This window comes from Acipenser ruthenus, chromosome 12 (genome assembly GCF_902713425.1).
Source record: "Acipenser ruthenus chromosome 12, fAciRut3.2 maternal haplotype, whole genome shotgun sequence".
Classification (NCBI taxonomy): Eukaryota; Metazoa; Chordata; class Actinopteri; order Acipenseriformes; family Acipenseridae; genus Acipenser; species Acipenser ruthenus.
In genome coordinates this window covers 38,661,482-38,805,660 of record NC_081200.1, presented here as the reverse complement: position 1 = coordinate 38,805,660, position 144,179 = coordinate 38,661,482, and the positions used below count along the sequence as shown (strand labels likewise).

At 38.8% G+C, this 144,179-nt stretch overlaps 3 protein-coding genes and 3 long non-coding RNA genes across 18 annotated transcripts in view; 4 read left to right on the top strand and 2 right to left on the bottom strand.

Annotated features, from left to right (window-relative positions):
• Positions 1-15,014, top strand: part of LOC117416839 (FAS-associated factor 1-like) — an 85,070-nt gene extending 70,056 nt beyond the window's left edge. For both annotated transcript variants that reach the window (XM_034028259.3, XM_034028260.3), the window contains exons 16-19: positions 1,599-1,679; positions 2,753-2,830; positions 6,569-6,784; positions 14,683-15,014. In XM_034028259.3, the coding sequence (XP_033884150.1) occupies positions 1,599-1,679; positions 2,753-2,830; positions 6,569-6,784; positions 14,683-14,766 (459 nt within the window). In that variant the 3' untranslated portion in view covers positions 14,767-15,014. The remainder of the gene's footprint in view (positions 1-1,598; positions 1,680-2,752; positions 2,831-6,568; positions 6,785-14,682) is intronic.
• Positions 15,015-35,786: 20,772 nt separating this feature from the next.
• On the top strand, positions 35,787-40,040 carry LOC117417419 (doublesex- and mab-3-related transcription factor A2-like). Of its 2 annotated transcripts, XM_059035084.1 has the most exons (3): positions 35,787-36,197; positions 36,629-37,130; positions 38,015-40,040. In XM_059035084.1, the coding sequence occupies exons 2-3, from the start codon at positions 36,674-36,676 to the stop codon at positions 38,893-38,895; spliced, it is 1,338 nt and encodes a 445-aa protein (XP_058891067.1). In that variant the 5' UTR covers positions 35,787-36,197; positions 36,629-36,673; the 3' UTR covers positions 38,896-40,040. The 2 variants fall into 2 exon arrangements, with proteins under 2 accessions (XP_058891067.1, XP_033885454.2); XM_034029563.3 differs by having other exon boundaries at positions 35,787-37,130.
• A 9,437-nt stretch (positions 40,041-49,477) lies between these two features.
• LOC117417196 (uncharacterized) lies at positions 49,478-54,111 on the top strand. The gene is made up of 4 exons (XR_004663858.2): positions 49,478-49,532; positions 49,683-49,740; positions 51,345-51,460; positions 54,008-54,111. It is a non-coding gene; the product is annotated as an uncharacterized LOC117417196 (long non-coding RNA).
• Positions 50,421-63,628, bottom strand: LOC117973213 (uncharacterized). Its single transcript, XR_004663859.2, has 3 exons — positions 63,208-63,628; positions 55,379-55,517; positions 50,421-54,183 (listed from the first exon to the last, which is right to left on the bottom strand). It is a non-coding gene; the product is annotated as an uncharacterized LOC117973213 (long non-coding RNA).
• On the top strand, positions 55,456-91,604 carry LOC131740114 (uncharacterized). 2 transcript variants are annotated; one of them, XR_009330765.1, is made up of 3 exons: positions 55,456-55,534; positions 84,613-84,697; positions 90,340-91,604. It is a non-coding gene; the product is annotated as an uncharacterized LOC131740114 (long non-coding RNA). The 2 variants fall into 2 exon arrangements; XR_009330766.1 differs by lacking the exon at positions 90,340-91,604 and adding an exon at positions 85,594-85,837.
• A 3,615-nt stretch (positions 91,605-95,219) lies between these two features.
• Positions 95,220-142,256, bottom strand: LOC117417139 (ELAV-like protein 4). 10 transcript variants are annotated; one of them, XM_059035073.1, is made up of 10 exons: positions 126,071-127,043; positions 124,783-124,929; positions 115,078-115,164; positions 112,331-112,571; positions 110,223-110,306; positions 104,290-104,393; positions 102,680-102,832; positions 101,081-101,316; positions 99,061-99,099; positions 95,220-95,860 (listed from the first exon to the last, which is right to left on the bottom strand). In XM_059035073.1, the coding sequence occupies exons 2-10, from the start codon at positions 124,804-124,806 to the stop codon at positions 95,533-95,535; spliced, it is 1,296 nt and encodes a 431-aa protein (XP_058891056.1). In that variant the 5' UTR covers positions 124,807-124,929; positions 126,071-127,043; the 3' UTR covers positions 95,220-95,532. The 10 variants fall into 10 exon arrangements, with proteins under 10 accessions (XP_058891056.1, XP_058891054.1, XP_058891055.1 ...); XM_059035071.1 differs by lacking the exons at positions 124,783-124,929; positions 126,071-127,043 and adding an exon at positions 141,808-142,254; XM_059035072.1 differs by lacking the exons at positions 124,783-124,929; positions 126,071-127,043 and adding an exon at positions 141,808-142,252 and having other exon boundaries at positions 101,081-101,306; positions 102,679-102,832.
• Positions 142,257-144,179: the final 1,923 nt, after the last annotated feature.

Below are 144,179 nucleotides of genomic sequence, written 5' to 3'. Positions count from 1 at the left end.
TTGGTAGAGCTGCAGTGCCTGGTGCTTATAATACTCAAGTGCTTTCCTCTTTTTGAATTGTTTTTTATTTTCTTTTTCACACTTTTAACTGTTAGTTGTTATTGGTCTTCCTCAAGTTCAGGCAATCTTTCCCTCCCTTCTATTATTATTATTTTTAATTAAGCATTCTTCATTCAGATAGAGCAACGGAATAGAGATCATTCAAGATTTATAGGATTTTTTGTATTCAAACTGGATTCAAAATGGCTGGTAAAGATAATTTTTCCATATGAAATGTACAGATTAGTTTGTTTAATCAATGCATTGCTAATACTAAAGCATGTGCCAGCTTAGGTTTACTGAAGAATCTGCAGGTATTATCTGGAGCACTTTCTTGAAGGTTTATTATTGTAAATCCTCACTATCGTCACAATAGTACAGTGTTTGTATTTAATGTTTGCTTTGCATCAACTTTGTTTTTTTGTGTGTGTGATGGTCCACCATATCTGCCCTAAAGCTGCCTTTAAGGATATTGCATTGCTTAATCAGAGTCTGTTTCAGTTTGACAAAAGTCAGAAACAAGAGGCACAAGGCATATATCTTTTTGGTTATATTTTTATTTTCAGAGTCTGATCCCTTCACTCAAAGAAAGGTATTAAATTATTCTAATTTTCCTCCTGATCTGCTAACCGTGGCTTTACCTTTTCAGTGTGGCTGCTTCCTGCCCCCCCCCTGCGGCCCTATGCCTTATCAAAGACTGCAGCACAGGCAGTTTTTAAAAAAAAACATTTAGTGGAAAAAAACAAAGTGACCACACAATGGAAACCGTGCGGTTTCACTTCTTGGAAGGTTTTGTGCAATGGCTCTCATCCATAGCAGGTAGAAATCAGCAAAACGAATCTCTGTGCAAACAGGACCTTCAAGTATAAAAGGATTTCAGGTTCCTCTATAGGGGTCTTTGTGTAATGGATCTTAAGCTGGAATCATGCATGCTACTCTTTCATACCCTTATGAAAGCTTAATGCGGTTGTTGCTAACAAAATCATTTCATAAATCTGACCTCTGGCGCAATCCTGTTCGATGTCTAGATCTCAATCGTGCAGTTTTGATAGAAACACAACTTTTAGCAAAAATGCTATTTAATATTATACCAAGTTAAAAACATCACGGTTTAGAAGGCTTGCTTTCAGTTAGTCTTGCACTTCCTGGAGGGTGACGTCCCCACCCCTTCAACGGCTTCTTTCCTGTCATTAACCAGCCAGCTGCTTCACCTATTGACTGACAGGTTTTAGCCAGTAGCATGCTTTGACCCCGAAGACACTGCTGAGGTGAAATGACTTGGGGAAGTGAAGCAGTATCAGACCTCCTGAAAATAAGACAAGCAAACTGAGAACTTTCTTCAACCTAGTGTAGTACCAGGACCTGTATAGCAAATGGAAGAGTACGACAGGTGTTTATTTTGTTAGCTACAACCACTTTAAGTAAAGGAGTCGCAGATTGGCCCATTGCCTCCACCTTCTCAGTGAGGGACTTACAAGCTGGATTTGTTCTCCATACAGACCATAGAAAGTTGGTTTTGTAACACTGTGTTGAATGTATTCATTCATTCTTCACAACAGGACGAACGAGAAGCACGAGAGCTGGTGAAGAGGGAACAGGATGAAGCCTATCGTGTGTCTTTGGAGGCAGACAGAGCCAAGGTTGGTTTTGAACACATGACAATTATTGGAACCCAGCGAGTCGGGAATCTGGGCCCTGTCTTTAAATGAATCGTAGACTCCCCATTCCCCTTGATCAGTTCTTTGATTTCCTGGGTCGGCAAAGGGTTATAAAAAGGGGAGGGTATATGAGCGTGAGGCAGAGTTTTGAATCAGCTGCATACTGGTTGATTCTAACATTCAGAAGATCCAAAATGGCGGCCAATGAAAACATTTTGAACGTTTTAATGCAAAGTTTTCTAACCTCCCGCTGCCTTTAAACTTTGCTCTGTACCTACCTATAATTTGCCATTTTCAGTATTTTGTTTTTTTCAATATTTCCTAGTGCCACCACATACTGCTAGCATAGCCTGAGTTTATTCAGCGGTTTGTTTGTTTTTTGGGGGGGGGGGGGAGGAGAGAGAAGTAACATCACAAGCTATCATGAAGGACCCAGATATTTCCTTAGGCCAGGATCAGCATAAGTGTATTTAAATATAATTAAATGTAAATGAACTCGTCTCCTCTTAAAGTGTGCCATTTTATAATCTGGTGTTTATACTGTACATTGTAAAACCTATTTTTTTTTTTTTTTTTTGCTGTTGCTCTGACAGGGCTAATCCAGTATGCAGGGAGATGTAATTAGACTTAATCTTAATTTACGAGAACGGTCTTTCATGTCAACTCAAAAGCAATCAAAACGATTCCAAAAGCTAAAGAAAGATTACTGGCTAGGCCCTGCTTTGTTTCATATGCTTTCTGCAAGCTTTGTTGTTCAGGGTTTCAGTTATGAACTTAGATGTGGAGCTGAATAACTTTAATTTGGTACAACAAATGATATCCAGATTTTCATACCTCAATGTTTTCATAATAATAATAATAATAATAATAATAGCAATGGATGCATGCAGCTGGTTACAGGGAACCAGTTTCCTTGAGGTTTCCCAGTGTTGGGGACATTATGGGTCCCAGCAATCTCTGTACCTGGGTCAACAAAAGGTTGCACAAAACAATCTGGTAGCAAACCTCCCTGAATGGGAAGTGCTGAACTTGTCTCTTGTGTGTTAATGGTACAGAGGGAAGCCCAGGAGAGGGAGATGGCAGAGCAGGTTCGTCTGGAACAGATCCGGAAAGAGCAGGAGGACGAGCGAGAGGTGAGAACGGGGGCACCACAACAGCAAAGCCTTTCTATCGGGGGTCAAGGGCGCTTGCAGGGGGCTATTGAAAAGAACAATTGGTTTGAGAAGAGTAGATCCAGTATTACTGACCAGCTATAACTTGAAACACAGGTGATGCTCATAAACTATATGTACATATATACATTACGGTTATCGTATTACATCTTTAGTTACACTTAAGTCTTGTAAATCCCCTTTTCAAACAGCAGCAGTCCCTTTAAGCATTTTCCAAGTGCTTGTACTCTCTGTATTGAGACCCCCCTGTTGGAGGGTAGGTAACTACTCAATCAGTTGGTACCAATATGTCCTGTCTTGCTGTTGGGTATTTTTGAAAAAAATGTAATAACCTAAGTGGTATTTAGCTCTCAATTCCAGCAAGAGACTATGAAAATAACACTGGGACTCAGCAAATAACTCATGGAAATGTAGCCAAAGGAGTGGTATAAATATGATGATTTGGTTTGGGTTTGGAAATCTAATTTGCCATCATGTTGATTTACCAATCCTGTTTGACAAGTGGCATGCCAGATCCTGCACCATGTACTGTATACAATGCCGTATATAATGTGCTACCTTTTGGTTTTCTTTGCCATCCATTTTGAGTAGCAAAAGCTTCTATGAAACATTGTAGATGTATAATACCACACTCTACTCTTCAGTGGAAATCCCTTGTGTAAGTTTACCTAACAATGCACCATTTTGACTAGCTTAGTGCAAACAAACAATATTTCCAAAGCTAGTTTAGAAGGAGACCAGTGGAGCTGGAAACGCTTCGCTTCACTGGTTGCCTGATGTTTTTGGTTTTCTTTTCAACAAGGAAACTGTACTTATTCAATGTCTGACAGCAACTGGACAGATAGACACCCTTGAAATTGTGTGTGCTGCTTGTACTGTTTTAGACATCGTGTTGCTTTTTCTCCCAGTTGAGTGAGATGAGCACAGGGCTACCTAACCAGGCTAATGTGCGTTGTGCTTAACACAAGGCAATGGGCAGGAACACGTGAGGTGTAGTGCACATATCATATAGTAAACTGAATCTTGCAAGAGATTGTAGCTAACGAAATAATTCAATACAAAGTACTTATGTTGCACACTGTCTAGGGGGAATGAACAGGAAAGTACACCACTACCTGAATTACAAACAGAGATTTCTTTAACCTTGTATAGTAAGAGAGATCATATATATATATTAGATTTTTTTTTTTTTTTAAACTGGAATGTCAGAAACTAATATTATAAATTCAAGCTCCAGATCATTTTGTTAAAGCTTAATGTGTTCATTCCAACATAACACATTGTACATTTCTGTGTTAAACAGAAACATTATTAACAAAAATGATATTAAACAAGTAATAAATTAAATATTAAACACAGCTAGTAAAACGTATCACTTTTAATATATACCCATTACAAAACAGTACAACACATAACTACATTTATAGAAATACAGGTATGATGTACATTTTTATTTTACACAATAAAGATATATTGGTACAGCTGTAACAGTACTATTCATAATAGCTGGCACAGGCTGCCTGTGAATACCTCTCTCCTAACAATTATATTCTATTATCTCTGCTCAATACAGATTACCCACTTCCACCCCCACCCCCACCCCGCAAACAGCGCTATAGAAACCTGTTTCCATTTTAAAAAGGCACATTGAAACTGGGCCAAGTGTTTATTTTAATACAATACTTATAAAAATGCATAAGAAAAATAATAATTATAAGGCATGCAACCAAAGATGTTTGCTCAACCCGGAATAAAAGGCAGTCTGGACAATAGCTATTTACCAACATGTGAGACAACCCAGTGGCTAAGCTATTGTTCCTCAACGCGCACAAGTTTGGCTCAGTCACTGGCTATTCACGTCTTCAGAGCTACCTTTGTCTGCAGCAGCGGCTTGGTTGTTGTTTCTCATTGTGGGCCTGGGATTATTTATAATGTTTTTTGCTTGCCCGTGTTAGGGAATATCCTTTTGAGGTATTCTTTAAACACTGAGCCCAAGAGAATAGGTCCCGGGGACCGCTGGGTCAGGCTCACAAAGCCAGAGGTTGCTAATGAGCTACTGTTGTGCATTTGTTATGAAATATAATTGCATTAGGTTGGTAAATAAAGCTGCTGTGTGTTGTTGCAGCAGCATATGGTAGTGATTGTCAAAACAGGGACTACAGGTGAGGGCTTTAAGCATCAAAAGAGCACGAATTCCTAGAGGGGTGGTTCTTTTTGTTGTTTTCATTTTATTTATTTTGCTATTGTGGAGGATGAAGCACAATAGCCCTGCTGCAGCTAGACACAGTGCCAGCAGACGCCAAGAGAACTTCCCCTCACCTCAGTAGACCAGCTGACTTCTCACGTGTTCTGCTGTTTTTTGTTTTAGATTTTTTTGGGGGGATTAAATGTTCACTCGGGCCTAGTTGAAGCCTCCGAACTAAATTCACTCAAACCGAGACCTCTAGAAGTAAGAGGCTGTCTAGCCATCTAGCCACCCAGCCACATAGGTATTGATTATTATTATTATAAGATTTACATCGACAAATTAGGTAAGCCAATAATTAGATTTTCTTTCTCCCTTGTTCATAGTTACTGTGTCTGCTTTTTGTGTGATGGCTTTTTAAAATCCAGCCATACCACTGTTCCATAGTGGTGGGACTGGATTAAGGTAATTTTCAGATGTCCAGTTTGAGTGCTAGCTACCACACCCCCAGGATCTCTCTATGGACAAATCGGTTGTCTACAGGAGTAGAGAGTAGCAGTAGCAGTGGCACCGATCCTTGCTAACTACTGTGACAGAAAAGCGATTTATTGCTGTTAAATACGCTTACCGATGGTCATTTTTCAGTAGAATAAATAAGGCCGTCCAAACAAATTATCAATAAAGCCACTATGATAGATTTATTGTTCCGACCCTAGATGAGTGGTACATCTTCTGTTGTCCAGTACAGGCTTGGCCAGTCATGAATAAATAAAAAAATGAAGGCTTTCCATTCACAAAGTGCAATCTAATGCGTGCAGGTTTGTGTTTTGTTAAATTATGTCAGGTTGAAAGGTTCACAATTTAGTTTTGAATAATTAATGTTCTATTCAAATGGAGGCTCTACTGCAGGACTTGGTGTTGCTGCTAATGCTGCACCGGTCGTGAGCGGTGGCTTCTGCTTCTTCTCCTTTCAACAGGTATCTTTCAACACGGATCGGATTTGTGTTTGCAATAATAGTAATAATTAAGCAAACACTTTTTTTTTTCAGGAAGCATCAAGCTTACAGATCAGTACTGTATGTTGTTAATTCTGTTTTACTCCATCTTACTTACTGTGGCAAAGTAAACATTTCAAAAGTGTCAATCACAGTGGTGAACCACAGTTGTATTCTGTCAGGTTGACTCGTTTGTATAAAACAGGTTTACTGAACATAATATCATTTTGGCCCTCCATTGTGGACATCCTTAAAAGTTAGCTGAAAGAAATGTTGTTTTCTCCATAGAAACGATGTTAAAAGCCACATTGCCTAGCCAGGTTCAAAGTTCAATGATACTGTGTAGACAAGCAACAAATATATATATATATATATAATTTCTCAATAAATCAACTGTAGTCCTGTTAATTCTAAGTAGCCTTATCTTTTTTCCAAAATCTTTGGGATGAGTGGAAAGATATTGGCAGGCTGGTAGAATTCTCAGCTGTGGAGATGTTACGGTCATGTTTGTCCCCCCAGGCTATCCGTCTGTCCCTGGAGCAGGCCCTGCCCCCAGAGCCGGAGGAGGAGGGCAGTGAGCCAATCAGCAAGCTGCGAATCCGCACGCCGAGCGGGGAGTTCCTGGAGCGGCGCTTCCTGGGCAGCTGCAAGCTGCAGGTCCTCTTCGACTTCGTGGCGTCCAAAGGGTTCCCCTGGGAAGAGTTCAAACTGCTCACTACGTTCCCTCGCAGAAACGTGAGTACAAACATTCACCTCCGGCCCACGCTGGTTACGGTACTGCGCTGCAGCTGTGACTTCTTTTTTTTCTTTTTTTTTTTTTTTATTTCTGAAATGACATCAGTCTCCAGAGTTACCATGGCTACTGCTTTGTATCTAGTGGAATTTGAATGTGGATATTGGATGAATGTCTTCAGATTGTCACAAGTACATGACTTGGTATTTCCCCCGGTTTTCTGGCTATACTGGGATATCCACAGTTGAAACATGATGCTCAAAAATAAGGGGCATGTTCCAGTTCTTAATGAGGTGAACTTCAAAAGCCATTTGGTTATTCATGGCACCCAAATCTGTTTTTAACTTCTTGTCAATTACACAGCATTCCCAAACACAATCTTGCTATGTTAAGAGAGAGAGTACTGGTATTTGTTGACATAGAACTTAACCAAAATAGTCACTCACTGACCAGTGTCTGGAAAATCACTTTCTATTAACTTTAAACAATTAGAATTAAAAAACCCACACTGGTATGTTTTAGTCTTGCTGCAGGATGGGGTATTAATCTTGTAACTTCTGAAAGCTCATGGGGGTTTTGTTGTGCTTTTTCTGGTAGTGGATTTCATTTGAGTCAGTCACATCTGTATGCCTGCTTGTTACTTTAGCCCACTCTCCTATCATTGTGGCCAGTGTCTTCTAACAACCTGATAATCAACTGATTAAAAAAAAAAAAAAAAAACCCTACCTTTTTCAAATGAAGTGGTGGCATGTTAATGCATTAAAATTCAATCAAAGCCTTTTTAAAGGAGTGCTGGCAGATTTCTCATGTCCAGTAAGGGACTGGTGTTGACTAGGTGTTGTGAGGTAAGAAAACCACACATCTGCATGAGTATCTTCATATCATAATAGTATTAATATGAAAATATTGACGTATAGCCACTGTTTATGGAAAAGTGTTTTGCTCACAAACCCCCAGCGGCCTTGCAAGTCATGTTTCAGAGGGGGGAAAAAATTGTTCTTAGCAACCAGTTTAATTAAAAGCTAAGGTAAGCTAATGAGCATTTTTTTTTCTTCTTAGTTATATTTCTATACACACTGCACCTTATTGCGAATATTAATTAGAATCCCACCATGCATCGGTTACTTAAGATACTGTCGAGGTGGCTCTGTGCTTCGTTGCACATCCAGATTTTAACACAGTAATTAATGGGGTTGGTAAGTTGTGTGGCAGGTAGCTAATGAGCATGCTTTTTAACTACCTGGTTAATTAGACATGTGGATTATTCAATAAGGGAGAGCTTCCAGGCCTGCCCTGAGAGCAGGCCCTGTGCCTCTCATGGGAAGCTGAACACTTGTATCTGTGTTTTCAGAGCCTGGAAAAGTACTGCCTGTTATTTCTATTTCATTCAGAGGAATTGCAGGGAGTTTGGCAGGATGGCTTTGTGTGGCAGTGCCCAGTGCCTAGCTGCTTTTAACCATGTGTTGCCAAATGTTCCTTTCGGACATTATTATTATTATTATTATTATTATTATTATTATTATTATTATTATTATTATTATTATTATTTAATTGAATGTATTTGTTACTTCTAGTAAGGTGTGGAGGAGTCATATTTAGGGTTTCTGATTTTCGGTTTTAACCGATAAAACACCCCCGATACAAAAAAAATGAAATCGGTGGATAGCCAATAAACACTGGAAAAACTGTGGAAATGGTTCATCGATTCACATTGACTTTGCCCTTTTCCCATTAAAAAATAAAACCTACTAAAAAATAAGAAGTACATTTCCCAGTGCTGCTGGGCAGTGTCCCGCCTTCCTGACTTGCATCTATCATTGATTCGTTCTGAATACTTTAAACCCGCCCCAACTACTGTGTGACAGCACAGTCCTACATTTCTATTGGAGACTCCGCTTGCGAAATTTAAAACAAGATTACAATCAGGAATGGAGGTTTGTTAGCGGGATTTAAAGCTGTATTAGTTAAGATACGGAGGATTTAAAATAGAATTGTGGTGAAATGTCCAAAAAAGCCTACACCCCAAAACCCCAGATAAATGTGCCTGTGGCCATAAGGATTTCATTGTGGAAGACAGCAAAGGAAAAAAGGTGCAAGTACTGTTGAGTTACTACTATACATATTTTGACAGAAAAAAAAAAAAAAACGCGCAAGCATTTTGGAAAGTAACCAAAAACACTAATTTCATACAGTATATCAAAAACGAAAGCCCTGAAGAAAAAAAAAAGATTTACATAAAAGTCGAAAATAGCTCAAAATAAGCACCAAAAAATGCAATTAATAAAAACCGAAAACAGAAGCCCTAGTCATATTACAGTTTAAAAAAATGAAAAGAGCATTTGAATGTACTTAATGTAGGGCCAATGTTATTCCACATCAATTGACTGAATGATTTGCTTCCTAAGCTGCTGCTCTATCACCAGTGGGTTAAAGACCCAGCAAGGAAAGGGTTAAAGCCAAAGGGTTCGGTGGAACAAGGTCCCCCACTTTTATCTGTAGTGAGTTACATACAGGAACCTAATTTGAAACTACTGTACTTGACTACATTGGTCCCCACTTTTACCTGTCGTGAGTTACATACAGGAACATAATTTGAAATTACTGTACTTGACTACATTGGTCCCCACTTTTATCTGTAGTGAGTTACATACAAGAACATAATTTGAAACTACTGTACTTGGCTACACTGTGTGTTAGCCAGTGTTCTGGGCTGCACAGCACACTATTTCAGTCTTGAGCTCCTCGATAGCAACTTAAAATATCTCAAAATCACTGTTGAGGGTTGGCAAAAACATTTGCTACATTACCTAAGAGGCAGCGACAGTGTGTAGTGTTATGAAAGTCGAAGAAAGGAATCATGCCAGAAGTGCAAGTCCCCCAATACATAAAGACTCAGCTTTCAGTGACACTTGTGCAACCTGTTAGTTTTTGCTGAGAGGCAAAGATGTAAATGAATAATAATACAGTTTATTACGCAAAAGGCTTTTCATTTTTTTTTTTTTTTTCTTAATTAAACTCCACAGGAAGCAAGTCAAGTGGCAGCAGTGTTTGTGTATCTGAACAGCGCCCTGTCTAATCCGCCTGCGCTGAGAACTAATTAAAATGAAAACAGAAAACTGCTATTTTCTGGAAGGATTAGCCTATATACGACTATTGCATTTGTAATTCTCTGGAATATCGTTTATACAGGATTTCTCCCTTCATTTTAAAACCAAAGCTGATCTTCCTGGGATCAGCAGTACAAATTACTGAATACTTTTGTTTCTTTGGCTGCCTTGGGGAACCCAGAAAAACAGCTGCAGCGCTCGCTTTGCTCTCCTGCCTGTCTGTTCCCTTTCTCCTTTCACTTGTTACTGACTTACTTAAAAATAGATATTTATATCTGGGTCTGAGAAACAATTCCTTTTGGGTTAGACTCTGAAAACCTGCACCAGACAAGGCGCCCTATTTTAATAAGCTGATACATGTGTCTGTTTGCTAAGTTTCTTTTGGTTTTATTTAGATTACTCTTCGATAACATGTTCAGGAAGGGAATGTGCAAGTTTCCTGACCCACCAGAGCCAGTATCCAGCTCTGTATCCTTAAGAAAAAGCAATTCCAAGACAGTTTACTGGTGGTTTATGTACAGTATTGACAATTTCAGCATTAGAGCTTTTACATACATATTCAGAAAATCCTATTAAGGAGTTACTTAAAAACGCCTTTGCTTTGACTTCTTGTACATCCAGCACATCTTGCCCTCATCTACAATCTTAGAGCTGGAGAGCAAGCTTTTTACAGAATGTGTCAGTCTACAAGCATGTTTTGCTCTTCGCTTTCTAAAATAGTGTTGTAGTTTACTAAAAGCTTGAGGATTGTTGTAATGTTAATGGAACCGCCTTCCACTGCTGCACGACAGAGAGCTATGCCGAGTTCTGAACGTGTTTCACACAGACAGGCTGCACCTCCATACCGCCCCATGCTGTGCAGTTGTTAGAGTGAACATGTCTGTTTTTTCACTGAGGTAGGATTGAAACCTGGGACTCTCTGCCCAGGGGCTAGTGTGTGATTGACTGAGCCACCAACCCCCTCACACTGCCTGTCTCTTGTTTTGAAGTGGCCTCTTAACTCCCCTGCAAAATGTGCTCCTTTAGAATCCCTGGGACAAGCTAATGATCTCCCACTGCTTTAGTAATTGGCCAAATAAACACTGACAACAAGAATGTTAAAACAGGCAAGTTATTTTGGTTTAATTAATGGGAAACTGGTTTCCCTGATTGAAGTTTGACAGTGCATGTTTTTGTTTGTTTTTTTTGGGGTTTTTTTATGTCTCATTTATTTTAAATGTTTTGTTTAATGCAATTTTTTTATTAGGACCTTGCATTTTCTTTAGGGTACTGTTCTACAGTAGCACTAGGCCGTGTTTATCAACTAACAATGGGATTTCCATCAGGTAACAACCAGATTAGTGCCAGTTAGTCCAACAACATCTTTAGCTAGTTGTTAGGTTCCCTGTTTTAACGTGAATCCTGAGATGGGAGTATTTTTGTGTATTGGGTTTAAAAAACACACAACCGTAGGTACAAAAAGATAACAATAAATGTATCAGAAATGTTAAATATACAAAATAAATAAGATGGTAACATATTAGCAATCGCCGTTGGCTCAGAATGATTTTAAGTTCGACCCTTTATCAAAGGCTCCTAAATTTAGCTTAAATTCTTAAGCTAAATTTAGAATTCTTAAGAACCAGAAATTCTTCCATTCATTCATCCAGGGACCGTTTTCATAACTTTAAAATAAGGCACCTGAGCACCAAGAATGCATACAAAGAAGAAATAAGCGCTGGTGTAGAGTTACAAAGTGCCAGCAGACAGAGCCCCGGGTGGGTATTGGGGGCACCACAAGCTTTTATTCAAGTTGAATGGGAATATCTTCTACAAACTCGCCAGACATTAATTTCCACAATCCTTCATTGATATAATTATCCATATCCCAGTAACTATGTGGTTGTCTATTTAGCACTGTTTGGAGATTATCCTGTGTCTGAATACAACTAGAATATGAATACAGATTATATTGGGTCCTGGACTTGGGAGATGGGTGTGTAACATCCACAACCTCATATCGTCTCCCCAGAGAGAGAAGGGGGTGGGGGGCAGGCAATGCTGTCCCCTTAATTAGGCAGGGAGGCAAACCATAAGGAGAAGAAATTGCCTCGGAGCTAATAAAGCAAAAGGGGGTGGAGAATGCAAAAAACAACAGCTTTGTTTGTTGACAGATGCTGTTCTGGTTATTGTCTGTTAATTGGATAACAGTGTAAACATTTGCAAACTCTGGCGTTCCCCTGTGTAATCTGGGACACCACTATCTCTGCGAGGGGGCAATCGGGCACACCTCCTGCTGCAGGATCCCTCGCTGACAACCCACCCCCACGCCCATGCCAAGCTGGCTGACTACACCTGATGCTGCTCAGGGTCTCCAAGTAACTGACACTGGGCTTCAGTAACCGGCTGTAAAAAGCGAGTGGATAAAGGGCAATCGTTTGTCAAATTGGTGGTTGAAGCTTGTGTGCGTGCGTGTGTGTCTTTTGATGAACATTGCAAACTGTTTATTAGCTTGCTGTCATCAGCTGTTGTGCACACATGTTCATGGCACCCCCTCCCCCTTACACACACACACACACACACACACTCATATGAGAAAGAGTGGCATCAGCACACTCATTAGGTACAGAGCCAGAATGCTGATTTGTGGAAAGAAAAAAGTCTGCCCCCCCCCACCCTTTTCTCCTTTACTAGTCTGCTTGGGGAAGGTCTCAGAGTAACATTATTAACTGTAGTACTCGTGGCAGGCCAACTTTAGCAGAAGGTTGTTTTTTTTGTTGTTGTTGTTGTTGGTGGTTTTCTTTCTTTCTCAAAACAATAGCTGCTCAATTAGTACCCCGCAGCAGGCACCAGCCTAACCCACATGAAGCTGTGTGCACTGCTCTCAACCTAACAGGTTTTCATAACAAGGTATCACAACTGTAAATAATTACTGCAGCTTCCAAGGGGAGCTCAGCTTGGCATGCTGAACTGAGGGACCAAGATTAGAAAGCACTCATTGTTTTGCTGTGCTATGGCATCACCCCTGACGACCATGCTGTACCAACCTGAAACGTGCTAGAAAGGCAGACACAACCCTATTGAAAGCTGTTGGATCTGAACATTCTGCTGCGTTGATGATTATTGTAGAACAATCGGTTCATTCAGCTTGAGAACATTTTCACAAAGCAGCCGGGAATGTCATTTGGTTGAAAGCTGGATGGCAAAAAAGAACTTGGAGTGCCAGCCTGTTTGTTTTTATTCATGATAATAAACTCCGTCTTCACCCCGATGACTGTTTCAACTAGTGGATCTCCTTCTAGCGGCTGATGAGTTACTAATACTAACATCTGCTAGACACATACTTACATCTTGATTAGGGAGTCGAATGGCATGTCGTTAAACCGTGAGACTACTGGTTCACATCCAGCCTTGTCTTTCCATTCAGTTCAATGGGCTGAGATGCCGCCATTATTACAAAATATTTCAGCATTGGCGCTCACCCCCAACCCCAAATAATTCCTGATTCTCAATGAGTTGATCGTATCGGTGAAAAATGACCCTAACTCCAAGTGGGACAGTATACCCCCCAAGGTGCTATGACTGGAATGGAAATCGTACCTCAGTTAGGACACGTGATTGGTCAACACTGCAGAAACAAGTGGTTGCTAGGTTACAGAACACCACTGAAGCGCACTTGTTTCTGAGTTGCAATGCTTACTTATTCACCCATACTATTATATATTTCATTAAATGTATGGCTGCTTGGTGTGTAAAGCTACACTCAGGCTGAACTTGTGAAGCACATTGATGGGGATTTAGAGCCAAAAGTAACGCACATGGCTGAGTGGTCAAGTTTTGATCAAGTAATGTGTTTCACATTCTGATACGGTAGATGAGACTTTAGCATAGTCCAGGACAGAGAGAATCCAAATTCAGACAGGTTTTTTTTTTTTTAACAAAGCATTTCTGATTTGAGACGTGTGGTGACTAATTCTGTCCAGACATGGCTTTCAGGTTTGCAGTTTTAACATTCTGGATGTGGTATTGCTGTCATAGTGCAGCAGCCGTCCAAAGGATCTTTACCTTGTAGGGTGTTTTTATGATGGAAAGAGTTTCCAGTAACATTATGTATTGGGGGGAGGTTGTTTTTAACTGCTGCACCCTGTGGTCAGTTTTTACTGTAACACAGGAAGTGATTAGGTACCAGGAAGAAGCAGCAGTATGCCATCAATAGCCTTGTCTTTGAAGTACAAAATAGAATCCAAGAACCAAAGACCTTCAACGCAAGAAAAGGAACACCAGTGATCATATTGTAATTGCAATTAAAAGAGGTATAAAATGGATTTCAGAACAATCAATCAAAACATTTAATTTATCCAGATGAGTCAATTGAACAAATTCTCACACCACCACAGCAAACAACATAAAACACAATAAATAAAGAGTAAAAAAAAACACATAATCAATCATAAAACATGAAACATTAAACTCAGCAGCAACTTAGCAGGCACATATGCCAGTCTGCAATGAGTCGACCTTAGAGCTATAATCAACCATGGATACAAACCGTTCTGATTTTAACCTTTGGCTGCTGCAGACTGAAATGAGTGATGACCAAAAACTGTTGATACTCTGAAGAAGAAAGCACCAGTAAGGGCCCAAGAATTTCCATTTTTAAAGTATTTTTACATGTACAGAAAATGTACAGAAAAATGCCATTCTCCACCAAAACATTTAATACTGCCCTTCAACATACAGTACTACAGTAAGTAATGGAGTATATTCTGCGGTACTAAAACCTCTCATTTGATCTCTACTTGTTTCTTCCTCAGGTGACCCAGTTGGACCCCACATGGAGTTTAGTGGAGGCAAAACTTTTTCCTCAAGAAACTCTCTTCCTGGAAGCGAAAGAGTAGGTAGAAGAAAAGAGCCACAGAGAAGATCAGCGGCGTCCTTCTCACTGCGAAGAGCCAGTGAGCCAGCCAGCCAGCCAGCCGTTCACACCCTCCATCACGACACACACACTCTCACTCTCTCTCTCTCTCTCTCTGTCCACATGCTTGGTCTCGAGATACGAACGGCATATCTTACGCAAAGACTCCTCCCAGTAGTGTTTTGTGTGTAAAGAAAAAAAAAGAATAAAGAATAGTGAAAAAGAAGAAAACCTGCTGCCCTACATCCTCATACCCAGGTCTGGTCTGGTGTTCGGCATCGCTCCAGATACTGCTGGGACGTGAATGAGCATTAGTCCCGCCCCACCCTTCCTTCCTTTCTCCTTCCTCAACAAGTCACGAGGAGACTTGATTTAATTAATTTACACGCTACCCTCCCCTGTTCTTTTTCCCCCTTTAATTATTTTTTTATTTCTTTTTTAGTTGAATGCTGTATTTGTTTTAGTTTGAGATATATATATATATATATATATATATATATATATATATATATATATATAATATATATATATATATATAAAATATATATATAAAATATACTTGACTGAGCCAGCACTCTCTTGAAAACACACGCTAAATGATTGATTTATTGTTTTTGTTTTTTAAGATTTTAACGGGTGACAGTATTTATGTGGAGCTCTGAATACTTTTTGCCATGAATAATTCAGTGTTCTTTTATTTTGCGGGTGGCTGGTGGTGCAATTGTGTTTTTTGTCGTTTAGCTGACTTTTATAAAGAATATAATTTGCCATTTATATTATAATGCATATTTATTTTGACATGGAAGCTTTTAGTGCACTGGTTATCACTCCAGATTATAACTGTTTGTTTTTGTTTTTTTCTCATATTGTGTGTGTGTATGCTGCTCTTTTCAACGCTGTGATTGTTTCAATAATGATACAGTAATTTTCGTGAAGTGAGTTTCCACATTAAACAGTACTCAGAATTGTTGGCTTGGGGAATCATTTCCCTAGATTCCAGTCCCAGGGATGTTCCGTGGCTGTGGTCCTCACTGTTTAACAGGCATCTCCTAAAGAAAACAGTGTTTCAGTATTAGTCACCCTTCTTAAATGTTTCCTGTTTGTAGCTCAGCCAGCCAAGTCTCTCCCCCCCCCCATCCCCCCCAAGCTACAGAAGCATGGCTATTTGTCTTACAGTGATGCTGTAGCAATTAGCTGATAACTGCCTTTTGGGGGAAGCAAACAAAATGCTTTCTGGTACAAATAAGGCTGTGGTATAAGGATGTGCACCACCAGCAAAAAAAAATGTTTTAGTGTAACTTTAAATTCGATGGGAATATTTTCCATTATACATACTACTGCAGACAATGGGTAATAACAAGTGCCTTGTTCAATTATGAAGCAGTTAGGGTGCTTGAGAGTTGCTCAGTTGGTCTCTACCTTTGAGGTTCAGAACAGCAGTCATGTGTTTGTCTGCTTGTGAATATTCAGTGTTGTGTTTGTGTGATGTCACCAGAGGGAGGGGGTAACAGGGAATGGGCTGGGCTGGTGGGATAAGGGCCTGAACTAAATGTCTTGGTGCCCAAGCGGTGAAGAGAATTATGGGAGACAGTACTGGACATGTTTTTTTCACAAAGGTGGTGTGACTAGTCCTGGCCTTAATTATTTAAAAAATAGTAGTAGGGGGGAAAAAATTAATAAATATGCGAATATGTTTCCACATTTTTTTAAAATCTTACAAGTTCATTCAGACATTTGTCAGTCAACTTTGGTGATGAATGGTTTTGATTCAATGCCATCAGTTTCTTTTAGGGTTTCTCACAAAGTTATTGTTTGGAGAAGGTTGTCAACTAAAATAACTAGAAACAAACAAAAATAAAAGTTGCATTTACAGAAGAAAGCATTCCCCCCAGCACAGTGTCGTAATAATTCCCAAGAGATGTATTGCTTGCCAGTACTGAAACGTTTTGAGGAAGTTACTCTTATTAATAAACATTGATCTACTTGTCTGTATGCAGACTACAGCAAGAGGCATTTTTCTTTCACTGTTAGCGCCCTGGATTGCATCGGAAAAGAAAAAAAAAAAAACCTCTCGATCCCACTTCTATCTTCACAGTTCTTGTGCCTACCTTGTAACCTCACCCATTTTTCTTATCAACCTCTTGATCCCACTTCCATGTTCACAGTTCTGCTTACCTCGTAATAGCACCCATTTTTCTTGTCAACCTAGAGAACTCTCAAGGTTTTAAATACATCTAACAAATTTACCAACTCGCAATGGACGTATTGTTGCATTTTCATGCTGTCAGTTTTCGACTGAAGTACCTAATAAAATGCTGGAATGCAAATAGCATTTGTGTGTCTCTTAAGGCTACTTTCTGGCAACTGTTGAAGCAGCTGAGTTGTTAGTGACATTTTTCAGTCATTTTTACGACGTGCAAAAAAAAAACATTGTTGATTTTAAATTTTTTATTTTTTAAATCAGGGATGTATTTTGAAAATGTCGCCTAAAAGTTGAATGCAACGTGGCAACGGCTGAAACAACTAATTGCCTAAACAGTTCCCAGAAAACAAATGGCCTGAAACGACTACAGTCAGACCTGGTTAATATCACTCCTTTTAACCCATTAAGTACCAAATACATTTTTCTTTTAAAAATTACTACACAAGCTGTATTTATGTAATTTGATACATTACACTTAGACTTAACTTTTTTGCGGTAAACAAAATGTGAGTAAGTTATCATATCAAGATAGTTAAAGAGAAAATTAAAATAACCAAAAATTACAAAGCAAGTAGCATGTCCTCGAATGAGGACAGTGGCACTTAATGGGTTAATGTAACCCATCATATACAATCACTGCATTAAAATCTCCTGGACAAAATAGAAAGACAGTCAGTAGGGACCAGCTCCTGACAATTTTGCTTCAATTAGTCGTAAAACGTTCACTTACTGTAAATATCTCTTTTGGGAAATAAAAGCATATGAAAGTTTACGTGTGCATTTTCTGAACACTATTTTGACAGATAAAGTACAGTAGGACAAAACAATACATCTTAGAAAACACTGCAATGGGTCTGGACTGCGGTTGTCTCTACAGTACCTGCTGTAGTCCTCTTTTGAGTAACATTTGTGATATCAACATTTCATGCCTATTTTGTCCTGTTATTGAACACCTGATAAAATGAACTCTGCTTATTGTCCCCATTTTTCCGTGGTCCCTCTGAAGTGATGTTAAAATGGTTTGAGTGTAATCCCTGGGAGAAGTAATTAAGAACTAATTACCTGAAGTAAAGAAGTCCAGTATATTCATGTTTTGGTTTTGGTATTTTTAATATAAAATGTTCATCTAATTGGCGGAGAGCTTACCAGCAGTGTCATGGTGCAGCAGTTTAAAGGTTCCTTTATTTGTTCTGTTCTCTATCCAACTTCCTCATGCAAGAGGTTAAATATTAAAGGGACCCTTTTAGACTCCTGTCCCATGACACTGCTGGTAAGCTCTCATGTATACTGTGAATTCAGTTGGGGGGGGACGGGGGGGACAGGTTAGCGATTGCACTCTGTAGCATCCACCTCCTCTGCTGGAGGAACCTGTGTGTCCAAGCAGCAGTGCCTGGTAAGTTACTGCAGTGTTCCTTCAGAGCGAGTCCCTGCTGCTGCTACCACTTACTACATCAGTGAAGCAGGTCCTCATCGCCAGTTTACTGCCCTGCAGAGACTCACTCACAGCACTAGGGGGCGCAGCCTTGTTAATTAAGCACCAGCTGAATGGAGCTGTGTTCTGAGTGGATAAGGCTGATTGTTGTTTAACTGCTGACTTGAGACCAGTGCCCCTCATGTCTGGTACCTGTCCAGTCCAGGTGTTTATACCAGTTAGGTTGGCAATTATTCATTTGAACCTGCTGAATACCTCAACTGGACCTTTGAGAAGTGGAATTGAGAACCACTGCTTTAGACTTTTTATATAGACAGTATTCAGTATGTCTCCGTGTTGCCAAGTTACCCAAAACCAGTAAATGATTCACAGGTGGATTGATCAATAAATACAATGGGGATGTGTGGACTTTTTCTTCTATAAAAACAGGATCGCTGGGCCGTTCACTTGATGGAAAAACATGGTCAGTTCTGTTGATGTGTTTTGGACCTAGACTGCTGTTTTAAGATACTGCTGATACATTTTAACAGGACATCAGGGTTCTCAGTTACCAGCACTATAATGTGATATAAAGGGAGTGGTGATCATCTTTGTGCTCTTGGTTTGTTTTCAATACCTTTTTTACACATTGTTTTCATTTGTTTTGACTGTGTGCTCATTTTATTTACTGCTAGTTCTATAAAGTGTCTGAGTGTGCGCCGGAGCCTCTGTGTTCTGTTTTTTAATGGGTTCAAGGTTTTTTTTTTTCCTGATTGTTCTCGTTTTAGCCGATTTCGGATAAATTGTTTTATGATTTTATTTTGCAGACAAAAACTCTTAACGAAAGAGGTGAATATATGAAAACAACAGAGAAAATGGCATATACCCAAGAATAAGCCCATATGTACGATAACACTAGTGCGACTGATTTATGAGTAATATTGTTCTGTTTAAATCGGTTGCAACTTGGATCATTAAGAAAGACTGTTGTGTTATGAAGTCTTTCCATTTTGCTTTATCGTTATTGTATTTCCTGTTTAATCTGTATTGTATTGCCATTTGAAAAAAGAATGGATTGAGTCAGGTGGTAGAGCGGATAAGTGGCTATCACAAGTAATCCTATACATTCACTGGGGTTTGCTGGGAGAAATCATAGTGATGATGTTGACGTATCCTGGAGCAGCTAATGTTACTAAGATGATTATCCCCTCATTTCGCAAAGCAGTCTGAAAATGGGAATTTCTGTGCTGCTTTACATTGATGCTAACCCTTTTGAAACCTCCTCTGGCATTATCTGCACAGTGGGCTAATTTCCCCTTTCAAGCATGGAGCTTTAAGGCTAAATCCTGCCAGATGTACACGTCGGAACCAAGGTGGAGATGTTAACAGGGATTGAAACAAGACTCCTTTGCATAGCAGCTCCATCCATTCCAGGTTTTACTACGAGCTTGATTGGGCACCATGTACAGGTAACAAGCTAAAGTGTGTCTTATTTAATTCCTAGTAAAACCAGTAATGGATCAAACTACTAGGATTTCAGTTACCCTTAATGTGTGTAAGTTTCAGCACAATCGCATACACGGTTTTCTAGAAATGTGTAAATATATAATTAACTGTAACATACAGATGGCCGGACACCTCCATTTATCCAAATATATTCAGTAACTAAAGTATGTCCTGAGGAAGGGATAAATAATAAGTACTAAAGGTACTTGAAGATACCTGACAATGTAGATGACGAAACTGATGATTAGATCTCTTCAGAAATCAATGTGCAATTTATTTTGTGTGAAAGTGAAAGGAAAATGAACAAAACTTGGAGGAAGCCAGCCATCCCAGAAAGCTGTTTTGTATGCTGTTAATCTTAGCTCTCTCCTATATTGTTACAGTTAAAAAAAAAATTCAATCTAAAAGGAGATGTTCGCTGTTTTCACCCGCAGAAATAACAGGGTTTGAACACAAGAAAATACTTAACTAACTAATCTAGTGCTGTGCAAACCTTCCTCCCCCAAGGCTAATTAACACCACCCTTCTATGCCATTCTCACGCAAAGACTTGAAGTATAATGTGTTCATTCACTCACATTTCTCGATGAGACACTTTTGGCTTCATTTGAAATCATACCACGTCGTGGTTTTGCTTTGAGCAATTACATGCGCACCTTCATTGCTGAAAAGGGGTTTATATAACAATGTTAAAGATATTAGATTTTTTTTTCCATAAGAATGTGATTCCAGCTGTCCCAATAGCTCTAATGAGATAATCACCCCAGCTACACCTTTTGACAGGTTGCACCCTCAGGTAAGAGAGCTGCAGCTTTGGCACATAATAGTACGGATGTTTCCCTCTCAGTGGGTATGACAGTTTTATTACTGAAACTTGTTTATACTTTGTCAGTTATTTTCTTTGCTTGAAGTGCCAATAGTTGGGTAAACTGAAGCAGCAGAAATAATTAAAATCATTAAATGGATCCTTGTCTCAAATGTCATGTTTAAAGAATGTCAGATTTCATTTTCTTGTGTTTTTCTTTCTCCCTTTACCCTTTTCTGACGTTTCCAATCATTCCTATTTATTTATTTTTTTAATGTGTTTGAACCTGAGTTCAGGGGCTGGTCTTCAGTTCCAGTTGCCTGCCACATAATGCTGGTTAGATCAGACAAATCATCTTTTTATATTAGTAAATGAAAGCAAAAGGAAACGATCCACAATAGCTGGTCACAAGCTCTTCTTTCTTTCTTCCTTCTTTTTTTTTTAATTTTGTCGTTGCCAATTATTTTTATTATTTTCTCCCAATTTGGAATGGCCAATTATTTTTAGGCTCAGCTCACCGCTACCACCCCTGCGTTGACTTGGGAGGGCGAAGACGAACACACGCTGTCCTCCGAAGCTTTTTTTCACACTGCGGACTCACCATGCAGCCACCCAAGAGCTGCAGCATCGGAGGACAACGCAGTTCTCGGGCAGCTTACAGGCAAGCCCGCAGGTGCCCGGCCAGACTACAGGGGTCGCTGGTACGCGGTGAGTCAAGGACACTCTGGCCAACCTAAACCCTCCCCCCCCCAGGCGACGCCCGGCCAATTGTGTGCCGCCCCCTGGGAGCTCCCGTCCACGGTCAGCTGTGGAATAGCCTGGACTCAGACCGGCGACGTCCAGGCTATAGAGCGCATCCTGCACTCCACGCGGAGCGCCTTTACTGGATGCGCCACTCGGAAGCCCCCATAAGCTCTTATTTCTAACACACTTTGGCTGTTCTGACCTGCGACATGCATCAAGAGCAGGCAACTAGACCCGCCGAGCTGCTCCTGAAATCAGGTAAAAGCTGCTTGTTTTTTTAAACTATTATTAGGAGGAACTTGCTGGAATCCTAAAAGGTTCAAATGGATCATGTGATCCACAGTGGTTTGAAGATTCTAAGGCTGTTGGGAGTTCTTGGGATGCAACCGCTGTGTCTCCGGTGAGTCACTGGCCCCTTGATAGGTACCACAAGGTAAAAGCAGTTCCATATGGACAAATCTTACTTTTTGAATGAAACCCTGGTTTACCATGCAGTGATGTTCCTTTCTAACTGAGAATTTGAAGAAATCTCATTAAACAGTTTTTTTTTTAATTTTCAAGGTACGATTCAACAGAGTAATTTATTAGCTTTTTAATTCGGTTATATTAACCAAATCCCATTTCGTACCACTTTTTAGCATTACAGTATCTGTGCCTGCTGTTGTGCTGCAGATCTTGTGGTTGTTTTGCTTGCTTTATTTTTCACATTAAGCAGCAGTAGGTAAACATTTCCTGTGCTGTAGTGGTCAATAAGACCATTGGAGTAAATCTGACCTACAAGCCAAGAAGTGAATCAGTACCAGGAAACAACAACAAGAAATACAATAAAATTAAAAAATGGGCCCAGTGATACTGTTGTAGCTTCAAAGTATATGTTTAAACTATAGCATTGCATCTGAAAAATATGCATACTAAAATCATCATTATCATCATCATCATCATCATCATCTAATTCTCTTTAGCACAATGAAATGGGGATCATTGATAATGTTGCTTATGGTAACAGGAATAAAGAAAATGGATTACTTGGTGGTAATGGTGGTAGTAGTAGGTTGAAATATCAGTTATCTTAACAAATGTATTCTTCATCTATCATTAACTTTCATTTTCTGTTTCAGCCATCTTGATGACTTTTTACAAGTCGGAACAGTGTGTTGGAGGGGGCCAGTGAAATGGTTACACACTGGTGTACGTGATGCACTCGGGGGATATTTTAATGAGTTGTATGAGGGATACAGTGAGGGCACACATACAGTGAGGGCACACTGAGTTTTGAACAGTCATCAATAGCTGAAACAGAAAATGATATGAAGCGGATCTAAACAAGCAAGTAGAATAAATATCAAAGCTCAAAAATGTCATGTACATACCAAGTTACTTTTTAAATACCGGATGCTTATAACCTGACTTGCCCAACCAGCCTGCAGACTACATTGTTACAGGTGTGGGTTTGTTTCACTTGCACCTCTATAATATGTGCAAAAATAATTAAACTCATCTTGTGAATCACTAATGCACTGTGGCAACCGCATCACATCAATGCAGGTACAGGGACTGAGTGAGTCGGAAGTATCTTAATTGCTTGTAATTCTGAGAGCCTGCCAGCTGCTCTTGAACTGTTCCAAGCTGTCATTTACTGCCCTTCCAAACCTTCAATGCTGGTGCCGTGTTGTACTTGATGCTTCCCAGACTGTGGGCCAGCGAAGCAAGCGACGTCAGGCCCATTTCCCAAAACATTAACGATTGTTTCAGAAGAGCTGACGAGTTTAAACAGCCCTTTTAAAGATTTGTAAACGGCGCCCATTCTATCAGAAAAAAGAAAAACACCACACGAGACAACACTAATTAATTAATTAACGACACCTGTTTGAAACCACTGCTTAGTGATGAGACGCTTCACGCGTTCACATGGACGCTCGAGCCCTGCTCTCAAAAGTTACCTCTTTCAGTGGACAACAAGGATTATTTCAGACAAGCAGAGGTAAATAAATATCTTAAATAAGTCATAGTGTAAATGGTACTGCTGTGGCCTGTTAGTCTGTAACTAACAGGCCAAAGCAGTGGGTTGGGGGGTAGGGGTGTCCTCGACTCACCACGCACCAGCGACCCCTGTAGTCTGGCCGGGTGCCTGCGGGCTTGCCTGTAAGCTGACCAGAGCTGCGTTGTCCTCCGACGCTGTAGCTCTGAGGTGGCTGCATGGTGGGCCTGCAGTGTGTAAAGAAGCGGTCGGCTGACAGCACACGCTTTGGAGGACAGCATGTGTTCGTCTTCGCCCGCCCGAGTCAGCACAGGGGTGTTAACGGTGAGCTGAGCCTAAAAATAATTGCGGAGAAAATAATAAAAACAATTGGTGACTACTACATTTAAAAAATAAAAATAAAAAATAGCGATGGAGAGCATATGCAAAAGTGTTATAAGTGGGTTGTTTTGTGTTTGTAACTGGAAATTGATAATGTTACATTGCTCCGGTGAAACACCCCAACATTTTGCCTCTTGTCACCCTAACCTTTAGTTGGCATTGGTGGAAACAGCCGGTGAATGTAACAAGACAGCCATAGTCCAATTGGAGTACAGCCACTCAACAGTTGACATGCCAAGGTGTCACATGACTATTAGGAATGAGAAGCCACAGCCAACAGCAAAGTTAGCTAAAGTGCAACAAAATCAAGAAAAAAAAGTGTGGCATTTAACAGTCTATAAATGCTATGCAAATTCCGTTTGTGTGCGTGTGTGGTCATATAAAGATTGTGTACTGTAATATATTGCAATGTGATAAATTGTTTTCGAATGAGTCATTTCCTTGACTCGCACGTTAAAATTGTTTAATAGAAGGCGATGTTCCTGATCGCTCCCTTTTTTTGGTTCTTTGTGTATGCCTGTTACACTGTGACAGGTGCAGAAATTATGTATCTGTTTTGATAGCTGTCACTTTGATTGGCAGGGTTGTTCCGCGAGTGTAAAGATGCATCAGATTCTATAATAATTAATAGCTTGCAACATAGAGGAAGTTATGTGTTAAGGCCCACAGTAAGTCCATACATTTATACCAAGCTGGCTGAAAACATTCAAGGTAGGATGTTTCTTTAAAGCAATATCCTCCTGGCTCCAGTGTTAAACCTTAAACCTGCAGTGTTGTTTGTAGGGCCCATGTGTAGTGGTCTTTTAATATAAGCACAGAATGGATCACAATACCTGGGATTAACAGACCATAGTGATAGCTCTGTCAATCAACCGAGGCAGTAATGATCACCATAGTTCTAAAATATTACTAAGTGTTGTTTCCTATGGTTGCCCTAGCTCTAACCTAGCACCATTACGGTAATAATTACTAGGTGGTGCAGAGAACTTTTGTGTAGATCTTATTAATCTGACGCTCCTGCTGCCTGACACTGACAGCATTGTTGGGTATATTCCAGGGGTTCTTTATAGAACAGTTCCAGTTTATTTATAGAGCACTTCCTTTCTCTAGAACTCAACTGAACGATTGGGTTTTAGGAGGTGCGCAATATCCTGAACAAAGGTAGCGGAGACCGGGGACAGTTATATCACGGGACGATTGTAACACCTTGAATTTCTCCAATCAGAAGCAAGCTAGAGTGACATCACTCACTCGGCACATGCTCATGCTCAGCCTGCCTGTGCCAAAGTCCTGAGATTTTACCTAGAAGAATTTTTTTTTCCCCCTAATTTTCTTGTTGTGATATATACCTGTGTTACCCAGTTTATGGATCCAGGCTTTCAGCATTCCCATCCCTGATCTCTTATAATTGATGCAATCGATTGCTCTTAGCTTTGTTGTTTCTTGCTGGAACAGTAGGTTACGTAATGGCTCCCTGGGCTGCCGCCAGTTACATAAATGGCCTTATATGACAATTTTGTATTTTTCAATAAAGATATTCAGTTTTTGAGTTAAATAAAAACAAACATATTTGCTTAATGTGAAAATGTATCTTATTGAATAAAACATTCAGTTCTTGAGTTAAATTAAATCTGGTGTTATTTATTTAATTATTCTTCACAGAATGTTATATATGACCCCCCCCAAGGCCAGGGTCAATTGTAACATTGCACCACTTACATTTCAAGCGCTCTTGCTGTATGTCTATCGACTCTTGAAACAGGTAGCTATGGGGATTGGTAGAGGATGGATGCAAGTTGTTTGTGTCAAAGTCTGGTCAAATTATCTCACATAGTCTGTGCGTAATGGAGAGAAAGGTACAAAATGTTACATCTGTACCCGGTCTCCCCTACCCTAAAATACACTAACCACCAACCAGGGTCTGTTTGTTTGTTTTTTACATCAGGGCTATGGAAAGAGATATTAATTATTATTATTATTATTATTATTATTATTATTATTATTATTATTATTATTATTTTGTAGCCGGTTTTTTTCTGCTAGGAAGGAAAAGTGGAGATTATAAATTCAGCGAGGACAGGGATTTTGTAGAACAAGCTCGGGGGAGGTTGGTCGTCATTGCAATAAATGCTTTCATTGCTGTCCTGTCCCTGCTTCACTCCCCCACCCGGCTGGGTCTCTTTGAATGAATTTGCCAGCTGACCTGATTGAGATCAGTCCCATAGGAATGGGCCAGTAGGTACCTACTAGCCTACTAACCCCTAAATCTACCCCCTACCCCTAAACCTAATGTCTACCAGTAACCTAATCTCAACCCCTAAACCTAACTGTGTTACTATTAAAGTAATTTTTACAATTATTTCAACACCGCTTTTTAGCGCCCTCTAGCGGCTACTACATCTGACGTCCATTTAAGCGCTTGATCCGAACCTACTCTTCATGTTAGGACGCTAGTAGGTACCTACTGGCCCATTCCTATGGGATGATTTTTGCTTGATAATGTCCCATTGAATCGACTGAAATCAATCAGATCGGTTTGTATTGGCAGGGTAACTGGAAGAAAACGTTTTTGTTTGTTTGTTTGTTTTTTTTAATGCAGGAAGCGGTTCCATATACACTGGTTAGTAAAGAAGTCTTTAAAAACATATTGGGTTATACATTATCTGAGGAATTCCAAAAAAACAACTCTTCTTTAACTGGTTGTATAAGGCCAAACTGGTTTATAAGGTGGTAAACATAACCTCGCTTCTTCCTATTTGACCAATTGTCCATTATTCAAAACGTGCTATTAAAAATATAGGTTTAAAAATCAATAACATACAAATAATAAATGTGCCATGAAGTTAACTAGCCTACACCACCAGGAGGAATCTCATATCCTCATCACACCCGCAGCTAAGTTTAGCAGCCTCGTTAATAAACGGAAGCGTTCAATAAAGTTTAACCAGTGCTTGCGGGTCAAGAATGTGACCATCTGACAAATGACATGATTCCTCTCGCAACTGAACTCCCCTTCGAATTAATTCTGATCCCACAGGACCAACCAGAAACCCAGCACGCACCCAATCCCAGACTCAATTGCAAGGTCACTCAAAGTTGACTTTCTCAGAGTCGCTGGCAGGCACCGACGGCGACTGTAGACGAAACTGAATCTTTACATCTTAAACACTTCTTGACAAAAAGGATTTGCATACTAGTTTAGAAGAAGAGACGAAGGCTGAATGGAAGCGGTAAAGGAAAAAAGGAGTTTTCTCTCTCCCAAATGCCACGAACTCCAGCCAAAGCAACTAGAACCCAGCCAGAAAGCCGCGTGAATGATAATACGCGTGTTTGTTTAATCTTTGGCGCAGGAAATCAAATACTCTGTACAATTTGTTCACAAGTATTTTGCAATAGTGTCCGCTTCTCCGAATCCTGTTGACCTAGGTCACGAGTGCTCAATACTGTACCAAAACATTTTAAAAGCAAAGACTATGGGTCATACATGCTAAGAAATAACGTAACGAAAATAAAATCACAATCTTACGGCCTCGTGTCATTAAACAACTTCTCAAATTCATCGGTAATTACTCTGATTAATGGTCTGTTATGTAATGAGAATGGACATCATAGTATTTGACTGACCGACAGGAAAAGAATGCGGTGAAAGCGAAAAAGGAGGGGCTTGATAAATGGCGTTAGTCATGGCGCTCAATGACTTTAATAAAATACCCATGCCCACGTCCTCGTATTGGTTGGGTTGCGTATTTAGACAGCCGTATGTATGAAAAATGGTAAATCGGGTATTATGTGCTTTGTTAGGTGCAGTGATTACAATTGATAGCGATGATTGAACACGGCCTGTTTCGCAGGTACTGTCCGTAAGCCGATAGTTGCGTGTGCTAATGAAAGGAGCACTCTGTGCTGTTGTGGTAATGTCTTCTGGAAGAAACTAATATAAAACCACCAGTTTGCACTTGAAGTCAAACAAATAATTGTACTCGGAACGCAGGAGACGGATTTCATGCGTGCCTGTTTGATAATCTGTCATTTACGATATGTTTAAATACTTCAAATCCCTCTCTTTTAGATATACTTAATCGACTTGCGGTTGACCCACACAACAAATAGTTGACTTAAAAAAAAGATGTAAACATTTAAATCATGTGTGACTATTAAAATTGTTTAAATTCTTGCAGAAATATCAAACAAATTTCCTTTTGAACAAGCACCTATTAAAGTACGTTAATCGTCTTTCAATAGGAATTTTATGTTCAGTCTTCCTTTTAAACTGTATGTGTGTTTGTGTGTGTGTGTTTAATTGATGCCAAGTCGTAATGACATTCCTGATCTGGAAAAACAAAGTAATTTGATTTTAATTTGGAACCTTTTTTTTTAAACGAAAGGCAAGTTGCTGAATTGACACCTCTAATGGTTAGTTTCTAAAAGCGGCTTCATTTGGAAATGTATTTTGTAATTATTATTAGGCTAACAAAAGGAAAGAGAATGTTAATTTTCCGCTGCAATCAAACCACGAATCCGTAATTATATAGCTCCCCGTGAAGGGCAGTTTTATTTCGGTTCAATTAATATTATTAAACCGCTGCTCTCTTGACAGATCCCTTCCTGAATACTTCCTTTATTAATAATACAGCTTTTCTTTCTTTTTAAGTGTTATTAAAACGGTAGTTTCGGTAATATGATTTACTTCATTTTACTTAGGCCTAGCAGAACAATGTCCGTGTAGCCTATAGCCTATTCAATGTCAACAAACGCGAAAATGATAGCTTGCTTTTTTCTTTTCTCTCTTTCTTTTACTATAATTATTGTGAAAATAGTGAAAATGATTTGTGACTTGCTCTTTTTTTCAGAATAATATCTTTTGAACAGGACACTAAATATTAATTTACACATACAAGCAGTCCCAAAACACGCGTTCTGTATGGATCTAAGCACAGCTTCTGTTAATGTTAAGGCACGTTTCTTTAATTTAGTTGCCAAATATAAAAAAATGATGCGATTATCACACTTTCTGTAATTACACCTGTGCCACATTGTCATTATTAAATTACGATTATTTGATTTACTGAGAAAACATAACAATACTACCCAGCACGAGGGGGTAAAGGATTAGTGTGACTTTTTCAAGACACATTATAAAAAAAGGAATCCACTATATTAACGGGACATGCATGCATATACAAAGCATATCTATACCCTCCTCAAAAACAACAACAGCAACAACACAATTATACTTGTACTGGTATTCGTATTACCATGGCTGACTAAGGAATTAAACACGGACAAGTGTTTTTCAATGGAAGCACTGGCGTGCGAATTGAAGTAGAGTAATTATTGCTTCTGAATTGTGTTCTATTTCTTTTATGTTTTTTTTTTTTTTCAGCAGTCTTTACATGCAGCCACACTTGGAACCGGAGCGGTAGTGACATTAAGGAGGTATGCTTTTGTACGGAACACTTCAAGTTTAAAAAACAAGCCCGATTGAAGCAGAGGAGCTCAATGGGGACCCCTTTGTGGGGAAACACATTGAGTTTTGATTTGGGACAATAGTGTTTCTCAAATTTCTTGCAAAAAAAAAACTGCACTCCCATCTGTGATCTCAGAGCATTCTCCTCTGATTTCCTTTTCTCCGCGATTCATCTGGCAAAGAAGCAGCAGATGCAAGGGACGGAGCTTGCATTTTAATTGCCGGGCATACCTGAAATTGAACAAAACTAAAGCTATTGTCACGTGTTAAGCAGTGTTAAATGCTTAGGAACAGCAGCGTGGCTGTTTAGATGCACTATGTACATGTATGCTAAAGGGATATAGAGGACATACACGTATAGGGGTAAAAAAAAGTATTTGGTTATGTGCAACACGGTAACTTTATGAACTATAACTTAAATGAACAGATCATTAAGTGCTGTGAAAAAGGATCATTTTGTTTGTTATTAATATATAGCCTATATTGACTCTAACTGGTGTTAGCTACAGGCCTAACATGTATTTGGACATTATTATTATTATTATTATTATTATTATTATTATTATTATTATTATTATTATTATTATTATTATTAGTTTATTTGGCAGACGCCTTGTATATGAATGCTTTATAAATGTTAAAGCAATATTGTGAATTATTCTGAACCCTATATCGTGCTAATTGTGTTATTGTTAATCTAAAACGCGTGTATAACACGTTTATACACATGTATTGAACTTTTTCTTTCCTTTTTCTTAACGTTCTGTTCACATTAACTCACTGCGCCCGCACATTTACCGCAGTACGCTGGTAAGAGACATTGCTGGTGCTTTTTAATCCATGCCTGAGGGGGGCAAAAATGAAACGGGGGAGGGGATAGAAAAGGCGTGGACCTAAAAAAAAAAAAAAAAAAAAAAAAAAAAACAGGACCTGAAAATCCATACAATACATGTGAGAATGCTGGGTGCAAACCCGCTCGGTCAGCCCGTTTCTCCCCCCAATTAGAAATAAGAACGTTATTATAGCAGAGGGGGTTGCTGAAGACAAGTCTTTGTTTAAAGCCTCTAGTATTTAAAAAAAAAAATGCAGCAGGGTTTTTTTTCACTAAATGTCTGTAACTTTTTTGAAAGTTTGTTACAGTGACCCTGCTGCATTTGATCTGTGTGTGTGTGTGTGATACACACACACACACACACACACACACACACATAAAACAAGGCTAGGTTTGAAATGTATGGTATAGGCCATATTGATGACTTCTCTGCAGAATTGTATGCAATGAAAATGTCAATGTATTTTTATTTTTATGTTAATTGATTAAAAAAAGAGGGACATGTACGCCCAACAAATGATAGCAGACGCTAAGCGACAAGAGTTGAAAATGTAACTTTTGCATCCTCCATTGACTTCAAAGTATTTTTTTACGCAGCAGCTTCCCTGCTTTAGAACACAATGGCCAGGCTCCTTTGCGATACATCATTTATAAAGGCGAGTAGTTTTAAACATAAAGAATCGTCTTATATACAAAACAATTAACATCAATGAAGCATGCACTATACCGGAGAACTTTTCATTTAAAATAATAATAATAATAATAATAATAATAATAATAATAATAATAATAATAATGGATATGTATGTGTGCATGTGCACAAGTGCTCCGCACAAAAGAGTCTTCAGAGTAACAAATAAAAGCTTATTTTGCGCAGTTATTTTAGGGCTTTGTTCGTTGCCTTAAGGGGGATGCTTCCATTTGTGTAAGAGCGCTTCATCACAGGGGCTTTTCATGTGAACCAGAGGGTTAAGAACCTAATGAGCACTTGGTGAGGTGATGAAGCGTGTAAGGAGAGCATGGTTTCCCCAGATCCTGAGCTGCTGCGCGTCCCTCCTATCTGCTACTCTAACCTCTGGTAGCTAATAATCTCGGTGGTTTAGCGGGGAGTCCCCGGGAGGCAATCCGGGGTCCAGCCGCGCTCAGGCGGGGCTGCAGCAGCCAGAGAGGTCGCTAGAATACCCCACCAGGGTGCTGGAGGACCAGAAACATGCTGCTACATATGTTGGGTCAAGCGTCCCCTTTGTGAAAACCTAAAAAGGTGTAAAAACTCAATCATCTGTAGCTTTTTTGTTAAAAAGGAGAAAACGCTTTCCATGCATTTGTTGCATAATGTATTGTTAAAAGTAAGAATGTTGAATTGCAAACTGTTCTCCCAGTCACTTTTAATTAGCCGCTGGTATTTAATTAGAAATTAGAAGGAAAGAAACCGGCCAATTAAAACTAGCTTAGTTTTGCACTCCTATTTCAATACAGAAGACGTTATCACCCGCGGCATTTGATAGATATTTGAAAGCGTTGTTTGAGGCTGGTACTGTGTGTATCAATTAATGATCTATCTATTTTGAAGCAATTGGTGAAGCTGAACGGTTTTACGCAATAAACAACATAATTATGGCGACATTATTTAAAAAAGTAACAAATAACGGAACACAAAACAGCTTCTTGTTTTTGACATGCTGGTGTCAGCATTTCACAATCGCACACGTTATAGTTTTTTGTTTGTTTTTTGGTTCAGGATAGCGGCGCATTAAAATCAATCTGGTTAGTTTCTAGTAGGATTAAGTTAACCCTTGTTCTGTTTCTAGTTGATATTGTCGACTATTGTGTTAATCCGTTTCTTTAAAAGTATTTGCCTTTGCTTTTTTAGTTTGTATATGTTTAGCACTATACATCACTGACTTCATTGAAATTGTATTGCAGTATTTCCATGCTATAACCAATAGGCTACATCAAATATCGCTGGAGACTTTTCTAACACTGTTCAACAGCCTGTATGAACCCATAGCTAACTTTACACTGGGATGCAAGTGTCCAGTAGAGTCCCCTTAATCAACATGGATTTAGTGACCAGCCTTCTAAATTATGACCAATGATATAACGCACAGTGAATATTTACCGTGGAAACGTATACAGCGTTTATTGGAATACGGTCGCCTGAGTGGCATTACATTATAATTAAAATATAATTATTTTTTTTAAGGTGGTAATTTTCATTCGTGTAAGAGCGGTTCCGAGATAATTACTTTTAATGTCAAAAAGATTTAGTTTAATATCATCTCTATTAGTCTCTTGGTTTGGGTAATTAAAGGTGCAGATGACGGCGGCGGGGAAACAGATGGCATTTGCTTACAGTGATTCGGTGTGCAAACAATGGAAAAAGTCAATGGCATGGGCCCGTGGAACACAAAAAAGCCGAGAGACTGAGAGCGAGTACTTACATTAGCAGGTACACTAGAATTGCCATCTGCGTGAAAAGGTACAAAAAAGCCATTAAGGGATGAGAAAGAACTCGGGGATACAGAAGGTTGCGAACAAAAAATGATTAATATATCTGTGTAAATTAAGTCTTTACTTTGATGAGGACGTGAACATAAATAAATACATGTCTCTGTAACTCGATATGTCATGATGTAGCTATATGTCATATAAGAAGAAAGGAAAGTACAGTTTACAGCTGAAGCGCCGATATGCTTTACCCTTTGACGCATTTATTCAAAACGACATATGGGACAGATTCGCGAGGGCATTCAAATTGATTGGTATTAATAACGCGAATGTAATGGATATCTTTAAACAGACTCGCTTGGTGGTGATGGTTTTTATAAGGGATATGACAATAGACTGTTTTTCAATGATAAATATAAATATGGACTTGGATAGAGAATAGCCTGTGTAAATAAAGATATATGTACAGTAATTATCTGCGTTTCTCAGTTGCCAAAACATATTATTATTATTATTATTATTATTATTATTATTATTATTATTATTATTATTATTATTATTATTATTATTATCCTAACCCTTATCCTATATAATTCTCAGTAATGTAGCATTTGGAGCTTATTTATATCTTATATATAGTCTACGAATAAAATATAATTGTATTAGGCGTAGTTTCAGTAATATAAGAATTCTACCTATATGCATTCATACACACATATAAATGCCTATAAGCCTATGCCAGATTGTGCCATATAAAATGATAGTTTTCACGAAAGCCTTTGGAAAGAGTAAACGCGATGGCGTCTGTCTAAGTGCATTAACTGCTTATTAATAAAACAAGATGCAAATCTGCTCCACTAATCTCCTTGAGTTAATAAGAAATACTTTTTGTTTGTAATTTGGGAATGATGGTCACCATATTGATTAAGAACATGTATGGTGCGAAATTTGTTTTTGCAACAACAAACAAACACAAATATTAAAACGTGTTCTAAGTAGTAAAACTTAAATATATAAATAAATAATAAAGCAGGTCTGTGCGAGAGCTATAATTGAGATCAGGGCTTAGCCTTGTCCTCTTGAGTCAAACTCGAGTCGATGTAGCTTATGATAGTGCTTGATATGCTGATCTAATAGTTGCAGATAACATAACCTAATCCTAATGGGACGGAGGTTGTGTTACTTATTTATTTATTTATTTATTTATTACTTGTGTGGCTCCCTTTACAAAATGAAATTCTCAGATATATAAAATTATGTTTTGCTTATAGAAGGATGAATACAATTCCAATAATTAAACCAAAACCCAATTTAATAAACCGTCTGATTACTTAGTCAGAGGAAAACACATTTTAAGCCTTTTGCCAGAGCATTTTTCACCTTCTGAAACTCATGGTTAACCTTTCAAAACTCAGGTTTATTGGTGTACAAAAAATACAAATAAAAATAACGCCGATAACAATTGTCATTTTTTTTTTTTTTAAATATGAACCGTTTTGTATGCAAAGAAAAAAAATAATGATTGATATTATACCAAATGCAACATTCTCTCTATAAAACGGTAGGTGTCCGAGGTGTCGTTTACGATACAAAAATACAAACATTTTAATGAAATATATCGTAGAAGTAGGCCTACGTAATTTATGAAAATAAGGTTTAGTTATTTTATTTTTTGGTCGTGAAAATGTTAATAAACACCTATCAAATTAATAGAATGAAATTAAAGGATGGTTTTAATTTAGAAAATGTAAGAGATTTCAAAATGTGATTTATAAAATAAAATCTAATCTACAAAACTACTGGTCAAAAAACGTGCATACAATATTTCTTCCAATAAATTGTATTTTGTTTCAACAAAATGAAATAATAATAATTTCAGATCATTAATATCCGAATAATAAGCTATATCTATCTCCGCCAGAATGTAGCTGCACGAAAACTTAATTAAAAAAATCACGGAATAAAATAATGGACATGAGTAATTATTACATCAAAAGACTTTCTGGAGGGTTTCCAGACCAGTCGGGTAACCAATGCAAGAGTCTGTTAATGACCTGTTTCTTGTTTGTTAACCAGACCTAATCTGAACCCTTTATACGCGTTGCTCTGTAGTTAAACCTGAACCATCCCAACCAATTCTTCGACATCAAGGCTCCGCGTTTGTTTAACGGAGAAGGGCTGTTCATGCGGAAAGAACGACATGGGACCCGCTGTGAAACAGACTACAGATCGAACAAGGGAGCTGTAGGGTGACTTTGATACGTAAATCTACAAGCACCAAAAGAAACATGAAATAGTTTGAATTCCATCTATATACGATAAACAAGCGTGATTCGACTTCCGAATGTACTGTTTTTACTGTCGCGTCGAAGGCAGGTGTGGATCTTATGCACCATTAATTAATTAATTAACAAGCTGGTTGCGCGGGCATTTGTTTAGCTAATTAAAGATAATTAGCAGGAAATCCGGAGACCGAAAAAAAGTGAATTGCTGTCTGAGTGTTTATAGTGGTTCTTATTAATTACATACGGTAGGATCTGGGATCTTACTAACTTAAAAGCGATGCGCTTGATCACAAGGGAAAAGACTACAGAAGTTCTCAGGACTGTCTCGTCCATTTAAACGCGAATCTTTCTTTTTATCAATGGACAGGTTAGTTTAATGAAAGTATGAATACGTTCACTTACCCTACCTGGCATCAGAACGGTTACACACAGGTGACGTCATCCGGAACAAGGGTACAGTGATGAGATCGCTTTGAAATGCATGAAACTCAAATCAAAAATTCAATTATTATTATTATTATTATTATTATTATTATTATTATTATTATTATTATTATTATTATTTTAGTGGATAACAATATTCATCTAAAGAGGCTCTTTTATTCTGGTAAAAAAAAAAAAACTGCATTTAGAATAATTACCTCAAGAACAATGTAATGTTTAGCCAGTTATTTTCAAAAGCGATTATTTTTTCTTAGTGTCAATAATAAAAGGGCAATTTGTAGCACAAAATAACCTATAATTTGAGTTTAATAAGACGGCACTGTTTTGTTAACGAGCCTTTTGTTAATGCAAATTATATATATATATATATATATATATATATATATATATATATATATATATATATATATATATATATATATATATATGGTTGTACATAGGAAGTTGTCACAAAAAAATCAATGTGTATTATGTTTTCTATAATATTCGCGCTGCAAGACCTCCTTTAGATTTTAAACACTTGTTATTTGAGAAAGGCTCAGGTGGACACAGTTGAAAGAAATCGACAAGCCAATCAGATTGAACCTTCTCCCTTTGGCCAATGAAAGCAGCCACATTGTTGTCAAACTTGTCTAATGAAAACGTATAGAGCAACAATAGAGAGGGGAAGAAAAAGAGAGCGATTGAAGATCTGTATCCAGTGTCAAAATCACCTCGAGACTTCGTTAGTGGCAATTTCTGAAGCTTTGGGGAGGCGAGCCCGACTGATTCGGTTTATTACAAGCATCTTCTAAGACCCAAAGCTCCGTACAGCAACCCGTGGACTCTAATCTTTGCTTTTTTGGCGCAAGGGAAAGGAACAGCAAAGTGTTCTTTTAAAAGTGACGCGCTGTATTTATCTTACCGAACAAGTGAGTTTGTATTTGTTTTATTTGTTGTATTTTTTATTTTATTTTTGGGTTTTTAAAATCGTGTTTTAAAAAGTTGAATAGGTAGGGTTCTTTTTATCCTTAGAATCAAACCATATCGAGTTATTTCTTGGTTTACTCGACTTTCTGGAGTTGTGGAACTTTGTACATTTAGAAGGAAAGAAAGTAGCAGGTTTAGGGTTGTGTTGTGGTGGAGAATCAGTTTGAGAGGTAGTTTTTCAGTGCTGTTACATAGATTTGTATATATAGAAAGGCATTTGTTATAAACGAGCTAATGTAAAAGTATTGATCTGTCAAATAGGGCGGTGTAAGGACGACTTGTCATTCCGGCCTGAGCAATTATTGGGCAGCTAAATGTATCTGTGAAGTTTTAATTAGTAATTTGTTTTCAATTTTTGCGCCTGATTAAACAGAGCTTGAAAGAGAGCAATATTAACTTTAGAAAGATAGTAAGGGACATGGAACTGAGGGCAGAGATTCCTACATCACAACCCAGCTCCCACGTACACCCCGGCGCAGGAGACGGCGCCGCGAACTCCATTCCCGTTTCGATGGCCAGTACCTTCTTGAGGGGCCCCCCGCTCATCTTACGGACGACGGAGAAGTACCCCCGGACACCCAAGTGCGCCCGCTGCAGGAACCACGGGGTGGTGTCTGCACTCAAGGGCCACAAGCGCTACTGCCGCTGGAAAGACTGCATGTGCGCCAAGTGCACGCTGATCGCCGAGCGGCAGCGAGTGATGGCAGCGCAGGTAGCGCTCCGGAGACAGCAGGCGCAGGAAGAGAACGAAGCCCGAGAGCTGCAGCTTCTCTACGGGACTGCTGAAGGACTCGCCCTGGCCGCCGCCAACGGAATCATCCCGCCCCGGCAAAATTATGAAGTTTTTGGGTCTGTCTGCAATGACGCGAACTCTGGTAAGCCCTTTTTGGTTAGCTTTAGGTATTATGCGATATGTATTTATCATACATATTTGTTTGTCCCACAGGTTAGTTGTATTGGGAATAAAGGATGGACATAAACTAATGTTGCTGTTATAATAGTGAAAACATGCTTTATAAGCTACACGTATAATGTTGGGATATCAAACAGGAGCAATGCTAAAAATGTTATCTGAATGTTATCTTTTGCTGTACTGTATGATCGCAGTGTTTTTAGATAATTATGTTGTATTATTTGATTCATAGTATGCGGACCTTGCATTGTGTCAAATAAATATAATTGTACTTCACTCCACATTTTAATAACAAGTGAAGCATCATAGTGTAATATTACTTCGGTATTTACATGTAATACCACTTCAAACAGTAGGTCTGTTCTTCAAAACAAAATTCGTTTAACAATATTATTACATTATTTTTGGATTGACTAGATTAGTTACTCAAATTAATTCTTAAATACCATATTCTGTGGTTTTCATTGACGTCACAATATATCACAAGCACATGCACATCGGTATGATAACTATGTACCGTTTATTTGGTTCTCTATAAAATAATCAGTATGCATTTAAGAAATAAGTACATTTGATCCCTTTATTTTAAACACATTACAATAGCAGGCAACTTCTGTAAGCACGATGGTGGTCATTTTCAATTATACATTTAAACATATTTATTGAGAGTGTTTATAACATAGCAGGCCTATATATGTACAGTACACTATATCTCTATATTTGGTGTTAACCTTTTTCAATCCAGGTGTGGTTTTAGAAAACGCAAAATGATTGTTTATTTCTGCGTGTAACTGACATGACAACAGATACGCATTCCAAATGCTTATGGTTTTTTTTTTATTTCAGAATCAAAACTGCATAAATTTGAGTTTTTTCCGAAGAACCTGATGTCAAGGTCAGTGACCCCTCAGCAGAGCCAGGGGAAGTCAATCTCTACGGACACCGAGTCGGTGACCGGAAGCGTCCCCGGCACCTCATCCCCCGAAGTGCGTCATGGATCTGGCTCAGAGAACGGAGACGGGGAGTCTTTCATCAGTTCTCCTGTCTCTAAAGCCGTGAAAGATGGCGAAGACACCCCAGGCTCAATTAGCCCACTGGGCTCCGACTCGGGCTCAGAAACGGACAAGGATGAACAAGAGCCTTTGCCACCATCCGCATCGTCGAAGCAGATGAACGCCATAGACATTCTAACTAGAGTTTTCCCCACTCACAAGAGAAGTGTTCTAGAACTGGTACTGCAGGGATGCGGTAAGGACGTGGTCCAAGCAATCGAGCAGATCCTCAACAACAGCGGGCAGACAAAGGCGCCCGAAAATGCTTGGACAGCAGAACGGACCCTTCAGAGTGTCCAGCCACCCTCAGCCTCGACCCCGAGGCCAGTTCTACCAGGAGCCATGGCGCCTGCTATAGGCACTCTGAGCAGCAGGTCAGCCTTTTCACCTCTGCAGCCCAATGGCCCCCACTTTGGTGCAGACCCAACCGCATACCCACTCAGCACCCACTTGGGACTTAACCCACTACGCCTGGCTTACTCTGCGCACAGCAGGGGGCTTGCCTTCATGACACCTTATTCAACCGCTGGGCTCATGCCAACTTTGGGCTTTCGGCCACCCATGGACTACGCCTTCAGTGACCTCATAAGGGACAGGACCAACTTGCACAAGGACCAGGGTTACACCACTGGTCTTTATGGGCCGATGGTGAACAGTAACCCCGACAAGTCATGAACCGCACATTCTGAACTCCATCCGTTTCCAAATCTATCAAGAAGAGGTCATTCAAATATCACACAACAAGAACCCCTTTATATATAAAATAGACATTGGAGCCCATGTTGTGTACTTGCTTGTTTTCATAACCTCGCCCATGTCAATTTCAGCGTACTGTATGTTTTTTTTCTGTGTATGATTATTGTCTTCCTCAGCAGTAGAGGACTTGATTGAATAAGGAATACATAATTAATTGCCAAAAAAGCCCCAACGCTGGACTTTCTGCCAGTGGCGTCTTTCCGTGAACATTTGATGAAAGATCTGAATAGTTTTATTGAAGCTGGACCTTGGTATTATATGATATAACAAGGTAACATGATCTTGCTTGGTTCTGGATTTTACTATTGTCTGCTCTTTCTATTCAAGCATAGGCTTTCATGGCGAAAGTGCCATACACATCTTGATTGTACAAGCGTGCTAAGGTGCAGTTGCTTTTTTTCTTGTTTTGTAAAAGCTGTTGTCACTATCCTTGATATACATCCAAAATTCTGGATTCTTTTTCTTTTGTTGGTTGAGTCTATAAAATATACAGAAACACTCAAAATAATGAAAATAAAATAAATATTTCTAAGTTATTAATGTAATATGCAGATGGAATACCTATGAGAGTAAAATGGGTAACCTACAATGCACCTCTCTATAAGGTGCTACAGGTTAAACTATTGTAATTTAGACAATTGTGGTGTTGTTTTTTTCTTTTAAATGAACATGGAAAATATGTATATACCAAGTCTAGAGAATTAGATTATATTTGTAAGTGTAATTTGCCCGAATTCTACAACAGCGGCACTCGGTTCCATGTTTGGTGAAACTGCCCTTTTCGTGTGACGCAAGACTGTTTCTTTCCGAATAAATGTCGCCAGCTTTGTGTACAGTCACAGTATGTGTTGCATTTCTTAGAAATAAATGTTATTTTCTACAAACAAAGTGTATGCTTTCTAAGTGGACTTAGTTCAAAAACACATTTTCTAAATCAAGGGAGAAGAAATGTCAACTGTACACTGTATACTGATATATTAAACATGTATTATGCAAGATTGACTCCACTGTTCAGTCTACTTACTCGATGTTGCAAAGTTTCCAATGACGGAGCTTAGCTCTGGGCTAAGTGCTTTGCGATACGGTCCATCATCGTGGCACCGGGCGTGTTCAGAAAGGGTAGTATATAGATGCAATACACAAATACTCGTGTTTTTAGCTTTCGCAAATGTTGCATAGAGTGTATTCTTATTTTACACATGCAAATATAAAATTTTTATTTGTACAGGTTCTTTTGAATGACCCTTTGTACTTAAGAAATCCCTTTTTCATACTTTCCTGAAAAACTACACAGTACGTGCAATCATTAGGAATACTTCTCATTTGAGGTGTGTGTGTGTGTGTGTGTGTGTATATATATATATATATATATATATATATATATATATGAAATGCTTTTGATATACGGTATGTTGAATATATTCTCAACATAAAGTTATATATATTATATACATGTATACACATTCCTTATAACAAACATAAATATAGGCTATACTGACTTATATTGCATATCCGTATACATATTATATGCCATTAAAAAATACATGTTCATATTATTGTTAAAATTATTATTAACATTCATACAATATTATTATTATTACTATTAGAATTATATATATATATATATATATATATATATATATATATATATATATATATATATATATATATCCTTCTTTTATAAATATTTTAAACATGTATAAACATCTGCAATTTAATATTCTAATACAGACGAAGAACAATAAAACAATTAGAATGTTTTAAAAAACTTACGCTTTAGAGATGCCGGTATATGGTTATGACCTACACAATTTATGTCAGCTTGCTTAAAATTTATAATAAACAAATACGTTTCTCCCGTTTCAAAGAGAATGTGATCCTGATATTACAGCAACATCCCATATTAATAATACTTATGCCATTTTCTTTGTTAAAGTAGGCTATAAAACCGTTAATCTTTCAAAATAACCAAGAAACACCTCAGAAGTGAGCCTATATATATATATATATATATATATATATATATATATAATATATATATATATATATATAATATATATATATATATATATATATATATATATATATATATATATATATATATATATATATATATAACCGCCTCAAGAATTAAATCACGTGACACGCTTATTCATATGAAGTTTTATGAGATTAATTTCGTCTTTTGTTTTCTTTCTCTCTCTGTTTTCTGTTGGTTTCTTGTTTTTTTTATTTTCTTAAGTGCGTTTCATCGTTTGGTTTCGCTGGACGTATCATAAGTGTGTTGGAACAGCTAGAGTGTTTGTTTAACCAAATTCTGTTCAAATGTATCTGGAAGATTAGGCTGTTATAAATTCAGAGAAATTTCAACAAATGCACACCAATACGAGTTACACTCCGTCATAACCATATAGGCCGATATATTTATTTATACAAAAAATGTTGATGAATCTAGCCAATACAGCCTATAAATGACTACTTTTAATTGACTGTTATACACTCAAATTCGCATAGGACTATTGGGTATTTAGGGCCCTGTTAAAACATAAAATAAAAATGCACACGTATTTTTACAGGTAAATGTAACTTAATATTGAATTAATAAAACTGTATTTGCACATTAATTCTATTCCGTTTTATTAAAGGTAGGTCTACATATTTTTTAAGTAGGCTATGTTACACCAAGATTGAACAACTTTTACCGTAATTAATAATAATAATAATAATAATAATAATAATAATAATAATAATAATAATGAAAACCTCATATCGATATTAAAGTAAATTTACAGTAGCCTACACATTTTATTTTTTTTTTTTATTTTTTTTATTATTATTATTATTATTATTATTATTATTATTTATTTCTTAGCAGACGCCCTTATCCAGGGCGACTTACAATCGCAAGCAAATACAAATACATTCAAGTGTTACAATATAAGTCATACAATAAGAACAGGAAATACAATAATTCTCAAGTGTGACAAACCACAATTCAATAATACAGCAGATAATAGTGAAAGTTACATCAGGATATGATTAAGTAGTGATAGTTACATCAGGATATGATTAAGTACAAAATACTACAGATTAAACACTTGGGAGATTACAATATTCTGAGGTACAGGATTAAATGCAGTAAAATAGGGGGCAGATAAGAGCAAAATAAAGCATATTTAACAGTTTACCCACTTTTTTGTAGAAAGTCTAAAATTTTTGAATTTTTAAAAACTTCCACTAACAGGTGTGTATTCCAAACCAACTTTCCATTCTGAGAATTGGGACTTTTAAATATAAACACATTTTAGCCCAAACACTGAGATTTGTATTCAGATTTTGTTGTATTGAAAATGCTACTATTTACAAAATAAAATAAAATCACCATGCTTTAGTACGACGTGTAGTCATTTTAAAATGAGTCTGTTTCTTAAATACTTCTCTGATTAATGGTTGAAATAGCGCTTTACATTTGTCTGGTTTACAGTAACGCCGCAGGTTGGTTTAGCTCCAAGATATGGCCCTGGCGACAATGAACAAGTTCACAGTATTTTTCGAATTAAGATTGTAATGATCCTAAAGTTGGTTGCCAGGGAGACATAATCCTGCCACCCCTTTGGCTGGCACAGCTGGTCGGTTTACTTTCTTCCATCAAATATAACTGTGTAAACACGAGGCTCAGATTGACAGTGCGCCTTCGGCTATAGTTCATTTAACGGAGGAAATTTAACACCAGTACGTGTTATTGCGCCTCCAGAGTACAACAGATCAACTAGATTGCTGGTAACAATAGCGATACCTTCCTTTTTCACTATTTACTTTTATAAGTTATCCTCCCAGATGTCATAATAAGATACACCTAACTAAGCAATGGCGCTCTGTACAGGGGCTTTGTCCTATTTATAAGCAATTTGGCTAAATTTTACAAGTTGAACTTATTATTTTCTCCTTGTATAGCCTGCAGTGTCAGTGAAACTTAATATGACTACAATACAAAGATTTAATAAAAGAAGACTTTAATGGTGAGCTAATTTGATTGGGTTGACTAATTCCTCTTTAATTGGAAAATACCTCACTGTTCTACCTCAATGAGGGAGGTAGAGATAGGTCTTCATATCTTCAAACGGACAGAAGGTCGCCTTTCTGTCTAGCAGGTCATTTTTGAGATCTTTCAAGGCTGCTTCACTCCGTTTATTTTACAGCATTGCTGCATGGCTAGCTTGTACCGAAAGCATTTTGATTAATTTTTCGGCTCAGTAAAGACTTTGTGCAAATCTGTTATACCACTCATGAGGCAAAATGACCAGGAGTTATGTTTATGTTATCTCATGAAGAGTTAGCTGAATCTTTATTTATTTATTTATTTATTTATTACATTCTGCAATGCAAATTCATTCTGTATTGTACATTGGGCGCTATACATGTATTTGTAACACGTTGGTGTCAATTGAGCACTATCCTGCTAATATTAATGCGTATCATTTAAAATGAATTCCGTATGTCCTGATTTTTCGTGACATATCCTCTAGTCCCCCTTTCAGCGTGTCTTTACCAATCGGGGTTACATTTTTACACAACAATACAGCAAAGAACAAAAACAAACGACGAAGCCCTCTTGAAATACCATGATTTGTATTTGTGAGGTGGTTGGAGTTTATGTTAACTGGGGAGCTCTCAATTAAAAAACTGGAGCCTGTTTCTATATCCCGAATGTGTAAGTGGAAATACGAAAGGTCTTACGACAAGTTATCACCTCCAATTATGAACACTTATCACGCGTTTCTACATTCCATACGAATCGAATTTGCTTTTGAATTGAAATACGAAAGATAGCCTCGGATGCCTCGCTCATTCTATACGTGAAACTGAATGGGCAAAATGGTGAGAATATACTGTAAAATGCATCGTATAGCAAATTGCTTAATTATATTTTCATTATTATAATTGCACTTAATAGTAACAAAACCATTTGAACAATTTGATTGGCGTTTTGCATATAAATCATTTATAATTCGCATAGTAGAATTTTGCCAAATGTACAGTAAAGGTCGATTACTTGAGTAGCGTGTTTCTTATTATAGATAAACCACAGATGGAATGAAAACCTTCCTTGATTGACTGTAATTCCCGTACAGTGGGCCAAGTAATGTAGTCGGAAGCGTGATTTGTCAGAGCAGTAGTAACGTAATGGAACGACATATTGATGCATTGCTCAGTGCCAACGTATCGCCCAATACATTCTGGAAGGAACCGCTGGCAAGAAAACGTACCAACACTTGCATTTCTGTAGACAGGGCATGATGTCGCTTTGTTTGTCTTCTGCAGCTCAAGCGAGGTAAAAAGTTCCTGGATATCCTCACTGTTTAAACGGTACTTTGCAATTATTTCCTCATTAGGTAGCTTGTCAAAGATTTTAGGAATCTGTCTGTTACTGTAATTTATCTGCGATGGTGTTCCAAGTCTGTCATTCTCTCGCTCTGTGTCGGAGTACAGCATTCATCAGACGCAATTTGGTTAGCAACCATACGCAAGAAACGCGATAAAACTAGGTGAGACTGACCTTTCGTATTTACATGATTACCAATTTGGTGGTGACAAATTACAAATGGTTTTATGAACGAGTGGTATGTGTTTTGGTGTATGGACACACTTTTTTCGAAGTTGCAGCTTACGATATCGTATCTGCCAGATCGTAAGGGTTAGATCGTTAGGGCAGCAGTGTGGAGTAGTGGCTCTGGACTCTTGACCGGAGGGTCGTGGGTTCAATCCCATATGGGGGACACTGCTGCTGTACCCTTGAGCAAGGTACTTTACCTAGATTGCTCCAGTAAAAACCCAATTAAATGAGTAATTGTATGTAAAAATAATGTGATATCTTGTAACAATTGTAAGTCACCCTGGATAAGGGCTTCTGCTAAAAAATAAATAATAATAAAATACGCATTCGTATATGCATATAGAAACAGGCCCCTGAAATAAGATTGTGTTTTTACTGAAGAACTTCAGCATATTTTTTTTACAGTTACATTGAAATTAATAAGCACACTAAAAAACACAGCCGGACTTATATGCATTGTTAGTCATTGTAGAGTAGTTTATGTATGACTTCAGCGGTGGCGGTGTTAAGACGAGACTCTATATAAATCTATTGATTGGGGAAACCAACACATTCTGAGCTACAGATAAATACAAGTGCCCACTAGCGTGAATAATCAAACCGCCATTTAACTTTGCGTCACAGGTGCATTCTTGACACGTTAATCCCACAAATACGGTTTGATCTGTTTTCTTTTTCTTTTTTTTGCACAGCAGAGCTATGTGTAGACAAATGTCATGAGGTCAGCTTCAGAAGTGGAAGGACTAATTGCGGAATATGTAGTGAGCTGACACAAGAAGTCTGAACTAACTGCGGAATATGAAGTGAGCTGACACAAGAAGTCTGCAGGAGGCGTGTGTTGCAGTTTAAGGTCATGCACTTCATTAAGACACCCACGTGACTCTGTACTGTATCTATAGGTTAGTCTTACTGTGAAGAACCGCTGATATAGGCTACTACATTAAAAAAGTCATGGTTCTTTACAGAAACAAGCGAAATCCGTTTTCCAGAGAAAGACAGGAGAAACCATAAAGTCTCAAGTAGAAACAACACGTATAGGCCTAGTATTCATAGCTGCTTCTTCTTCTTCTTCTTCTTCTTCTTCTTCTTCTTCTTCTTCTTCTTCTTCTTCTTCTTCTTCTTCTTCTTCTTCTACTACTTCTCAGTAATAGTAGTCATATTTAAATGACCATTATGTGGACTAAATCAATTTAGGGACGGTCATCTAACTAATTTCAAAGAAAAAAACGTAAAAGGGCTGTCAATTAAATATCTGTTTGCAAAAGTGCACCAAAAAAGACGGTACAGAGCACGCCATTTATTATTATTATTATTTGTTTATGTAGCAGACGCCTTTATCCAAGGCGACTTACAGAGACTAGGGTGTGTGAACTATGCATCAGCTGCAGAGTCACTTACAATTACGTCTCACCTGAAAGACGGAGCACAAGGAGGTTAAGTGACTTGCTCAGGGTCACACAATGAGTCTGTGGCTGAGGTGGGATTTAAACCGGGGACCTCCCGGTTACAAGCCCCTTTCTTTAACCACTGGACCACACAGCCTCCTATAAAGCCCACTTGAGCTGTTTATTATTATTATTATTATTATTATTATTATTATTATTATTATTATTATTATTATTATTATTATTCACCTTTTAAAAAATGCAACAGTGTAAACGGAGGTGTATTTCTTTGTAAATGGGCCTGTTTACAATTATTATTATTGTTATTATTATATTTCAATGTAAAGCTTTATTTTATTATATTTTCAGAACACAGCTCTCTAACACATCGGCCTAACCATACCCCACCTAATACAATACGAATATCTTTCCTGAAACTGGTATCACTGAATTCTGGGCACTCGGCCAACAGATTGATTAAAACATAATGTAAATCTCATTGAAATGTACCTTGTCAGATAAACTGTTGCAAAAGAGGTCAATACCAGACAGACAATGACGATAAACAGAGAACTGTGCTTTATACCGTATTTATTGTGCATTGTTTCCATGTAGACCTAATTCTAAGTTAAAGTGTACGTGGTTACAATACTTGTATAGTTTCTATTGCAAAAATAATGATATTGAATGATTAAGACGGTTACCAGTGGTTTACTGCGGTATACACGAATACAGGCACCGTGAAGTGTAGGAAAAAAAACTAAAAAGGTACAGTAAAGAATATTCAATTCCATGGTAAACTTTATGATCAATAAAAAATAAAACTTCGATCATGTGAAATGATTAAACTGAAAATGAAGCGGGTTTTTTTTCTTGATTGGGGGCCAATTGTCTTTTCAGTGTAAGGGCTGATGCTTTTTATTGCATAGAGCTTGAATACTTCTGTAGACCACATTTATAGCCTCCTCTCTCTCTCTCTCTCTACATGATTTATAGTTTAAAATAACGAACATTTTAAAACATTGAAACGCATGGTTTTGTTTGATATTATTATTGGAAGACACATTTTACACAAGTTAACTAAAAATCTTATATATGTATTTTAATATGCTTATTTTGTTATGCTTACCTGTATGTAAACGGCCTGTATATCAATGTGAACAACAGTATGTTCCAAAATGAAGTGTCTATCTCACGGAGTTAAGCGCCCTCTTGTGGGAATTGTTGTAAGTGTCACCCTAATACAAGTTGTTTTTAGGTGTAATGGCGTGTGAGGGATCTATCTGCCTACTCTACACTTACAGCTTCTGTTTCTTTAGTTGTTGAGTTGCGAACGTGTTTTAAATAGCACGATGACAGTTACACAGTCTTTAGTTATCCATTTTAAGATGCACAATCAACCATGATCCAAGTTGGTTTTACTCTTCAAGGCTAAAACGTAATCACTTTTTGGACTTCGAACTAAAAATCACTGCCATCTATACTGGAAAGTGTCAGTGACCTGTCCTCAAGCGTCGTTTACATAGCGTGAAATAGTAGGTGTTATTTTTTGCATTACGTTTTGGGTCTACAAGTACTACAGAATTATCTAAAACGCGAACAAGCAACAGAGGATTTGAATGTACATCACATGTAGAACTTTAATATTGTCGAATTATTGAATTCCCTCACCTGTAGCAGCTGCTCATCTGATTGGTCGTTGTCTTCATGGCTTAGGGGCGAGTAGCCTACAATGAACCAATCAGAAGGCTTCCTAATCAGCTGAGGACGACATTCAAACCAATCAGCCATAGCCTCCCTGAAACCAGGGTCCTGCAATGGCTTCAGTAATAAAGCAGTTAGAAACTTTGCTGAAATTGAGTTCATTTTTGTGTTGCATTGTCATGAACTCTGCAGTTGAGGTGCAGAGACCCAGAGGTATCGCTTTATCAAGAGAGTCTAGCGTTTAACCATGTGTGTGCGAGAATAAATAAAGACAACGTTAAATTAAATTATAAAATAAACCGAGCGACATTGCCCTTCAGAACCATTTTTTGTTAATGTTATTTATAAATATTTACAAAATGTAAAATTAGTGTAATAATAATGATACTACTACTTCTGCTGAGGAACCTTCTGCTGAAGTTCTGGCTGTTCCACCTGGAACATCAGGTGCTGTTTGACAGCTGATGTAGCCCCCTACTGGTCATTAAGTAGGACTACTACTACTAATAGTATTTTCCATCGCATAAAGTAATACTGTATTGCTAACCACAGTCTAATCATCAGTCAGTGTGCTAACCTAAGCGTGCCAGCTCTTACTTTTAGTCTGACAAATTAGGAACACAAAAGGTCAGTTTCTTCGAGCAAAGAATGCCACAGTTGAAAGACACGACATTAAAGACATTTAAAAATAATAGATATTTCAGCTAAAGCCCTTAGTGTCACTTTTCTGACTGGGTTTTCAAACCTTGACATGTTATACTCTATCTCGTTTCAGATCGGCAGCTTTATGACGAATCCAAACCATTTACTTGCCTGGACAAATCAAAAGACCATCCCCATTGGGATATATATATATATATAAAATGAAATAAAAAATAATCCTCACATAAGCATCATCAATAAATATTTTCAGTGATTCTGGACTTTTAATAGGACTGGAGTGAAGTTTATTGTAAAATAAAAACTAAGACTGCAGTTTTGCTGCCCTCTGTCAGCAGCCTAGAAATTGCACTTCATATGACCACTGAAGTGGCTCTGCAACTGCAGTTTGACATGAATAATAATGAATTGCAATGCAAGCTAAACTGTGGTTGTTTTGTGTCTTGCAGTAGTAGATTATTAAGTTAGTTGGGTACATGTTGAAGGCTGTGTGTAATAACAGTATTGTTTCCAGTGCTTTAATATATAGGGAGTCCCATACCCATACATCAGGCAACATAAGCATCATTAGTTTGCTGTATTTCTTTCAGGAGTGAAATGTCTTTGGAGGAGTGAATTGCGATCATGTTAACAGGTTGTGTCTTATTTACAGAACATCCTAATCAGTATGCCATATGATATTGCCTGTGAAGCCAGTTTCACAAGCCTTTGTAAGAAATGTCTGTCTGACCCCAGCTGATGGATGCAGCAGCTGTGCACTGTGGCATATTTATGAAATAGCAGATCCTTTTCTCTAGCTGCTGTTTTAGGTCTTTCTCTAGCTGCTCTCTGATTTTGCTTTCACATTTCACTGAAACAAGCCAGCCAAACTCAGTTTGTATGCCCACACCGGCTGAGACCACCTACTGAGTTTTCATTTAAACTGAAAGGGACCGAGTGGCTTGGGAGCGTTCATATATGCTTTCAAAGTAACCGAACCACACTCCAGATCAAAATGAGCTGTCCGAGTGAGTCAAGTGAGGATTAACTAAGGACCGTGTAAGGTTTACAAAAAGGAGGCTTCAATAAAAATAAGTCTTTCTTTTCTTCACTAATCAGGGACAGCTGCCTGTCCAAATGGGACATTCACTGCACCAGTGCAGGCTACAGACCAGTGAATGTCCCCTCTTCCAGAGTCAATGATGGCATCTGTGGTGAGTCAGGTTTAAGGCCATTTTGAAAAAAAACATTTACCACCATGTTGAGTTAGCATGTTTTGTAGCATCAGCAGGTTGTTTACTGTTATCCAAAAAACTACAAATCTATAGAATTACAAGTTTTTACTCCTTTTTGTTCTTTTCCAGACTGCTGTGATGCTACAGATGAGTACACCAGTGGTACTGTTTGTGCAAATACATGCAAGTGAGTATTAGCCTTGGCATTCAAATAAAAAGGTGCAGGGGACGCTTGTTTCCTGGTGGGCCTGATTTCTGTTCAGTTTTGCACCAGTACAAACTAGCAATAAAGAACTCCCACCGTTATTTTATCTGCTTCTACCTAAAGCCAGATTGTTTCTTGCTAAATATCTAGGCCCTACGTTTAGGTCCTTTGCTGTAACCACTAGGTCACACTGTCTGCCAGTCCACAGCTTTACTCATGATATTCCAGAGTTCCACGAGGGCACTTTGACACTTCATCTTTCTTGTTACCCTTTAGGCCAACCTTAAAAAGTAGAAAATTAAACGGAACAGTTTTTTCTCTCCCCTGACATTCATGGTTTATCGCAGAGCCACGGGGTGCAAGAATGTAACCTTTACTGTCCCCCTGCTGCTCCACTGCTTTGTGTTTCAACAGTGTATCATTTACCAAACTGACACACTTGACTGCTACCAACGTTCATAGTGATATTCACTGCTGATTGCTTTTTAAATGGCAAATACATTTCTAAAAACCAACAAAAGCCACAGTGGCCCATTACACAGTGTTCAGTTTGTATAAGGTTAGAAAGTTCTGTACTGCACTGTGTCGCACATGCAGAACAAGGGGATCGTTAGAAAGAGAAGAACTGTTATTTTTTCATTTATTTTCATTGGTTTCCGCTGACGAAGAACCAGTTCCTTCACACTATGGACACTTGTATCTTACATCGTTAGTAGCACAAAAACAAGCACACCCACCGACAATGCATACCACGTTGTACCTAACAGGGCACATCCATCTTGCCTTTTATTTCCCCTCCCCCCATCTCACACTATCTCTGCTAATATCCTGCCTTTTGGCATTTAGCTCAGACACCTATCTGTGACTTTGAGTTTTGTTAGGCTGTGCAAAACTGCACGTAGCTGGTTTTGCCGATGGGAAATGAAAGAACTCGAAACTTACACAATACTGTATAAAAACTTAACATAAAAGCATATTAAAGCAACTGAATTAGTAAGCACATAAAAAAAAACACATTCACACAATTTAAACATAATGATTAAAAACAACTTAATTATAAAAGACACACACATAATGTAAAACATATAATTAATAACATAATTAATACCTCATGCAGAAAGCCATCACTACAGACCCTTACCAAGTTTCCCATTGTAGCATATTAAGTGTAATAAAGCTTATTGTGTGGATGGTAAAGCATAAATGGGCATTGTAAAGCAGAGAGAGATATGGTAACACATATTAAAAAGCATGGTACATGTGTAGTGTAATCATGGAAAACTGCAGAAGTACCCTCAGATTCGGACACTATTGAAAAGTTGCTGTAAAGAATGTCCTAAGCAGGTTTCGTCACAATTGGTGGTCATTAACTCACTGTTGAATACCGCTAATGAAACAAGATGCAAAAATGTGATTAGGTTCTTGATGCATTAGTGAGCCTTTGTTTTCAAGGTATGAAATGCTGGAGAATGTTGCAGTACACTTAATAAAGTTAGCTCTGTGAAAACCCAGCGTCCATTACACATGGACGAGGTGTGCACCATTGCTGTAGACTGGCTCTGATCGGATCCCTGCCTGCTTGCCAGGGAGCTGGGGAAGAAGGAGCGAGAGACTTTGAAGCAGCTAGCCAAGGTGGTGAAGGCTGGGCTCCTGATAAAAGAGCAGCTGATCGAGAAGGCAAGGAAGACCAGAGGCGATGAAGGTAGGTACCAGACCTGGGCTCAATTATGAGGGGTTAAATGTGGTTAAAGCAAAGGGCTTGATACCAAGAGGTTCCTGATTCAAATCCCGGCTCAGTCACTCTGTGTGTGTGTGTGTGTGACCCTGAGCAAGTCACTTAACCTCCTTGTGCTCCATCCTTCAGATGAGACGTAAAACTGATGTCTTCTTGTAAGTGACTCTGCAGCAGCAGTTGTTGATGCATAGTTCGCACCCTAGTCACTTTGGATAAAAGAGTCAGCTAAATGACTAATTAATAATAATAGCACACTACACATTATCTACAAGCAGCTCCTGATTCAGCACGTTCTGAATAGATTCATGAATGGGGAGCACTGTTTCAGCAATGTAGACTTTAAGTACACTGTGAGATCATTGCTTGAGTTGGTATGTAGATTTAGTGTCAAATGATAAACTGTTCAGTTTACTTTATTGCACCTGACGTGTACATCTTTCCAGATATTTGTGGTACTTGGAAGAGCTACAGTACAGGCTGACAAATGTTTGTCATGTTTGCAGAACGTTCATTGAAACTGATAGCCACAGTCGGTGTGTGCATAGCATCCTGCTTTAGTAAATTAACCTTGTTGTTTTCCAAATGCTCTTTACTCCACCACACAAGCACCTGTCTGCAAATAATTCAGATTTATCGGATTGATTATTTCAACCTGTGTATTATGTACAGCTTATGTACTGTATAACGCCCAATTAATGTTTTTTTGTTTGTTTGTTTTCATAAATGTAATATTCCACGATTTATTTTTCTAGACAAAAGGTCCCATCCATTGTTTAAACGTTGCCGTTCATTTTACTGCAGGTGCTTTACAAGTTTACAAAACATGTAAACATGGCAGCTTTAGCAGTAGACTACAATGAAGGATTTTTCTTAGAGTGGGATACCGATCCCTGCCAATGACAGTATAGGGGAGACACCTGCATGTATAGCACCCTCTATCAGTCATGGTACTCTGGACAGTTAGCCATAGCAAGAATCTGTATTGAGACTGTCAGCCATGGAGAAGAGCTGTGTAGAGGTCAGCAAGTAACCAGATGCATGTAGTAGGCCTTGAAAATGAATAACTAAACAGTCGCGTTCTTGAATATTTATGTGCCTAATTAAATGGATGGCATGCAGTACGAATAAACATAGTTATATACACAGCAAAGCTGTTGGCAAGAGCAGCTGGTGTGATAAATAACAGTCGCAGGGACTTGCTGGAAATGCTGAAGTGAGATTGAGACTGAGGCAGGTTTGATTTCTAGCTTCCTGGAGCAGCTTGCAGGTAATCGCTCTGAGCTGCGTGTGCCTGACATTCAGAGCGTTCTGTAGTGTGTTAAACTGACGCATTTACAAGAACTTTCAAAGCAACAAAACAGCTCAATGATTAAGCCTTGGTCTCTTGGTATTGCCGAACTCCTGCTTCAGTGACTCCCTTGCTGGGGCTGACAAAGGTTACAATGACCTTCCCAGGGCATGTTGACGGCTTAGGTTTTCAAAACAAGTCATTAAACACACCTTTGTTTCCCTTTTTTCTTTTTTAAATGTTGCTCTTTTTTTTCAGAAGGATATACTAAATTAATTCACATATACTGTTATATGTTTGAATTGCATATGCTCTGTATACAAATAGTAACCACTACCCCACCAGAATAAACCCTAGTTGCATGGCAACAGGCAAGACAGATTGATTTATTAGAAATTAATTTGTGAGCCAAGCTCCTATAAATATGCTGCATGTTAAATTCAATACGAGAATGACATCCCCCTGGGTCCATGTTTAATATCTTTCTAGTCAGACATGTTTACAGGCGCCCTGGTGTAACGCATTGGAAATGCATTGTGATTAATGTTCCTGGCTGACATTTAACTACTATATTTATGGCCCTTTTACCCTCTTTCAGGGGAGATTAGCGGGGTGGAGGAGTGAGTGGGTTACTGATAATGAAAGAAGGTTTTTAAACCAAGATGAATGTATCTGTGTCAAAACACTGCTGTGAAGGCTTGAGGTTCTGGTTCAGAGAGACCCTGAGGATTAAAAACGCAGAGCATTGAAATGTCAGCTTTGAGAGACCTGGGATTGAGAGTTTGAGAAGCACAGAAGATGAAAATGAGACTGAAAGTGCAAAGGCTGCCCGACTTCGTTCTGCAAGAAACGGTGTTGATTTGATCAACCGATATAGAGATGTTTAAAAAAATGCAGCTGTGGCTTTTTAATGCAGGGTATATGCTGATCAAATCAACTGCTGTGCACTGTAACTACCCTTATACAAGTTTCCCATAATAAAAGCAAAGTGTAATAAAGCACAGTGACACCATGGTAAAGTATAGGTAAGCATTGTAAAGCAAAGAGAGGTATGGTAAAGCATATTAATAAACATGGCAAACCAGGGTAAGCTATGGTAAATGCATAGTGTAACCATGGGAAAAGCAAGGTATAAATATAGTGCAAAAATACTGCAGTGAACTTTTATAAGGGTAAGGACATTGATTCAGAAGCTAACTGGCTTAATCTTGGATTGCGTTTGACAGAGAAAGCTGGAGAAGCTCCAGGAATCCCAAAGAGCCTTGGAGAGTGAGGCGGAGGCGAGGCGCAGGACCAAGGAGGAGGCTGAGGCTCTGGGGCAGGAGGCCAAGGAGAAGCACCGCTCTGCCTGGAACGGTGAGACCATTCCTCTGCACTGCTCTGGACAAACGTTTTGCATCACCTACAATTTTAGGATTGAGACATAATTAAAAAAAAAAAAAAAACACTACATGAACATAATTTAGATCAGTTATTTAACATCATGTAATCAAAGAAACTACAAAATAATATTGCAAGTCTACCAGAAGCCATGATGGTAGTACAGTATTTCATGTTAGAAACTTTATAAAGCACACTAATACTTCCTTTTATATACTATTGAACACAAATTTCTAGTTTTATAATAAAACTGTGTTTGGAATCAATAGCCAGTGCTACAGATTTTTTTTGTGTGCTGTAGGATTGGGGCTTCCCTGTGCAGTCGCTGTTTCTTTTTTTCTTTCTGTTTTTGGAGGTGTAACTTTTCACAGTTCTGTAGCTTTCTTTCACACCAGGAGGTGTAGCTGGAAATCCAGCTCTGGCTAGCAGCTCTGCGGTTTTTTTGTGTTTTTTTTTAAAAGGTCGAGGGGGCAAGGAGGCTGACGTTCTGGTAGGATTCTGCTGTGATTCCGCTGTGGTTCTGCTGCTTGTTGTGTTGCAGAGCTGCAGGCTGCCAAGAGGAAAGAGCAGGAATCCCAAGCTCTTTGTGGAGCCTGACTCTGACCACAGTGGAGTGTAAGAGACAGGCTTGACTTCATGACTTCCTCAAGGGTACAGGTGTAGTGGTGGGAGCTTGAAATAGCACACATTGCACCGGCCAAACCAACACCAGACCCTGAACCAGGATCAGGCATTGCTAGCATGGGTAGCCACATGAACCCACCCTCAAACCACAATTCTATGATAGCTTTGAATTATATTTGTCCTGAATTTAATTGTATATCAACGTGTTTTAAGAAGAAGATTCTCTTATTGGCACTTTTTTGACTCGGGTGAAACCAATTATTCCTGCCATAATGCTGGCAGTTACTTCCTGTGTTACAGGCAATAGGACTCCATCTGAGCCTTGTACTCTTTCATCATATGCTGCCTGTGTGCGGTCTGGTGGGATCCTGTTACTTGTTACGCAGGAAGTGAATGGGGAGAGTGCTTCCGTCAGACTCGTAGCAGATGGAAGCATGTCATGGCCTTCACCTGAATGAAAATAAAGTCTGGAAAACGAACAAGATCAGAAAAAACAAGTAGGGGTTTTGTGAGAATGTTGTTAAGCTGATGAGCAGGACATTCCTGTGCCCGTAACATACACACCCCAGCCTGAGAAATAAATCTGCACTTACAGTAGTAGTTAGCCTGGACTTGCAGTAGCTCTGTAGCCTCTTCTGCTGTACTGATCAGTCTCTGACGTGTGCCTCAGAATTTCAGCACCTGAAGTTCAGGCTCTCCCCAAACTGGATGGAGACGCCGATGGGACAGTGACTGAAACAGAGGCGCGGGTGAGGAAATGGTTTACTTTTAATTTATTTTTCTGAACCTGCGGGCCGGTTGCCAGATAAGCTCTGCCACTCCTGATCAGTGAGGGAGACAGGCCCTGTTTCTCCCACTCTGGACACTAGAGGGTAGCACCTGCTTGTATAACATGTATTCGGTCATATTCCATCTGTAGCGCTCCTAGGTCAATATAGAATGATGTCTGTACCAGGGTTTACATTCAGGTGAAATTCACAAGAATCCACAGTAAGGCAGGCACACATATGCCTCTCTCTCTTTACACCTTTGCAATAGGTGTACAAGATCGTAGCTCTCCCTAAATATTGCTTTTTTTGTTTTAAAGTTTTACAATCGTGTGTAGTTTAGGGAAACCCTTCTATTGATACGCATTATTGTGTGTGTGTGTGTGTGTGTATGAAAAGGGTCGATGTTTTCTAGGAATGGATAAATACCGGCCCGATAGATTTGGAAATGAGTGGAAGATGAAATTGACCTGAAATTCTGAAATGCTAATTCATTCTGGTCGAGTCATTAGAATTTTATGATGAATACTGGTCCTAGTGATCTTTATTTATGACCTTTTGTCATTTATTTTTGAGTGTGCATCGTACCACTGAGAGAAAAGCACAGTAAGCATAAGTATTTAAGATAAAACAAAAAAAAATATATATAAATATACTTTTTTTTTTTCATGGAGTTGACCTCAAAATATTTCAAGACAGTGTTTGGCACAACATTAAAAACAAGTATATGGTATGTAACTATCTGTCTATTCTACATAAGGTTTGGGCGAAATCATTAGAAACACATGCCATATTGCTGTCGATTAGGCAACAAGGACAGCAATGGTTCAGTGTGACAAGAGGGATTTGTGACCATTCTTCAATGGTTACCTGCCTCTAGTTCCTTTGGGGTATTTGGGGGTGGAAATCAGTTCTACTCTCCAAGTATCACTGGTACACCAGAGTGTAACCATTAACCTGCCACCTGGAACACTCTGACCCTTATGAATGTTTTGAAAAAAACATCAGTAAGAACTGCCACAAAGAACAAATGCAGTAATTCTTACATCCACTAGGGCAGTGTTGCACGGGGGGCAGGTAATGGTTTTAAAGAGTATCCTGGATGTGTTGACTGTAACAGAAAATGATATACATAGTGGTTCTAAACATAAAGGAGACTGTGTTAGTTAAGATAACTGATATTCTTTACCTGTGACAAGTTGTTCTTTAACAGTTTGAAACGTTTTGGAAATACTGTATGTACAATACCACCAAAGAGCAAAGGAAGTGTCAGCATCTATTTTAGTCCTGTACATTTGCAGTTATTTGGAAGCAGAATAAACACATATATTAAAATATGGTATTCCGCAGCTGGTAAAGTGATGACATTGCTGGTGGTCACATTACTGGAGTGTTAATGGCCTCTGTGTTGGTTCTGTCCTGGCAGTTAATGACCTGCATGAGTAAACAGTCCCTGTAGGTCATTTGACTACCATTACAGGACCAACACATAGATCACTTACTCTATTATAAAGCGGATCATTTCTGTACTTTGTGGAACCAAATCTTTTTCAGTTTTAAACAAGGATCGACACTGGGTATTCTTCCGTGTTTTATAATATCATTTTTGGTACCCTCTGCTTAAGATTAGGTCAGCTGAAAGACACAATTAGTCTTTTGTAACGAAATATATCAGTAGCACCAAGGGAAGTGAAATACATATTTCTTATTTCCAAAAGACTCATTTGAAAAGTGGTATGTGTGTGTCTGTGGAATGTAATCCTATAGCTGAAAAAAAACTGAATTTGCATGAAATGAGTGGCTCCTTCATCATTAAACTGCTTACACACTGTAATCATTAAAAATGTTTATTTATTTTATTTTTTTATAAGAAAGAACCTGTTGGTGTTTGAAAGCTTTATAGCACCCTCTTTGCGGAGAAACAAACATTTGTCAGCTTTCCATGTGCTAGCGGGATACAGGCTTCTCGTAACAGTATCATAAACTCACTGCCAGCAGTAGGGCTTCTGTAGGGCCTAAGGTTGCTGCTTGATCGGGGAGCTAGGTGATGTGCAGTGGGCTAACCCACTAGCCTTTCACCTCTGGAGGGAGGCCTTGGGTTGAAATTAATTTGGTGGTCTCCAGTTAGCCCCTCAGTGTGTAGCAAGTTCTTATCACTGCTGTGTGTGATGTAAGGCAGATTGCGTGTCAGCAAGTCTGGGAGAAACTAGTGACTAAACTGTTTGGTGTGTTTACAGGTGACAGCTCCTGAACCCCTGTGCAGACTGGCTCTGCTAGAGAGAATGATGCTGAGTCTCAGCATGAGAACAGGGGGGAGAAGAGGAGGAGGAGGGAGAAGAGGGAAGGAGAAGGGGAAGAGGGAGAGGGAGGAGGGGTTATAGTTTTCCACAAAGCAGGCTGTCCCAACGGGTGTCTTTTGATATGTCGCTCATTGAGCTCCACAATATGGCTGTGGATAATCAGTATCATACAATGTTTAACAAACCCCAAAAAATCAAGCGTTGTGTAGTCTGGTTAAGTCTTTTTTGTGTGTGTTTTGTTTTATATGACTCGAAGTTTGGACACGCCCAGTATTCCATGACCTTGACTTGGATGGCTTTCCACCATACTTGAGATTGATTTGAGAAGCTTCCCCTGGATTTAATAGAGCATTTACAGTGCCGAGGAATCTCCCAGGATTTTAGTCATAATAGATACTTAATCTTGAAATCCCTCGTCACTATTACCTTGATTTACATGGCAAATAAAAATCTGTCAGCTACTATTTTTAAGTGAAATCCCAGGATAGGTGCTTGATCAAATCCAAGGGAATTCCCAGTGCTGTAAAATGCTCAGATAAATCCCAGCTGTGGCTTGTTCTGACAGGGTACAGATAGATCAAACCAATCCCTTCATTCTCCAGTATGACAGTTACCTCCATGTCTTACTTACTTTGTGAGAATGGAGCATGAAGCACATACGATTTGAAAGCATCGTTTTTGTATACTTTGCCTTTCTGTGCGTGGCTACACATAACTTCTGAAACACATCTGAAACAGCATTCCGTTCTGGTTCCAAAACATCTACATTCAGCAGATATGATTAGTATTCAGACAAACGAACCCTCTCCCTTACTCGCATAGACCCTCATACAGGTTTCAAGGGGACTGGGTGGGTGGTGCATGAAGCATTCTCCCTATGGATTCCACTGAAGCTTGTTGTTTAAGGGTTTACTGTTGCAGTTTAAACAGCACTGCTGTCTCTTCCCATCTTCTAGAGCGCCCCTGTGCAGATGCCAGACTTTGAAGAGACGACACAAGCTCTTATTGAAGGCAGGTTGTTAAAATATATATCTTTGGGGCATATAAAATTCAGAGCTTAACATTACAAGTGCATCATATGAATAAAACATATGTAAATGTATTTATTGCTATGGCTGAAATGCATTAATGAAATTATGACCCTTCATTCCCTAGTAAATTTGAACGGTAGATTTGCATATATAACAAACATTTACTGTGCATCAATGCTGCTGTTTATTTTCTTGGATCGATTGGAATGTCCTTTTGATGCATGAAAAATAGATTGCAATGGAGTGGGGAGATCAGATCTGGCCAAGGAAGAGTTCTGAACCGTATCAGAACCACACGCAATCAGAGCAGCCAGCAAATCAGACCAACAGTGCTCGCCCAAGCTCATATGTGTGGTTTGTAAGCTTTTCCATACTTGCCAAGTAGAGGATCCAGAACTCATTATTGCCTGTCTTCTGGACATAGCCTTACGGGTGCCTGGTGATATGCTGCCATCTACTGAAAAATGCTTCTGATCACACATATTTAGACTAATTATGTGAGTGAGGATCCTCGAATGGAAACCTCTGTACACTGCCTTCGTGACAGTGAGGTGTAGCCAGGCTTTAGGGTCAATTCCTGGTTTTCAGTTCCATTTCAAATGCATTTTTAAAATCAGTTCCCAATTGTCTTCTAATCAATTCCAACACATTAGCAGTATTCTGTTAAAATGAGCTTCTCACAGTGGCAACAAATTACATTGAAGTTACTGTTAGTCAATTAAGTTGGTTTCAAATGAAAGCAGTTTCACAATCATGACAATTATTATGTCTCTAAAATATAAATTCCAGTCCTTCGAAGGAATTGATTTTAAAAAAAGGAATTGAAAATGGAATTGGATTTGAAAAACAGGAATTGACAAGTTTCAAAGTTTAAAGCTAAAACTTACAATACAGTAAACAATAATGACAGGTTACCACTGTGAACCTTTTTTGTGTCAAAGTGGAAAAATCACAAAAAAAAAACAACACATATCAAGGGCATTAGCCAGAACAGAAATGTGCAGATTTAAAATGGGGATTTATTACCCTCCACGGCATTATTAGATTTCTGTTTGTAAAATGTTGTTTAAAATAATGTGTGTGTTGTTTTTTTTTTTTTTGCCTTCGGGGCAGGGCAAGCGCCATGCTGTGCTCAGAGCTAATAATATTCCTAAACCTGTGTGCTAGCTTTCTGTTTAACTAGATTATGGGGTTACAGGGGTCCCTACAAAGACAGAGAAGAACAGGGAGAGGGAAGGGAGGACTGAGTAAGGCGGGAGAGGCTCCAAAGTGGTTTTAAGAACATTAATATTTCATGATCCCCAATCTTCCTTTAGGGGGTTCCCTTACAAGCAGGCAATTAGTAGCAGAATATTCATGGCACTCTGCTTTTTTCTTTTTCTTGCCAAACAATTAGTGTCTTAGCAACATGCAGTCTGTGGAGTAGCAGCTGTGGGTCCCTGGTTGTGATTTCTGCCCTGCCTGGTGCTCTGTGTGTCTGTGTGTCTGCGCGGATTCACATCTTTGTCTTGGTACTGTAGGTGGCTGGGATGCTAGCAGTTTACAGTTGAAAGGTTTTTCTAAATATCTGCATATCAAATAAATAGGTCAGGCCGTAGTGTTTAAGCAGTAGGATGTGAACAGTGTAAGGGTTTGGTTCGATATTCATTCAAGGTCATTTTCACTTACCCATGAATGGTGCACTCTTGTCGTCTCATCCACATTTCTGTTGTGTTATCATAAAGTAACAATGCTCTGCTGAAAGGCTGCTTATGATGGCTTTTTTGATTTTTTTGATAAAGTTAGAGTCTGGTTTCACAGACCCTGATCACTCATCTCAGACTAATGTTATTGTAGATAAAGTAGTCCAAAACTAGGGCTAATCGGGGGCTGTGAAAACAGCCATAAACATTTAAACATGTTTAGAATCCCAGATTTGGAATCCCAGATAGGCGGGGAGTTCTGGAAGTCTGCAGAATTTGGAACAGTTTATTTCGTTTTAAATCCTTGATTGGGATAAGAACATAAGAAAGGTTACAAACGAGAGGAGGCCATTCAGCCCATCTTGCTCGTTTGGTTGTTAGTAGCTTATTGATCCCAGAATCTCATCAAGCAGCTTCTTGAAGGATCCCAGGGGGTCAGCTTCAACAACATTACCAAGGAGTTGGTTCCATACCCTCACAATTCTCTGTGTAAAAAAATGCCTCCTATTTTCTGTTCTGAATGCCCCTTTATCTAATCTCGATTTGTGACCCCTGGTCCTTGTTTCTTTTTTCAGGTCAAAAAAGTCCCCTGGGTTGACATTGCCTATACCTTTTAGGATTTTGAATGTTTGAATCAGATCACTGCGTAGTCTTCTTTGTTCAATTCTCTTAGCCTGTCTACATATGACATGCCTTTTAAACCCGGGATAATTCTGGTTTCTCTTCTTTGCACTCTTTAGAGCAGTAATATCCTTTTTGTAACGAGGTGACCAGAACTGAACACAATATTCTAGGTGAAGTCTTACAAATGCATTGTAAAGTTTTAACATGGATTTAAGTTCAACACTTCTCACAATATATCCGAGCATCTTGTTGGCCTTTTTTATAGCTTCCCCACATTGTCTAGATGAAGACATTTCTGAGTCAACATAAACTCCTAGGTCTAGCTGGTGCAAGTAATTAGCTACTTTTCCAGGGTTTTTGAAAACTTGGTTTGTTCCAGGTCCATCTACTATCACCTAATTGGTTCCAAATTAGTTTCCTGCAAGCTTCCCTCAAGGGTGTGAAACCAGAAAGACTCCAAAGAGAACCCGAGAGGAGAGATGAGTGTCTCTTTCTCTTACAGAATATACGTGATTAATTTAACGCTAGCCTACCAGATGTAACCTTGAAATTACAGTGCTAAGAGAAACATATTAATAAAATTACCGTTGACAGTTTTCATTAGAAGTGTTAGTCGGTGGTAAAATTGCTCGCTTTCATGTCAAAACTTTTTGTCTAATTTTATAACAGCTGGTAGGTTTATTTTAAGTATATTTATTGTAAAAGATATGTTACATCTCATTGGGGGTTTACGTGGTGAAATATTTTTTTCAAATAGTGCTTCAATTTATACACGCACACACACACTGTCTGGTGGGGGTTTTCTTACAGCCTATCAAAAATCTTGAGCAACAATAACTGTCCAGGGAAACTGGGGTAATATAGCAACGGAAATAATAGTATAATCCACATTACAAAATCCACACATAATTTGATGCAATTGGTAGTTCATCTCAGGGTACCACCTTATTTTAGCCCTGTATGTTAACATTTGCCGTTTGAACCCACTTTTGTCCTGTTCTCATGTGTACTCAATAAAGGTGTTCCAAAAATAATTAATCACTGAAAGGGTTCAAGGACTGAGTGTCAGGAGGTAGGGATGTGCTTTTGGTAAATTTTTATGAACGTTTAAACTCTTTGCAATGTCAGCGTTTAAACCATATTCACATTCACACACTCTTTATATTACATTCTGATACTGACAGCTCTGGTTAGTATTTGCTAAGCAAATAAACCCTAAATAAGCAAATAATGTTTTAACATTGCAAAGACTTGACTACAAAGTTTAAAAAAAAAAAAAAAACACGTACACATCAAAGTTATATTGAAATGTTTATATTTATGGTTGTAATTAAAGTTGCTAGTGAAGATATAACTATATACATATTGAACACATTTTCGGATAGTATGTTTTTAGAATAGTGTGTTTCTTAAAGGTTCATTTAACAACAACAAAACAGGAATCTGTTCCGTATTTTTTTTTTTGTAGTTTTTTTTTTGTTATAAGTAACTTTGCCCAAAATAATACGGTTTAAAAAAAAAAAAAAAAAAAAAAAGAGACGAACATCACCCACTGTATAGCGCGAAAGCAATTTGTGCTCTATTGAAAAAAGTTGGAAATAATTTCACTTTTGGAAAAAGGTAATCACCAGGGATAAAACAGCACAATATATTTTGGAATTTTAAAGAGCACTGCGACTGATATTAAAAAGTCTGCCTCAGAGATTTAAAAGTTTGCGGTCTTTGATATTCGCAGGGGGATTTTTGAGATATACGAGATCAATTTCTGAGTACTCGAATCAATCACAACTCTCCTCTAGGCCTACATACTGTACTAGTGTACATAAACCTCCCAACAAGTCCTATTTTAAATGCCAAACTAACACACAATCATGTAATATATTAAGTAATTAATATAATGCTTGCCTTCTTGTGCAGTTAATTGTATATGGTCAAGTATTACTAAATAACGTAAAGTATTCAAATTCACGTATCCACACAACTTTACATTACATTGTAAAAAGAGATGCCTGGCCTACCTGTTTGAAGTGTGTCTCAGAGGTCCTTTACTTTAGTGCAGTAGTTCCAACATACAAATAAAAACTGTAACATAAACGGCCGTTCGGTCCAAAAGCTTACAGATCAATTTCAAGTGAAAAAAGCCTTCCACCTATGGGAAGATTGGGGAATGGGGTCCACGAGTCTGTGGTAATTGCAACTTTTTCTCCCTTTGGAAGTTTTGTATGAACATCTGCAGCACGATTTTCTTAAGTTTTTCCAACCTCATCGTTATTGTTTTATGGGTCGGCACAGTATTGGGATAATCTACATCGATTTCAAAACTGCTGCATTCACGATTCACACGCACTGTCCTCATAGGAGATAACGTGATCACGCCCAATGTTCTGCTAAATCTATAGCAAATGCTGTTATGAATGTTGATACCATACCACGCTTACTACAGGCATAAACACACACAGTGCACCAATGAAGCGGCAGATCGACCGAAGATAAAACCCGCCCCAGTGTCAATCTTTCTGTTGCACCAATTAGAAAAGCTACTTGGAGGCAATGGCCAAAATTTTGTAATGTCCGCCCTTACTGTGGCACTAGAGCAGTCTCGTACGCGACGGACTACTGATGATAAATTACTAAAATGAATGCATAAAAAATATGCGTTTGGTGACATTTGTCACGTGACCGGTTATACGTCTATCATATTATTAAACGTTTTACCACTTCTTCAGAGTTTATACGTTTAAACGTTTAAAATTCCCATCCCTATCAGTTCGATGGGAGAGCCGTGAATGTCATTCTCACTTTTTTATGAGCTTTCCGGGTTCACAGTTATCTGAAGCCAGTGTACTAGTCTTGCCTTTCACTGTGGGTATCAGGAACGCTGTTGGCTTTCTCTGAAACGGTTTGCGTTACGGGATTTTTGTGGTCACAAGGGTCAAATATATGTTTCTGAATCCTGGTAGATCTAAATAATGGTGTCATCCTTATGGCCTCCTGACGTTTACATATTTTTACAGACCAGAACTACACTGAATAGATGAGTGTTTGATTTTCATAGTCTTTGGTGCACAAGGTCCTATTTTAATGATTTAAACAGCACAGTTATTTATATCAAACACTGTGTAGATCAATTGAATAGACCCCAATATCTGGTTCTGGGTTTAAAAAAAAATAACATAACATTCCATGCAATTACAATTTAGCCATAGCATGTACCAGTGTGTTACACCGCCACTCCACTGTGCAAGAGTTAAATAATTTTGATGGCAGAAGAAAATTACTGCAAGTGGAAGGTAGGAGTAGGCTAGGGGGAAGGTGGGTGGAGGAGTTCTATAACGTTAATGGCCTCTTTTTATCCGGCAGTAACAGTGCTACAAATTAGGATCTAAATTGGCAGGCTGTGCTCAGTTAAGCGATGGAAGGTGATGGAGCTGGAAACTGGAGCAGAGTATTGAGTATTGATCGGGCTGGCAGAGATGGAGTGGGAGCGGAAGCGAAGCTGGGTCACAGGTTTGCATTTTGCTCCTCTGTCCTACAGAGGGAGGTACAGACTGTACAGAGACAGAGTGTTGCGTGCGTCAGAAGCACCCAAATCCTGCTGGATTGTCATGTTGGCTTAGCAGAAATATGACGTAAATCACAAATGTTGTGCAAAAAAAGCATTCTATATATAAGACGAGTGTCCAAAAGGCCAATCTTTTGGCCCTCAGCTGGCTTTATGAAATTTCTGGACATTTTAGTTTGTCAGTCGATTTTTTAATAATTTGACTTTTTATGCTTGTGTATAGATCTTTTCTGAAACATTGTCTAGGTCACCCAACTTCGATCTTCGCTGAAAACATGTAAAGGTGTCTCTTAGAACCAGCAAGCTGGCAAAAAAAACAAAAAAAAAAACAAAACCTGTTTTCTTGTAGAACCCAATTAGCCATCTATTTTGAAGGCTTGGTTCAAGCTGTCTCTAACGCATTGAATGGTAATGTCCAGATAGTGAGGTGCTGCACCATTGGGGATCAGCTCCTTTAAGTAACTTTGTGCGCTCAGGGGGAGACGTGCTGTTTTTATCAGCTCTCTTGTTCTCACCTTTATGTATCTCATTAAGCTCTTGATGTTATGCAACACTCTTTGACATGTAGGTAGGGGGTTGGTGCTTCAGACACCTGTTGATTTTGAGTGTGGAGGTTGTACACCTCCGTAACTCATTAATAGAGGGGTGCTGTACCTTTCATTTACTGTAGCAACTATTGTAACATGCTGTCGCTACCTTAAATGATGCAACAAAAAACAAATTACAATGTAATCATCTATTAAATGCAAACATTTCACCACATATTGATAACAAACCCAACAGACTCATTTAAATCAGTCATTTTAACTGTGCTAAGGATCCAATTGCTGTTTGCTGTATAAAGGATAACAGTGTTAATATCCCCTCCTATCCTATGGAGTTCTGTATCTAGTGGGAAGCTGATTTTCAACAAAAAAAATCTAATGAAAAGCCTAGCAGAGCTGGCTCAGTCTGATTTTCATATTTTGTCCTGTGAATCACATTGGGATACTTTATCATTAAAAGGTTTTGTACAAAAAAAAATTGGTAGGGAATTTCTTTGAAAATGTGTTGTGTATTGTTAAAAATACATTTCCACCTGGCACAATGTCTCATCTATTCTACCCTGTCTGCTCTTCCCCTGCATTTGATGCCAATGAAGGGACTCTGCCTCGCAGCAGGCTGTATTTATTTGTTGGACAATTAGGAACTGTATCACTCATCTGTTCCACCGGCTGCCTGTTATACGTCTCAGAGTTCCTTTGATGTCCAGACACCACTCACAGGATATTGTTATTGTGTTGATTACAGTGGCGTTGTGAACAAAAATCTTTCTGCAAACTAGCAGGGACACAGCTTAATTGTTGACAGCAAACAAAACTCTTCCTGAAAAATAAACCCAGTTCTCAAAAGAAAGACTTAACCCTTTAATGCATGGGGACAGATAAAAAAAACCAACAGCTTTCTTCTAGTCTTTACATGGGGACATATGGAATACGCAAATGCATGATGATCTCCTATGAGGATGCCATTTTTACCCCCCATATAAAGCAATGGAGAAAAAATAGACAACATTTTTCTCCAGGGCGGAGACTTCCCAGAGTGGGCTGTGACTTCAGCAGCTTGGTAACATCCATCGCTTGGGTTTGACATGGGGGGGGGAGAGACGGAGACAGCGATGGGTTTGTCAGCAGGAACAGAGGCTATCCAGCTGATCTGCAGTCCTCCTGATCAGTAACTGGGTTTCTTTCTAAATCATGCATTTCACTGAAAACTGAAACCAAAGATAATAACAAACGCATCGCTTTCATTTATGGTTTAACCTTTTTTTTTTTTTTTTTTTACATGCTATGGATATACATCACGATTTTGTATCGACATTACAGGGGTGCAACACTACACTAATGTCATGTACAATATGAATCATGGCATGCAAGGCTGGATATGAATCATGTGATGGGTCCTGATGGGCTACTTGCATGATGCATACTAAGATAAAGTTATTATTTAATGATGAACTATCTTGTTAACAGACAAAAATTAAATATATAAAACTATATGCGGTATATAGAACTATAAAATGCACTTGTTTCCTCATTCAAGAACCATTTCGTGGACTACAGTGAGCTATGATGTGCTTTTGGTCTTGTATCACCATAGAAACGATACATGCCTCTACATGTCAAGAAATCGCTACACAGAATAATTTCTGCGTCCCTCACTAACACGTGTCATTAGGTGCTTTTATCCTTAGCAGCATGGTGGACTTAATAAACTAAACATGTGATTTTTAGATAGCCTTCTCCAGACATGTACATTATTTAGTAAGTGTATTTCCCAAAGCCCTGCGTTTTTCTTACCCCAGGTCCTAGGAGGCTCCTCACTGTGAGAAGAGATCTGGCTCGGCTATCTGTTGACCCATTCTGCTTTTATCAGAGAGCTGAGTGCAGGTTTTTCCACTCCTGGTGAGAATGCTTGTGGGAGAGTTGTTGAGCTGGGCAATGAAGCAAGCGAGGCTACATCTTAATGAGTTACTCAGTGTGATACGTGTGTTACAGTCCTGCCAATTAGCTGCTGTTTACAGCATTAAAAAGCCCCTTTAAGCCACATTAAACATGCACATTTGGAAATGTGTTTTTGTCTGTGAGGTTAATGAATTTGTGTTCTATGAAGGCGTTTAAATTAAAAAGTGAATCTGGAGATTTCTGCCTCAAAGCAGTTTTTTTTTGGGGGGGGGGTTAAACAAATACTGTCTGAGTCATTTCAGCACAATAATACTCTGTAGATGTAAAGAAGAAAAATAAATAAATAAACACACACATTGACGGCATTTTTTCCCTTTTAAACCTCGTAAGCTACTGGTAGACTATTTTAACATTCTCGTATATTGGTAAAAAATGCTTGCCTGGTCTAGAAAGAGACACACACACACATTGATTTGAAGGAGGGAGAACTGTTCCATTGTCCTGAACCTTATACAGGTCTAAACTAAATTGTGGCTCATAATCTAGGATTAGGTTATTCTACTAACCATTTCTAAAGACTATAGGTATCTAACCCTGCAGGGGTATACAGCAACAACAGCGTCACAGTACAGCCTCCATCATCAGAAATCTGGGTCTCAAAACCTCTCTCTGCTAAAACTGCTAAGTTAGGCTCTTTGCGTAGGCTGTTGGCAGCTATACCATCATAACAGCTGCGCTTCAAGTTGACGTGGTTTGAGGTTTTTTTTATGTAAAAATGCCCAACCGCACTACCCTGCTTGTATCCTACCTATGACATATTATTGGCTATGACGTGACAGATATTGCCAATAAGATGCATCTAGAAGCTATTTGTAATGTGATTGGGTGCGACTCGGAATCACACCCAATCAGAGTGGTCGATGGCACCCTAAAATTCATCTTTTTTGAAACTTGGATCCACGTATCGTAGGATACACGTGAGACAAAGTTAAGCTGATAGGAGTACCGTACATATTTTCCCCACCCTTACTATTGCAACCCATCGCAAGACAAAGAAAGTGTTGGATGGTAGAAAAGATTTAGCAGGTTTGGCACAGGAAGCTGTCATGTGAGCTTCCTAACCCACAGGTATCGCACTATTTATGGACCACGAGTGAGTAGTTTCATCTCCATGCACATCCCATTCTGGTTTCTGTAATGCATCGCCCACAGAGGTGCAAATGATTGCCTGTTGTTGTAATGGTTACTTTGTAGTGTGGACAATGGGCTAAGACAACCAGAGCTCCTTTTGCATAGAACCCCAACTGCCATCTAGTCAGATAAGAAAGATTATTTACTAATATGGACAATATTCCACGAAATCCGTTCATTACTACCATAGCAGCATTAAGAATGTATATTTCGTTTTTGCCCTGCTCATTATATAAACTAAAGATCACCCTGAAAGACGCATATTAACTTGAGTAGCTTGTGAAGCATTGTATTGGGAGGGTAGCTCTCCAATACGGATGTCTTACACCTAACTATTAAAAATAAAGCACCAGATTAAAAATCAAATATCATTCTGACATAATATAGTCCCAGTCTTTTTAATGTGTTTAGTTTTAATACTCGACTAAATCCCTCAAGTTCACATAAAACTTCTACAATTTTGCAGCTGAGTAATCTTCAAATTTAATAGCCGTAAGCCTCCCTAGCTCCATATATCTGATGTTAGTTTTCGCCCCCTCCCCCCTCCGAAACAGTCTTCTTGCATTTTATCTCCCTAATAACATAAAGCCCTTCCGCAGTCTCAGCAGCAAGATAAAGGAAATACCTTGCTATATTTTAATAGCTTCTCCCCGCTATCACTGGAGCAGAACTCCTCAGGTCCTCTCCCGTTCACCTTGGGACCAGCGCCTTCAGGAGCTCCCTGTGAATCCTGGGGACGCAACAGACCTGACCCCTGTCTCGTCACTTAACTCATCAAGCGCTGGACACGTTTCCTAACGTGACGGCTACTTTGTAAGTTAGTTGCCGAATCCTCAGGGTCTGTTTCATGAACTATTTATTATTGGCTGTTTTTTTTTTTTTTAACTCTTACTAAGTGTCTTGGAATCCCTGAATAGATGATCATGCCCTCGCCAGTGCACCTGGACCGTTTTGATCACTAAATACCTTGGGGGTCTAATCAATTGATCTAAACTGCAGCATATCTAAAGCCACTTGCACAATCAATCATTAAAATATAAGCCCTGTGGTTTTACTTTTTTTTTTTTTTTTTTACAGACAACAGTACGATAAAGAGGCTTGCATGTACTGGTAGATGTCTGATCTCCCCACTCAGGCACATGAAGAACCTTATTTCAATCCCTCGCTATTTAGATTAGTTGAATAGACCCCTTGTATTTATCTTTTTACTACAACTGTACTACACTAAATAGATTGGTGTCCCTGTGCAACTGTAAGCCAAACATTATTTTAACATTGCAGAAGGAACATTTGTTCTTCTATACTACTCATTATACCTCACGCAAACCAGCAGTGGTTGTGAAGACTGGTACTGTAGTCATTGTGATTTTATTCATCCCATTTCTTGTTGGAGGGCAGTGTACCTACACAGCATAAGCATTTTAAATACAGCCTTGACTTACAACAATATCCAAGTACAATTTCACCGCAGGAGTATGGATAATTGACTACTGGATACAGGGCTGAATTTGAAATAATTAGGTGTCTGCTGTAGAATGTTGTGTAAAGAAACAACTTGCTAAAATGTGTGTTGCAGTCTGGGTAAGGTTCGCAGTGTGTACAGCACCTGCTGTAACACTGCCAACGTAGGCAGCTGATTCATACAGCACTGACTCAAAGAGACAAGTCTTTAACTCCTTCAGGAAATCTGCAGCATCGTCTTATTTCCAGAACAGCCCATGGCGTCATCAGTCTATTTGCAAGCGGAGTAACAAAACAGCTTCAGAACTTGCTATTTTTAGTAGTCACTTACAATGCTGCCACAGCGTTCTTCATAACACCAGCCTGAAACCCAGTGATTTGTTTTCCTAGCCACCGAGGCCTTGTGCACAAGTTATTCTTACAGCTGTCACTTCTGTATCTTTTCTCAGGGGTCAAGCTATAGCAGCTGAACATTTGCTGGGCTAAACAGATGCAGTAAACCTGTGCATAATTGGCATCAGCCTCAGACAGAGGGCTTTCTCAGCTATCGGACTCTACAGAGCATCTGAGCACGTTTGCATGAGACCTTTATGTTGTGCTTATTTTACTGTTTGTGAAATGTTTCACACTGTGCTTTTCATTAGCAGCATCCTTTACCTCTGGGCAAAGCAGACTGACAGGCTGTGTGTTTTATTTGACAGGCAGGGTTTTGTTAGGACTGCAAGCTCATTGCTGTTGAGACACTGGGTAAATAAACTGCTGATTTGAATAGGCAAATATTTAGGGGGGCTTTCTGTCTGCACTGTGAAGAGCCGTATTAATATGTACAGAAATGGGCAGCTGGGATGGGGATTCAACTTCTAGGCACTGAGTGATAACAAGGCTTTACAATTCATTAGCTTCTTACTTCCCATTAGCAGTCACTGGTCCCCCTTTCATTGTGGTGCTAATCCTTTGGATCTTAGCTATTTTTTTTTTTTTTTACTTTCATTTGGGTTATACAGGGAAATTCCTAATTCGTGCATTGTCTTCAATTCTACTTAGGTATTGACATTACTGAACAACCCTCTGGCGGTCAAACGGTGGTTCACAGTGTCTCTCTGTCATAGACTCATTTCCTTTGCATGTCATCCTCCGCGTACCCTCCAGCTCCAACAGTGTTGTGTGAATTATGAATCGCCCTGTATGTTTTTGATGTACAATAAAACACTATATGCTGTATGTACAATACATAAATAAATCAACAGTGCTTCTTGGTACAGTACCTTTTATTGTCCTGTGTTACAACTAGACCATTGACATACAGAACAGTAAGTGATTAGCAGGAGGTTCCGGGAAGCAACAAGAACTATATTTATAACTTCAAAAACACTCATAAATAAAAATAAACACTTTTAGAAACTCAAGTTTGTCTGCCGACAGAGTTGAAAGCGTCGCGTGATTTGTAAGGAGTGAGAAGACTATGCAACTTCCGATTCTCCAGGCAAGCTCAAAGCCAGGCAAAGGCACATACAGAGAGAAAAAATGACGATAGTTCAATATTAAAACGATTGCAAATATGATGAAATGATGAGGGAAATGTAAAAGAAAAAAGCAATTAAAATGATGCTTGCAGCTGCTAGCTCTTTAAACTTCGCCATTGGAGAAGTCCAGCTTGTAATGATTGCAAACATAAAAAGAAACATAAAAAAACCTCAACATGGTATTGAAGCTTGTTGCTCTTTAAGCATTCACCATAGGATGAACGAAGAAGCCTTGATCTTGTTCTTGCATTCACACCTGCCCCATGCTGGAGTGCTGGCTGATGAAGTATGTCCATGTTTTATATTAACCCTGGCAGCACAGTGACCCCACGTCCCATATTGGGATGCCAGTAGATGATGCATGTCCAGGTGATGTTTAGTCCAGACTGCCCATTATATAAACAGCTTTCCAGTCAATTACCAGTGCCTGCAGAACAGGAGCTTTGAGGTTTAAAGCCACAGCGGTGTGGCACGACCATCGCAAACTGCACTAGCCACATTCCACTGGGGAAAATAAATAATACATTTTCCTGTTTGACCGTAGACACCTTGGGCTACACATTTTTCATTACATTTAGAATGACAGGAATGATACCCTAGATTTTTAGGATTATATTTAGCATCATGTAATCAAAGAAACTACAAAATGATATTGCAAAAGTCTATCGGAAGCCTTAATAGTAGTACAGTATTTCATGTCAGTGGTAATGTCTCAGTTTTTTGGAAAACTACAAAGCGGTGTGTAATTCAATATGTTAACATCACATTATTCAGCAGGTTTCATGTGACTTTATGAAGCTAAATCAGTTAATTCTATAGGGGGATGCAAAACTTTTGGCCAGAGCTGTATATCCTGCAGGACACTTTGCAGCACAAGCTTGTGGTATAAAAGCAAATGTAACATACCGTTCTGTTGGCTCACATGGAAATTATAAATAGTGACTTATCTGCTGTTACAGAATTCAGCACAGGTTGTTGAGAAAATGCTAACCATAAGAAAAAAAACCCCCAAAAAAACATTACAGCTTTTCTGAACAAAATGGTGCAAGCACATACCCCACAGTCAGCTTTTGCTGCTTGCCAGATATCAGCCACTTACTTCGTCTCTGACCCAGTCACTCTTGATTTTCTTTTCTTTGTTCACAGTTCACTTTTTAGTTTTTTTTTGAAGCAGCCATCATGAAATGTAATTTGCTTGTGCTGCTGCCAGGCCCTGGAATGCAGCGCTCCATCATATTCACAAAGTGTCTTGCTTAGAGAATGCACTGTGGTATTTGTTTACTATCGATTGTAAATGCCATCGACCGAGATTGAGAAGAGATGATTTGTAAACTGGGATGATGGATTGTGTGTCTCTGCTGTTCGTTTCTACAGTACTTGCGTGTTGTCGTGTATTTTTTTTTTTTGCAGCGCTCAGTAGGTATGTACAAATGAATACACACATTTTATTAATGTGTTGCTTGGTTGAACCCTTCTACATCCGTCACACTTCAGAGTTTGGCATGTGCAGTGATATGCACTTAAGATCATCTTGGTTAACTTGGATACTGGACTGTCAACAAGGTCTGCTGTGCTTTAGCTCAGTGTCTCACTAATGCTCTAGCTGCAATCAGGCCTTGCAACCTACAGCACAGGAAGTGACCCCGAGAAGAAACAGTACGATTCTTTTTGATATATAGTGTTGTACTCTAAAAATCCAAATTTAAAATATAAAACAAACCAGCAAAGGACCAAAATAATAGCAACGGTGTGCTACTAGCTTGTAAGAGGTGATGATTTTTTTAAAGCATTTAAATCCTATTCATTTTTCGTAATAATTAATGTTTAGCGAAGTGACTGTATGTTTGTGGTTTCCAAGATTTGCTCTCCACTCTGAATCTGCTCCTAATACCCCCGCTCCCCCACCCCGCCCACCTTCAAAGAGTTAACAATGTTCCCTCTGCTTAGCAAGGTGCTGTAGCTTATTAGGACTGTCACACTCAGCTGCACCGCATCGCACTGAGGCTCAGAGAAATATCGCAGCACACTCATTTTCCTTGCCTTTGTTAATGGTGTCGGGAAAACCAATTGCACTTCTGAAGGAACGTAGGAATGAGCTGTGCTGTAAATGCCAGGGGATGACGGAGTGCCTCATAGGGAGGCTGTAGGATGAAGTGAGCCTCATCACTACATAACCCTGAGATAGATATATGTGTGTGTGTGTATATATATATATATATGTGTGTGTCTCCACTGTGCTAAAAATGTTATGGCTTGCAGCTTCTGATGAGCAAGTTAGATGCACTTTTTAATTAACAAAAATCTATTTTGTATTATTATTATTATTATTATTATTATTATTATTATTATTATTATTATTATTTTATGTCTTCATCAAAAATGTTATATCTGTCAGTGAAATTTATTTATTGATTGATGCATTATGTTTTACAACACGAGGTAAACTTTTATTTACCCACAACATAAATGCTAGGCACATTCTCCATCATTTTAGCATTGGAGATAGTCCTTGTTGGCTTTGAAATAGGATGCTTAGAGTTCACTGTTCAGTCTGCTTTGTTTAGGAGGCAAACAAGGGTGATATCAAGCTAGGCATGAAACAGTGTGGCTAAAATTCAACCAGTCTCAGGCATGCATTTTAAAAGGCATTTGCTAGTCTTTAAGTATCCATCATTAGCTTCAATTGCATTTTTGCATCACCTTTCAATAGATTTAATACTGTTTTCACCTTTCCCAAAGTCATTCTAGAAGCCCAACATTACTGCTACAGCCTTACAGCATTCCTCGAAAATGTCCTTAAATAGTGTAGAGTTTTGGTTTTGAATGCTACAGTCCTACCTAATACTATAGTCAGTTGAAGACACTGACTTTTAGTCAAAACGTTTATCAAAGGAAGCTTCTTTTAGTATTGCTACATACCATTGAGTGTTTTTTAGTTATAGACGTCGTTGTCATGCTCATAACATGTCTGCAGCTTTCATATTCACGTTGGGATTTAAATACAAAGCTACTGTACCTTTAAACTTGCCAGATATTTTCTTGCTCAGTCTGAACAGTGCATTTGTGTGTGCCTTTTGCAGGTGATGTTGTGTGTGCACATATGTCTAATCGCAGGTGTGTGTTCCAGTACGTTGAACATAAGTAGGAAAGTAGCTGTTTTAGTAAAATCAAGTGCATTCCTGTTCCTGTGGTGTTCATAAACTGAAATACGTATTTCAAAGACAAATTACATGTGACGGCTATATATCAATATTGGGTACTATCTGCAGCAGACTATAAATTGTTTTGTTATTTTATGCTTCCTGAAAGAGTTGGCTGAGACTTTTAGTGTTGAAAATGACAAACAGCTGGCCTGTGCAGTGCCAATTAGGAACAGTTTCCTGTAAAAGGGGGGGCCCCAAGAGAGCAGGGGATTTCGTCGAACCGAGTCATCCCCATCCAAGAGACTGTCTCCTCACTCTCACACTAGATGAATGGGAATAGACATGATTAGACATGAAAAGTTAGTGGGATTTGATTCAAGCACACACTTCACATGCAGATCTGCAAATAAGTAGGGAAACCCCCAAAGATCACTAGCTTGTGACTTCCTATTCAAGCACTGTAGTCAAGCATAATCGAAACATGTATTCAGGGTCGTTCCCATATGCAGAAGTAGACATGGTTAAAGTGATATGGTTGGAGTGGACTGCCTTTCAAATCCTGCAAGAAGTTGAAATTGGCTGCCATTAATTATTTGATGCATCGACAGTTCTCATTATAAATTGTGTCATCAATCGATTAAAGGATCAGAGATCTCTAATAGAAATGCTTTACTTAGGAGATATATAATGAAAAGCATTGAATCTGGGAAATAACCCACTGCTTCGAGTGTTGTTTGATACAAAAACTGCATTATTAATTAAACGCTGTCTAATTGAACTGAAACTCCATTAAGATGCATTAACTCCATTTAGATTTTTTGTATCCTTTTACTGTTCTAGCTGCTGAGGAGACCAGAGATGACTACAGGCTGACAGAGAAGCACCTGCATCAAATTATAAAAACATACAGTATTTATAAAAACATGCTTTCATTTGGAGTGGAAAATGTATTTCACTGTCTGACACAAGACTCACAACAGAGGGGTATTCATTCACCCCTTTTTGGTTGTCACAATCTTCTGCAGTCACCACTAGTCACTTACCATCAGCCCTTTCCCTCTGGCATGACTCATGTCCCTGTCAAACTTAGACAGCCAACTAACTAATGGCAAACTTCTCTAGATCTTACTGTAATTTAGCACAGAGTGTACTATATAAGCACGGTCCAGGTGCTTTATAATTTTCAACTCTTTCAACACTGCAGATCTGTATACAGGTCTAGGAATGATAAATCTACTCAAATCTGTGGGGTGCTCTGGTACTGTAGGAAAGAGAACTCCACTCGAAACAGCAGACCAGTCCCATTTTTATTGTACTCAAAACCTTTTGGTTATTCGCTTGTTTTTTTTTAATGTTTTAATTTGCAACATGGAAATATATGAAAAATATACTTCATACATAAAATATTGTGGATCTGCTTCCTGGTACCAGTACAAGAGGTCACACAGTCTAATTACATTTTAAAATACAACATTAGTGTAGCAGCAAGAACTTCTTGTGTTGTATTTAAGTGGACACACACACACTCTGTATATAAAGAATGATCTTCTCATACAAGCAGCTTGAAAAGGAAAGGCTTCTTTGGCAGGGGAAATGCAGCATATTTAATGCAGTTCTAAACAATAGCCAGCTAAGCAGTGTCTCATTCACTGAAGAGCCAGACAGCAAGATTACAACAATAAACCTGACCCACCATAATGCAGCAATAAAAAGGTTAAAAAAAACGTTCACTTGTCAGGCTTTTTAAAAAGGCTTGAAGGCAGGCTGCAGAGGAAGTGGGTTTCCATTGGCTGGTGGTGCTGAGAAGGCAAAGGACATTGTAGAAATCACTACACTGCAGTAATAAGCAGGATAGGTTGGGGGATATTAACCCCTGACAGCTCATATTCAATTTCATTACAGCACCTTCTTTGTAACAAAGGTCCAGTGGTTAAAGAAAAGGACTTGTAACCAGGAGGTCCCCGGTTCAAATCCCACCTCAGCCACTGACTCATTGTGTGACCCTGAGCAAGTCACTTAACCTCCTTGTGCTCCGTCTTTCGGGTGCGACGTAGTTGTAAGTGACTCTGCAGCTGATGCATAGTTCACACACCCTGGTCTCTGTAAGTTGCCTTGGATAAAGGCGTCTGCTAAATAAACAAATAATAATAATGGAGCAGCATTACAGTTCACTATGGTACTGGTGCATTGGCTAATCTAGGAACCAGATCTTTTGATGACGCAGTTTAAAGTGAAAATCCTAAACGTGTGTACTTTAAACCCTATTTTTTGTGGTTCAGGTCTAAATGCGTTAGAGTCTTATATGTGGCTGTCTTGGTAAGGGCATGTGTTGCAGAAGGGTGGCATTGGGAACTTGGTTTGCGCCGGTGGAGTGTGCAGATTTTTCACGATGTTTTATATATATATATATATATATATATATATATATATATATATATATATATATATATATATATATATATATATATATAATTGGTTCTAGAATAGAGGAGTGAGAGACAAGTTTTTGAAATCCATTTTCATACCTTTAATTATTAGCAACAGGCAATATTATCACTGGTTAATCCTGCTAATATTTTGGTTCTTTGCTTTAGATTTATACTTCACTATGCAGATATCTCAAGCACAACTCTAGAGAGGGAAAATTGGTGCTTCCCTGAACCTCATCAGTTCAGTCTCACTGCAGCGATCAATCACACCATCCAACCTGCAGCAAATGCACCAAGATGCAACAGTTTATCTAGCAGACCTGGGACAAATATAGTTGTATCTGATATTTTATTTGTAAACACCAGCTATTTCAAATAGTTAAAATATTTAAATATATATGCTCGAATAAATCCATTTTGTTTTTAAATATTCAAATATTAATTGCACAAAGTCAAATATTATTTTTTTGCGAAAACAAATACTATTTAAAAATATGTAAATATATGTAAGTTATTTAAAATAAAAAAAACTATTCCCAAATAGCTAATAAATGATCAAAAACTAAAACCTAATTATTACCCTAAATGTATAATTATGTACTAAGTCTTGCAATTACCACATGGTGGTTGAGGAGGATTTCTAACAAGGAAAATGCTAAACGTTCAATTCAATAACTTCAAAACAGGCCATTAAATCAGTGGTTAAATATATTTCATTGTTTTCAAATATTTACCCATTGAAATAAAATGTTCAAATATTTCAATTAATTGATCAAATTAAATCTAATTGAAATAGAGCAGTTTCCAAAAGATAATTGAGTGGTTAACAAGGACAATACTTAACCTGCTTAGAATGCAGGATACTAATTAGGCTGCTGTATGTTACAGTTACATATTTATGAATAGTTTAAAGTATTTAAATGTATTTCAACTAATTTACTCATCTATTTAAATATTTTCAAATAATAATTTCTTTCCACAAACCATATTTAAATATTTTCAAATACTGTAGTTACTTTCTGCAATCTGTATTTAATTATTTTCAATTATTTACAATTTGTATTTATTTTCAAATAATAGTTACTACATAATACAGTTTACATTAGGGTTATTGTTAACCCTGGAGGATCTAATCTGGTTTGAAAAGTCTCTAAAAGGGTTAAGGTGTTTAAATATTTCAATAACACATAAGATCTCTGTGCTGTTAACAGAGGAACGAAATCGATCTGTTCGAAAGGAAACCTGTTCCTCTCCTTTTTATTGAACCACATGATACATGGAGGTGATTTAAAATGCCTTGGCACTCACACACAACTCAGGTGTAGCTGCTGCCACTTCAAAACAAAAAGCTTTAGTTTTCCATTACAAAGGATTTCAATCCCTGATTTAACAGGCCCTGGGAAAAGAGCAGTTTTAATTGGGGGTGGGGGGAATCTATTATCAAAGCAAGGCAAGGCATGATAAGTTTAGGGGTCAAGAGTTCGAATCTGCTACCAACAAACACAGCCTGCTTTCTAATTAATTGTTGTTTTAACATTCGAGAAAGGAATATATATATATATATATATATATATATATATATATATATATATATATATACACATATATACATATATATATATACACACACACACACATTTCTCTTCTTTTTTGTGCTCAAAATAACTGAAAGGCTCGCTTTTTAAAATAGAGTTGTTTCATTCAACTGAGATTACTGGGTAATTAGAGGATTTCTTGAAAGGAAAGAAAAAGGTTTGTGGAGTTGTGCGTAATGAAGACAATTTGCCAGGGAACAGATGGCGAGTGTTGATTTGCCTGTTGACAGGTAGCATGTTGTCAGTGCTTCATGTTGTTATCATACAGAGAACAGCAGCTTTGAGTCTTAATTGGGACCCAGAAGGATTTACTTCTGAGTTAGAGAGAGGAGAGCAGCGAGCGCTGGGAAGTATTAAAAGAAAACGCATTTCAAAACCGCTCAACCTGCTGCTGTTTTAACCTAAAAGCAAAAAAAAGAAAGAAAGAAAAGCATTGGAAATGTAAGAGCTTATTTTTAATGATGTTCCTTTCTTTTTTGTTCATTTAAATTAAGAACTGGCCATGTAAATATATCTTCATATAGTGTCTGACAAATACAACATCAAAGCTCAAGCAAATGTATGGAAACCTTTACAAACATTTTGAAAATGCTTTTTAAAAAATAATTCACCAGGTTGAGAAGTTGTTTTAGACTGTTCAGTTTTTAGGAAAGTGTGAGGCAGTGTGATGGTGGCAAGGGAAATAATTAAATAATTATTTAGGTGCTTGACACAAAGCTTGCAACATGCATAAACTTTCAGAAAATCAATGCATGATCCCATGCTAGACATTTTTGGTTTAACATTTAGTAAAATACAGGTTTTCTTTTTTGTTAACTAGCTTAACGTTCAAACCTCAGTTAGAAGCATCGAGATGATTGTTGTTTTCAAATCCAGGCTAAAGGCATTTATATCTGTTGAGAAGAATCCTGTAAGACTTGCACTTCAAGGGCAAAACAGAAATATGCTTTGTAGTGTCTTGTGCTTTGGAACAGAGTGCTCCAAAAAGGTTTTACAAAATGGTTCAAATGTGTGTTTCCCCTACAGAGTTCAATATCATGTAATGAATTGTGTGGTAGTTTTGTAATGTGAGCTTCTGACCACTGTTTGAACCAGGAGCAATGGTTTACACCCAGGCTTGTATAGATAACATGCTATTGCATTAAAGAAGACCTTTATACTACAGATCTAAAATATCACAGCTATGTGAACTACAGTATTCTTATTGTTTAGAATCATTTTGTGTTTGTCATTTAAATCTTGTTGACATACTACAAGTGACCCCCCACTCCCCCCCACCCCCCTCCACCCCTGTGGCTTTAATATGGCCTTCTCTCTAAGTGCAAATGGTACACCAGAGAGTAACTATTATTCTGTCCCCCTGCAACACTGAAATACCACATTTTCCCTAAGTGATATTTTTTACTGATGTATTGCTTGCCTCCACTAGGGGCAGAGTGTTGCTCTCTGGAGTACCAGCTGTTCTTAGAGTGGAGACTTGTTTGAGAGCTTTGTAAAGACCACAGGGATACTTTAAACAAGATGAAGAATACATTGGTATGTAACTGTGATACTTTAAGCCCACACTAAGCTGCCTTGTAAGACACTGTGCCACATAGCATTATTTTCTGTATCTTGTCAAAACTGTACCATCCTGTTGTCAGAATTGCACATATTATTTTTATTTATATATGTATGCTCTGAGCATACTCTTAAACTCAGGGGAGACGTTTAAGGAGGACAGAGATGTTTTAAACTCCTGTAAGTGGCTTTGTTCATGCACTGGGTGTGCTATATGTCCAAACAACTTTTTAATAATCAAGAAAATCATTCAGACTCATTTAATTTGAAGTTTTAATGAATCAGAGCAGTATTTGTACTCCTTCAATTTATTAAATGCTTAATAATGGATCGAGTGGTTGCAGGCCACTTTGGATCCCTGCTAATAGGCAGTCTGGGCGTTTCCAGTACCTTTACAGGTTTAACAGCATTAATACTTCTATACAGTAATACAGGCATGGTTATCATATGCTTAGCCTTCAAGCTATAAAATGCCAAAAGCTATGGCGTCCACCTCTTAATCCTACAACATACAATATATCACTCTCTTAAGACTAAAAAATAATTTCTATACCTTATAGCAATGCATCCAATATAAACGAGATATAAATTCAAATATTTGTTTACCTTCCAGTATATGGAAGTGTAGTGTAGGATATATTGAAAAATAAGAACTGTCTTCAAAAGGCAGAGACTTGTGAATACGACCAAACAGCAATCCGTTTTTCAGAGACCCTCAGAGCATGGACCACGTCAGCTTGCAAGATCAAGTTCAATGGTATCGAATGAGGTCTTGCTCTGGGCTTATATAGGATTTTCCCTCCATTGAATACATTAGGAGTCCCAATTAAATCTGATTATCAATCTGCCTTGACAGTTCTTATCTTTGAGTTAATTATATATTCTAGAAGAATCTGGTCAACTCCTTTTTAAAACTAATTGGAGTTATATAAACACATTCAAAATTAATTGGATGTAACTCCTTTCCAAAATATTGGAACATGATCTCATGGTTCTCATTTTCAAACCCTCCTTTCCCTAAAATTTAGGGGAACCAAAGTTCACAGGATCCTTGCTATAATACAATACAATACAAGTGCATATCTGTATTAAAAGATATGCTGTTTTATATATATGTATAACATCAACTTTTTGTGTGATTATATTAACCTGGGTCTACAATATATTCCCTCTTAGCAGCATATTATGTTACCTTTTCAGTGTGTTATTATTATTATTATTATTATTTGTTTATTTAGCAGACGCCTTTATCCAAAGCGACTTACAGAGACTAGGGTGTGTGAACTATGCATCAGCTGCAGAGTCACTTACAACTACGTCTCACCCAAAAGACGGATCACAAGGAGGTTAAGTGACTTGCTCACGGTCACACAATGAGTCAGTGGCTGAGGTGGGATTTGAACCAGTGACCTCCTGGTTACAAGCCTGTTTCTTTAACCACTGGACCACACAGCCTCCTATGTTGTCAATGGTCCAGTTTAACTTCATATACAAATGTGTGTAAATATTGCACAAAGACTCTAGGGGTTTATCTTAAGCCTGTGAATAAAACCACTAAGCATACAGTGGCCAGTCCAGTTATTTTCATTTAAATTTAGGCTATAATGAACATGTTAAATATAATAGCCTCATATTAACTGTACCATGCTTGGACTAAGCCTGACCTCTCTCTGTTTCTAAAAATTCCACTGCACAAGCAGGTTTCAGACACTCTGTTTACTTGCCAAGGTTAGTGTTTTAATTAATATGAAACTCCACTGCAAGCGCTTTTCCAAATTCACAGCGTGAAGTCATTTTTGGCTCACAAACATCATCCCAATTAAAGTCGCTACCTTTCTGATAAGAACCGATACTGTAGACAACTTTTCTAATTTAAATGAAATGCTCGCTTCAGCTGCCAAGTTTTCATTAATTTCTATAATATAATGAAGAGAACGGATATTACCCCATATACGAAAGGTATTTTGTTTGTTAATATTAACGAGATCGCTCATTATAGAAAGGACCTTGGTTTTTAAGTTGCTGATCACCAAAAATTCTCGCTTTGTCGGCCAAAACCAATTAGTCATCTTCAACACTGTTTTTACTTCAGGCAGGTAAGGACGAGGTCACAACATTAATTATTTACCTTCAGTTGGTTCACTGTATACTAAAGTTATTAAATACAGTTTACACTTTATTATCTTATATTCAAACTTAACAGTTCCTCTGTTTTTTTTATTGCAGTAAAACCTTTATATAAACTAAACATTTATATTCTTTAGTTTAATTGATATTGTAATGTCTAAAATACTTTTTATTTCGTTGAAGACAGAAACTGAATTAATTCTTAAATTGATTAAATTAAACGCTCGCTCCTGCTTTTACAGTCTATTTATATTACACTAGAGCCTTAAACAAGCAAAAACAAAAAAATATTCTGATTCTTATTAGATCAAAATCCTTAAAAAATATTATTTCTCTTCAGAGAGTTTTGTCACTGTGATATACATAAAATCCTACAATATTCCCTTAAACCAATACAAAATATATGTAACATTATCTCAAATGTGTCTTAACAATTTGTTTACAACATTATAATAAACTTTTAATATGTTCTTTCAACAGTTTAACTTTAAATGATTTTATAACATGCATTTCTAATTGAGATACTTTAATATATCAATCTCTTATAAATTGTAATCTTATTTTACTTCATTGATATACACAGAAGGCAAGAGGTAAATTTTTAATTAGGCACCTGCTTAGCAGCAACCTGCTTTACATTGATATACACTAACATCCATATGTATTTACTAAAGTTATTATATTAAGTTTCTTATTTTAAAATCAGTCTTCTATTTAAATACTTTTGTTTTTTTCTTACTATATTAGAAACACAAACCTATTTCAGTTAAATTGTTTCTCATAGAGTCTGCCATTCTGCTCTCGCTGGATCAGAATGTTTTGAGGCTCTGAGTCTAATTAAAAAAGATGCTTTTGCTCGATAAGGGAGGCTTGGAACTTTCAGCAGGCCAGCCTGACCTTCAATGCAATGAACTTCTTCACACAGGCCTTACACAGATCTGCTAATAATATTTTCTACTGGTTTTACATTCTTTAAAACACATTACAGTCATTACAATATTTGTTGCAGTTTCACAAATATTCAATTTGTATCCCAAAGATCGTCCTGCTTCCAGTAGCTGTGATAGTTTCTGCTCTCAGTGAGTCTATCAAAACCACCACAGGCGTGGGTGACAGTCTTTAAAAGCCTGATACCTGCAAAAACTTAAATCTTTTTAGCCGGGCTCCCATCTCTACATTCTCATTCCCATCATCACTAGGAAAACTTCAAATAAATTAAGCTGTTTCTATCAAAGAGCCAGACGTCTCTGCCGCATACACCTTTCACTCAAAAAAGGTGATCGCACCTTGTGCAAGTGAAGACAGGTTTCAGGGTCACTCCGTGACACTGTTATCTTCTCCACAGACTGCCCTTACAGAAGCACTAAGCACATTTTCTTGTCAGCTCTGTTCAGTGTCGACTGTATGTCTGCTTTGAAATGCCAACTTCAGTGCTGTTTGCCAGGGAATAACATGAGAATGCAGTAAACTCATGTCATCATTGAATGAGTCTATGCTTTTCCCAAGAATATCATTTTTGCTTCAAGTCAGGAATCCCATTTGGGGTTATGTTTCGGTTTGTACATGATTTGATCTGAATAATTAATGAAGATGTAATTAGTGCGTGTTTTAATAAAATTAAATGATTCTTCAATTACTCTGTGTCTGCTTCAAGAATTCTTCATTAGCTTCGTTTTCATTGCGTTTGTATCCCTAAATGAAGGCTCTGACACTGTGTGGTAAATGAGAAATGAATGCTGTAGATTCTTGATAGGACCACCACAGGGTCTGATGGATAGAACAGAGCAATAGGAGGCAGTGTGCTCTAGAAAAGGGATTTGAGGTAGTATTGTTTGTAGGTTAGAGCCAAGGGCATCAGTTTCCATTATTAGCCATTTGGCAAGAAGGAGGTTTAGTGTTGAGGACTGGGAGACAGTGTGGCACAGTGATTGGAACTGATGGACTGGGAGGCAGTGTGGCCTGGTTGTTAGAGCTGAGGGACTGGGAGGCAGTGTGGCCTTGTTGTTAGAGATGAGGGACTGGGAGACAGTGTCGTCCAGAGGTTGGAGCAGAGGACAGACAGTGGTGTTTTGTTTGTAATCGTTGAGTGTGATACGGTTGATACCATTTTTAATTAAATAAGTTTCCCAGCATAGATGTGATTTAGTTAAATCCATTTTTCTAGATTGTTCAGCAACAGATAATCATTCCAGTGCTGTGTGGAGTGCACGTTTAAACATCTAGGCTTCGTCATCTCTGACTAGCCATGAACCCCAGGACCTCTCAATCCAGTGCGATTATGCTAACTGCCTGGCGGATGACAGTTTGCTCATTTAAATTCCACAGTTGTTTTCTTGTTGTGCAAATCAGGCTAAGGATTTCACTTTTTTTTTCCTTCTTTAATTGCAGAAAACTGGAGGAGGAGCTTTCAATGGATTTTGGGCCACACCACCAGTTTGTCTTCATGCACAGAGTGTTACGAGATCACCAATGAGTGAGTACAGGCAGTGCCTTTGCCCTTTCCAATAATATCATGCCGAATGTCTTTATATTTAGAATATGGGACACAATGTAGGGTTCCCCACTTAGTTTAACCTTTTCATGCATGAAATATTGAAAATAGCTAAAAAAAGAAGTTTTTGGACACATAATAAATATATTTGTCATTTAAATGTTTTTGCTATATATGGAGTAAAAATGGCATTCTCATAAGGGTACATAGTTTGATTGCATTTATTTGTATTTAGGAATAATAATGGACAAGTGTGTCCTCAAAAGCTAGTGTTTGTATATAGCTGTTAATTTAATAATAATAATCCTCAGGTCACATTTTGGTTACCATTGATTCCTAACTTAGAGTACAACATTCAGTGCAGTTTTTATTTTACATGCTAGTCTGGGGAATCAGTACACAAGCCTTTGAAACTGCAGTTTTAAGAGTACTTTTAATAATTGCTAATTAATGGCAATTGTTTCCTGGTCCTGTGATTTGATAATGAGCAGAATGGGTTGTACAGTGTGTGTGTAAAGGCTGTAAATCTGTCCTTAATAGATTAAACATTTAAACCTTCTACAAATATGTTTGTTTATTGTTTAAACATGCATACACATTTTGAATTAAAAAGTAGGCTTGATTTAAATTTATAGCATTCAAGTTATTGAAAGAATATTAAAAATCCACACAAACCAGCACATTTTCAGTTAAACGTTTAGAACAATACCTGGCGTTTTACGATTTTCCTTTACGATTTAACCCTTTGCAGCCTTGGTGTGAAGGTATAGGAACAGAGATGGATAGACGGATATGTTCAAACTGACAAACGAAAGGTTGTTTCGAGTTTCAGGGAAACTGAGCCATGGGCATATCAGATCCTTTCTCTTTCCTTTTAGGTAATCCCTCTCGATGAAGTGTGCCTGGCCGGCTGCTTTTCATGCTAGATTAGCTCTCCTGTGGTCAATTTGCTTTGCCTAATATCAGGGCCCTCTGGTGTTGGATCATCTGTCGCCTAGCAACTGCCGCTGCAGCAGGCAATGCCAGCCATGCATGCTGAATTCCACCTGGTGGTGGGACACAAGTGTGAACAATTTCCAAATGATCCCTGCTCCCTGCAGGAATAGGAGGCCCCACAATTAACTGGTAGGGATTTTGTAAAGCCCCTTTCCTTTCCTCCCTGCTGTGCAAGTTACCAGGTCATTCAGTCAGTATGCCACTTTGAACTAGTGCTGCGAGGGGAACCCATTCCTACCCGATTTGAAGGATGCCGTCCTCCAAGAAGTGTTGGGAGTCCCGCTGAATTTTTTTTTTTTTATATTCTGTAAAATAGTTTTAACTTATAAATAGTATATAAATAAATAGTTTACATTTTTTTTTTTACATTTCCCTCCTATTTTATGATGTTTGCTCCAATTCTGTGTAGTTCCGAGTTCTGTTGCGCACATATTATCACTTTGCTCTTAGTGTTACAGAACATCCTGCAAAGTTTAAAATAAATACAGTACGTTCTCCTTTGCTGTGTCCCAGTAGAAAAAAAGAGTTCTTGTAAGGATCGCTGTGTATCCAGATCACGCTCCTTCCTGCAATATAGACAACATGGGATACAGCATAGGTAAAGTAATGTGTTTCTTATAAACACTGCAGGTGGAAATCTTTAACCTGCCTGTATCTGTCTTTGAGCTTGCTTTCATCTGGTATCTTGTATCCCAAGTGCTGGGATTATTCATTCCATTCAAATCATGTGATGATGTGACTCTGCAGGTCCTGCCTACTCTACACACACACACACACACACACACACACACTCATATATAGACAGAGAGTGTAGGCTGGAATGAGGAAAGATGTTCAATCCTGGCACTTAGGATTGTCCAGACGAGCTCAAGGAAAAATGATAATAACTTCATATAGGAGCTGCATAACCCACAACCCCTCAAGTATTGCAAACACCAAAAAAGGCAATTGAAATGACATTTGAAGCTACTAGCATTTGCATCCCCGACCCACCCAGCCACAGTGATACTCAGCTTACTTTGAAATCTACAAATCTGTAGGTTCCTGCGCAGGCTTTCTTTCCTTTACTCGTATCGTCTTATACCTGCCCTTGTTCACTCTGCAAGGGGGCTTGTGTTGTATGCAGATTTACTAAGAAGCTGTGGAATGAAACAATCCCCAAGGTAAAGCCGGGAGGGTGTGCAGGCCGCGCTGCCGTAGCTGTAGCAGGAGAGCGAGGGTCCCCCGGACTGCCGTAACACGCTGGAACTAAAACAGGCAAACTGTTGAGCGCTTTTGAGAAGCAATTAACAGTTCTTTCACACAGAATGCAAAATGAGATGTCGGGTCTTTGCAGGTTAAACAGTCAGTTTATTACATTACTATATTCTCTCTCTCTCTCTCTCTCTCTCTCTGTCTTTCTCTCTCTCTCTCTCTCTCTGTCTCTCTCTCTCTCTCTCTCTCTCTGTCTCTCTCTCTCTGTCTTTCTCTCTCTTTTTCTCTCTCTCTTTCTCTCTCTCTCAGTGTTGCTGTTGCAGTACTACTGCAGTATATTACTTTTTGGGTTTCCAAATGATAAAGACCTTGCCATTTGAGATATTGGCACACAACAACAGGAACTGTATTCTGTGATGCCCTAGGTCAAGTAAGCTGAATGTGTTGGTTGACAATGACATTTGACCTCATTGTCATAATATGAGCTGCTATTTTGAGATTGCTTGACGTTCTGGGGAGGGGGATAGTTTTATTAGCTTATTTGGTAGTAGGTACTCAGATGCATTCTATGATTTTTTTTTTTATCCTGTTATATCCAAGTTAAAATGAATGCCAATTATTACTTTATGCACCCCCGAGGGATGCTTTGTTTTTGTTCTAACAAATGATGAATTTACATGTCTGATATGTGTGTGTTTAAACATACTGTATATAGTCCTGTACATGCTGAGAAACAAGCAGTGCCTATGCAAATCTGTCCATGAAGCCGAACAAGATGGTTGCATGGCAGGGGCCATGTTGAGACAAGCTGGCTGCCTGACTCCATCTGTCAGCTGCTCCCTATTTTGATTTCTTTCTTTTATCATCAATGCTGACTGACTGTACCCCCCCCCCCCCCCCCCCCCACAGGAGCTGGATCTCATCTTTGAACCCCCCACAGGGAGCCCTGTTTAGTCCCCATTTCTGTTTGCCTGGGGCAACTTTAAATGGCTGGTCTTTCTTTCCTAGAAGCTGTTCCTATTTGAATTTCATATCTCGGCAGCTGCCAGAGATGAACGGAGGGCCTGGGTTTGACAGGGAATAATCAGGTGAGGTGCTGGAGTGAAGTGTCACATCTCCACCGGCTAGCCCAGCTACCGTGTTCTGCTTCCACGACATTGAATTCAGAAACGCAACACTGCTGTCTGAGCACTTCATGCATCCTCTACGGCTGGATTAGCAGTGCAGCTTACCAGACTAGCTCAGGCTAGTCGATGCTTTGTTGTTAAATAAACTACACTACACTCCTACAATCCTTCTCTACCCAAAAAAATAAAAAAGAGGATTTAAAAATGCAACTGCAAGGACTGTGAGGAAACAACTCTGGCACAAGATGCCTGAGACAATTGATTTTGACTACAAAAACAGGTAGACCTGCATAGCCCAAGGTAGCCAAAGCACTGGCTAATACGATGTCTATATAGTAACAAGTTGACAGACTTTTATTAAAAGGTAACTTTCTCAAACAACCATGAGGGATACCCTAATAATAATAATAATAATAATAATTATTATTATTATTATTATTATTATTATTATTATTATTATTATTATTGCAGTTGTTGACGTGTGTCAATGCCAACAATGGTTTTACTAGAAGATTTTTTTTCCTTCTAAACTGGCCCTGTATTCTCAAAGGTTTAAGAAACCCTGATCCTGCAACTGTGATTTCCCCCCTATTAGTCATTAAAACCTGCAGCATGTTCATAGTGACATAACTGAACAGCTAGCTCCTCCAGTGGTTGCTTTGTATTGGGTATGTTTCTTTCTGATTCTTTAGGGTGGGCAGTTTAAGCGTGTCCTAATTAGTCTCCTTCATCCTCACCCGCCTCTTGGGGGGTGGAAACAGTCACTTGGGACCAGATTGGGCCTGTAGAACAATAAACAGCCTTGGCACTGAAGGACATTAAATGCAGAATGTTATTTTATTAGTTTATTCACACCACCCATTTTCCTTCAAAGCTGGAAGACTAGCTCAGCCATGCACTGAGAATGGCTAGGCTGGTTCTAGTCTTGGTTTTAGACATTTCTTTTATCTTTTGGATTTAAAAATTAGAAACGCCTCTCTTACTCTGTGAAAATGGCATATCCGTACCGCAAGTCGTTGTGTTCTGAAATACACAAAAGTTGCATCTCCCTGCTGCAAGTCCATTTCAGCCAATATGGGTCACAATTCCAACTGTATCGGTAATTTCAAAGAACAGACAGGTGGTGGTTATTATTTTTTTCCCTGTAGATTGAACTATCAACTAATTTACCAAATCGGTTGTACTGTGTGCATGATACTTTTCAGAGGTTTTCAAACCATGAGCGACAGTGTGCCTGTCGGCTATCCATCTAATTTCATGGAAAATTGCTTCTTGACATTTTAGTTTTTTTTAAATTGCTTCCCCCCCCCCCCCCCACCCCCCCCTCCTCCTCCAGTTTACATTAGCTGTGGATCGTGGTTCTGTGATAAGAAGCAGAGAGTTTGCAGCCTGGCTTGTGCAACTTGTTTTTAACCAGCAGGCTCCCCTCTCTCTCATCCTCCCTTCACAGTGAATAGGGGAGCAGCTGGCACTGCTCTTAACCCTCCACGGGGCATGTTTCTTCAGCGAAACACTCACTCACACGCACAGACAGACACATTGCCATGCTTTGTTATTGTTTTTACTGCTTTCTGGGTTAACTTCTTCCTAATATGGTTGTCAAACATTTAAAAATGTTAAACTGTTTTTAAACTAGGAGACAATGTAAGCACAATGTTTTCTTTTTTTTGCATATATGCAATTTCTGAACAGTGATGGAGCTTTGGTCTCCGAATTGAAAGAAAGTGAATGGTCTCAATGCTGAGCTGGTTGCAAAGATGGGATGCATTTATTAAATATATGCATTTATAAAATATTATTAAATATAATGAAATCGTCTTTTAAAAAGCATTTTGTTTTATTGCTGTACGTTTCATTTTCATCTTGCTTTATTGAGATTTCCAGCATGACATTTGAACCCAATCCCTTGAAAGAGGTTTGAGATTACACTTTGTGGCCCACGCTCTTTGATACTGAGTCTACTGACCAATGTATTGGAGCTCTTAGGAATGAATTTAAAAAACAACAAAAGAAAAGAGAGCTCTTGTGTCATTAGTATTGCCTTGTTCTTTGGTGCCAGTTCAGTACAGTTTTCCAGAGATGCAGTCTATAGGTTTTCAATATGGTCTTACTGAATTCTATTGTCAGAGCCTACGGTTTGTTTGTTTGTATCTGGAAATCTAATTGAATAGCGTTGTAGAAGATGGGTCATTATGTTTTGTTTTTGTTTTTTTAAAAATAATAATGTAGGTGACCCTAGCTGTGCAATATATCCAGTTAATCACCCCCTCACCCTCTCCCTCCCTCTCTCTCTTTTTGTCCATGCAGGTAAAGCTGGTGTGTGGGGAGCAGACGGAAGTCCTGTCCAGGGCAGAGCCCAGCCGCTGTGAGTATCTGTTTGAGCTGCAGACACCTGTGGCCTGCAACCAGCCCTGAAACATGAGGAGCTCTAGCGGGGCGAGAGAACCAGGGAGTCACTCTGAGTGAGAGGGGCCTGCTGACCAGCTAGCAAGCCTCATGTGATGGGACACTGTCCAGAATGGGGTGGGGTGATAAGATGTGCTGTATGTGTCCGTCACAGAATATTTATGGTATTGTAGAGCTATACAGGGGTTGGAAGCTTTGAAACACTTGTGATATGTGGCATACACCTTTGCAAGTGAGCTGTCGCATGCCGCCTTTGTTTTGTGAATAGGATCTTTCACGAGTTCTGTAATTTAGAGAAGCTGCCTCCGTGCTGCAGTGAGCCACACAGCTGATCTAGAAACCTTGCTAGGGGCTAATGGTAGTTACTCGGTTGACAGGTGTAATCACTGAGGAATGGTCACATATCCCTCAAGAACGATTGAAACACTTTGCAGATTTTGGATCCTAGCTGTCCGTTGACGGTGTTATGACAGGTGCTCTCCCATTTTTGTGCCAGTGCCTGCATTATTAAAGGTGTATGTTGTATAACTGTCTTTGAACAAATATAAAAAGAAGCAGTGAAATTGTGTTTGCCGTTGCCGCTGTCTGTGGCTTTTCTCAGAGCCCAGTCTCTTTGTTTGTTTGTTTGTTTGCAGGTTACTGCAGGCTTGTTGGAAATGAGACGAGGACCTCTTGCACAGAGCATGGAGGACCTCAGTTGCACTTTGCATATTTTAATTCAGTGTGACAGATGGTAGCAAGTGGGCGTTGCACCTTAATGTTCGCAACAGATTTCCAGATCCTAAAGAATTACTGAACACCTTGTTTTGAAATGAGAAAGAAATAAGACACACACAGATCAACAGAACGCATATCTCCTTGACCCTTTGAAAATTAAATAAAGCAATGTTTCAGACAGAAATAACCAGCCCACTATGTGTTAATAATGATTGAGTACTGATGACATGTCTAAGCCAGTGTGGTTTCTGAATTTGTACTTGGGTAAAAAGGACAGCTGGAGTACATGTGTGCACGTGTATGGATTATTTCATGCTGGAGGTCTTTTTAAAGGCTCTGAACTTTCCCTTTGCTGCTAAAATATGTGGGATATCCTAAATAAAGTGTATCCATGGAAGTGCCTCATTCTAGTCCAGTTACCTGCTTTTGTTTAACTCTTAAAACACAATGACATCATGAATGCTGATTGCTAAATTTTATTATTATTATTATTTTAAACACTATCTCTGGCTCTTTTGAAGATGCTTCCAGGGACACAATACTGTAAGTGCAACATGGTGAAGATACATGATTATGTTGTTGATCTTTCTTACTTCCCAAGTCTGCTGTCCTAAAGAAGGTGTAATAAAAGCTCTGTGGTTAGCAGATGAGATCTCCATCTGGCTAGGAAGCAGAATACAACACTAGTTCCATAAGAAATGCATGCCTGTTCATCTTTTAAGACACTACAATTTTAATAGAGGCATACTGTCCAGACCGAGAGACAGACAGACATTGAAAATGTGAATTACAGTAACACTGTGCACTGTAGAAGCTAAACAACTGCTGAGTAGATGTTCCTGATTGCTGGTGTTTGCAGTTTTTTTGTAGTTATTACTTAGTTTTTTGGGGTACGTGGCTTGAATCTCTCCGTTTTGATAGGTTAAAAAAAAAACAACACAGCCTTAGCCTGTGCATCCTTTTAAAAAAACTGAGAATCAATAAATCTGAATGTTTGTTTTGAATCACTTACAGATGATTAGTGCTTGTGCTGATAATGTGTAGTGATACCTTACACTGTGTGTGTACAGTATGTGTGCGACACATGCTCGCAAGGAGTACACCACAACTCTCAACGCCTCATTTTATTGTCCCGACATTCAAAAGTACAAATAATTCAAACACAACAGTTTTATGAAAAAACATTTACAGCAAGGTTTTTTTTTTTTTTCGTTTTTTTTTTTTGTTTCCAGTTTCAGAAATGATCTAAACTAGCAAGGATAACATGAAGTCATTCATCGCAGTAATTAGATTAATAATAAGATTAACTCAAGTCGGACAGACCTGTCTGGTCCAGTGAAAGGTTTTCTAGTTTCTCAGATATTAAACAAACACATTTCAGAAGAAAATTAAAATGACAAGAGCCACCCTCCCCCGACCCCTCTGACACACAAAAACACTAGCGATTCAGATTCTGCAGGTGGGTAACCCTGAACCACACTGTAATATTAATATACTGTAGCATTTTAAAAGCACTGCTGGTAGGTGATGCAGACCTAAATATTTCAAAGCATTTGTTATTGATACACACAGATGCACATGGATAGAACAAATACACTGGTCTATCCGTTATGAGGTATGCACTTGCACTGAAGAGGCTTGATACAAGCAGCTCTGTGGCTATTAAGAGTGCCCAAACAGCGATTCTGTTAAATAAGTCGAGTTACAATTTGTTACAGGGGACTATCAAATGAAACTAGTTCAATTTGCCGGATGTGCCACAACAGCTTCCGCGGAGCTCCTGGTCAGGTGATTACTAAAAAAAAATTATAGCCGACATTTCAATATTCACCTGGGATAAAGGGCTCAAAATACTAAACGAATCCTAAACTCATATTTCCGAACCCCAATTTCTACTTAGTGACAAGTATATCCATTTTTAAAATATTCCGTTCCTGTATTGTTATCCTGATTTAGTTTTCATATGCTTTAATATACACACTGATTATTTTAATTTGTTTGTAATGTTTTAATTTAAACTGGACTGCAACACCATTACAGTACTTTTCAAACAACTTTGAAAACTCGTCTGTCCGCTTCATCGAGAAAAAAAAAACTGCCATGTAACCAAATGAGTTTCCTTCTCTTCAAGATGTTTTGTGAGCCTAAGTGTGGTGTGAAGGGGAAGAGGAAGAGAGGACTAGCTTTAAAATACACAAACTCAGCACAGGTTATATTGAACAACTGTTAACATTCTAGTAAGACTAAACTTTATTGAAAAAGATTGAAAGATTTTAACAAGACAAAAAAGCAATAGCAAATTCAACTATCAACTAGGTTATGCATAGCGAGTAACAGCTTCTAGTAACCAGGGAAGAGCGTCACCAACCCTCTCCACCTTTTTTTCCACCCCGTCGTTTTAAATGTTTATTTAGTTATATTGATACAAAGCACAAACGTACTAAAAGTTTTCAGTGCACTGGACTAAAAGGAGAGCCTCCCCCTCCAGTCGATTTGTTCCCTTTAGCTCGTAAACATCCCCCCCATACCAGAATCACGCAAAACACAGACGACAGAGAAAATAAATAAAATAAATAAATCAATCTATAAATAAATAACTTTATTCGGGTTCTTCCGCGGCGGTAGGAAAGATAAACCCCAAAAATATTCACAAGCGACGTGACAACATATTAAACGAGATTTGCTCACGAGTTTTCTAAGTAACTTAATAAATCACTTTTAAAGTTTTCATATGAAAAGACAAGCTAAAACAGAAAACCAGTGACAACTTATTTTAAATATATATATATATATATTAAAAAATGAGACTATATATATTTATTCATACACAACAAATAAAGACACAGCTGCACCTTTTCTAGAAGCTCCTTTTTGAGTAAACAAAATACCTAGACTAACAAAACTAGCTAATTATATGATTCTGACCGAATGCATCACAATCAACGCTTAAACTAAAAGTCAGCACGACAAACAAAACTCGTTAAGTGATACTAACATGCCCCTTTTATTCTGCCTTTCATCTTTCGCAATACTTTCAGAAAATAAAAGGCGAGGGGGCTATAAGTCGAATAATAAAAATGAAAATAACAGCAGCTCAATTCAATGTGAACATCGAAGTACCTCTAAACAACACATAGGACAACGAACTTGGATATTTAAGATATGTAAATCATGTTATATAATATAGCACCTACCGCTGAAAACTAAAAGGAAGGTTTTTATTTTTTTTATATTAAGGAATTGAAACAAGAAAAAAAAAAGTTCTTAATTGATATATTTATTACTGATATCCCATATACTGATGACTGAAAGAAAATCCGCTGACAATGCATCTCCTTGCTTTAGGGTTCTGGACTCTGGGGAACTGCCTGGGCTAGGACAACCTTTCTAATTGTCCCTTTTTATATCTATATATCTATATCTATATATCTATATATATATTTTTATAATTACATTCTATGAAAAGTTATGAAGGTCATCTGCCTGCATTTTTTTATTTTCACTTGATAAAACCTTCCGTCTACAAAACAAAATCGGCAATCCGATTTTTCCAAAAACACACAACCTTGATCTTAAAAAGTACCACTGCAGAATGAACAAGTTGGCAATTTTTTCCCCCTAAATTAGCCAGTCAAAATATTTTTTTTTCAAATCCAGATTCTTGTAAAAATTCTTCAATAATTATTTTTTTTATTTATAAAAATAGATTTTTTTTTTTTTCAAACCCATTTTCAAGCAAAGAGATCTTCTCTTTGGCAACAGTGTTTTTAAAATCGTTCCGTACGTCATCAGGTCAGGAAAGTGAACCCACCCCTCTCCCTTTCCCCACCCCAAGTGAGGAAAGACATGTGTTTTGTTTGCAATACAAAAGAAAAATGAACATTTTTTTCCTCCTTTTTTTTAAAAGGAAACATTTGTTGTGTCATCCCTTCAACTTTAAAATGGGGTAGTTTACTAATTTCTACCGCATTTAAAATAAATAAATAAATAAATAAATAAATAAATAAATAAATAAATAAATTCATTCAATGACCGGTCAACTTTTTAAAAAGAGACCTCCCCCCCCCCCCCCCCCCGTCTCTTTCAAGAAAGTTGTTTATCAGAAGACAGCCAACCTAGGTAGGAAGAATACCCACAAAGTCTAGAACAAAACGCAAATCTTAAGAAAAAGACATTCACGTCTTTGAAATTACGGGGACCGGTTTTGCTACTGTGTACATAAAAAAAAGAAAACAAAATCCTGTTACATCACAAGGCTTCCAAATTATTATTTTTCTTTTAATACTTAGGCAACATTGGCTTATAGGTCCAAAGTTATATTATAAGCCATCCCCAGTTCTTTCATTTTTCCTGTGTGGAGTTGCTGTGTTGTGGGGTTCAGGATTTGTGGGTCTTGCTGGTTTTGAAGGAGACTTGGAGGACTCTGTCACCCAGACGGTAGCCGTTCAGGCTGGCGATGGCCATGGCCGCCTCGTCGTAGTTCGTCATGGTAACGAAGCCGAAGCCTTTGCACTTGTTGGTGTTGAAGTCACGGATGACCTTGACGTTGTTGACCGCTCCGAAGGGCCCGAAGAGCTGCCACAGCACACTCTCGTCCGAGTCTGGAGACAGGTTGTAGACGAAGATGCACCAGCCAGTCCCAGTGTGCCCGGGGATGTTCATGCCCACCAGACTGGTCATGCTGTCGATGGTGATGGGAGAGAACCTGCAGACAGGAGGGGAGAAAAGAGACAGGAGTTCAGGTGTGATCTGGAGGGGCTATGCGCCCGACACCAGGTCATCACTGACAGACCTTGTTTTGTTAAACTAGACCTGGGAGTGGGGTCCTGCTAATACCACATTTTCACCATCTAGTATACAGAAATCGTTCGGATAATTTCCCTACACTTCCCTGTGCAACCAGGATTTTGCTGAGGTCTCAGAGAATGCAACCAATGTTTCATGATTCATCTACAGCAGGGGTCTCCAACCCTGGTCCTGGTGAACTCCTATCCAGCAGGTTTTATAGGTATTTTTACATCATCAATGGCTAAGATCTGGAACACCAGTTAATCTTGACTAATTAAGCCAATAATTGGTTCAGTTAAGTAACAGAGAGATTGGTTGAAATGTAAACCAGAAGCCACAGTAGCTCTCCAGGACCAGGGTTGGAGACTACTGATCTACAGTGTGCAGCAAGGATGGATTATCTTGCTTCAAAGACATGTGGGTGCAGAATCTAGTGCCTGAGTTACAACACTTCTTGCACTGTAGTGGGTCAGTAGTTCACTTCCTATCAGGATGTTTGTGCTACCTGGGTGAAAATTATTGCTTCTAATTCAGGGATAAATGAGACTAGTGGCCAACAAGAATGTGTTTGAGCATGTAACTGAACAGGAAACACTGGGCAATGAAAATGTGGTTTTAACATCCCAGCTGGCTCCCGCTGTCCACCTGGCCCCTGCAGAGGTAGGTCGCTAGATTACGTATCTGATGTAATGTACGTGCAGCTGTTCAACACTGGTTTAAAATTGTTTTGCTCAGCTGGGAAATTATTTTCTTATAGCCTGTGGAAGCTGCCAGGGCTATCAAAGTAATTGATTATTTAGCTGTAATAAAATGTTCCTGTATAAAATGTTTATGAGCAATTTCTTAAATATGGATTATGATAGCAATATATTTTCAATGTCCAAAATAAAAACTATTAATCCTATTAATTTTTGTTTGGGAAATGTCCTGTTTTTGTCCATACCCATAATGGATTTTCTCTGTTAAACATATCTTGTATACTGGGGGTCTCCTCATTGCTTTAATTGCATTTACTGCATAATGTGCAAAAAGATAATCAAATTGGTAATGTTACTGAGCTAGCATTTGGAGAGAATGCATAATGGATCTCATGCATTGTCCAGGGTTGATTTCTTAAAGCATGGAAAGGAGTTTGCATGGAGCTCATGGGGTTAGCAAGGGAGTGTGTCTGGACGTTCCAAAACTCCATGCAGTCTTCAGTGTATTTTTTAAACACAATTTCAATTCTATAGCTTGTACAGGTGTTAAATGAGACATTTCCAAAAGCACAAAGTCAGGAGGAGGCAAGCTTCTGTTCCTTTTCTAACAATTACAACTTTTACTTCTTCAATAATCACATTTTCTAGTGGTTGATCACTCTTTTTTAAACATCGGTTTTCACACACAGTTGACTCGACCTAATTGCAATCTGCTTAAAGGAAATTTCCACTTAAATCAATGTAAACCGTGGTAGTGGTTAGTTTTGTTTGCTATATAGTATTGGAATTCACTGTGTACTGTAGCTGTGTGTGCAGTGGCAGTCTGGCTCTGGGGGTTTGAGATTATTGCAATTGGTTTAAATTAAGTTTCTGCTTTATTGCAGCTGTCTCAGTAGCATCGTTCCCATTTACACAGCACTATGAACATTGGATAACCGTACCCAGACTCCTCCTGTGTGAGCCACTGCTTATGTCTCCGTCTACCAAAGTCAGGCTCTCTGTTCAATTAATGGTCATGCTGTTAATCAACCAATATCATGTTTGCATGGAGGTGAGGGCAATTGTATTTAAAGTGCTCTTTATTTTGTGTTTAAATGTGGACTACTCTCCACTGGTGTTTAGTTTGAGACCAACAAAATCATTTCACCTAAAAGTTGAGCTAAATTCAAACCCCTTTCTCCAGTGCTGAAATTGTTTTACAACAAGTTTGCAATGCAGATGTTGGCAGATGTTTCGGCTTGTGCCTTTAGTCGTTTAGCCTTATTGAAACAACCTATTTTATTTGGATCAGCTTTTATCCACCTCTAGTTGCCCCCGAGATCGCACAGTAAGAGTGTCTGAACTGTAGCTGAAACCCAGTCCATATAGACCAGGGGTGTCAAACTCCAGTCCTCAAGGGCCGCAGGGTCTTGTGGTTTTCATTCCAACTTAAGCTCTCAATTAACATAATTGATCTAATTATTTGTTCAATTGGACATATTTAATATTTTTCAAGGTCTTTTACAGTTGATGGTTTACAAAATGCACTTGAATCAAGATACACTACAATGAAATATTTTGAGGCCTGGAGAGAAGTGTTAAATTTGTCCAATTAATCAAATAGTAAGACTAATTAAGTAATTGAGAGCTGGGGTAGAAAGAAAGTCAGAAGACACTGCGGCCCTCCAGGAACTGAGTTTGACAGCCATAGACCATTAAACATACAATGACCTGCACTGGAAGGTACACAGTAAGCCAAACCCAGTCAATTTTAAAGAAATAAGAGAGCAGTACAGACTACTGTTTGTGAGAAGAAAAAAAAAATCTAAATTTTAAATCAAATAACTTTGTAAATACCAAATCATTGTTTTTTAAAATATTTTTTAAAAAGTGTAGGACTTCGACTGGCTTTTCTTTGATCCTGTACATCTTAACGTCACTTATTTTGAGAGTGTTTCAGAGATAATTCAATATAACTACTCATAATAATAATGTTGAATTGAATTTATTTAATACATTTATACTGTCCACTTACCAGTCCCCTGTGCAAGTATTTTTGAATGGACAAATGATTGGTTCAATGAATGTTAAATGTACAATAGTACCAATCACTAAGAAGCTGTGAGACCCCAAGGGAGGAACTAAGTAACAAGGAACAAATGGGCTGGTGCACCTGAATCTAAAGGGGTACACCTGAAAATAAGAGCTACTTAAGATAAATAAAGCAAACAAATAAGCAAGTAAATTAAAAGATAAAAAAAGCTGGTGTTGAATTAAACAACCAAAAGAATTGAACTCTAAAAAAATAAAGCATTTGGTGGTTAAAAAAAAAAGAACTTTGAAATGAATCAAATGTAAATGACTTTGAAAATAAAAAAAAAAGGATAGAAATAATTGTTCCGCAACATGGACATCTGGCAGTTGGTGAAGTTTTAATTACCTCTTTACGCCATAGGCCATATTAAGCAAATTGTCCAGCCTGTGAAGAGAAGGAGGGTCTGGGGTTAATGCCTTGCAGATGGCAGACTCGCTCAATGGATCTAATGCTAAAGCTTTGCCTTATTCAGGAGAAAAAAATAAACATTCAGAAAATGCCGTTATTACAATAAAGTGGCGCCAGTCTGTGAAGTTATACCTGCAACAAACCAAGCAGCTTGTACAAATCCAATCTGTTCATTATATCTCGAATATTAGACTATGATGATGAGACGTAAGGATACTGTATGTAGCATCCTGCAATTCGATGTTGAAATGTGGATTGAAATGTGTTTATGGGATATACATCTCTGATAATACTGTTGTGTGTTTTTTTTTTGTTTTTTTTTAATATTATTAATAAAGGAGGGAGTTTTTTTTTTTTTGGCACCAGTGTATGATACTGTATCTATGTTCCCCTCTGGAGACTATTTGAGACTTTTCTTAAACAGATGTTACTTTATACTGGTAGAATACATATTTGAGTGTCCCCTGTGATATCCATTAAGGGATACAGTGATGGGTCTGAATATTATGCTTCCCGTTCCAGCAGTCACATTTTTTTTTCTACTGATGGAAATATATCACAGTGCAGAACTTCATACAGCAGTTAATATGCAGCAGCAGTGTTGTGAAATACATTGAAAATGATTCATGTGCCAAACCAGCAGAGCAAAATCTTTCTATTTGCTATGGGTATGTTTAGCTTTTCAATAACCTCCTTTTGTCTTTTATTTAAACTGGCCATTGTAATGCTATAGAAAAGGGATTGCACAATCTGCAAAAGGACAGCTACATGCTTTGTTTATCGTACACAGTGGAGACTGAAGGGCAAAAACAGTTGGAACAATTGCTGTGAATTTCTCATTGGAGAACTATTAAGGTGGCAATTACCCAATCAACCAGGCACAGCCTTAACAACCTGCTTTCAGTAAACCGTTGATTGCTGTTGGAGGAAAGACAGCACAAGGCATCTTCTTTACAATAAACCTTTGTTTATTACATTTATTTCGTACCTGGCTGGGTTTATTCAGTCATATTAACATTTACCTATGAAAGCATTTAGGCGACAGTACAGTGTACACTGCTCCAAACAATGAAGGGATAGCCAGAGACGTTATAAATCCCCAAAGCACTTTTAATGCAAAAAGGGCATTGTGGGAGGTGTCAGGTAATAGACAGTCTATGCCAGGAATGGGGTTCCTAATCACCCTTCTCCATACAGTGTCATTTATAGTGTGTGGTCATGCAGACACACTGGAAAGGAGCTGAATGTGTTGAGGTGTGCCTGTATACACATCTCTGAATATCATGTTTTTTCAGTGGCTGCAGACTGAACGACATTCATATATTGCTATATTCAATTACACATACAGTATGAGGAGGGCAGATGAAATGGCAAACTTGGAAACAGCCAGTTAAGAACTGGTTAAGTACAAGTTGCTTGCCACAACATAAAGAAATGTTATATATATAAGGGTGTCTGCTAAGAAATAAATATTATATATTTGGAGCTGTACAGGCTAAGCCTCCCCAAAATAAATTGCCCAATTTTTTCCCTGCAAGCGCAAGCGCGCAAAGCTGCATATTTATCCTGCTGGGATATCAAAATCAACACTGTGGTACAGATACAGGATTTATTTGGCATTTCAGTGTCATTGGAGGACACAACATCTTCACATTTTCTACGAATTTATTCTAATTGCTGTTATCTACACAAACAGCTTGTTCCGAATCTGATTTACAAAATATTTTGTAGCATACTGTCTGTTTTCATGCACCACCGTTTTATTTGTGTCCATCAGTCCGACTATGTTTCAAACTCAACACAATGAATGAAACTTTGTGTGTGTGTGTGTGTGTGAAACAATGCAAGATTTTCTTATTTTGAAAATTAAAACCCAACAAAACCGACTCATAAAACCCACACTTGTCCAGTCTCACTGACCCACACTTGCCACGTTGCCAGTGCAGGGGGTATTTACCTGAATCTCTGGGCCTGGTGGTGCAGGGGGCCGGGGTACCGCCGGTTTGGGGACTGGTAGAGCTGGGAGAGGAGGGCCTGGCTGGTTTTCTGGCTGGGGTTGTTGGCGAACTTGACAGTGATTGGTTCAGCGGCGCCCGAGGGTTTCTGTCCGTTCAGCCCCTTGATGGCCTCCTCTGCCTCTATCCTCTTATCAAAGCGGATAAACCCTACGCCCCGGGAGGCACCTGAGGGGCCAGCAGGCCAAAACAAAAGGGAGAAACGTTACTTAACCATTTCAGCACCACGGGAAAAGATCTGCATTGTACCTTAGATAAGCTAAAAATGTAAATAAAAATAAAAATAAAAAAAACGTGCCACTATGTAACTAACTAGCAAAAAAGCTACGATGCTCTCAGCACATTACTAGAACAGTTCTGGTCTCGATATGCAAAAGTTTACAGTGACCAGAAGACCCAGAGGACAGCAAGTATAACCTGTTTCACACATTTAAAAATGTAAGATAAACATTTAAGCTACAGTACATATTGCAAATAATATGGGTTATGTACCTCCGTCATTAAAAGCGTCAAACTGCGGCTTCTTAATGAATTCATTTTGTATCTTTTGTTTGACAGGCCCTTTCAAAGCGGCTTTGTTTTAGCTGGGCAGTTAGCCCCTGCTGAGGTAGAAAAGGTAGGAGCAGCTGAGCCTGTGTCCTGTTCCTCCCATTCTCCCAACCAAAGGCTAAAATGTTTTGTGAATACGTTGACTTCAAAACCAGAGGGTGGATACAATTGATAGTTTCATGCACAACAAGAGATTTGGTAAATTTCAAAATAGTCAGTACTTTGTTCTTAAAATTACATTTAGAATTCCTGGCCGCATATTATGAAAAAATATTGTACCTTTGCACATAGGAATTAATTGCTAGAGGAAAGGGAATGTGAAATTACTGCAGTGATGTAAGTGTCTATTGTACCTACTAGAAGATACTTAAGATCATGAAAAACACACACAGTCACACACGCTCACAAATTGCAAAGAGATGGTTTACTAATAAACTGACAGAAGTACGAAGGACAGCAGATAAAAATCAATGGTGCCCTAACAGGCTTTAGCACGCCCACTACACACAGCTCCTGAACATTTTAAATTAAAATCAAAATATTCCTTGGGGAAATTTGTAAAGATCTGGAGCGCCGAGGCTGTTAATGAAAGCCCACTTTCCGCTCAGATGAGAGCGCTGCCGTACCTCAATTTTAGTCTTTAAAGCAGCTGTGCCAACAGAGCTGGAAATTCATTACACACTTGCACGTTAAATACATTTTTAAAAGTTAAACTCATCTCCTTTTGATCCTTCTTTTTTTATAATGATGATGCTTCAGAGAAGCCAGCACAGGGAAGAGCGTGCACAGACAGCCCTCTGTCTTATTATCTGTCCATAGGTGATATATGTAGTGATAAAAAGACCAGGTAATGGCCAGTGGCCCATATAAAAATGGGGGGGGGGGGGGGCTGAAGGCCCTATGCGAAGGGAACAGTTCATTTACATGATAGCATGCACACTCAGGATAACTCTCTTATAATAGAGGAGGAGACAGCTGCCCCCATGGATACCTGTGACCTGGTCCACCAGGATGCGTGACGTGATGATGCGTCCGTACTGGGAGAAGAGCTGCTCCAGTTCCTTCTGGCTCATGGTTTTGGGTAGGCCGCTGACGTACAGGTTAGCATCACGGATAGAGGCTGAGCTGGGCCGGGCGTAGGACACCTGGGCAAAAAAAAAACAAAGCGCACATCAGAAACAGCAGCTTGTAGGGAAGCTGACAATTAAAATAAATTTTCCCAACTGTAAAACTGCACTATACAAACTGCAATAGTAAAGGATTTGACTGTAATTGCAAGCTGTAGCACTTGGAACTTGCAGTCTAACAAAACAGTGACTCACTGTAATGAACTGATGCTATGTTTGGATTTAGAATTGCCAATTACCTATACTAAATCACTCTGGTGGAGAAAAAAATATATAGTATTGTTTTTTTCCCCCTAAATGATTTAGTGTAGCTGTTTTGGGATAAAATAGTCCCTTTGAAACTTTTACAGTATAACACCTCAGACTCACAGAGACTAGCACCATGGACAGCGCATTGCTTTGCAGGACTGCAGACATTGAAAAACAGGTTACACAATACAACAGGTGAAAGGCATGTAAATTATGTTAGGAGAGAGGAAAATTGCTCGGCGCACTCTTGTATGCGTACGACTTGAGCTGTGCAGCTGTTTATTTTGTTTTTTATTATTTTGTATTCCTGCTGCTAGCCTTGCTACCCTTCCACAATGTGTCATTGACATAATATCAGTAAACAGTAAATATAAAACAATGCTGCATTGTTACAGGGACAGCTGGCACCCTTCAATTTGGTTAGTGGTATATTTTTTTCTAATGCAGCAGCACAAAACAATCCAGTGACTTTATCACCACCCTGTAGATGTACATTCTTGCAGCAGGAAGTTTGTATTCTGTCTCTGAAGGTATGATAGAGACAGCCATAAGAGCACCCCTTTGACATCTTCAGGTAGACCCCCCCCCCCCCCCCCATTTAAACAAGTTAATGTGATAAAAGAGAGGGGGAGGAGTCATCGAGATTATTTGTTCTATTTCTATCACAGTTCCAGATGTCTCTAATCAACACCTTGCCAGCGTCTCCTCTTTTTTACACTACAATCCTCTCTGTTCACACCTCCAGCATGCATTTTTTAGGAGGCACTTTATAGGAAGACTGACTGAAAATTGGGCTGTCAGCTCAAGGTGCTGCGTAGGAGAAAACTGCTAACCCCTTGATCTCCTGTTAACTGCTGCTAATGAAACCAAAGGGGTTTTACTTTATTTTCTCCTGTGATTCAACCTGCTTATAATGATTTGTTCACAAAGAAAACTAAGTTCCATGCAATTTAAACATGCAAGGGGAACATTATTATAATTCAGTCTCCCCTCTCCTTTGTTCAAGTGTTTGAGAGGAAATGACTCGGAATTAATAAGAGTTAAAATGTGATTTAAGAGAATTAATTATTATAATGATAGTTTTTGCTCAAATTTGACATCACGATAAAATAATATTTAACTTATTTTATAATTCAGCTGTGCTGCTGCACAATCTAATAACTACATATCATTAAAGAGAACAATAATTGTATGAATACCACTGCTGCAGGGTCATTTTCTCTTACCTTAATAGTTTTGGTTTGAAGTCTAAGTCCATTTAATGTGTTAATGGCTTTCTCTGCATCCTTTGGATCAATGTAGTTCACAAAGCCATAGCCCAAACTCTGCCCTAAAACAAACAAAGCATAATGTAACATCAAACCCATGTGCCGTAGTGTACATACAAAATACAAAACATCTCTGCATATTAATTATCAGAAGAGCTCTATGTGTAAATTTAATTTGTTTAATATGTTCTGTCGCACAACATAAAGGTTATTAAAAAGACTGTGTCCTTCCCAGGTTTTATTTTATACAAATTAAGGTATTCAAAGCTACTGTATGTTTTTATTTTTAGAAAATAAAGCGGTCAAAAAAAAAAAAAAAAAGAACCTGTAAAAGTCTCTCGGAAGGCACAGGGGGTCGCGTATTTGCCTTGTGTAGCCCAGTGTTCAAAATGATTGTATTAAAAACACGTACCATAGTCCGAGAACTGTTATTCGCCAGCTATTTTTGTGTGAGCAGCAGCAGAAATTTAATGGCTGAAATACGATAATTCTGACTGTTAAAGTCATTCAAAGGTAATTATTTATGGGCTAATACAACTCTCTACTGGATTTATATCAATTCCTGACACATTCTAAATCAACATCATTCCATTCCTATGGAAGAATGCCTGACACTCCTGTTAAAGTGTGATGTCACAAGCATCATGTTATAGGATTATTATTATTATCTTGTTATATTGTATGCATTAGTGAGGTGAGTGATGTAACCATATTGTTTTATATATTATTAATGCTGTTAGTTTGCAAAGACACCAGACTGTCTGAATTGACTATGAGCTGGGTATGTGAAACATATGTAAGCCAGTACACAAACAAAGCACTATAGGAGTGTATGCAATCAAGTCCTCCTGTTTGCTTCCCCTTATTCTACAAGAGAATTAAAGAAGTGCATGAACGTGACAAGGACCACAGAGTTTCCTCAATAGGAACCCCAGTCGAGCTGTGCAGTGCGTGGTGTTATCCCAGCTAATTGAAACAGACAGTAGTAAGTCTTCAGTGTAAAGACAAAGTGAATCACAAATGCAGAACAGCAGTACTGAACCAAATAAACACAATCCAAACAGCAGCTTGGGGCCAAAACAGGGCATCGTTCCTCACATCACTCACTTTCTTTTTTTTTTCTTTTTTTTTTTTTTTAAATTTAGTCGTTGCCAATTATTTTTTATTATTTTCTCCCCAATTTGAAATGCCCAATTATTTTTAGGCTCAGCTCACCGCTACCACCCCTGCGCTGACTCGGGAGTGGCGAAGATGAACACACGCTGTCCTCCGAAGCATGTGCCGTCAGCCGCCTGTTTCTTTACACTTTGCAGACTAACCGTGCAGCCGCCTCAGAGCTACAGCGTCGGAGAACATCGCAGCACTGGGCAGCTTACAGGCAAGCCCGCAGGCGCCCGGCCAGACTACAGGGGTCGCTGGTGCGCGGTGAGCCGAGGACACCCTGGCCGACCTAACCCTCCCTCCGCCCGGGCGACGCTACGCCAATTGAGCGCCGCCCCCTGGGAGCTCTCGTCCACGGTCGGCTGTGGAATAGCCTGAATTCAAACTCGCGACATCATCTCCCTCACTTTCAATAGAAAACTAAAGTATCACTGTTTCCCATCGTTAATCAAAACCTTCCTATCCAAAACAGTGTGTCAGTCTGTTCAGAAATTCCAGACCACTACAGTGAACTGTCAACCCTCCCCACCCCCCCAAGGATACAATTAATCCCATGAAAAACTAGGTCACCATGAACTACATCCACAGCAGGTGGAACAGCATCTCATAAGAATTGTGCTTAGGAATGTCCACATCAAATTTCAGCACAATTGAATACCTGGTTCTAAAAGGTATAGCCAGAGATGTTAACATTATCAGGTTCAGTTGTTTTTACTGTCTGCCTAGAAACTTCTATCTCTTTACTGTACCTATTTCTGTATTCAACCCATCTGTCAACTACAGGATCTATCTATATATACACACACACATATCTCCATATCGGTTTCTACCTATATCTCTAGCTGCCTTTTCTTTATCTACAGTACTCTTAATTGCCTCACTGACTTCCCTTGTGGCCCAGAAAGCGCAGATTCCCGGGATGTCTCCCTGGGTAGTTAGGAAATTAAGACACGCTGCATGCTGGGGCAAATTCTCCAGGGGGGGGTTCCGCCCACCAGCAGTCAGCACCTGTACAGGAGCTCACGCTCTCAGCAGCTCTCATGGGCTCTTCAGTGTGCCTGTAAGAGTGCGCACACGCACACACACCACAGCAACCTCACAAACACACACACACACACGCACGCACACGCACACACACCACAGCAACCTCACAAACACACACACACGCACGCACACACACAACCACACACACACACAACCAAACACACACACACACAAGCACATGCACACACACCACAGCTACCTCACAAGCACACACACACACACACCACACACACAAGCACACACACACACACACACACACACACACACACACACACATCTCACATCTCACAAACACAGCTTACAAAATTAACGTTTCAAGCATCTCAGCATGCTTTTCTAATAATAATAATAATAATAATAATAATAATAGTGCCAATACATGAAACCCAATCACAACACCCCCTCCCCCGTTTCTCTTAAACACTCCTTTTGTATTATAAAATTGAGTGGGCAGAAGGCAACACAGCACAGACTATGGGCAAACATAGGCAGGCAGGCTTGGCAAGAGATGTCAAAACAATTGGTAGGTCTCCAGTTTAAACACAACAGTTCTCCAGCCTGCAATTCAGAGCATGGCATAATCACAGCAGACAGAGTGGCTGTCTGTGGAAGAATGAGACCGCCTTTCTTACAAGGAGTAAATTACCAATAAATCTGTACAGCAGATAACCAAATCCTTTCAGAGACAAAAATGTACCCCCCCCCCCCCCCCCACCACAAAGATGTTGCGTGCTGTAAATCTTTCTGGAAGGGGATACACACAAAGTAAAAGGAAGGAAGCACACCTCTAACAGAGGAAAGACAGACAGATACTGGAGCGGCTGATCAAAAGAGATCCGATAAAATCAGCACCAATTTAACACCTGCCACTGTTGGTAACACTGCTCCAGGATTATCCGAGCAGCAGCAGCTACTGCATCTAAAATGAACCAGACGCCACTTCTGTCTAACAAACACAGCACAAGGATATTTAAACAGGGGCTCCGGCACACTGGGAGAAAAATAAGCTGACAAGACTTGAGGAAGCGTGCTGTGAAAATGCAGTTCATTGCAAGAATTCACTTAAAAATACAGTGCAAACCTAGCAGAAATACCTGTACACTAAAGTCATATTTCCAAACCAATGCACTGTTATTGCACTGTGTGCTGCAAATTCCTTTAAAATGTTTGATTGGGGAACACCATGGTAAAAGCATAGGTAAGCAGGGTAAAAAATAGTATTTAATTAAGTGTGGTTTTATTTACTCTACTACAAAATATACATTATTTGGCATCCAAATTATAACAGTATATTGTTCAATGTTTTATCAAAAAGCAAACACCTGTCATCAGGTTAATTTGCAAATTTCTGCTACAACTTTAAGCATTGGGAGGTTATATATAACATTTTCAATGACTTTTGCTGTTTGAAAATGTGTATAATTGACACAAAATACCTTCATAAACTTTTTGTTTCTGATTTTAAATTATCACCACATCAAATCTTAACCTAATGCGTTACGATTTCCAAGTTACCTTAAGGCCTGATTAGATATCCTCACTTTCCCCTGCTCCAGCATGTCAACAATGCCTCTTTGAAAATAAATGTATTGTACAAAGGGCTACCCTGTGTAAATCATTTTAATTATTGAGCACAGCAAACTGAAGACTCAAAGTGAGGGATGTGCTACGATGCACATGCGCGGAGGGGGAAGTTCGACGATCATGCATCATGTCTCGCACAACGTGGGGTGGCTGTGGCTGCAATTACATGGAACAGATCCTGAACTTCAAGGATGAGAGAGAGAGAGAGAGAGAGAGAGAGAGAGAGAGAGAGAGAGAGAGAGAGAGAGAGAGAGAGAGAGAGAGAGAGAGAGAGAGAGAGAGAGAGAGAGAGAGAGAGAGAGAGAGAGAGAGAGAGAGACTGACTTAATATTTGGGACATCCCCCAGATTTCAGAGTCAGCCGACAGGTACAGTACTTGGAACCAAGCCTGAAAATCAGGGGCGGCTGAGGGGGAGGGGGAAGGAGCTTGGAAATCTGGGACAGTGGGCGATGCACACAAACAAGCATTGTGAGTTGTGTGAAACAGCCTGAAAGTTATGTTGTAAGGGTTGTGTTTGTAGGTGAAGGCACATTCTGGAAGTGAGGTTGTAAGGGTTGTGTTTGTAGGTGAAGGGTGAAGGCACTACTGGAAGTGAGGTTGTAAGGGTTGTGTTTGTAGGTGAAGGCACTACTGGAAGTGAGGTTGTAAGGGTTGTGTTTGTAGGTGAAGGCACTACTGGAAGTGAGGTTGTAAGGGTTGTGTTTGTAGGTGAAGGCACATTCTGGAAGTGAGGTTGTAAGGGTTGTGTTTGTAGGTGAAGGCACTACTGGAAGTGAGGTTGTAAGGGTTGTGTTTGTAGGTGAAGGCACTACTGGAAGTGAGGTTGTAAGGGTTGTGTTTGTAGGTGAAAGCACATTCTGGAAGTGAGGTTGTAAGGGTTGTGTTTGTAGGTGAAGGCACATTCTGGAAGTGAGGTTGTAAGGGTTGTGTTTGTAGGTGAAGGCACATTCTGGAAGGGAGGTTGTAAGGGTTGTGTTTGCAGATGAAGGCACTACTGGAAGTGAGGTTGTAAGGGTTGTGTTTGCAGATGAAGGCACTTACACAGTAGGTTTGGAAGCTGCAGAAAGTTTCCAGTTTATTGTGAATTCACCAGGATCTTTTGGTCAAACAGACATGTGAGGTTCAGCCACACTACCTGTACTTAAACCTAACTGGTTATTTTACTGGCCTCCACATATAACTGCTTCCACGTCAACCTCACACCTTTAGGAAGGGCATGCATACTTTACCACAGTAAGTATGAACAGTAGTTTCCCCCACAAGTTTATACTGTACAATGCTAGCCTATCCTTTTACCGTGGCACTTGGTTGCCTAAAATGACATGCTTTCTGTATCTGAATAGTCTGTGTAACAGCAGAGCACTTTGCAGGTGATATCTTGGTAAAAAACATGTATTCATTAAAAAAAAGAAAAAACAACCTTGAAATATGTCTGTCTATATTGAGTGGGTGCAGAGTTAAATCATATCTGTGTGGTATATATATATATATATATTAATATTTCAGTGAATTCAGTTTTATTAAAAAAAAAATGCCTTAAGCATTAGTGGGGATTGCATATCTATTCAATTTGAAGCTTTGATGTTAATGCCAAATAAAATGGAAGTTTCCTGTAATGGAATGACATACTATGGCAAAATAACCTCTATAAAAATAATAATTTGTATTCATATATTGAATACCCTAATACATTTGATTAGTCACAAAGAAGACATTATTTTGCATTTCTCAAGTGCAACTGGGTTTTGTAATGTGTAAAGCGGACGCTGCTGAACAGGTTTGCCAAGTCTCAAGAAATAAATGAAGCCACAGCAGCGGTGCCACGGTGGGCTTTCATTCCACACTGAAATGAAAATGTTCTCTTTCTACTGCTTTGACCTGGTCAAGCGAAACATGAAGGACAAAGCGGAATGCAATGTATTTTGGTTCACTGATAACACCTTGTGACAGAGAGAGAAAGAATTCAAACTGTAAATCTCCCTCCCGACCAAAGAAGGCGCTTGGTAAGGTGGATCGTATGCTTCCTCCTAGATGGACTGCCTTGACGGTAGGCGGAAACCAGAAGGTGACCATATTAGGGGGAGCGCGTAGTTGCATGTACCTGGAAGGATTCCATTGCAATCAGCTGCGGGGCGGGCCCCTATTGGAGAAACCATGGCAACGGGTTGCTTGCAGGGAGGAGGTTCTGGGTACAAAGGGGAAGCAGCTACTGTAAAGTCATGTCAGAAAATTACTAAACAATCCTGCATGAAACATTTATTTATGTATGTATTTATGTATGTATTTATTTATTTATTTATTTATTTATGTATGTATATACTGTATTATTATAAAAAACAAATGTTATTCAAATTCTTTAAATACAAACTAGTGCTAAAAAAATGTAGCTAGATTAAAAGATTTCCTCCAAAGTTTTTTTTCCGGTGCTTATTGAAGACATTTAAAAATGTATGAAAATGATTTCCTGGGCTTCATACGGGAGGAAGGATGTAAAAGCGCATCACCTGCTTCTGCATGTGTGAATGCTAACAACTACCGCAGGAAGCAAGTGAAGTTAACCTGTATCAGAACTACAGTATGGTAAGTAGACCGCCTCCTATTGCACATCAGTGTCATGGATTTCCTTGGTAGAAAGATGAAGAATTTTCACATGCTTGATTGAGCCAAATTTGGGGCAATCTATTGGTACAACTCAGTAATGCAACATACAAAAAAAAATCATTGGTAAGCAAAATTAGTGTATAGACATACTGAAGCCTAGAACAAGAGCGTTTTTGTCAGGGGGACCTGTGTCCATTTTAATGTTGAACTAGATTTGCTCAGTGATTACACAACAACAAACCATAGCGCAAATGTACTCTATGACACCAGCTTGACAGGACAGTGAACTCCTTACAAGTCAGGGCTTGTGTACGTCACTCTAAGTGTGTCTTCCAATCTATTTCCTGGGGTTAAGAGGCCATGCAGTCCACAAATACAACAGCCAAGTACTTTCTTTGCTAGCAGGCCACATTAGCCTGGCTTTTTTAATGAGATTATCAAGTGTGAAATGTCACTAAGTAGGATATAAAATGGAAGAATTATCTGGCATTATCTCAGAAGAGCCTCCTCATCCATCTGCCTGCCCGCCACCCACACATCCACTGGTTCTGGACTGGGCGCTGCTCACACCTACCACTGCCCTCGGTCTAGCAGGGATCCAATGAGCCCCGGCCATCTGAAATCTAGCAGCAGTCACGGCAGCACCTGTTTCCAGTAATGATTTGGAGTTCAGCCTGGATTGACTCAATTCTAATGATACAGCTGTTTGAAACTAGAGCACTGGCAAATGTACTCTTGCCTCATCTGCCTGGATATCTTATAATATTATTACTATTATATCTCCTTTTTGTACCGCACACCCCTTAGAACCAGGCTGCCACTTTACTGTGCATGTATGATGTATATAATAATATAATAATAATTAATAATAATAATAATAATAATAATGATGTGGCGTGTGATATGGCAGGGAGATTCTTCAAAAACAGCAGTTTGCATGCTGTTCCTATCTTAGTGGTTACTGGGATTAATACTTTTATCAGCTAAGCAGGACTCTCTGATTTAAACTATTCTGTGAGAAATTCTACAGACAAAAAAACAGAACCAGTACTATGAAAAAGTAGGTCATCATGCCCAACCACTATGGGTCAGAACTCATGTAAAAATCCTAAGTGATAACCTTAATTTATTAACTTATGTTATGGAACATCCATACCAATATTTCATCATAACTGGATGTTGCCAAGATATAGCTACTGCTATTTACACTAAACTATTAACTACCAAGGACACATGCAGTCTCTCGTAGGGTAGTGCACAAAGCCGAAATCAGACTCCCAAACCTACATATTCAGGTGCTTGAATCAAACCTCACGTTTGCCGAGTAAGTGGAGAGATATTTTTGTATTGGCTGCAATAGCAAGGGGCAAACAGACACTTCTTATAAAGCTGACTAATCCTCCAGATTTCCTAATTGGTGAGCTGGTAAGATGCAGCAAGGGTAATGTGGTTTTATTACATTTCTTAAAAGTTGTGGACCCCCCCCTGCAATTCTTAGAATCTGGACCCCTATAATCACATGCAATACAAAATACAGAACACATGATTATTGTGTGCAGGTTGGAAGACCATGCTGGACAGTTAAAGGCTCCCGGCCCCCCTGCTTACCTGTAATCTTGTCCCGGACGAGCTTGCAGGACTCGATCTCTCCAATGCTGCCGAACAGACTGCGGAACTCCTCCTGCGTCATGTTCTGGGGCAGGTAGTTGACGATGAGGTTGGTCTTGCTGTCGTCGGCGAGGCCGCCAGACTGCATGGGGGAGGAGCAGCTCCGGCTGTTACTGGAGGGCCCGTTGGCCGTGGTGGCAGTCGGCCCATTTGTCACCTGAGGCTCCATGTTGCTGATTATCTGGCGGGGAGGGGAGGGGGGAGGGAGACCAGTCATTCCATGATAATGACCATGGTCTTGTCATAAATAAATTGTTAAACAAAACGTTTGTGACTGCGTGGAACCTACAAAAAAACAAGCGTGGTCTCTTTAGAAAAGTGTAACCAGAACAAAACAAGTAGAGATCAGCTCATTTCCTCGAGGGTCCCAGGCTTGCTGGCAGGCATACCAACGGTTATAATTGAAGGTCAAAAATCATACAGAACTTGAATATTAGTGCAACATAAAATCATTAAAAACAGTCACTAGTGGTATTAAAGCATGAGTATCCATGCTTGTTCTCAAAGAGGCCCTGGGCTTAATGTGGAGGTGGGGAAGTGCAGCATCTCAAAGAAAATGTGACCAGGTTACTAAAGCCAACATCCTTGCTCTCCTAGAACATGTGATGTGAGATCTATAACACCTCCAAGCTAGCAGCTTTTTATCTCATTGACAGAACAGCCAATCTGAGAACACTAAACCCCTCTCTCCATCCTGCAGAGGGAGTCTGTACTGATATTAAAGAAACTGTTTTCATCAAATCATTTTTAGATAGTGCTGTAGTTTTGTTTTTATTATCCCTACAGTTCTATTTAAGGAATCTTTGACTCTTGGTTTCAATTGTATCTTTTTTGTTTTCTCTTTTATATATACATATATAACTACCGTAGCTTTCGTTATTTGTCACTTAAATTAATCAAACCTCTCTACCTGGGCAAGACTGCTGTAAAACAAAAAAAAGTAGTTCAGTGGTCCAGCTCTATTCTTTGGTGAGTAACTAAATGGAATGCAGTGCAAAAAGTGCTGAGTGCTAGTAGTTCAGTGGTTAAAGTGGGGAGTGTAAGTGGTAAAGGACTACAGTTTAAGACCCTGCATTTGAGAGTGCAATGCCGTGCTGCAATGCAGACACATTAAGAATGGAGACCAGTGCCCTTCACATAAAATTACTTATGAAAGACTAATGCACAATCAACTTTTACATCACACCCTGATAATCCCGACTGGAGCTGTAGGGCCCCTCAGGGCTGGTTCATACTTCTGTCACAGATGAATGCCATACGTCAGGCCCAGACAGCTATAAAAGCTGTACAGCTTCACTCTGACCATGCAGTAAATGATGGAATTATTCAACATTATCTGACCCTATGCGATTTCAGGTCACAGACGCATGAGAAAATGCTGTACGACGTTCCAAAAAAGACGCACGGCGCACACGTGTGGATGACGTAATTCCGATGTGTCGCAGAGGGTCGGACGACGTAATTCTGAAATTATGTTGGAGTCTGAAGTATGAACCAACCTTTACAATTAATATGTACATATGTAAGAAGTTTGTTGCCTTATGTGTATATGTGTAATTTATACACACACACACACACACACACACACACATACATAATCAAAAAGAAAAAGGTAATGTAGGTACACAAAAATCATGTGAATAATTGATTAAAAATATATATATAATATCAGGACATTTCAGACTACAAGTCCTTCAGCTGGATGGAAAATGCTTTTTCACCCAGCTGAGAGAAACAAAGAGAGAATGAGAGAAATAAAGCTTCTTTGATATTAATGTATCCTGTTAATTAAATACTCAGAACCATATATTTCTAAAACCAAAGCTATGGTTGTGTTTAAATTTCCTGCAGTGCACAAGCAGCAAGCTCTGTATACTCAACGGGATGTATGCCTAGGGTCTCTATACAAACTGAAACGTAGAGCTCTAATTATAGAAGAAGAACACGCTCTGCCTTCTCAGCATCAATGTGGAATTCCCACTCTCATAACACATTGCAGGCCCTTTATAGGTTCTCATTGGATTGGAAGATGGGAAGCAAAAAAAATACATAGAAATATCTGTGTCTTGGGGCCAATGTGCTAGCAAGGGCTGGTCCACGACTGCTTGTACAGCCTGTCCTTGTTCTCAGCATTTCTTATGTTTTGAACAGTTATTTTAACACAATTTGTCAATGTCGGACTGCAAAGGTGCAGTACATGCTCCCCAACCCCTCACCATCTTTCTGTATGGGACCAATACTGCTGTTTTGAGTTTCACAAGATGGGCGTCTCCACAAGTTAAAAGCAGTTTCTCAAAAGGAATTGATGGAACTACATTTTGTTTTACAAGTGAATCCTGTCAATTTCACCACTAAAAAGGCAACACTATCATAGCACAGACCAGAGACTATACGAGATGTTGCGTCTCAAGGAGTCGTTAACCCCATATAATTATTTTAAATAAAACAATTAAATAAAATATAAAATACACCGTCACTTCACATTGGGATGGGCCATGCAGTTAATACAAGTTAAACAAGCAAACATCGCCCATCTCATGCTACTTAATATCAAATGCACATTTATATAAATATCTCTCGATCAATACATCTATCCAGGCAGTCAACCCAGCTTTTGGAACAACCAGAAGTGTCCAATCAGAGGTCATGTGTCATGTTTGAAATGCAGTTTGCAATGGTCTCCTTACCATCTTTGGCTGTGTCAGCATCGCTTTCTCTGCCCAGCCCTGCAGCTGTGGGAGTTCCCCCTGACGCCACTGTGTCTCTGTCGAGCCCTGGGGGGGTTCAGGGCACAATTTAACATGACGATCGAAGGCTACAATCACAATCTTGTTTCTTTAAAAAAAATATACAAACGGGATTACAATAGTCAGTTGGCCACTTTGCAATGCTGATGTGGTGGTGGTGGTGGTGGTGATGGGGACCTAAGCAATATTCACAGTAGAGTAATGAAACTGCAGGTGCACATTATGGGGACAGAAGACTCTACATGCACGGGTAATGCAGGTCCCTACGGCTCACACCCTTAAGGGTTACTGCATTGACTGTGCAATATGGGCACCACTTACGTTACATTAAAAATAGCAGAACACAGTATTTTCACAGGGAAGGCATCTGATTATCCTTTGCTTATTTAGCAGACGCCTTTATCCAAGGCGATTTACAGAGACTAGGGGGTGTGAACTATGCATCAGCTGCAGGGTCACTTACAATTACGTCTCACCCGAATGACAGAGCACAAGGAGGTTAAGTGACTTGCTCAGGGTCACACAGTGAGTCAGTGAGTGAGCCAGGATTTGAACCGGGTTACAAGCCCTTTTCTTTAACCACCGGACCACACAGCATTGCAACGTGGCTACATTACTTTATAAATATACATATACTTTATTAAGGGATGGGTTGTCATGTAAATCTGTAGTTTGTGCAGGATTTTACACAGCTAATCATTACAGTATTCATTAACAATGTTTTAATTTACACTTATATTTAATTCTGTAAAAATCAATTTCAAAGGTTTGATGGTTAAGCCGAGCACTATCTAAACAAACAAATCTATACATGGGATCAGCACTAGGTGGCTTCCTGAGATGTAAGCAGACATGACGCAGTTTGCAGCACCCATACCGTACAGTTCATGTTTATTGCAGCATAACAGATGTAGGTTAAAGCGATACAGAAAATGCACTTTAAAATGAACTTATCACTGTTACTACCTTGTGCAGTTATTTCAACATTTGTAGTTTATTTTATTTATTCTACTATTGGAGGGATGTTCAGTTCTAACAGTTACTGTCTCTTTAAATGAGCTGTGAGAAACCTTGAGAAACACAGTAGTAAAATGACATGTCCCCCTCATGCAAACATCACGCAAACACACGTGCGCGCGCACACACACACACACACACGCACACAGAGTGCAAGAACAAATCTGATCATGGGAATACTAGAAATAAAATTTAAATTTAAATAACTAAATAACTAAATAAAAAGATATACAGCTGGTCAAACGATAGGACAGATGCCACTTCAAACAGATACAAAATTAAACAAAATGGAACAGGTGAAACATAGGTGAGAACATTCTGTAGAAACAATAATCTTACTTTTAAACCCTCAACATGCATGTCTATTGTGATTCATTACCCCATGTCTTTTCTGAATTAAATAGCAGTGGAGCTGAGCTGAAGTTTAATTTAACACTGGATGTGACAACAGCAATACAAATGGTTTTTTAAAATGCTTGTGGACGCATAACTCTAGTCAGAATTCATGGCACGAGGATGGAAATTACATTTTCGATGTACTGAACCTCTTTTTGACAGGGTTCAAGAATAATCTACAGCAGGCTTTCTCAATCTAACAACATGGTTTTTTTGGGGGTAGGGGGGGAACTGTACATTCTTATTTGGGAAACTACACATGTTACAATACTCAGACTTGTCAATGATAAATAATAGATTTGTTATCAATTAATGAAAGAAAGAAAACAACAACACCACCCTTAACAAACAGTCAGGGGCGCCACAGCTTTGGAATACAGCATGGTGGTAAAGAAATAAACGTGATTGTGTGTGTTACTAAAAAGACGCAATAAGAGATGAGACCCTCAATATAATCAGCCTTCTCCCGTCGTGTTCTTTTTTTAAGTTGCTGTATGTGAGCATGTCTACAGTTTGAACCCTTTACCAGGTTTTCTGTTGCATTGATTTTTTTTCTCTCCTTCCATCAACATCTCCCAGCTTCTCCATATCCTGCAGGTCAGACGGAAGTCTTGGCAATCAATCAAAAATGTAATCTGGCCCAACACACAGTGCAGCCGTTTCCCCAGTGATCGATAGGCCCCTGCTTCAGTTCAGGAATGGATTGCCACTCTCTGAATAATAAATGTTTCGTATGTAAGCAATTTTTCATTTAACTTTTCTCTTTTTTGATTAAGTCACCTCCTCCCCCCCCTTCCTAGGATCAATATTTATTTTTCAGAGCACTTTCTTTTGAATACATGGATACTTCATGAGGTCAAAAGGGTTGGAAATGGAGTTGCATTGGGTTAGGTGGCTCTGTAGAAAAGTGGCTGTGCTTTTGGGACAAAAGATCACAGGTCTTTCGGAGGCCGGAGGGGGCTGGACCTATCCCATCTATATGTACCCTTGTGTGCTGTACGTGCCTCTTTTTTATTTCAAATTTGCATCAACATACTTTGATGTAATACATTCAGCGACATTTAAAAGACAAGGCTCCTCTGGGAAATAAGCAGAAAGCTCCTTATAGACACTTTCCCAAACCATGCAGAAGGACAGATTTATTTACAGAGATGTGCAGAAAATTCAGGCATGAATTTCCTTTTAATCCCTTTAAAATGCAAATGAAATGTAGCACTTGATGTTAGTAGTGATGCTAGAAGTGGTGTTACTGTAGCTGTAGAATCTGGCCTGGAAATTATTTATTTTATCCAAGAAAAAACTAAATTGTATCGATTTTGGTCTGTTGTATATGAACTAGGCAGCTCAAAATTAAATAAAAGTAGCTGCCACACATTGAAATAACATGAATAATAACATGAATAATATTTTCATTCTATATATTTGGAACATCCTTTCATCGCTTATTGATGTGTTCATTCCAACATACATTGTCCATTTTCAATTTACTTTCTACCAAGCCTTTTATAATAATAATAATAATAATAATAATAATAATAATAATAATACAAACAAAAACAACAATAATAATCTGATATGTTTAAACATACAATATGCCATAGAGGGTTATCAGGAAATCACCCCTTCCTGAAGCCAAGTTATCTATATTCCGGAATTCAGAATCTTTCACAGAACACTGACCACATCTGCAGTAAATACTGCATGATTTAATCACATCTTTATCCCTAGAATAAGCAACTAACTGCCTAATTGTCGAGCACATGGTCAGTGCCCCCTGTCCCTGTATACGGGGAGAAGGCATCCCTGTAAACAAGATGTTGCCATGGATCTATTTGGAATCAATTCATTAAAAACAGTGGAAATTAAAAACCCTAGTCATTACAGAGGAAACAGTGCAGAGGTAAATACATGAGTTCTAAGCAGCATAGCTGTCAACAATCATTTATCAGCCAGTCCCTGCAGTGCAGTTTTACAATTTACACACCCAATCTTCACTGTAATGCAATTGGCCCTGATTAAGAAAACTTTAACTAATGAGTTATGTAAAAAAAAAAAAAAAAGCAACAGCGTTTTGATAAAGTATTTCAGCAGACCTGTATACGGGTCTAGGAAAGATACTGTAACTCCACTCAAAAAGTAGGAGTACTCTAGTTAATCTTGTGTAGGTCCATATATATTCATTCCCATTAGGCATTCCTTTCCATTATAGGGCAGTGAAATACCGTTTATCGTTCTAAGAGGCTTGCTTTGATCGACCTGTCGGCATAAAACAAAGCTAGATTTCTGACAGCATTTCACACCTGGATTTCATCAACCACCTAAAAGTGCTTATTTACCCACACTGTAATGAGTGTGGAGTAGTGGTTAGGGCTCTGGACTCTTGACTCTTCAATCCCAGATGGGGGACACTGCTGCTGTACCCTTGAGCAAGGTACTTTACCTAGATTGCTCCAGTAAAAACCCAACTGTATAAATGGGTAATTGTATGTAAAAATAAGCTGCTGCCTTGCTTGTCTCCAAATAACCCTTAACCAGTGTGAGTGAAATCGAGGCACTCACTGATTTCTCACCATGAGTCCTGCCCCCCTACTGGGACGGCACTTTGAGTACGCCAGCGTGCAGAAGGTCAGCACGCGAATGCAAAGCAGCAAAACACACGAGTCATTACTACCCGCAGCTGTGATGCAGGGAGCACATCATTGTTTATACCCATTAGCTAATTGCTAGCATTGCCAGACTTTTAATTTTAATGAGCATTTAATCATTGTGAAAAGTACTTCATTTTGCAGGTCAGACAACTCCAAGTCATTGTTTTCTCGTTTGTAAGATATTACTGTCAATTCTTTGCATGGCTTTGTCAGTGATTTTTTTTTTTTTTTTTTTTTTGCATCTAAGATGCAAAGCTTGAAATAATTCTCTAGACTTATTCTCTAAGGGAGGCCCTAGAACTTCCACTCTGATAAATTGACTCTTGCTTAAGGAACAGCTTGAAACTCGCTACCTTATACTTTCTTGTAAATAAGCATTTTTTTCTGTTATTAGTTTTAACTTGTGCTTTTCTGAATTAAACATTTAATTCACTTTGTGTTTGGTTTTTAGGAACTCTGTTTAAAGCCAAAGCTTTAATGACTGTTACTTATGCGTTTAATTGGCTTCCTGTATTCTATTCATTTTAAGCTTTTTAAATCTACAAATATACATGCACACAAGGTTTTATTCTGAAGCATTTTTATGTATTTTGTCATTGGGTGCTTAACAAGTTTCACATAAAGGTAATAAACCGTGGTTAGTATATATATTTTTTATTTAGTGTTCACAATATTTGAATTACTTCTACATTATCATTTGCTTTTATCATTTGTAATTCGCACTGGGAAATGCCTGTAGTGGTGTCTTTGTTATTTACTCAATATTTTATGTTTTGTGGCCCCATAAATGCAGAATATTGATATCGCTGAGATACAATGCAAAAGAGATGTGATTTCAAGGTATGCTTCCTGTCTCCTGCAATCTATTTGAAAACTAGATGGTACATCTCAGAGGATACGTCCTGGACAGTGAAAGTTTTGAATAAACTAATAACAACCACTATAGTATAGTAAACATATGTTTAAGCTAGAACTGCCACTATTGAGATGCACCGATACTAGTGGCAATTATTTAATATAAAATAAACATATTGCAGACATTACACTACCCTTACCAGAAACAGCAACTGAGCTCAACAGATACTACATAGCAATATTGTTTTCTAAAGCACTTTTACCGAGATATGGTTACTTTGTACTGTGTAGCTCTGAGGCTGCAGGTACACAGAGGTATTAAATCACAGAATTTCTGTGAATAGTGTAGCAAACTGGTAAAAATAAAATACTTATCACAAATCAATGTGACACCACAAGGTTGTGAAATATAATAAGAAACCACCTGCATTACCAATAGGACCATATTGCAGTGCCATTTGATGGTACACTAGAGTACACGGGTACACTTTCAGGGGGCGCCAGGCTTCTGCACATATTGGGAATACTATTGGGTAGCAGCTGGATGTCAGGTTTTAAGTGTACATGCTTTATAGGTGTAAACTGTGTAATTAAGCTCACAGTAATACCTGGGTAGGCTCAGACTTGTTGTGTAATTGGAGACTTTCCACCCCTGTCAGAAATGGCAATACGCAGTTGTTAAGGTTATGATCAGAATCAGGAATGTTTAATATCTTAAATATTCGATTGATTTGGATTGTGTATCAGCAGTCATACTCTGAGACGCACTGTAGTGAGAAGCCCAATCGAGAGAACTTGAACTCAGCTCGCCGCTGATTTACTAGAACCAAGACTGATTACTGGTAATACATTATTTTTGAGGTTGGCTGTCGCTGTAAAATGATGGGACGTACCAAAATGGGATTTCTCACATTTAAATTAAAACTGGAAACAATAAACGCATTTTGAATGGCTCTAGATGTTTTGAGCGTTTGTGCTAAGGAAGTGAAATGGCCAGCATAATCCGCATTGACAGTGTGGTGCGAAGAAGTTAGCAGTTAACTATTCCTGCAGCTCATTTGCTCGTAATATACTAACTCTTTGGTCTTGTGTTGTCTGACTGGTTGTGATGCCTAGAAGAGTGTATTAGGCAGCTTCCCACTGCTGCAGCCATGTGGCTTTTGGTGTGGGCGCAAGGTGGCAATACTGTGCAAGTTCTGAAAGTCCCTGATTTTTAAGATTGCAGAAAGCGTTGAATCGCTGTTATCGATAACGTACACAAAGTGGGTCAGAGCCTCTGAGCAATGCATTCCACCTGCTAGTGCTGCAGTCACTGTTATATACTTGAAACAACTTCCTTCCACACTCAATGACAGAACCTGTTTCCACTACCCTCTGCTTCACATTTTATATCCATTGAACAACTCAAGCTGTCTAAATTCAATTCTGTAAAGCAGCCCGGTGCTCTCACCCTTGAGCTACAGAACAGTACTAGAACCAATATCAACATTCTTGCAAAGCAGCAGTGTGGCTGTCACTGAGATTCACCCAAATCAACTTACATGCTCATTCAACACAGAGCTACTGTACTTAAACCTACCGCTTACTTTACTGTACTCCTGCACACCTAGCAGCGGAATTCCTTTAAATAGCATTATCTTTTGCTTTTCAGCCAAGTACTGTGATAATCCATCCTGCTTTATAGTGAATGTATTTATAAATCTAGCTTGAGGACATTTATCATAAGCAAAACAAATATCTAACTCAGCAAGTCACTTACAGTAATATTTATTTTACTGTACTACAAATAATTTCTAAAACATTATAATATTAAATGGGTTCACATACAAACTTGGTTTAAAAAAGGGTTAAGGTATTAATATATGTCTTCAAAAAAATAGCTGCAACCCAGGCATTCGAAGCAGTAAATTACATGACCTTGAAGTGTCCTTGAATTTTTATTTTTGAATCACAAATGTTGGATGGTATTGCTTACAGTTTTTAAAGACGAGCTGCAGCTCCCTCCGAAACGTCTACATGAATACTTCAACAGGGGGAACGATGACCACTTACATCCAGGCTTTAATATCTTGTGAAAACAATTTCACAGCAAATTCTTCTTTCAGAAATTTCAGAGGCCACCTTTTGAGACTCCTCTCCTACCAATCTACTGTATGCTTTATCTTTTTTATACTCTCCACAGCAATAACTGTGAACAACAAAATTATAACCTCTGCCTGTTAGTAACTTGAATTACCTAAGATTTTCAGCCAATCCAGCTGTCTCTGAATTTCAAACAATGCATTGAAGCCCACACGAATGCATGCCTGTCCTAATGTTTCATAAATCCCACCCACTAACAGAACAGTATGTTGCTGTTTTTTTTTTCGCTAGATTCCCAGGTTTTTCCATAACCCACGGGAACCCTGGAACATGTCTGCTAAAACAGGCACAGACACGGACCAACATAAATGCAAATCTATTTCTGTATTTTTTTTTTTTAAGCCTTTAAGGGTAGGTGAATATTTTGATTCATTAAGCCATAAAATTGTGCTTGAACCTTTATTGTTATTATTATTATTTATTTCTTAGCAGACGCCCTTATCCAGGGCGACTTACAATTGTTACAAGATATCACATTATTTTTACATACAATTACCCATTTATACAGTTGGGTTTTTACTGGAGTAATCTAGGTAAAGAACCTTGCTCAAGGGTACAGCAGCAGTGTCCCCTACCAGGGATTGAACCCACAACCCTCCGGTCAAGAGTCCAGAGCCATAACCACTACTCCACACTGCACATTAGTAAACCCCATCGTGAAGAGTTACAAACTGCACACACCTTGTCTGCTTAAACTGAGCAAAACAAACAAGGAAAAAATGACACATTCAGAATACAAAAAATCTCGTGCATCTAATATGGCAATATAGAGTCTTCTCACACATCACATTTAGTGTTAAAAATCGGATCTGCAACAAATCAACAGCTTGCCTTGTCTATAAGAAATGGTACAGTACCGCTTGTGAAGCTACCTGTGCAAGGAAAATACTAAACTAAGAAAAAAAACCTATATTCAATATCTTACTAAATAGTGTTTCTTTTTCTATGTATTGTTGCATTGTTTCACATATACATCCGTCATCCTGCTAATGGAACATTTTATTTTCCGATTTTAAAAATACCTTTGGCTGATACAGGTATCTGGCCACAAGCATTTAAAAGATGCTGCAACACATTCCTGGATCACATCACTGATATTTACCCCTGCATCCAGACTGCAGGAATCAAATTCTGATAATTTAGCTTTTGGAAGAAAAACAGAAAATTCTGGAGACATTCAGACCAAAATCTGTAGATTAATTTTATTATTATAATACGATCATGCATGCTTAGACAAAAAAGGTACAATTTAAAAAAAAAGTAACAATAAACCTCATAAAACAAACACTTAATTTACAACACAAAACCTGAGAGAAATGCAATCGGACTGGTTTCCTGGCCCGAGTGTTTCGGAGGAGGATGCAGAGAGAGAGACCTGCCGGATAATGCATTCCCAATTCCTGGCAACGAGATGAGCAGAAACTGACTGCTGCCTGCCTGAGGACTTCAAAACGGGACAGTGCAGCGGGCATGCTTTTTTTCAGCTTGCATTAAGCAGAAATATAAATAAACTGCTTATCCAACCCTTTTACCCCCACTGTAGACAACTTCCATTGCCGTCTCTGAGACGTGTCTGATTATTCTACAGGCAAGCTTGCAAACGTGGCTTCTGGGAAGTCTTTACATGCTGTAAACACAGCTTTTAATTGCTGCTGGAAGGGCTCCTTTTTGTGGAAACGCTGTCTTAGCATGGTTAGGGTTAACTACAGTGAAGCCCATCCACCCTACAAGAGTCCTCAGTTGAAATGCATACTTGACTACATCATTTCTCTGGAGTTTCTCAAGAGAACAGATTTCCTGCTAGCTGAAAAATGCGCCTCTGCCAGCGGCAGCAGCTTTATTAAACTACAATACAAAAATAAAACCAAGGTTAACAGTGAGCATGGATCGCTTTGAAAAAAAGAAAAGAGATATAGAGCTTGCTGAACAAAAGCTTCCCTTAAATCGAGGAATCAGGGGGCTGGAGTACCCATTATTACTAGATGTTGAGATGTCAAACCATTTTACCAAAGAAGGGTACACACACCCCAAATACAGTTATCTGTACAATACATAAATTAATCAATGCACGGTGATCAGGATTTTTTGGTTTTCATGAAGTGCAAAATTGGCTGCAAGCTATCAACATCCAAGTACCAGCTTACCTTCATTTACCTGTCTGTGTGTGTAAACGCTAAACCACGACTGTACAATTATACATGACATAAAACTAAAGCCTTTTCTACAAATGTGCATATTCATACAAACATTTGACACAAAATGCATGTATACAAATCAATCTACTTTGTATACCCACACCAAATCTCTGCTTAGCTAATCAGATCTTTAACAAAGAGAAGTACTACAAAAAGGTGCATCTGTTTAAATACTGTATATCACAGTGGATTAATAATAGTAGCTTTTAAGGGGGGTGTCCATCCCAGACTTAATTACCTGCCCCCCTGCTTAATTCAGTATCTGCCAATACAGATTCCCAATTAATCTCTCTCACACACACACGCATTTCTAAAGAAACAAAAAGCAAGTAGAGTGCAGCAGAAAGCAGGCAGGCACAATAAAGGGCAGAGCAACGCCTGCACATCCTTACCATTTTAAACCCATTCCACTCCATTTGTAAACCGACAGCAGATTTGTATTTCTTTTTTTCCCCTCCCTGAGCGAATTCCCCCCTGGAGCCCTCAGTATATCAGAGACAGAAGACGTTTTCTAAAAGCAGACATTCTTCTTTCCAGAGCTGCTCAACGACAATGCAAGGCATCGGCATGAGCACTGCGCTGCAACCCACTCCAGTCTCCTCCTCCCCTGTGAGGTCAGCGCTGCCCACTCTCTGGAACTGCAATCTGCAGCGCTTTCACTGGCTCCCGCATCCACCCCTCTCTCTTTAAATGAACACGTTCATTCTATCAGGCACACAGATACCACTCGCACAAGCTTTGGGGCAAGGAGCAAGGAGCAATCAATTACTGCTGGTATTAGAGTGGATAGACTGATACACAGATAGACCAGGAGAGTGAGTATGGATGTGTGTGTGTGCACAAATGTGCTTGATTTATTTATTTGTTCTTCAGGCATAATACAGCAGATCTATTTGTTTTAATTTAATTTATTTTTTCTTACAATAGACTTGCCTTTTTACTCTCTTTTGGCACACAGATAAATATAGATACAAATGCTTGCACACATTTGACTTGTTTCATTATTTTGTAATCAACAGGGTATTTCACTTATACAGTAGAATCCCATTAGCTTTTTGATCTTCGGTTTGTCAAAAGCTCACACACCACAATTATTTCAATTACTTTATCCACAGATGAAGAGAAGGATTCCACGAAGCCAGCTGGTAAAATGGATTTCTATTGTTGCCGATAAAGCTCTGTTAATTTAAATGCAGTTTCTGGTTTGAAAACTGAGTTGTCCATATATCCACCTTACTACTTAAAACTAATTTTTAAAAAAACCAGCAAATTTTACAAGAGATAAAATATTAAACTGCATATCACATTGCTATATTCCTTCACATCCATCATTTGTACAGACACTAAAGAAATGCATTTACGCTCACACAGACCCACACTGAAATAACAGCTATCTCAAGATGCTCTGCAGTGATGAACAGATATCATTTGAGGATTATTCTTCTAGCTGATCTACATATAAGCAAATCAACACTTACATGCACATACCCTTTCCCACTCGGTTCTTAAATGTTACGCAGTGCAATAAAAAAATAATAACATATAAATACATTTTAGAAAAGGGGAAAAAAGCCAAATACAAAACAAACAAAACAGAAGATCACAAACAAAAAAAAAAACAACCTATAAAACTATAAAAAAACTTATTTTAAATACATTAAAAGAAAATCAAATACTTACCATGACCATTCTTATTGAATTTTTTTTTTAAATTAGAGATGCTTCAAAATCTTCTCTTTGAAAAAAAAAAGTCACTCCTTTTAGAGTCAGATCCAAGGGGAAAGCACAAGAGAGGAGAGGCGAGAAAGCGTGTGCATGTGTGTGTGTGTGTGTTTGTGTGTGTAATTGTGTGCCGGTCGGAGGTTGAGCAGTGGGTGGTAGCAAAAAGCTTTCCTTACGTTACTCAGGGCTGCAGGAAAGAAAGGGTGGTGGGGAAAATAAAAAAAAGACAGACTCCACTGAAACTGACTGCCAGCATCTCCTTTTACTCCCATTTATGGGACCATCCGTTAGCCTGGTGTAGAACCTGATTGGCTTGCTTGAAAAGGGGAGGGTTGTGTGTGTGTGTGTGTGTGAGAGAGAGAGAGAAAGGAGGGGGAGATGCTGATGGGGTATCTAAACATCAGGTGCTATTGAAATTAGCTGCTTCCAGATTGTCAGTGATAATAATTCTGTGACCTTTCATTCCAACAGCGAGAGCGCTTCCAGCTTTAACAAGTGTGGACCCTTTTTGTGAGATTAACTGGCATGAACACAAACATTCAGTGCCACATCTGAGATACAGCCTTTACAGCTATAGTAAGCATTTCATTGTGCACCTCATTTAATTTTATTAAAAATACCAGTACACTACATTATTTCAACTATAATACTGTTTAAAATCCTATAGTAGTTTTATTTTGTATTTTTTATTATGCAATAGGTTTCCACTTAGTATATTTACAGTATCCTTTATTCATTTGATTTTGTGCTTGTTGTCCAGCCAGTTGGACACTGAATTTTCTCCAGCAGTTCCAATGAAAATGACCATCAAACGATTAAGTTGAGTTTGTTCTGGTTTAACACTTAAATGACAATTTTATTTCTTCTGTTTTGGACTTCTGGCATGCAACAAAGGGTTAAATAGTAACAAACCAGAACCACAAACAGATAGTATGAGTAAGTGTACCTATGCTTCTGTTTTATTACAAAATCTATTACACACAGTATATACACACTGTACACTGAGCTCAAACTCAAGTCCTGTCTGTATTCCCCAGTCTACTGCTGTCTGTACGAGGTGCCACAGCTGAGCCACACTTCGCTATTATATTTTTCCGCCCGCCCCCAAACCCCAGGATGCTTCTCCCTGTCTGATCCAGGCGCTTTAAACCTCATCACTCCTGATGGCTGCATTCGAGGTGCATCAATAATTAACAAGGAGCCTCTGGGCTCTCCAAAGTGACAAAACCCATTTCAGATCTTCAGGGGGAAATTACAAATCTCCACCACCTTCAGCATGGATTCATCAGAGGCTTGCTTTGCTCCCAATTTAGTTTCACATACATAATCCCAGACAGATTTTCTAAATGTTTTTCAAAAGGGTTGTCATATCATCTTGGGCACACTTCTCCATTGGCCTGTTTTCAGCTTTGTAATTTAAAAAAAAACAAATACTTCAGACTACAGCAAAAAAATCTTTTGAATACCCAGTTTCCATATAGATTAATCAGGCTAAAAAACAAGTGCAACCACCAGCATTACTTGGTGGAAGTAAAGAAATAAAAACATACAACATTTCTGTTTGCAGCAACTGCAAAATGATATACAATTTTTTTTTTTTTACATACAAAATAAGGTGCATGTACTGCACTTGCAATCAGGACTATTGTAGTAGTGAGTGGAAGAGATCTCACAGGCGTTGATATGCTCTTCTAGCTTTGAAATCCAGCCTTGACAATTTGACTGGCAGAAAACAACCATCCAAATGTTGACTGATGCAAGGGTCTAAACACATTAGCTATGGCTTGTATTTGCGCTTATGCTGATGTACAGTGTAATTGGTAGGATTGTACAGTGCATGGATAACTTGTATGGATCCAAAGGACGAACTATAATTTTTACATGCATAAGCCCACGCTTATATTTGTGGAAGAACATGGTAATTAGTCCCTGCCTATCCCCCTCTGTTCCAGCGGGACACGGAGAGAGGGAGTGTGAAAGGCTGACACAGCTCAGGGTGTGTTCTAGGCAGACTGGGTACCTCATCAGTCCTGCACTGCTTCTCCAGACATGCTTTGCCTGGTCCTGTGCATTACTTAGCGCTCCAGCACCCTATCTCTAATGAAACCTTATCAAAGGATCTTCAGTGGCAATGCAAGAGTTCTATACTGAAGGGGAATAGCAGCACAAGGGAATTTACAATGTTATGAGCCACAGTTAGAACGGTGCAACATATTCTGGCTTACTAATGGATTCACAATAGTATACCCTGGTATAATCCTAGAAGAACCTGCGTGTTTCCGTATCGGGACCACTGTGCAGCATCTGTACCAAATCCAATGCATTGCCACTGTTGCTAATGCGGTTGTCTGCTCTTGTTTTGCTACGGTTTCCTTCAGTTAATATGCTTGGTATTATAATGGTATCCTAATAGTATTTTCCCATTATTTCAATTGAATCCGAGTTGCTAAAAAGCCTGTTTTAAAAGCGTACTATGTACTGTATAACTCAACATATTCTGATATGAATGCAAAATGTGGAAATACAGGAACATAATGTAATACAAATGTACTGCTTTTGTTGTCACACATTAAATTACTGTGATACACTGTGCAGAAAAAATGAATACTGAAAACTTGTGTAATATTCTATTAACCTTAACTCAAGTTCCACCAACTCAGGTTTAACAAGCGCTTGTGGAAAATATAATCAAACACTCCATCTTCGCCTCTCCAGCACTATTAACCTGCCCCTGCATACACCCCCAGCGCTCTAGGTATGGTACCTACACATTGATGAACACTTAAACACTCCATTCTCTGCTCTCTACACCCGTCACCCTGCTCTTATTGAAGAACTACAGTAACCCCCTTCATTCTCAGCTCTCTAGCACCACTGCCTCTCTGCACCTCAATTCCAACCAAACAAGCAAATAAATAAATAAATACCATCTCCAATCTATGTAGCAGTAGGAGAACGTATATACAGTAGGTTTAATGTCAAATTCATGGGGCGAGAGCCTGGGCTGCAATAGGAAGGGAATGTTTTTGAAACTTAGGACTGGAGGCTCGGACTCTAGAACGGGAGAGAGAAAAGGACGGGCCGGACTCCAACTGAGAGATCCTTCCCTATGGAGTCGAGGCTAGCCCTATCGGCCTCCGGGCCCCTGAAAACACAGAGACTTCTCGGAGAGTCGTTATTGGCGGAGCCTCGCAACTGGGTCCCACTTACCGACCGGGTTCGACCCTCAGAGGACAGAACGGTTCATACGAAGCCTTGACGTAAGGAAGAAAAGAGAATCTGAAACACACACAAATAACTGTTAGTTATGGGACTAGAGCACTAAGAGTATGAGGGCCACGTCCTAGGAGAATAAAGGAGGAAGTAAGACAGAGCATTTTTCTTGAGGCAAGATATAGCGCATGAGCTGCGAAAGAATAGTGTGGCCGATGGTCCCCTCTGACCAGACGAAGGACTTGTGGAGTTAGTGGAGCTCTAGATTGGGGAAGTGAGACTCACTATCCCCCCAGAGGGGACTGACACAGAGACACGCGGCATATGAAAAAAGTGAGGAGGAGGAAAAAGCAAACGCAAGAGAAAGAGCAGGGCTGTGACTGGGTTTAAATAGGGAGTCTATGATAAGAGGCAGGTGAAATTAGGAAGGGGCGAAGCCCTGGCTCACGCCCCATGAACCCCACTAAAGTTAACATTACTACAGAGCAAAAGCTCCTTCTATACTAGTTGATGGTGCATGTCAACAGATAACATGAAGAGAAGCTTCTTCTCATCCTTACTGAATATATATATTATATATATATATATATATATATATATATATATATATATATATATATATATATATATATAAATTTAGTTGTCAAAACGTGTTCCTGCCAATCTGTCATTTTTTGCACTGCAGAATCCACCAGACCTATAGTGCCGGAGGACAACACAGATCTGAATGGCTCCGCTGCAGAACCGCAGGCGCCCTATCAGCCACAGGGGTCGCTGTTGCGCTGTGAACCATGGATTGCCCTGCCGACCTAAGCCCTCTCTACCTCTAGGAACCCCTGGTCATGTTCGGCAGTGACATAGCCTGTATTCGAACCTGCGATCTCCAGGCTATAGGGCACATCCTGCACTCCACGCGGAGCGCCTTTACTGGATGCGCCACTCGGGAGCCCCCACTGAATATGTTTTTAATACAAGAACCTAGCAGAAACTGTGTAGTTTCATTTTCTGTATCAGTATAATGCTGTATGTCATCAGTGTGCAGTGTGTTTCAAAGAATACAACTCCTCCTGCAACACAGGGCTGACCAATAGGAAAAGGTTATCAAGTCTTTGATTTACAGAGATATATAATTCAAATTTAAACCACCCACGTACTGCAGCACAAAACTGTGTTAGTCTCACTGTCCCAGCTACTGGCAAATGTGCCTAGAAAGGACATTTTATAAACATGTAAGTCCGGTTTTGTTGTGATGAAGACCATTAGTATAGATTACCATTGTGAACGTATTGCATCTTGTTATCTGTTCTAAAAACAAAATCCACATTTCAACTTACAGTAACCAGACTGAAACAAACTAAAGGCTAAAAAAAAGTAAGTGAAGAACCTAGTCTATATACAGCAAATAATTAACAGAAGTGAATGGTCCCATTTCCACATGTTGAACACAAGAGGGGCTGTATTATAATAGTCCAAATGGTAGATTCAAATACTGTCATAGTTCACATCTTTTAAAATGGCTCTTTTTTAATGATACAGTATTTACCCTTTAAAAAGATTACCCCAGTATATGTTCATGGTACAGTTTACTATGCTTTTACCATACTTTACCTTGTGTGATAATCTCAATAAATATTAAATAGATAAACAGTAACAAAGTACATATGAAACATCTCACAGATAACAATCTGCTTGAATCGCTACAGTCTGGCTTCTGGCCGCATCACAGTACTGAAACTGCTCTGCTCCAGATTGTGAATGATCTCCTGCTTAATGCTGATGCTGATGCTCCCTCTGTGCTTGTCCTCCCTGACCTAACAGCCGCTTCTGACACCATAAACCATGGCATTCTTCTTGACTGCCTTCAGAAGTATGCTGGGATCTCTGTAACCTGTCTCTCCTGGATGTCCTCTTACCTATCCGGACGCATGCAGTCTGTTGTCTATGCTGGACGCAGTGGTGTCACAAACCCAGTCACTTGTGGTGTCCCCCAAGGATCTGTTCTTGGGCCCCTTCTCTTCACTATCTACATGCTTCCCTTGGGTCACCTCATCCGCCAACACAGCCTCATGTTTCACTCCTATGCTGATGATACCCAGCTCTACTTAAAACTCGACCCTGGTGCCCCTCTGCCATGGTCCGGCTCTCGGCTTGCATTCAAGACATCGAGGCCTGGATGTCTGCCAATTTTCTTCAGCTGAACACTAGCAAATCTGAACTCTTTCTAGTAGGACTGGCGACGGACTGTGATGGCTGCTTATACACTCTTCTCTTTAAGGCTCTTTGTTACTCAAGTACCTTTGATGGAACGCACAGTTCATCCCTGATTAAGGCAGCCCTATGGCACTAACATTATTGTACTGCTTATACTCACCAAAGCCTGGCAATTTGAGGCAGAGAATCTACTTAATTATTCTGAACTCTACACCGCTTAGTCAACAGGCTTGTTTTAAATCACAGATTAGTGATTTGAAATTCTGATCTGAATTGCATATGTCATGCTGTTGCAAACATAGGCTAGTTAAAAGCTGAATTTAAATACAAATACAAGCTTTGTAATAAAAAAGAAAAGTGTTCCTTTATATATATAATATCACGTCGGCATCTGTGTATCTTGTCTTGTTCATTGTTCCACTTTGATTATATATCATTTATTTTAATCATATATGCGTTTGCAATGTCTGATAATAAGAACTATTTAAAGTAGGCCAGTTAAATGATCCGGTCTGATGACTAACATTTGACATTTTATTTTTGTGATATGAAGCAGTTTGTTTGTTGTTTTTCTTATTTATTTTTTATTTCAGTACCTACAGTAATGTGCCCATTGCTAAAACTCAGGATGCTCTGAGCACTTATTACTAAAACAAAAATCAACCTCCTGGTCAAATCTGTATGTCGTAGTCTGGTGGAGAAATGATGTAATACTTCAGTGTACATACTAGACAGGCTCATTGCATATACACTGCTGCTTCGACAATGGGGAGATGGAACCAAATCAAACTCACACCATACAACCAATAGAAAAAGGGCAAAATCTGGCCAGCGTTTAATACAAACACCATACTGCAGGAAATGATCTTTTATTATAAATATAGTGAGCGACAGTGTGCCATGGCTCTATCCCATTGTCCTTGGTACTCTCCCACCTAGACTACTGCAACTCCCTCCTGGCTGGCCTCCCTGCGTCCGCCACCCGTCCAGCTCATCCAGAACTCCGCTGCCCGCCTGGTGTTCTCTCTGCCTCGCTTCTCCCACGCAACTCCACTACTCCGCTCACTCCACTGGCTCCCGATCACCGCTCGCATCCAGTTCAAGACTCTTGTACTAGCCTACAGATGCCTTGACCAGACTGCACCCAGCTACCTCCAGACCCTCATCTCTCCCTGCACCCCCACTCGACCTCTCCGCTCCGCCTGCACTAGAAAACTGGCTCTACCTCCGCTACGCTCCCCTGCCTCCAGAGCCCGCTCCTTCTCCACCCTCGCTCCGCAGTGGTGGAATGACCTTCCTACAGATGTCAGGACTGCCCAGTCCCTGACCACATTCCGGTGCCTCCTTAAGACTCACCTCTTCAGACAGCACCTGTAGAACTCCTCTGTTTTTCCCCTGGGACACTTATCACCCTTCCTAATGCGCTTTACTTGCTCTTATCTGCCCCCTATTTTACTGCATTTAATCCTGTACTTCAGAATACTGTAATCTGCCAAGTGTTTAATCTGTAGTATTTTGTATTTAATCATATCCTGATGTAACTATCACTGACACTGTTATCTGCTGTATTATTGAATTGTATTTTGTCACACTTGTACTTGCTTGAACCAAAGTCATTGTATTTATCTTGCTCTTAATTGTATTATTACTTGTACTGTGATACTTGAAATGTATTTGGTTATGATTGTAAGTCGCCCTGGATAAGGGCGTCTGCTAATAAATAAATAATAATAATAATAATAATAATAATAATAATAATAATAATAATAATAATAATAATAATTGTTCTCCCTTGATTATTGAATTATCATATCAATGGACAACAGCTTAAAAACAGGAACAGAAGGAATTTAAAGACACACTCTAGCCATGCTCATTGGGGCCTGGTCTACAACAAAACAGTTCCCTTTTCCACAAGTATACTCTTTAAGAATCTGAGAATAAGTTGCTGTTTGTAATTGTTATGTTTAATTCGTTTACTGTTAATTTATGGGGTGTTTTTTTTCATGTCTGTGTTGAACTAAAGCAAAGGGGGAAAAGGGAGTGTTTTGATTACCAATGAACCAGAAGCAGGTAAGACTTTTCTGACTATTTTTATGGTAAAGGATTTAAGATGACTTATTACAAATACTATGTTTGATTTAATGTTTTTCATTGAATACTTTCTCTGTCCACTTTCTCAAGCCATTTACACAACTGACCAAATGTGACCAATGAAAACCACACGTACAAAGGCTAGCTGACAAAATGCAACCAATTATGTATGTTGGCGATACCAACGTTTTCCAATTTAGAAAAATACACGGCTTGCTTCTAGTTGAAATTAAATATGACGACAAATAAAATAACACTAATATAATGAGCCTTATTAGAAAGTTAAACACTTGATTTGGAGGTTGAATTTTCTTTCAAGCTCAACACTATGGTTACTGCTCAGTACATCATTACTGTAAAAAAAAAGTTTAAAAAAAGGTGTCTTAGAAGAAAAGTTAAAAGCTATTGATCGAGTCAAAAGTGGGGCTGAACAACTGGATGTTGTTCGTGATTTAAAAGTTGGCAAATGTGAATCAATTGTGAGAGGATGGGTAAAAGCACTTTGTCCCAACATCCGTGTGAACAAGAAAAACAAGCAGAAAAAAGTAACTGAAAGTACCCCGTTGAACACTGCCTGACTGACTAAGAAGTAAGTCACAGGTGAGACTGCAGGTCTAACGGACCAACATTACGATTGAATGAGGGCGAGTAATGCTCCTGTTGCTGTAACGATGTATAGTAGCACTAAAAAATGTATTCTGAAAGATGATTATCTGTATTAAGGATAAAAAACAAACAAAGGAAACTAGGGGTTTGATTTGATCAACATGTACCCTATTGGTATAAGCCACAGTTGGGGATTTTCCCCTGGATTGTATCAACCACCTATCTGAGGTTATCCAGACTGTCTCTAACAAGAAGTAGCTGATGCAATCCAGAGGGATTCCCTGGGACTGTGAAAAGCTCTAAAACAGGTGTGGCTTATCCAAGCGACATATAGGCTGATCAAACCAACACAGTTTTTGAAGTTACGGATGATCTGTGTCTTGATTATCTAATTAAAAACGTTTCAATATTCATCTAAAGTTTTAAAACGTATTTCAACATAAAAATGATTACTTCAATATTTAATTTTCCTTTAAATAATAAAAAAAGATACATAATATTTTCCCATGCTAACAGATATAGTTTCGATGCCGTTGTTTTTCGATTGCCTGGAATCTTGTATTAGCTATAAGCTCTTGAGGGTTCTGGGAAATCTTTACTGACTGCTGCAGCACTCAATCCCCAACAACCCCAGGTGCTTTATGAATACTTTAGTCACAGAAGAACAGGGAAGCGTGTGGGCGTGTTGGTAGGGTTTTCCTCTGTTAAAGGAAAGCCAAGATATCAGCTTCAAAACTCAATGCAGAAATTGTCCAACCAGTCACTAAGGGTGCTTGTAGAACAGTAATTTAAAAACCCCCTGGGCCATCTGTTCACTGCCTGGGGGATGAGTTCAAACTACTCCCTATGCTTCTGAGGACAGTGAAACATCCTAGAATACATTTTTGATTACCAAATTATTAAAACAAGACAAGATTTTATATATATATATCTTGTGTGTGTATATATATATATATATATATATATATATATATATATATATATATATATATATATATATATATATATATATATATAAAATGTCATGAGAACAGAAATTCCTATAAATTTATGCAAAAGTTTTTTGGCTTTTTTTTTTTTTAATAAATCAAAAATAAAACAAAGATCTGATGGAAAACAACAATCTGGTGATGTTTTTTTTTTAAGAATCTAATTCCATGCACTCAATATCGCAGTCTGCACTAATCTACAGATACAGAAAAGTGTATAAAATCATCAGTTTATTGGGTTATACCCAAATCCGAAAGATATAGGTGTCTAGGAATCTACAATAACCCCTTAGACAGACACACTCCATGCATAAGGGTCCACATTTTGAACGAGGACCCTAGTAAAAATGGCGTTGTTCAGAAACATTGCTGGGAATCAAAGGGAATCAAAGACACAAGATCTCTGCAACACATCGATTCCAATGCCCTGACTGCATCCCCCCTAAAGGAAATGTCTCTTTCCAGCCTTGCTCCAGCATTGAGATAAGCTCTCAATGGAAAGAAGCATGCATGCCTAAAGGGGTAATTAACATGAATAAATACATTTTAAACAAGTGGGTTCCTTCTGTACGCTAACTGCCATTGATGTGCCAGGCAGCACCATGCTTAAACATTTAAAACCGAATGATGCTGTTAAGAGCACATAAATGATTCATACAAAAGAAAAGAATAAGAACACACTGTGTTTCCTATGGTTGTGCAATGCCTCATGTGTTTTAGTCCTGTAATGTGTATTTGCTGTATCTGGACAAGAAAGTATTATTTATTAATGATAACATATGGTTTACTAAATGCTTACGGACAGAAGCCATTACACCTTGAGAATGGTTGATATCTCTGTTATCCACAGCAAAGCAATCTTGTATTTCAGATTTGATTGTCGGGCAGCAAGAGTGAAATTGTATATCTGTTGAATATCTCGGCAGCTACATATTGTTGAATCCTACAGCCGTTCCAGTTTGGATTATAGAGTCATACAATGCAATATAAAAATCCTGAATTTTAAAAACAGAAACGCAAAAACTACTGGAAATGTGCTAACCAACACCATGGCTATTGCTATTTATCTACAGTATGGAATTGCTAAAGGTAAGATCCAACCACATGCTGACAATGAAGACTGCACAATACTGTGCTCTGCAATCATAAAAAAAAGATACTCCCTTTTTTTAAAGTATAAAACTGTCCTTTAGTATTTCATCTTAAATGAAGTAATGCCGTTGAAGTAATTTTGCACAAAATACAATTCCCCTTTTTTCACTCTTGAGCTTCATTAAGAGTGATTTACTCAACATAAGGTTACCAAGCTTTGAAAAAAAAGCCCTGCAGAGTCAGCAAACACCTTGCAGAGAGTGTGGAAAGAGCCAGCACTAACAGAGGGCATTGGGACACAGCCCAGGAACAGGGATCTCAGATGTAGAACATTCTATATAAAAAAATCTCAGGTCAGGGTAATCCCTATATTATGACCACCTTCAGATTTCAAGGACTGGCAAACGTATTGATTTGAACAGAACATTTTACAGCACTGGGGAATCCCTCTGGATTGCACCACCGCCTGCCCAGTGCCATTCTGGGATTACCGATGCTAATAAATGATTGATGTAATGCAGATGGATGCCCAAATCAATATTATACAATGGCAAGGATCGTCATTTCAACATACAGGACATCAGGGGAAAAAAAAAAAAATCCTATTATTTATTGTGAAAAGAAATCAATAGTTAATGGGAAAATCCCATTGCCCTTAGAACAGACATGTTCTAAGGGCAACATATAAACAATCTTTATATGAGTCAATGTATCGAGTGGGAACGTGTCCCTGTTTATGAACATTCGCATTGTTTTATTTAATAAAAACTTGCACAGAATATTGATACAAATGGGTTAGAATGAAGAACTGCCCTTCTAGTGTTGCTTTATTTTTTCCATAGCGGAATATTATAAAGGTCATTTGAAATGTCTTCTAAATGTTAAAAGCTCCTCTTAACATGAATACATTTTGAGCTGTAAAGTCACACTTTTAGTGCCACTATCACATTTTTCCAGATACAAAACAGGCTAGCCAGACTGCCCAAACTAAAGAAGGTGATCCGATTACACAACAGTAACAGCTCTCACTGTATTTATGATTTAGACAAGATTTTACATTTAAAAGTACCTTATTTAAATGTGGATGCAACGTTTTTTATTTTACATTACAGTCTTAAATTATATTGTGTATCTTATTTTATTACGATGTTTGACGTGTTGCTTTGATTCATCATTTTCGTCCCGTCTGTATGTACAGAGAGACGTTGGTGAATAACGTAAGTCGAACCGGTGCTCCTGTAATCCAAAGCACTCTTTGCATTGGATATCAGATTCAATACATTAAATACAGAAAACTCCCATCTCAGAGCTGGTAAATACAGCAGACTGAGAACTGAGATCTCGCAGTCATAAAGAGATTGTGAGATGTTGGCACAAAGATCTGGGACACATCATTTTCAATTTAAGTAACACAGCGCTGGGATTTCACAGCCAGCAAATTATGCTGGAGAACCTTTTACCCTGTCAGTGATAGGTAAGACAAGTGCTTTTCCAATGAAGTATTGAACTTGTTTTAAAAACACAAGCTACAGTGAAAGCCTTCTGAGGTCTCCTCTGCTGAGACCACCCAATCGATCGGATCACAGTGTCTATTTCTCTCTATATCAATGAGGGTTACAAGTTGCTGCTCTCCAACAGCAGTTAGCCCATAATGACCAGGATATTGATTATTTTTATATTAATATAATACAGGGTGATTACACAGTCAGTTGGTCACTCTGTAATGATCCTAGGAAGAGGTGGAAGTACAGTACCAACTGATTGGCAACACATTTAAGGATAACCGCTCTTATGTCATCACCTGCTTGATAATATGGGGAGCGTCTGACTCAAAAATGGTTTCAACTAGTAGGATAAGCATTATCACAGAACAGATATGTTTTCTATTTCCATGCACTGTTAGATATGTTGATTTGTAAGACCTTAATTTCATCAGGACCATATTTCAATGTTGTAAAAGCCAAAATGTGTGTGTGTCTGACTATTAGTTTCACATCGGTGTTTAGATACGATGATGTTTAGATCAGCTACACAGGACTCACCGTAAATATATTGAGAGAGATAGATCATTACTATAAAATAAAACGGAAGCAGAAACATTCAAGTTCTGGCGATAGAACGGTAAACCGACAAAGATAGAAAAACAAAATATGGGCTAGTGTACATTTCTAGATTTTGAAGGTCTTTGGAGCCTAAAAATAACATGTGTTTGTGAGTATGGTATGGGTCATATTCCTGTAACCTTTTTCCAAACACAACTATGAAATATTATTTTGCAGCAAAGCCCTCATAAAGCTCAAAGTTACAGGAAACACAAAACGAACAAGTACATTTATTTTACTGAATGCACCTTCTGATCCTCATCAGGGTAAAAATACCATGCACCCTGCTGTAACATGAAACAAGATCAAAATTACAGTTCTTTCTTTTTTTAAATCCGCCTAACCCCCTTTTGTTATCATCTTTTATACGATTCCTTGCAAGAACAGAATGCTGCACCTGCTTGCCAACCAGTCAGACAGGGTTCGGTAGTGTAATTTAAACAATTTCCCGGGTAGGCTAAACACTGAAATACTGCAATCAGGGATGGAGGCAACTACTGAGAGCCAGATGGATGGAGCTAATCAGCGCTATGATACAAGACTGACCTGCAATATGTGGAGTGCCAGTTGCTGTGTGCAAATTGTGAGTTTTTCCACTCCACGTTCTCAGTCTCTTGTTTGTTTTCCCTTTCTTTCTGTCTTTGACACTATAATTAGTGGTTTCTGTTCACAAAATAGCAAGAGTTAACCCTTTCACTCCTTGGAAGCCATTGCAATATATATATTAGAAAGGATAATTTTCTTTATTAATATTCATGTTATCTATTCTCCCGACTATATCCTGTGACCTGTAGCAAACATGAATACATGAATTAATTTGGTGATTAACTCATTAGTATATCTGGACTCTCTCTAAATGTCTTACTTAGGGCCTTTAGCTGTCTGAAAATGACTACGGGATGAAATTACCTCTAGCTTCTCTAAAAAGAAAACAAAAACAAAAAGACACTCTAAAACCGTTTAGCCCGTGATCCGACAGAAACAAAATAGGCAGCCATGTTCACATTGTGCTAGTCCTGGAATGCCAGGCATTCTGGTATATCTATTTCAAATTAAATGTCTGATTAATTTAAGGAAGTCTTTCGGTAACCGCATTTTCTGATCATCAGTAAATGCACGTATAAAATTCTCATAGTTCTTTGACAAGTATCTCAAAGCAATACATTTCTATGTTTGAAAATCCAATTTGCAGTATAGTTCCGAATCATACTAATACTGTCTCCAACTGGCGTTTAAATGCATAAATGTTACTGACCTTTAAGGTACCTCAAGGACATATAAATGCATGCTGTATATATTATTCTTTATTTTTTGTTTCCCCAGGACATTCCCTTTAAATATGAAATGAGTCAACCATCCAACCAATTGTAATGTTAAATCCAGCTGTAGAATAAAGCCTAGTATCCCTGCACATTGCTGTTTAGTCTTAAACCGCAGAGCAGTATGTTATTTTTATTCCTCTTACAGAACTAGCATATCAAGTCTTTGCAAGTTTCAGTCACCAGTATTTAGCCACTGTTATTGTACACAAATAAAACCAATGCATTTGTGAAAATTTTTTTAATGCAACAAGTCATGTCGTTCTATTTAAAGCAAGCTATTCAACAAAATCAATCTTGTAGACCGTGTTTATTCTTTAAATCATTGGAATACCTGAAATTCAGTATCACCCTTGCGACAAAATCGTATGAAAAAAAAGGATTTTAAAAGCCAATCTGTAATTACTGTAACTCCTATTTTTTTTATTTTTTTAAAGGAGGACTTTTCACATTAATGTTACTGCATTACTCTAAATAACAGTGCGCTTATACATTAGTCCCAATGCTGCTTTATCTAAAACAACATGCACCTCTAATCGGTTCCATATTTATATCTCTGTGCAGCTACATCACAATGTCTTTTTACAGACACCAGCTCAAAAAATCAAACATCATATAAATCCAGTAATATCACTGCTTTAGTCCTATGTGAAATACACACGTTACAGAAGCCAGCAGTCACCCAAACTCAGATCTCCAGATTCTGCAGAGAGCTACCTACACCACAATCCTGACCAGAGTAATTGGAGTTCCACATTTGCAATGAAGTCCACGTTTAAAAAAAATAAATAAATAAATAAAAACTGTGCTTAATTAGTGAGTTGTCTGCCACTGGAATGAGAACCGGTTAAAGATTAAAACACCCACTGTCTCGTGATGATTTAATGTAGTAAGAAGGGGATTTACTCAGCCTGTCTGCTTTCAGAAAGGGTTTCCCTGTGACTTGAGTTTTCAAATTGCACTTGCCGATAGATCCACACTAGAGGAAGGGCTCAGAATAAATTATATGACCCCCCCCCCCACTTCCCTTCTCTCTGATCATTGCTATTTCCTTTTGCCAGCCGAGTCCTTCATCACAAGCCTGTCGCTGAGATTCAGAGAAGGCTACATGTTATGCGAATATGTGAACTACAGATATATTTACATTTACACAATGCCACGATCGCTGAAACAATCTGAAGTTCATACTCACCTACAGAGATGCAACATCCCTTTCCTGGGTTATGGGGTGGGTCATGCTTTCACATATTTGTGTTTTTAGCTGCATGGGGAGGGACGGAGGTACAAGGAGCATGAGTGACTTACCCAAGGTCATGCAATGAGTCAGTGCCTGAGCTCCGTGGGATTCAAACTCAGAATGACTCTTAGTCTTCTGCTTACTAGAGCGAAACAATAAACACACATACAATGTACTCACTGCAGATTTCCATATAAACAGGATAGATGTATAGTTTTAAAGTTAGAAAAGGATATCGAGATACTCAATCAATTCCATTGCCTTTTCTGTAAGCCCCCCTGCCACCTCCTCCCTTTTCCCCCAATTTCTCCTTACCAAAAGCGACCTACCCACCGGCTCGTTGGATGGGATTTCCCTGGGAAAAAGCAGTGATCTCATCTCGGGTAGTGCATTTTCAGCAGGGGCTATACCCAGATGCTGTGGGTAACTCATCATCATATTGAGCAGCAAAGAGGCTTCTCATACACAGAGAGATGGAGCAGGAGAGGGACAGGAGAGAGAGAAGAGAGAGCGTGCGCGCACACACACACTCTCTGAGCCCCAGATGGACCATTCCACAAGCAAGCTCAGCGTTAATAGCTGTCTGCTCTGTGTGATTCGAAAACCAACCAGCGCAAACACCCCGAGACAGCACCGAAACAACCTGCCCAAGAGCTCACTTCACCATGAGTGAGCATCACTAGCATGAAAAAAACATGCAATTCTTTCAACTTCTTAACCTGCATACTCTACCAGCAAATATAACCCCCTGCCCCCCTCCCCATCAAAGATAAAATATTCAGGGACTGCACAGAGAAACGTAGTGGAAACTGATAACAATCCATTCCTTTACCTCATTGCTTAACAAAGCAGCGTTCAACGTGCGGCTGATCTCAAACATCTTTGCTGCGAAGGGTGGCTTTCCTTTTTCTTTCTTTTGGAAAGGGGAGGACAATCCAAGAAAGAAAAAAAATTTAATTCTAAAAAAAAAAGAGAAACACACGAAAAAAAAATCGAATTCCTTATTTATTTATTTTCCCTCGGCCGTCGCTGTCGTTGTTTGCCTCTGTCAGCACAGGACTTTCTGCCCGGGGTCTCTCAACACACGACTAGAAAGAGAGACACGGGGGGGAGAGAGAGAGAGAGAGAGAGAGAGAGAGAGAGAGAGAGAGAGAGAGAGAGAGAGAGCGAGAGAGAGAGCGAGAGAGAGTCAATACGTTATCTCCCCAGAGTCAGCACATTAAAAACAAGCAGTCGTGCTCGTAAGGAATGCTCCCTTATCTTTCACTCGCACACTCGCACACACACAATGTGCTCTGCTCCTTACACAGCTCACTGGCAGATTAGCTTGTCCCAAAACATAGCTCTTAGCTCTTAGCCTCTCTCTCTCTTTCTCTCTCTCCAATGGGTACAGTTCAGCGTGTTACCACAAGGTGGGTAGGCTGTGCTAACTAACATCTGCTTCCTTCCTCCTTGATTTTTATTCCCAGCCTCCTTTCTAACAGATAAGCAGGTGCAAGATCTCTCATCTCTTTCTTTTTTTTCAGCAAAGCTCAAATCAATATGCTTTGTGAATTGGCCTAGTTAATTTATTTGATATTCACACAACGCTCCATCCTGTAACTTTAATTTCAAATTCAATGTATGTTGCATATTTGTCAAATACAATTGTCTTATTTATACTCATACAGGAGGTGGCCACTTTTATAGGAGCTACTTGGAATGAAAGTTATACAAAGGAGCTGAATCATATGCAGCACAGCATACAAGACATATAGCGGCTATTATTTAGTTTAAGAAAAAGCAGGTAAAGTACAATCTTTGACAGATGCTTTGAGACCCACAATTCCTGCTGACGGAAGTTGTGCTGTAATACAGTACTACTGTCCCTGCTGGAGTCGATAAGCAAAAATGTTGCTATGCATAAATGTCAGTAGAGCAGCAATATTGCAACATACAGCATATTAAAGGGGTTATAGCTACCAAAATAGTTCCATAAATCTTACCCCTTGAGCTTTCGTTTGCTATACAAGTCTCAAATATGCAGTTTTGACAGGATTGATGGAAAGAGATTGAAGCAATCCTTGCTTTCTGGTAGTCTTGCACTTTCTTGGCCATTTCACCTACTGGAGAGTAAAATATGACCCACCCCTATAATGCTTTCTTTCCTGTCATTAGCCAACCAGCTGCTTCCCCTATTGACCGACATGTTTTGCTGCCAGTAACATGCTTTGACCTCAAATGACCTGCTGAAATGAAATGACCTATGACGTGAAACAGTAACATACCTCCTCAAAGTAAGGCAAACAACCTGTGCACTTTCTTTAACCTAGTGCAGTACCAGATGTTTTAAAATGAAAACATGTTTGCTATAGCAGGCATATTTTAGACCTACAATAGTGAATAAAAGCGTTTGACAGGTAAGATTTATGGAATTAGTCTGTTAGCTACAGCCACTTTAAATACTGTATACAATCACATACATGCCACGGAAAAACATGCATTTAAAAGGGGCTTTTGTCTGTCTGTCTCCCAGCCTAAGATGAGAGAATAAAGACGTCCATACAGTGAAGGGACCCTATTACGATGATGTATGATGCATTGCAGTGCTCCTTCAGTAAACAGCATTGCAAATCAGTTACACAGAACAGCACATGTCCTCCATTGTGATGGTTGTGTTGATCGTTTCAGGTTGCATGCTGCTGTTCCTCTGTTAAAACACTGGACGGTTGTTTAAGTTGCAATTTTCTAAGGACCAGGGAGTATACCATTTACAGTAACTGTTATGATTGCATAGTTTGGTGGGGAGGGAGTGGGAACCTGTACTTTCTGATATGTGAACCACAGGTAAATCACACCAATTATATGTTTACATATCTAAACCACACTTTTACTGCATGCTGTAAATATTATTAAATAAACCTAATGTAAAACACCTTTGAAAATGTGTGCCTGTATAAGTGCTGCACTATTAAGATGTACCAGTGCTGGTCCTGTGGGCACAAAGTGAATAAATGAAACTAAACTAAATACGATTCACATTTAGACCTCCAAAAAAACATGAATCAAATATTTTTAGACGCTTCAGCTTACTGACATTGTCTCTTCTAAACAAAGTTATATAAAATGAAGCTGAATCACTATTTCAGTGCCTGATTTAAAAAAAAAAAAAATACCTTCCTCTATTCATGCAAACTTCACAATACACTAACTAAATAATTGCAC

Coding starts and splice junctions, on each gene's coding strand:
- LOC117417419 (XM_059035084.1), top strand. CDS start 36,674: ATGGAACTGAGGGCAGAGATTCCTACATCACAACCCAGCTCCCACGTA. Junction 37,131..38,014: donor CTGCAATGACGCGAACTCTG/GTAAGCCCTTTT, acceptor TTTTTATTTCAG/AATCAAAACTGCATAAATTT.
- LOC117417139 (XM_059035071.1), bottom strand. CDS start 141,855: ATGTTTGAGATCAGCCGCACGTTGAACGCTGCTTTGTTAAGCAATGAG. Junction 115,165..141,807: donor CTGCTTTGTTAAGCAATGAG/GTAAAGGAATGG, acceptor GAACCCCCCCAG/GGCTCGACAGAGACACAGTG. Junction 101,317..102,679: donor TCCTGGTGGACCAGGTCACA/GGTATCCATGGG, acceptor TTTTGGCCTGCT/GGCCCCTCAGGTGCCTCCCG.